The sequence below is a fragment of the Astatotilapia calliptera genome, chromosome 23, assembly GCF_900246225.1.
Source record: "Astatotilapia calliptera chromosome 23, fAstCal1.2, whole genome shotgun sequence".
NCBI lineage: Eukaryota > Metazoa > Chordata > Actinopteri > Cichliformes > Cichlidae > Astatotilapia > Astatotilapia calliptera.
This window is the reverse complement of record NC_039323.1, coordinates 35,049,312-35,193,490: the sequence shown is the minus strand read 5'-3', so window position 1 is coordinate 35,193,490 and position 144,179 is coordinate 35,049,312. Positions and strand designations below refer to the sequence as shown.

Genomic DNA, 144,179 nt, shown 5'->3' with positions numbered 1-144,179 from the left:
GGTAAGTAAGGAAGGGTTAGGCTGACCTATGAGGAATGATAATTGGTTGGTTGAATTAGTCCCATCCATCCATCCATCCATCTTCATCCGCTTTATCCGAGGCCGGGTCGCGGGGGCAGCAGCCTAAGCAAAGAGGCCCAGACCTCCCTCTCCCCAGCCACCTCCTCCAGCTTATCCGGGGGAATACCAAGGCGTTCCCAGGCCAGCCGAGTGATATAATCTCTCCAGCGTGTCCTGGGTCTGCCCCGGGGCCTCCTCCCGGTGGGACATGCCTGGAACACCTCACCCAGGAGGCGCCCAGGGGGCATCCTTGTCAGATGCCCGAACCACCTCAGCTGGCTCCTTTCGATGTGGAGTAGCAGCTGCTCTACTCTGAGCCCCTCCCGGATGGCCGAACTTCTATCTCTAAGGGAGAGGCCAGCCACCCTTCGGAGGAAGCTCATTTCTGCCGCTTGTATCCGCGATCTCGTTCTTTCGGTCACATTGAATTAGTCCCTCTGAGGGTAAATCAGAGGGACAGTGGGGACAGAACTGTACAGTAAGGACCTTCTTCTCATGCTAGTTTTATTTCAAGTAAAGGCATATTTCTGTATATTGTTATTTGATTTCATTATTGTGTACATAAAAAGGGTCACCATTATTCAACAGTTTGCTTCTGACACCAGTAAATGCATCACTTCCTGTGAGTCAGAGGTTACTCATCCAGAAAGTGTTATAAGAGTTGCAGTGAAATGTTCACAACTTGAAGCAGAAAAGCTCTACCAAGGTCAAATATTGATTATTCAGAATATCTTGACCTTAAAATACAAAAAAAAATGTTTTGTGGACCCTTTTACCATATCTTGCAGCCTTCAGAGTTAACGCAGATGGAAACAAAAGCACTCATATATGTAAAGCATCTTAGTTTGTGTAAAATATGCTAGTTTAAAATTCACAGAAAGCTGTTGCTGTTTTTCTAATGTTGCAGTTTTACTATACAACTACCTACATGCACAGTTTTTGAAAATCTGATGAATTACTTGATTATTCAGATACTAGAGGTAGCAATAACTATTATTATTAATTATAAAAATAATGATAATATTCTTTAGATGATATTAGTGACATAACTAATCATGCTTAAAATAGAACTAAGATTTGGTATTATTTTTTTATTATTGTTGTTGTTGTATTTGCTTCTTGCAGTAAATTATTTTTAGAGTCCACGAACGAACAGTTGCCCACATATGGGCATGTAAATATGTCAATAGGATGCCTGCTAAACAACAGTTACACTAATTAATTGGGGTTGAAAATCATAAGCGAGGTAAAGGAACAAAAGCAGGAAATGAAAAAAAAAACAACGCAAAATAAACCAAAGTAAAACCAAAGAGAAACAAAAAGATAAATAATTAACTAGCAGCATGTATTTCCCGTGCCTCTGTGGGTTCTTTCTAGGTGCTCCAGCTTCCTCCCACAGTCCAAACCATGAACTATGAACCATGAACCATACTTGCATAATATTCACTTACTGTGATATAAGAGTTATTTTTTGGACTTAAGCCTCATCTTCTTTTTTCACTAATCTGCCTCCATCTCACCCTGTCTTTAGCATCCTCCTCTGTATGTCCTTCACTACATCCAAGAACCTTCCCTGTGGTCTTCCTCTTTTCCTCCTGTCTGGCAGCTCCATACTCAACATCCTTTGTCCAGTGCACCCACAATCCAATCTCTGCACATGTCCAGACCATCTCAACCTTGCCCCTCTAACATTATCTTGAAAAAGCTCAACCTGAGCTGTCCCTCTGATGTACTTATTTCAAATCCTGTCCATCCTGGTCACTCTTAATAAAAACCTTGCCACCTTCAACTCTCCCACACCCAGCTCCGCCTTCCATCTCTTTTATTAGTCCCACCATCTCCAAACCACACATCATAGCAGGCCTCACTACTATCTTGTGAACCATCACTTTCACTCTTACTTCTGAGCGAAATCACCCATGCACACTAAGCCATCTCCTTAGTGTGCAGCTTCACATACAACTCACTATTATTGTAGGGTCTTGAGTAAAACTAAATTGAACTGAATCTTTGACTGTCATTTTCTTTGATGATCTCTTCATTTAAATATTTTCTCTTTGCCCTTTTTTCTCTGACCAGAGATTGCACCTTCTTGGACGTTTCCTTTAGCACTATATTTCCCCCAGTCATCTTGTAACTCTTCACCGCTTCAACTCTGTGCAACATTCTTACATCTTCTTTTTTTTTTTTTTTTCATTCTTACATCTTCAACTTTCACCATTTAATCCTTTGCTCTACCTTCACTTGCTTCCTTTTCTTGGTGTCCAAAGTCATCCTAGAGAATACCATCTGATGCTGCCTAGCTACATTATCCCCTGACACCACCTTGCCTTGTTTCCTACCTCATTCAGAGATCATCATCTGTATAAAATGTAGTCCACCTACCTCCAATCTGTTACCCTATATTTTCCCTGTTCTTAAAGTAATGTGTTCGCCACAGCCATTCCCATCCTCTTCGCAAAATCCACCACTATATGTCCTTGTATTTGTTTTCTTACCATCATACCTATCAAACACCTCCTCATCACATCTGTTGCCTTCACTTAGGTATCTGTTAAAGTCTGCTTCAATCACCAGTCTCTCACCCCTCCCGGGGACTCTCTAAAATTTGATCCAACTTCCCCCAGAATCCTTCTTTCTCCTCTAACATATCCAAACTCTGGGGCATTCATAGTAAAAACATTCAACATCACCCCTTAGCGTCTCTGCATCAGACCCATGATCCTGTCTTACACTGCCTTCACACTATTCATGTACTCTTCCTTCAAGATTATCCCTAATCAGTTTGACTTCCTACACAGCAAATCCAGCATGTCCAAATTAACACTGTCGGATTTGATTTCAACACTATTAAAGTGTCTATATGGGACCAGAGAGTGTTAATTTAACTCTTTTTGGAGAGTTGGTACGTTAACTCTGATTTAGTGTTAAACACCAAATCTGTCTGGAGTTGATAATTTAACACTTGGTGTTAAGAGTTTATATATTAACTCTCAAAGAGTATTTTAGTTTAACTACGTAAGAGTTATCTTCTAATTCATTCTAAAAGGCGGGAATTTTACTGTTCTGAACTTCTAGACATTTCTTTTGGAAATAAACATTTACTAAAAAGATGCAATGGTTTTTGAAAAACATTTATTCTGAACTGTGCATCACAATTTCAAAACATTTTCTGAAAGACGTAACAGTATACATGTTCTCACTTTCATTAGAATTTTGTTTATCAAAAGGTCTGACATGGTAAATGCAAATAACAGCATTCTCATAACTTATTTCTTCAATACAATATGCATGTCCTTCATTCATCCCTTTGTGGAACTTCAACGCACTTCTGCTCTCCCCCATATTCCATCTTCACAAGCATATCCTGTGCGGAGATTGAATAAAAATTAGTTGACGCTAATTAATGGCACAAATAATCCAGTAAACAATTGCAGCACAGTAAAAAAAAAAAAAAAGGAATCCTCTTTGAGCCATTACTTGTGTAAAGTATTTTCCCAAAAGACAAAGACACAGGCAACAGGTAATACTGAACTAAATGTAAAACCTCAACCTTTTTCATTTTTACCTAAACCGTGTGCACAAAACTCTGGAGGGATCTATGCTAACGTAGAACCCAGTCAGGACGTCAGCTACTGCTGTTTGCTCGTTTTTTTATTTTTTTTTTATGGGCGATCGTTTTCAGGCTTCAAGTAGCACCATTATACCAACATTTCACATTCTAGACATTGTTTTAGGTGTATTTGACCAAAAGTTTGACTGAAAATTCACATGCAAGCTTTTTTTTAAGGCTGTGGTATTTGCCCGCAAACAATACCTTTCAGCTAGCTAAAACAGAATATTATGCTATCACCGAGCAACATGGCTACTGCCTTTCACACAGCTTTGTCTCAACTCCAAAGAGCCACAGAAGTAAAAGCTCATAATAATAATTGAAACAATCTTTGAAAAAATGACTTACCAAGCATGGCAAACAACTCAAATATGTAGAGCAAAATGTTCTGAAACGGCTTCACTTCAGCTTCGATTGGAGCCGTGCTGGGGGCGGAGTCTGTGAATTCACTCTATTGGTGTCATAGCCCCTGTTAGAGTTCAGAGTTAAGAGGTCAAGAGTTAATGTTTCCATTGTAACACCTCCAGATTTGACAGAGAAACACTCATTTTTAACACTCGATTTTAACTACTATCATTTTACACCTCAGAGTTACATTAAAAGAATGTGACTCTGCTTAGAGTAAAATTAACTCTACTTTTGCAAGAAGACTATTAACACCAAAACATTTAACACTTTTGAATTTGCTGTGTATCAGCACTGTGGTGCAAGAGTTTGAATTCACCTTCACTGCTGCTCTTGCTTGGCCTGCTGCACACAATATCTACCTTTCTTCTCTCCATCAAATCGGACATCTTTTGATTAGTCATAGTGTCTACATTTAAAGTGCCTATTTTATTTAACAAACCTTTGCCTTTCTTCTTCCATTGTCTTCAGAGTAGCACACTTTTCACAGGCACCCTGTTGCCCAACAGCAGTGAAGGCGATCGTTGTTAACCCACGGGATGGCTCATGTAACCCCATAGCTTGGTTACTTGAGTCTCTTAATAAATACATTATTAAACTGAAAATCCTTTTCAAATCCATCCCTATAGTTATTGCAAACCATTCTTTACCATGCAACAACACTAAGATGACACTGTTGGGGCATTAAACTGAGTTGAACTTAAAACTGATTGTTTTTTATTTTTATTCTTGGTGGAAAAGAGACAAATGCAACATTTTATAGTTAGAAAATAATACTGTAGTTTTAAAACTTGTAAAATTGAATTTTTAAATGTTTCTAAAATACATAAAAAACAGAGAAATTAAGTGTACAAACCAATATATCAGCTGAAGATTCATTTTAAAAATAATGGCAATAATTTCACTCAAAATCAAATCCAACTGGGCTATTCAGTTAATCTACACACATTAGGATAGGGTAATGTAGAAACACTGTAGTGACCAGAGACTATTGAATGTCAGTGAAATTCAGCAACTTGAAGGCGAGGGACTTCCTTGGGTCGGCCACTAATTTGACTTCTACCTCTGGCTCAGTCCATCCTTTCTTGAATCAGTGGTTTCCTTTCTGTGACTGATGCTTTCAGATTATGTTGCTTGTGCATTGATACATGCCCACCCACGATGCAACCCAAACTCCTGATCCCCCCGCTTCACTCTATCTTCTAATGTGCAATAAGCAAAGGATCTGTTCCCTTTTTTTACACAAATCATCCTGTGTTCGGTGTGCCGCCATTGTACCCAAAATAGTTGTTGTTGTTCTCCTCAGCATCCGATTGTCAGGGCTTTGAATCATATCTCAGTTCCTCCAAAAACAGAAGGCACAGCAGTGTCTTAAAGCACCCGCACCCCTCCACCCCCACCCACAATTCAAACATCAAGCAGGCAGCAGTGTCCTACTTTTTTTTTTTTTTCAAAAAGGGAAAACTTGGAAAAGCGACATGAAAATCCAAACAGCTTCCCAAGAGAAAGAACAAGAAGGATAAGAAGAAGGAGTCAGATCCCATACACAGATACACACAGATGTGCACATGCATGTGCAAACACAGCAGTCCCCCCCTTCAGGAGAGTTGCTTTTTTTATTATTATTATTAAATCCCACAGTCCTTATGATTCACAGTGTGTGAGAGCAGGGGTTGGTGGCAGGCCTACGATTTTATGCACATAGAGAAATGAAAAAAACAAACAAACAAACAAAATGAAACAAATGTAAGTGCACAAACTAGAAAGCAACCCTCAGAGACAATCAACATCTCTGGTAATTCTGATATTGCTGCTGATTTGGCTCTTAAAATAAACAATACACCAGATGTGCAGAATGTCCCAATTCTGCAGTTTGTAAATGTTGAGTTCTTGAAACGATAGTAAGTATAAATTCAAGCTTGTACTTTTATTAAATGGTTTTTTTCTTAATCTTGAATAAATGTAAGATTATAAAATAAGTATTTTACAATTACATATTGCGATACATATTGCACTATGTGACTACAATATATATTGTAGTCACATTGACACTTATACTGTATTACAGGCAATGGATCCAACCTCCACTGAAGTGTCATGTAGTGCCGAAAAAATATCCCCTTAAGGCTGGCCAAAAAAGCCACTACTAAACACAGGTACAGTAACTCCCAGCCTGGTATTAAAAAACAACCAAAAAGGATTGTTCTCTAAACAAAAATCGATAGTTACACCTTACCAAAAAAAAAACAAAAAAAAAAAACAGTTAAGTACTCATTTTTTTAATATAAATCATTCATTTGGATAATGCTGAGGTGGACTGAGTAGTGATAGTAGTGATTAGCAGTTATGCACATGTTCCAATCCTGGTGTTTGTGAGTATAACATGCTAATCAAACTTCTGTCAGTCCAAATAATGATAACGTCTGGGCCTAAATCATAACAGGGTGCAGCCCAAAATGCTGACACTGAGGCTTCATATTGTGCAGTCCAGTAATTCTTGGATAATGTCCTAGTTGAAACTAATATACAGTACACTGTAAAATACGTAAGACCATTATTCAATCCCAGCTCTGTGTTCTACAAAATACATTTCATATTTTTTGTAGGTTTTTTTTTTTTATTATTATCTGGTCTGATTCTATAGTGGCAATACTCTTTCAAAGCCGTTTGTACACTTGTTGTACATTGTTTACTTAGACTATATTGCAAGCTATACATAATATAGTATATAACTACAGTATTTAAAGGCAGTAACATTGAATGTCAAATAAAAGTTGCACATCTTACTTAAAGCCTAGTGAGTCATACTATGCTCCTGTGGTGTTGCTTCACTTGAGCTGGCTTGTGGGAGTTGAACCTGTTATCCTGTGGAGCACCCAACCACTTGCTCACTGTTTATGCATTTTCTGTGTGTTTCTGTTGGTTCTGGTTAATACACCAGCCCTTTTTTTTTTTTTTTTTTCATGTTTATCGTCAATCCTTCCTCCTGGCAACCAGATCTTCATTCTTGCTATTGTGCAGCCAATAAAAAGGTCGGTGGCTTTCTCCTAAAAATGTCATGGTTACACTGCAAACACGGTCTGGTTTGGAGTCTGTATTTGTAATGATTGATCAAGATGTTCTACTCTCATAAGAAGGCTATATATGCATGTGACATGTCTAACCTTCATCTGACTTACAATTGTACTGTGCAAAGACTACTGACTGAACTAATGTAAGAAACTGTAAAGTAATTAAACTTTTTTTCTTCTCACATCACATCACATTACTGCATTTTAAAATGTTGTTACTCACAGTTAGCTTGCATATTGTGTGTGTGTGTGTGTGTGTGTGTGTGTGTGTTTTAAAAGCTATACATTTCTTTCATACAAATTGCAGTCAGTATCCCACAATTCACACTGGAACCTAAATACCTACCTATCATCATTTCATTTACTCTGAATAAATTGCATTCATTGTTCAAACTTCTTATAGAACAAAATCAAGGACTCTTACACTCATAAATTCATGGAAAGCCTTATGAAGTATCAGAAATGCTCTCGAATTAAGCCTGAGGTGGAAGTCGTCAAGCAAATATGTGAATTTCTGCATTTTAAAATTATTCTCCCAAATCTTCGCCATCGTGGGATAGAAAACATTAGTTTTAAGTAAGTAATTTAATTTTGTTTTGTTTACTTTCTCCAGAAAATCTGGTGATAGGGTTGAGATGAGGGTGAGGTTTAGATCTCAGAGGGTAAGCGGTATCTCATGCAAGATTTAATGCACAGGCATTACATTAAGTATTGCAGTGACTAAAGCACTTCAGTCATCATGACTCATACGTCGGCAGATCATGGCACAGAGCAGAGATGTCAGTGAATGTGTATTCTGTTGATTTCCAAGTGTTACCATCGTGATCAGATAAGATTTGAGGACTTCATGTGAGGAAGCACCAGGTTAGGTAGACCTGTGACCTGGTTCGACTTCAATACCAATAAATGATTGAAGGTAGTAAAAAATTAAATGTTATGAGCGTCGAAAGAGTCGGCAATATTAAACAAACATAATTTACAAGCTATGCATTTCTTACTAAAAGGTCTTGCTTATCTAAACTAAATACGGAATTTCTCAACATTCTTCAGAGGCATTTCTTTTTGTACTTTGTTTTTGTTAATTTATATAAATAATATGTTCTGCAACGTCATAGACGTTTCTGCACATAAATAAAGATAACAAGAAGTACTCAGAGAGTGCAAATCTCAACCGAGGCAAATCACTGTCTGTGCAGGATTTACTTTTAAGGTAACAGTATTGTATTTTGCTGATATTCATTTTGTTTTCTTTGTTCTTTGTAAGCTTTATTTAATAATTTTGTACTGCAGAAGAAAACAGCACATTTTGGGGTCAACTTAAAAGTAAGGCGCGTTATATTATAAGGTAAAGACTAGAGCAGGGCGATATGACCAAAAATATTTATCACGATATACATTTGAACATTTGCGATAACAATATAACTGACGATATAATTGACACTAGACAAAATGCTTTACAACTCCACAACTTTATTAGTGCAAAAACCCCATTAATGTATTTTAACTTAAACAAGCAGCTGTTTTTTATGTGCATTAAAGTTATATAAAAATGTAACAGTGCAAATTCCTTGCTGACAGTTTAACCAAAAGGCATTTCCAGTGGAAATTGGCCGACATATCCTCAGCATAACCATGTATAATAGCCACAAAACTTAAAAAGAGGTTATACATACACAATACGGTAATATTATGTTGAAGTACAGTACGTATCACTCCGCGAGGCTCCTGCCTACGGTAGCCGTAATGCTCCGACAATCCATCAAGCGGTGCGGGTTCATAGCTTAGCAAAGTCGTACTAAAACATTTGACAGATTTTCGAGCGCCGTGTACCACATAAAATTGTTTCGAGGTCAGTAAACACAACCAGAATTCATACATAAGGCACACGGGATTATAAGGGGCACTGTCGATTTTCAGAAAAATCTAAGGATTGATTTTAAGTGTGCCGTATTTTCCAAACAATACGGTAATAACGGCGGCCCGCTAGCATGCTCTACCAAAAATAGTGCTTTGTTGTGTATCTGACGTACGAAAGCTAAACCAGTGCCACACCACTGAAGTTGCAGCATTTTTACAAACCAATTCTGGTTCATCCGTTTCATTTAACGATTCGCTTTCGCTCTTCTCATTCTGCGTCACCGCCATGTGCGCATGTAAACATAGGCACTGCGCATGTGCGTTTTACCCATATTCTATCGCGATATTTCATTTTCCTATCGTTGCCCAAAATTACAACAGTATTACCGTGAACGGTATGATATAGCCCAGCCCTAGTAAAGACCCTACAATAAAACAAAGAAAACAGAGAAAGTTCATCAATCCACTTTATTCTGCTTATCCAGGCCCAGGTCACGGCCGCAGCAGCCTGAACAGCAGACCTCCCTCTCCTGAACCACCTCCCCTAGCTTGTCCAGGGGAATGCCACAGCATTCCCAGATCAGCCAAGAGATATCATCTCTCTAGAATGTTCTGGGATTGCCCAGGGGCCTCCTCCTGGTAGAACATGCCAGGAACACTTCACCCAGGAGGCAACCAGCACGTGTCCTTGTCTGACCTCTCCTAAATGGCCAAGTGCCTCACCCTATCTTTAAGGTAGAGGCCACAGACCTTTGGGAGTTGATTGTATCCACAATCTCATTCTTTTGGTCACTACCCAGACCTCATGATTTAGGTGAGGGTAAGGACGTAGGTCGACCGGTAAATCAAGAGCTTCACTTTTGCACTCAGCTCTTTTCATCACGACGGACCGGTACAGTGTCCGCATCACTTCAGCTGAAGAACCAATCTGTGTGCTGATCTCCCGCTCCCCTTTCCCCTCGCTTAAACTTTGCCGACAGTTCGGAAGACAAAACTCCCTTTTAACAGGAAGAAACCTCTGGCAGAACCAGACTCAGGGAGGGGCAGCAATCTGCTACGATCGGTTGCAGTTATGGGAGAAAGACAAGATGATCAGAGGTCAAATCCAATAACAGGTCTAATGTGACACGATAGTTGGATGTAAACTATATTATTATATGTAGCAAACCTATATATCATTCCCTTTATGCCTATATATCATCAATGGCTATGGTAGTAATAACTCTATAGACCATTATTATAACTGTGACCTTCAGATCAATCGACTTAAAAAAGAAGTCAAACCTTAAATGTAACATTTTTTTTACATTTTTACACAGGACTTTCTCTATGCTGACAAGACAACACACTTGTATACTAAAGTTTCTAAGTTGCTCATTCATTTGTCCATGAACAAAATGAATTGTGTTTACGCTAAACTGTGACCACCACACTAGAGCCAATTACAGCATATGATTTGGCTAAGCGTGGTGCATCTTTGTCTGTCTTTGAAAATGACCAAGAGACTGTACCCAATACATATTTTCATCTATTAAAATCACAACGAGAGAACCAAAAGTTACTACTGGCAGGTTGTGTGATTAAAACCTGAAAAACTGGAATGATGGAAGTATCTGTAAGATGTCACACAAAGTACAGCTTTAGGGTTCAGGATCCCAGTCAGTAGGGTGTTTGGTGTTAGTTTGAAGTTTTCATGTTGGTTTTTAAGTGCAATAAGAAAAGATAAATAGAAAGTTAGTCCTTTGATGCTTTTTCTTTGCACACATGACGATATGCCTTGAATCTTTGAATTTAAGTGGACTTGAAAATGACTCAAATTACATATCTAAATTTGGTGAAAAATCTGTAATGTTATTCAGTGCATTTCTTTAAAATGTATTTAGTGTTCAAATAAGAAATAAAAAAATAAAAGGATAATAACTGCCGTTCAGCTGCTGAAAGCATCCTTTGTTTTCTTTGCAGTCCCAAGGTGAAGAACACTGAAGAAACTCCTAGTTATAATAGACCAAAGTGGCTCACTTTTTGGTGGCACAAATGTACTCTACGAACTGCGTGACAATCAGCCTGAACCTTAATGGTAAATCAATACCTCACACCTACTTGAGTGGTACTCTCTATTTTTCCTCCCCAATGCATTTTGTCTTTCTTGTACAAATGAGTGATCTTTCAAAATCTGAAGATGGCCCCCGAGGAGGCAAACTCAACAACAACTTCATTTCCCCCCCGGGAGCACTGATGATCTTTGAAGGCACAAACACATACAATCAGGAGCAGATGACAGTATGATTGATACTGCAGATGCACCAATGTTTATTGTTGTCCAATAAATTCACCTGCCATGGAGCTGTAAACATTGCGGTATGGTGATATTACAGTGAAGACAGAGTAACTCATTTGATTGCACTTGATTTGAACTGGAATTTTGTGAACAGACATTGATGGATAAAAGAAAAGACCCCTTTTTTTAGTACGGAAGAGTAAATAAAACCAATAATGTGTGTGAGAGCTGAAAGAATGTCATCTTTGTCAACTGCAATTTAAAAGTGACATTCAAACTTGTTAAACCAATTAGCACATTCAACCCTGCCTGAGGCAAATGACACGACCGGATGACAAAGCCACGGAGAGAAAAGAGCTAATGGCCGCGACTGTTCAAACGCCCCACGCCTCTCATGTCAGTGAGCTCAATGTATACAGAAAACTAAAACAGGCAATTATCTGTTTCCAAGGACAAACTGTGCAGCAATCAATCAAATGTTTTCTGAAAGTTAGCGTGCTGGTTGCAGAAAATTGTAGGGTCTGATTAGCTTAGATCTCAGGTGATTACACAGTCCAGTAGTCCGAGCGCTAACCAGTGATATTCACTGTGGTTCAGTGAACTTTAAATGACTCCTCTAGCGCTGTCACAGTCATGCCCTTTTAAATAGAGCACAGTAATAGCTTGTGTAACAGTCCTCCTTCATGGCGCCCATTCATCTACATTAGCACAAAATAATTTTCTTTCATTTTTCTTTTTTTTTTGTTTTTGAATGAAAAAATCAAGAAGTAAATTAGACCAATATTAGTGACCATTTTCTCTACATATTCTTGGTGCTTTAATTAAAGATGAAGGGTGCTCCACAGTCTAGAACTCCTCTATGGACCTTCTGATTCTCCACAGTGGTGGATTGCCCTGGCAAAATAACATCTTTCCTATGCATGTGTGGAGTTAACAGCATTGATTAGCACAGCACTGAGTAAACAACAAAAGCTTCACTCTCCATCCCTGGTCACAGCTCTTCTTCTCCACCTTAGTGAAATCGGAGAAAGAAACTTTCTCAAGTGCTGTGTGAAGAAGTTTAAGTTGCTTTTAGCGGTGTAGTGGTGACTAAGTGACTGTATGTTCCCTCCCTTAGGGCTAACCACAGCTGTGTGCACTCTTTCTTTAATGTGACCTGAATTTCCTGGATTTGCTCATACAAACTCTTTTGTATGCACTCACTAAACTTGTCACGGTTTGCCGGGGCAAGCCGTGTGGAATATGAAATAGGACCCAAAATGCGGCAGCTCTGGTGCAGATGAGTGTTTATTTACAGGGGTGTGAGTACAAACAGCGGTGGCGACAAAACATGAAACCGGAAACCTAAACTGGGTAAACTAATATGACAAACCAGAATGAGGATGCAGGGAGGTCCGGAGAAATACATACAGGGAGACCGAGGGGAAACAACACAGGCGAACCAGCGATTACCAAGACAGAAAATACACTCAGAGAGCACAGGGAGATTACACACAGGTGGGAGACACAGCTGGGAGTGATTAACATGACGAGACCAGGGAGGCAAACTGAAAACACTCACATAAGACGCAGACCTTCACAATAAAACAGGAACACACGGGGAGGAACAGGGTAAACACCAATTAGAGAACAGAACCAAAATCGCGAAGAGAAAACACAAAACGCTGGGTCAAAAGGACCCAGGATCATGACAAAACTTAATGCTTCCTAAACAGGCTAAACTGCTCCACATACAAAAGAGGTGAGACTATGGGTAAGTTTTACTAAAATTAAAATCCCCAAATGGTGCTGATAGTTATGATTAGTTTTAAAGAAGATAAGATAAGATACAAGTCGATGGATTTCTCCAACATCAAATCCACTGAGAAATATGTACATGATCTTGGTGCCCTTAATGTAAGCTAAAACCCTGCTGCATGAAAACTACATTTTCAAGGCTGTCTTGAGATAGTCAGCATCCTCAGCATATGCATAATGTTAACTTAACAACCTCAAGACACAAGTGAATATATTGTTCATCAAAGCTCATAAGTACTAAAAAGCCCTTAGCAATATGAAAAGTATCTCCAGTGAATGAGCTTCTGGAGTCATACTGACTCTGGATTGGGTTTGAGAATAAGTTCTAAAGATATCATTTGTTTCCTACCATTTTCCCCATAATGTTCTGTGTAAACTATTCACAGGAGGAATTGGATTTAACTAATGCTGACTTTTGATATTACTTCATACTACTGGATTTCCATTTTGAATGTGAACCCACTGATGGTTTAGCAAAGTACACTCCCCACTACTTTATGGGATACATTTTGAAAAACTACTTGTTAATGCAAATATCTAATCAGCCAATCAGATGGCACCAACCAAATGCATTTAAACACGAAGACATGGTCAAGACAATCTGATGAAAGGAAACCGGGCATGAAAGATGATTGTAAATGACTTTGAACAGCTTGTCTTGTTGCTGGTGACTGACAGGCTGAGGTCAGGGAGAATGGCCAGACTCCTATGAGTTGATAGGAATGCAACTGTGACTCAAATAGCTACTCGCTACAAAAAAGGCATGCAGAAGAGAATGAACCTTGAAGAAGACAGGTTAATAATGTGGGAGATATTGGCTTACTTTAGGTCTCTTAGTACCATATCACCTTCACTATTTAACTGGCCTCTATAGTTACCTGATGGCAGTCCAATAGAGGACCTTTGGGACCTGGTTAAACAGGAGATTCACATCATAGCTGTACAGCTGACACATCTGAAGTAACTGTCCAACCCCATAATAAAAGGTTTGTACCTAGTGTGGCGAGTGACTATATGCTGAGTCTGAGATAACATTGTGACAAAAGATGTTTTCTTTTTATCTCAGTTTTCGGTTTTGTTTCTATTGCATTAAATCAGTGGTCCTCAACTCCCGGGCCATGGACCAGTCTCGTTTAGTACCAAGCTGCAAGAGTTGAGGCTCGGGCGTGAAATTCATGGTTTTCAGGCGTTTTATCGGTTTTTAGTGTTATTTTTTTTAAATCGTTTTTATCGTTAACTCGGTTTCCCTGGGTCTTTTCCCATGTGTTATGAATAAATCTTCTTTGTTTGGTACTAGTTTTATTTTGCTGTATTTTCCCGCGACACCTTAAAGACTGGTCTGTGAAAATATTGTCAGACATAAACCGGTCCATGGCGCAAAACAGGTTGGGGACCGCTGCTCTAAATCACAACAACATCCGCTTTATATTGTAGGGCAAAAATACAACAACCCGACCTAGCTAGTTCACCATAGTAACTTATGCCAACCAACCTGGTCCTGACTTCTTCTTGTTTTCAAAGATAGTTTATATATATTAAGTACTACTGTTACCTGGTAGAATGTATGTGCCTCTGCTGAGAGCAGGTGGCAGCAGTCTACCATGGCAAATAAACCTATTTGAAAAGTACAAATCTGAAAACTTGAGTGTGCATAGCAATGTTGACATGCTAGTTTCACCTGGCAAAGAATAACACAATAACTAAGAGTGAGCACTGAACGGTATTTTTGACTGACTAACACAAAGAAAACCTGGCTATGTCAAACTCGACACTACACTCTTCAGGAGCCCCCATTAAAGAGTTGTCCAATAAGTCTGTCCTCTAATGCTGCACATCAGTGCTATAAGCTCCCGCACATATAGTAAGCTATCGCACATTTCCATTGGGACTTCGGAGAAAGTCTTCATCTGCCAAACATGTGGTCATCATCAAGGCTAAGGACCATTTATTACATTTCATGAAGATGTGTTAATCTACTGGAGAATCATTTTCACCTTTTCAGTAATGAGTCATGAGATAGTCAAGAAGGCTTGACTAATTTGCACCAGATAATAGATTTTATCCATTTTAGCCCCTCATTTTGGTAGTGCTCCCTGACAGAATGAAGGACGAGAGAAAGGATGGAAGGAAACAGGAAAGGAATCAGTTAATTCATTAATCAGTTCGTGAGTCAGTGAAATCCCACTTCACAAAGAAGTCCTAGCACTTAGAAGAAGGGAGCTGAATTTCAAACAGCATGCAGCTAATTGGATGGAAGAAATTGTTTTGTTGCTCAGACGAGGTACTATAAATGACACTGTCTGACAACGATTCATTTCAGAAATGCTGTTTTTGTGTCACAATTTGCATATTTAATTTTAACGTTCAGCAGAACAAACAGGGGTGCAGCGAACATTAGCACTAATGTAGCAAAGACAGATGACATCCATGGTGGTTAGCACTGTTCTACCTGTCTCTGGCAAGCTTTCTCCATTTCTTGTCATTTAGACATGCCTGAGTTTACCTTTTTTTCTCAGCCATCTCTTTTATCATTCACTCTTTTGAGTGTCCACATGATACATAACAACATTATATCCATTAACCAGTTGCGAGTGAGAGTACCAACATAATCCTTGCAGAGTAAATCAAAAAAAAAGGGGGGGGAGAGAGAGAGAGAGAGAGAAAGAAACTCACTCTTTTCAACAGTCTCCTTTCTTGCTCACTATGTTCTCATTAATTTTCCCAAAGAGTCCTGTCAGCTTGCATAGTACATTATCCATTCATCAACACGTCATACTCAGGCAGCGTCACATATTGGCAAAAAGAAAAGGTCAAACAACAAAATTTTGTGTTTGCAACTTAAAGTGTGCCATTCAGCATTTTAATTAACAAGCCTGGGCTGATGAAAAATGAATGAGTTGGAAGTAGTAAAAAAATTTTAAAAATTCAAAAAAGGCTTTGTATAGCCTTGAGGAGAACAGCACGGAGACATAATGATAATGTTCCAAGTCCCCATGTACAATGAATGGGTACCAAGGCAGAATGGATGAATGACATGGCAAACATTCTGTGCAAAGCTTGGCAAATGGTAGACCTTATAACTAGATGTCACATGAGATGAATGATGTTCCACCTCTTTGATCCAACATTTTGACTTTTTTTTTGCTTCAAAGATTTAAAAACTCAATTAGGACTGCACTCTTTTGAAAATAAATAAATAAGAATGTCATAAATGTACATAATCCCATGAATGTATGATGAAACACACTGAAAACTTGGACAGCTCAGCGTGATGTAATATGGAAGGTCACAATGAAACTGACATGCACTGCCTTTTCTTTATATTCACCTTTACAAAAGAGAAATACTCTGAAATAGGGCCCATCTATTGTTACATTGTATAGCAGCAAATTCACAAATCTATTCAGACATTTGGAGAGTCCCTACCCATATTACAAAAAAATGTGGCGTGTGCTGTGGAAATTGTGATGACTCATGCAGAAGTAATCTTTTAGGAGACTCAGATGAATAGTGTGAAATATAGATACAGTTATTATGGAACAACTTGATATGAGGCAAAAAGAGAGATGAGAACATAATATAACAGGTATTGTAAGGATTTCTTAAGCTTATCTGTCTACAGAGTTTTCTTTATATCTTTTGCTAGATAAGAGAACTCAAATGCACTATAAAGAAGCAGCTAAGCAGCTAGGTTGTCCTTGAGGCCCTTTGTAGAGGCAATACAGATGTCACCAAACAGAAGACAGTCACGTCAACATGCTTCAAAATGCTTGAAAGGGATTGAGTGTTTTAGATCTCAACAAAATAGTGAAACTATACCAAATACAAGGAGTGATCCAAAAGTTCTGGAAAAGGTGACTTTTTGTGGAACTGGAGGCTTTTAGCACTACTGCTTTTTTTTTTTTTTAGATGGCTGCTTAAAGGTTGAGTGGCTCGCATTTCAATATGGATCTAAAAGGATGGATGTGTTTTGATTTCAACAATCTTTGATTTCAAAAATGCCAGTTGTGATACCATTGATTACCTTGACAGTGGTATCATTAGTTGGCGAGTATGACCATAATGTTGTGGAGCTTCCAAGGAAGAACCTTTAAAGAAAAATTTGACAAAAACTGTAGCATCCATCATTGTGTACCAATAACTGAAAATGCATGGATTTTTATCCACACCCGATCAGGCTTTATTCATTCACATCACTTACTTTGACTGTCAGATTGTCTACCTCCACATAAGTTTTAGGCTTGCTGTCTTGCCACCTTGAATGAGGTCCAGCAAGCATCATAGAGGTACAAGTACAATAAGACAGAATAGTACCTGTGTGATCTAAAAATAGCAGTTATGATTAAAGCTATCCAGACATACTTGTTGAGGTGGCCTTGAAGGAGAAACTGTCCAATTTTAAATCAGGTGTAGTTTTTGATTGTTATGAGACAATTCCCAGCACTTTTTGATCACACTTCTTTCCTTACGTTATTATTATTTTTTTTAATCAAAGATGGCTTATAAATGCCGAGAAGAATGTGGAACACTTAACGTCTTAGTCACACAGACCTAGAGACAACTTGATAATCCCATTGCAACTAGAGGTTGCTAGGAAAAGATGTGTATTCCCAGGTGGTAGTTGGAGGTTGCTGTCTTGGTGAAATCATTCATAAAGTCATCCCTTTGTGGCTGTCAGAATACCACGATCCACGTACTTTACATGGAAGACTGCCAGCAACTTTCAGCAGCCATTCACAACTAGGGATGGGTATTGATAAGATTTTCACGACTCCGATTCCATTTTTGATTCTGTTTAACCATTCAATTTTTTATCCATCCATCCATCTATCTTCATCCGCTTTATCCGAGGCCGGGTCACGGGGGCAGCGGCCTAAGCAGATTCAATTAAATTCTTTATCGATTCTCTTATCGATTCTTTTTTGCCCAGGAAAAAAAATCTTCTGTAGCAATAACAAAGTATAACATAAATTATTCTGTAGCAATTACACAAGAATATCCAGTAATGTCCCTGCCTACAATTAAACACATTCACTTACTGAAAATCGGGGGCATCTGCTGTGGCAAATGGGTGCAAGCCTTTTACCACAGACTTAGTCACTGCTCGGTGACATTCGTCAATCCTGGCCTGAAAGGAGACGCTACCGGTAGACTGCAGCGAGAAGTGCCAGCATCTGAGCCAGCCAGACTCTGTCTGTCTCTCTCATCATGGTCACATAAATGCACAGTAATGGCAGGTTTTGTAATAAGGCAGATTGCGCTAACATAATATGCACTGTTAGTTGATGATTTACCTGCCGCATTAACGGGAGAGGACGTGCAAACGTTACCGCTGCTGCTGGGTTGAGATTCACGAGTCCGAAACGGAATTAAAAACACGACATTCGTTTAAGGTTATCGTGTGTTTTGTGAGCAAATGCTTTTGCATATTCATAGTGTTTCCTCCCTTAAATGAAATATCTACTTTGAAAGTATTGCAAGTTGCCCTGTTGTCATCCGTTCTCGTAAAGTATAACCAAACTTTTGAGCGTTTGAGCCGCCATGTTTCGTCCCAGGTAAATGACGCTCTGCAACGTGGTGACGTCATTCGGGGCGACTGGAATCGATAAGGGAATTGTTTGCAAAAATGACAAACAATTCCAAGGAATTGAAACAGTGGGAACCGGTTCTCAACACTGAAGCTGTGTCCCAAAACGTCGGCTGCATCCTTCGGAGGACCCGGCCTTCGCGGTCTACGTGAAATGGGACGGTCTAGCCTTCAGATTTGCGTCACCAGCTGTTCCCGCCCTTACCACTTTCTCCCCCTCTGTGAAATAATGGATATCGTTGAAACTCTCTGTATTTTTCTCTTATTTTTGTTAATCGAAGAGTTACAACAAATCAGCCGTCGCAGACGACTGATTTATCTCCGACTAAGAGATAACCGACTTCAGGTACAGTGAAAATGCATTTCTTCAGTTTTTTTCCCCATCGTTTATGTGTGTATTTGAAATCTGTTTACTAGCTAAATAAAACTCTGATGTAGAAGTGATTTTATTCACTCTTTTATCAGTTAACCAGTGAATTTTACTTAAGTATGATAATCAAAATAAAGTTTTGACACGTTTTTTTTAAAGAACAAGCGCAACATTCATATGACAAGAATAAAACATTTTCCTTATTTTCCTTCACCAGGTGAGACCACAGTACTGCCGGCTTAACAGGATTAAGGAGTGTTCCAGTCCTGGACAGGTTTTTTAATAATGAGGACACTAGGCCTGATTTTCATCTGAGCAGGGAGTCTCTGAAAGTGCTGCTGAACCTCCTTAACCAGGATCGGCCACATGGTTGGGGTGCCACTATTGAGGTCCTTGTGTTTCTTTTCTGGCTGGCAAGTGGAGCATCCTACAGAGTTGTTTCCAGAGTGTTTGCTATTCCTCGCTCCACTGTTCACCACATCGTTCACAGGGTCACAGAGGAGGTGGTGGCTATTCACCATCAGGTTATCCATCTCCCTCGGACTCCTGAAGACCTAGATGTCCTGTCTCATGGGTTTGCAGGGCTAGCAAGACACAGAGCCTTTTTAAAGGCTGCTGGTGCAATTGACGGCTGCCATGTCCGCATCAAGCCTCCCAGCGGCCCTGATGGTCAGTGCTACAGAAACAGGAAATTGTTCCCATCCATACTCCTGCAGGCAGTTTGTGACCATCAGGGCCGCTTCATCGATACATATGTGGGCTGGCCTGGGTCAGTGCATGACTCCAGGGTGCTATGCAACAGCCCACTGTACCGGCAGGCCATTTACCCTCCTCCAGGGCATTTCATCTTAGCAGATGGAGGGTACCCATGTCTCCAGCATCCACTTCTCCTCATCACTCCGTACAAGAGGCCAGTTCAAGGTGTGGGAGCCCAGCGCTTCAACTCTCATCACTCCAGGGCACGCTCTATTATAGAGAGTGCTTTTGGAATGATGAAGACGAGGTTCCGGGCCATCTTCCTTCAAGCGCTGGAGGTGCACCACACCTTTGTACCATATGTAAGTCATTACAATATAGTGCCATTCTTTTTCAAATAATTATAATGATATAATGGGAACTTTAGTGTATGTACATTTATAAACACCTTATTTGTTTCTTTTAAAAAAAACAAAAAACATCTGTTTCAGGTCATGACAGCATGTGCTGTCCTATACAACATCTGCCTTGGTGCTGGTGACGCTATGGACCCGGAGGATGCACCTGAGGATGATGTGCAACATGAGATAAGATGTACCACAACGTAAGGAGTGCTCTGACACGTTGATAAATATGTATTGGAGGCAGTCAGTGGTGCTCCCTGGCGTGACCAGCTATCTGCTGAGGTGTCTGCCCTGGAGGAGCTACCTCAAGACCATGGTCGTGTCCAAATTCATGGGCTGCATCCTCCTGAGGCTGCATTTGTAGACCAATTACATCACAGCGACGCGCCAAAGGCTGTCCAAATTCGTAGACTCCTCCGAATGCAGCCGACAAATGCGTCCTCCTTTTCCCCGAATTTGAAGGATGGGTCGGGTGTGTCCTTCGTGGCCCACCATATCCCAGAATTCATAGCGTGGCCCAGTCAAACTCCAGTTTCCAACAATGGCGGCCGCTACTAAGTTTTAAAATTACTCACTTTTACACTTTTAACATATTTTCAGGCGAGAAAGTAGCTGTGTAAACATCAAATATCTGCTCGGTTTATCAAGATATCGCATATTTGCAAAAGTGCTTCAACATTTTCGGAGACGTCTGCTACCCACCAGCTCGATAGCGAGCCAGGAGCTCGAGGGTTACTGATGCGGCCGAGGACGGCACAACTCCCGGCACATCATTTTCAGATCACCGCGTTCTTTCGCTACTCAGGTTAAACGAAATATATAAGTCACTTAGACAACCTAAAAATGTTATTGTTGGGCTTTTTTCAGTGTTTTGTTTGTTCGTGAGTAAATCGGTTTGGCTGAGATTAAAGTTATTAGATTAGATAAAATAAAACCTTATTAATTCCCCGGGTGGGTTCCTCCTTGGTTTTTACACAGCTGACTAAACGTGTCATGATCCTGGGTCCTTTTGACCCAGCGTTTTGTGTTTTCTCTTCGAGATTTTGGTTCTGTTCTCCTCTAATTGGTGTTTACCCTGTTCCCCCCCGTGTGTTCCTGTTTTATTGTGAAGGTCTGCGTCTTATGTGAGTGTTTTCAGTTTGCCTCCCTGGTCTCGTCATGTTAATCACTCCCAGCTGTGTCTCCCACCTGTGTGTAATCTCCCTGTGTTCTGAGTGTATTTAAGTTGTATTTTCTGTCTTAGTAATCGCTGGTTCGTCTGTGTTGTTTCCCCTCGGTCTCCCTGCGTCTTCCCGTATGTATTTCCCCGGACCTCCCTGCATCCTCGTTTCTGGTTTGTGTTATTAGTTCTACCCAGTTTAGGTTTTCCTGTTTCATGGTACCCACACCATTGCTTTTTGTATTTTCGGTTGTCAAATAAACACTCATCTGCACCAGAGCTGCCGCATTTTGGGTCCTATTTCATATTCCACACGGCTTGCCCCGGCAAACCGTGACAAAACGTCAAATAGAAAACTGATTAAACAGAAGTATGAGACGGTCGAGAATTTACACCAGTGTCCTGTTATATTTTAGATAGCAAGGAGCAGACGGCTGAGTTTATTAAACTCCACCGAGACAGCGGTGACGCTAATCAGAAGGCTAAACCGTCCAATTACTTCCAGCCTACCCGACCTTCTGAGGACCCGACCCACGTAGACCGCGAAGGCCGGGTCCTCAGGAGGATGCAGCCCATGAATTTGGACACGACCAATGAATATTTTTAAACAGGCAAGTATTCTGTTAGTAGAGCATTTTTTAGATATTACTTGTTAGATCTTTATTAACAGGATTGTTTGCATCTTTCTGAATACATCTTAGTAACATGGCAGCCGTCAGTTACATCAGCCCTACAAACCTAAGTGACAGATGATGCGGTGGACAGTGGAAACGAGCATCCCTAGACCTTATGGAGATCACCCTGTATGATGTTCCATTTACTGGCTGGAAATACAAACCAAGGTCTTGCTTGTGGCACCTCCTCCATCTCTCTGGTCCTGGTCCAGCACATTCAGCAGCACATTCAGCAGCACTGCCCGAGACTTCCTTCCTGCCCAGCCAAAGATCAGACCTGGTTAAAAGTACCTGTGCTTACTGGGACACTCAGGTTAATCCTAACTGTAATAATAATTCGTAAGAATTCATGTTTTTTGTTGTTTTTTCTATTGTTACTTTTTTCAGACATTTTAATTAATTGTGTTGATAAAATTTATGTTGTACATAGTTTCTTTTTTCTTTTTTTTTTAAAAAAGGAAAAACAATGCAAATAAAGGTGAAGCATTTACAGAAATTTAATCCTTTTTTTTTTTCAACAAGTTTCTCAAGCAAACCAAACAGTCTGTCCATTCTATCTTTTGCCTCCTGTGCTCTTCTTTCTTCCATTTCCCTCTGCAATCTCATGTCCTCTCTGATTAATCCAAAAACTCATCCCTGTCCTTCTTTCTTTTTGCCCCTCTTTGCTCCACCTGGCCCTCATCTTCCTGCTCTTCCTCATCCAACACTTGGTTGCCCACTGCTGAACTGGGCCCTGGAGTGTCCTCATGGATGGAAGCAATTAGCACTGGAGGCTTGGTAGAAGGCCTCCGTCCTAACACCTCATCCATGAGGGCAAACCAGGGCCATGTAGCAGCAGTGGGCTTCCCACTCACTCCCTCGCCTGACCCTGGATACTTGAAGTCCTAAGGGCAAAGGAAATAAAAAGTGGCAGTTGACAAAAAAAGCAACAGTACAGGTTTACATGAATAAGTTTTTAACTTGCTAAAAAAAAACATGTTTGAATACAGCTGTACATACTTTGTATTTCTTTTTTTAAATTGTCCCATTTTTCGCCTGCAAAGGGGTGACTTTACCCTGCAGGCCCATCTTCTCAAGAATGGCCTTAACAGACAGAAAATAATAGAGCATATCAATCTTCTTAATTCCTGAACAGTATACATAGCAAAATGTACACACTTCCGACTAAAAGACAGATTAAGCTCTCTCCCTTATACCTAACAGATTAAAAGCGGCATATTGTTGCTGTACCTCCAACCCACAGTGGCTGAGTTTTTGGCACCGGTAAACAGTTGCTCATTGTCGCTCCGGAGTAGTGATGTGCGATACCACTGATTTCCTTTCCGATCCAATACCAAGTAATATTCAGGGTGGTATCGACGATACTGATCCGATACCGATACTCTATACAAAAACGTATTTTATTTATTGTATCTCAAATTACAGCATCATAATGATTACAGGATATCAGATTACTTGTTCTTATCACTTAATAATGCAGAATTATCATGTAGAAATAAAAAAAAACTGAAGTTGTGCGCTATTTGAACACCTTGCCTGCCTGCAGCACTAAAGGACTCCATGAGAGAGGTCTGTCTCGTCCTAGCAGCACCTGTCCCTCTCCTCCTCTTCAGTTCGTCTCAACATACGCGCCTCATATTCTGTGATATGATTTACTCTGAGGTGTTTGACAAGGTTAGTGATGTTGCCACAACCATACATGCCAACCCTCCCGATTTTTCCGGGAGAATCCCGGAGCCACCATTCTCCCAAATTTCCACCTGGACAACAAAATTGAAAAACCATATTGCAGAATTCATAGCACGGCCCAGCCAATTCCAGTTTACAACAATGGCGGCAGCAACTTAGTTTTAATATTACTCTTATTTCTCTTTCTGGGTCGCAAAAAACAAAAACAAAACTTTTAACATATTTTCAGGTGAGAATGTAGCTGTGTAAACTTCAAATATCTGAGCCAATCGACACATCGTCTTCAAACCCCCGCGATCTTTCACCACTCGGGTTAAACATGATATATAAGTCACTTTGATAACTTAATAATGTTATTGTTTGGCTTTTTCAGTGTTTTATTTGTTCGTGAGTAAATCGGTTTGGCTGAGATTAAAGTTATTAGATTAGATTAAATTAAATTTAACTTTATTAATCCCTCGGGAGGGTTCCTCCGGGGTTTTCACACAGCTGAATAAACATCAAACAGAAAACTAATTAAACAAAGTGTGAGACGGTCGAGAGTTTACGCCAGCGCCCGGTTATATTTTAGATAGCAAGGAGCAGACGGCAGTTTCACTCCACCGAGGGAACTCATGACGTACTACCCGGCTTTCTTTAGACCGCGAAGGGCGGGTCCTCAGGTGGAAGCAGCCTCTGAATTTCGACACCCCCGCTGTTTCCGGGCCGGCTAATAATAACGGTGACATTTAACGTATTTTATCCGATAAATAAACCCTGTAAAATGTATTTATCACCCCCCCAACAGCCCTTTTGAATGTCTCCCTAATTCTGAGGTCTCAAGGTTGGGAAAGTATAGCCACCACACCTCACTGTTGGAGCACTTTTTTGCCACATGTATTGCAAACCATGTCTCAGCTGTTTGTGGAGGTAAAATACGTCCGCACAATTACGCTCAGCCATTGTTGTGAGTGCGCGCCAAGGGGCTGCGAGACATTTATACAGCCGTATTTCGCACATGACTATGAAAGGTGGAAGAGGAAGTAGTTCCTTTGAATGTAGACAATCCGAATGTTATAGTTTCTTTCCACTGTGTTGCTGTTAATGATAAACTACAAATTTACCCTAAATTACTAAAAAATATCGATATTTTAATGTGAGAATCGATTCTAGAACATAAATGACTGGAGGAATCGATATTTCAGGATTGATCCGCACATCACTACTCCGGAGTAATCGGCCTTCAAATGCGGCCTCTGGAGGATGCAGCCGACGTTTTGGGACACAGCTTGACTGTAGAAAACATGAACGACGCGACAGCTTCCCAAAAATGAAGCCAAAACGTCTCTATCGCCCCCTGCTGTCTGGCTGCAGTATAGGTCATAAACCCCGCCTCCTCCATGTTAGCGGATGGGACTGAAATAAATTAATTCTCCTTAGATAATTTTTTTCCAAAGATCCTTTCTTTTGTTATCAATAGTTCTCATCATGCTGATTGATGTCCAAGGGGTCTCCTTTCCCATAAGTTTGATTCTGATTCCTACCGCGGTGGTGTTAAATTGGGGTGAAACGTAACAGCTTTGACTGGCAGCTGCAGTCATGGAGAAACTTGCGTATCTCTGTTCGGGAATGGCAGATAGAGCGTAGGCTCTGAGAGGAGGGCCAGCGTTTACGTTACGAAAACACGACCGAGTGTTTTAACCTGACAGCCTGAGGTGTTCTTCAGTAAACTGGACTACTCGACTGAAGGACCCGAGGCCCCGCTGCACTTTTTCGGTAAGTTAAACGTGTTTGTAAGCTAATCCGTAACTACCGTCCTTAGCTAGGTCCTGAGACCTAGCTAGCTAAAATGAGCACTCGGCTGTCAGGGTTCATTTAGCTAATCTGTGCAGGTGAATGAATTTGCTAAAGAAATCAAGAGAAACCCCCCAGGCTACTCAGTCACTAATTACTGTTACTGTACTTTTATTACAAGTATTATGCTGTAAAAGCAACAGGCTACACCCTGCTTCAGCTCCTGTGAAGAGCTGAATATTAAATATGTGCAAACAACAGCATGTTTTCAGTCTCTTGCCACATCTGTAAAGGCAGTAACTTTTTAAAAAAAAAAAAAAAAGCTTGTACCTTGTAGATCCTCATTAATCAGGAACTATGGATTAAAGTACTGTAGTGTACTGTAATACTGAAAAAAATGTAAGAGAAGAACTTCAGATCCTGAGTGTGTGAGGACAGAAGAATCAGCTTTATTTCAATTTTGAGGGATAAAATTTATATCTGAGTTTGATGGTTCTGTTCTCTTTGTGATTACAGGAGCTGCCCTCAGATTCAGACCTCAGCACCACCCAGTGACAGCAGACAGATCATCCAACATGTTCACATGTTAACTGCAAAATGAACTGATGAAAATAGTGCAAAGGTTAAAGTACAACACGTGCTGCAGTGAAAGCTGCAGCTTTATTGATAAAGTTAAAGACAAAAAAGCAAAAGCATTAATCACCCATGTAACTGTGTCACTATATATCAGCATTAACAGGACCTCAGTTTGGTGTTTCACAAAGCTGCTGATCTCAGACCTGCACAGCTTCCGTTTTAAACACTTGATGTAAATGGTAAATGGTAAATGGCCTGTATTTGTATAGCGCTTTTCTAGTCCCTAAGGACCCCAAAGCGCTTTACACAACCTGTCATCCACCCATTCACACACACATTCACACACTGGTGATGGCAAGCTACAATGTAGCCACAGCCACCCTGGGGCGCACTGACAGAGGCGATGTACTCAGCTGCATGAAGAGCACATGAGATTTTCTCTAACACAATTAAATAAAACCTGATGAAGGTCAAAGGTCATCACTTGTATGCTGAACTACAAACTTGTCATCTGGAATTATTTCACAGTTTTTGCACATAGTGGGTTATTTACCATAAAGTGATTCAGAGTTATTCATACCAGAGTAACCAGAGAGGATCATATATTTTTAAATAAATATATAACTTTCTACAGGACTGAATATAATATCTTTATGTAAAGGTCTGGAGCCTCTGGGGAGTATCCGAGTATTTATAACATTACACAAACCAAAGGTCTCCATCACAGTGTTCATGAAATGCTGGGTTTATCCATCTCCTGGGGCGGGCCTACGGAGGAGTGCTGAAGATTTCCCTGTGAGGGAGCTGCTGGTGAAGATCATGAGTCCTGCTTGATCAATGTGATGAGCTTCAGTGTTCCTGGTGTTTCTTAAATGATGCCTCTTTCAGTGGGTCAACAGAACTTCTGGCACAGGACAGCTGTGATGAAAGAAAGGGAAGAAGTTTCTCCAAACCTCTGGACCCAGAAACCCAGCTTGGTCCTGATGGTCTCCTTCACAAGTTTCTCTCCAGGGTGAATGTAGCTGTTGATATAATATGGACTTTATTATTAAATGAAAAGAACAAATTAGACTACACTACTGAAACCTTCTGCTGATGTTTTTAAAGTTTCCATGTTACCAGGATGTAGAGGGCTCTGAAGATTTAAACAGTTTTAGATCCATTACACTCACAGTCTTATGTTAAAATCTCAAAGGACAGCATTATATTTTTGATATTAACAGTAATTCTGGGCCTCTGTAGAGTGTGCAGATGAACTCATCGCTGTCTAAAAATGGATAAAAAAAAAACATAAGTGCTGAATCCTTCAATAACAGACTATTAGAGTATTCGGTGTATAGCATCGCTAACTAGCTAGCAACAAGCCTCCAACACAGTGCGTATGCTAGCGGCTAATCTAACTAACGAATTAACAACAGAGTGATTTTAGAACTATAAGATGATAGGTGTGTCTTTTTTTATAACAGTGACATGGTTGTATTTACCTTAATTTAACGAGTCGTCAGTCGCGGTAAACCAGCAAAAAAACTCGAGCAGCCAGGCTATGTAAAAAGTGTAGGGGGGTGTGTTTGCGGTTACGTCCAGCGGGTGTGTGGGCGGGAGTGTTACACAGTCACTCCACCTCAAGTCACTACTGCGCAGACTCTGGCTCCAAATTTGGAAGATGGCAGCCTCCACAAGCGGGATATTTTGGCTTTATTTTTGCACAATGGGAGGAGGCGGTGTCGCGTCGTCCATCTTTTCTACAGTCAATGGTTCTCAACAAGAACTGGGTTTCGATACCCATCCCTATTCACAACCAATGCGCACTTCCCCCCTAGTGGCCAGTGGTCTCTGGGCCTATGAGACTGAGGCCTAACATGATCACTAATCAGTTAAAACATGGGTATTCATTACTTTTAAGACTTGGACAAATATAGACAGTGTATGGTATATTATGGAAAATGCTATTTCAACAGAAAGAAAAGATAAGAGAAAAAAAAGTACTAACTGAACACATAGAGAACATTTCAGCCAGCAATTACCTGTACTGACAGGTACATTCACATGTCACCCAAAGTGGAAGGGCATGGCGTTTATTTTCATGCTTTGCACAAACCATCCTGTATAGAGAATTTATTGCAAGAAGACACAGAGTAACACCTCTTGACTTGTTCTTTTCAACTTTGCTCCTCACTGAGGACAGCTCATTGTGGAGTGGGTGGAAAGTGTTGTCTGCGGTGGTGCATAGCTCTGTCTTGAGTGTCACATCACCCCAGTGACACTTTGCACAAGTTCTCACTGTGCTGCTGAATAAAAATGATGCATATACATCCACTCTCATGGGGAAGGTAGTATTCATGGGTTTCTGGACTCCCTATTTTATTATTATTTTTGGGTCAGGGCTTGAGCCTGTCCCAACTTGTACTTGGGTCTTGGCAGACAGCAGGTAAAAACCTCCGAATGACAAGCTGTCTGTCATATGGTTTACCAGAGATTTCCATGTCTGCAAGACTCCTGATATATATCTTTAAGTTAGAGGAAGTCTCTCTATCGCTCAGCTTCTCGGGGAGGAACTAGAAATGAGCAATTGGTCATTTTTAGAAAAAAGACGACTGTGTGAGATAAATTGTCTGAGCAGAGTTGTTTATGATACACTTGTTTACAACAATGAAACAGAAAAATTGAGAGAGATGTCAGTAAATGTACAGTGTCTTGTCAAACAGTATTTAGAATTGATCAGAATGTGAATACACAAAATTTTGAAATTCAGTGTCTCAAGGAAGTTGAAAAGCCAAAGTATTTTTGTCAAATATGGATAAAGTGACCAGAGGTTCAAAGTCCTGTCCGCTTTAATCTTCTGGTAATATAGAAAAGCAGTTTATACCACTTTTCTCAACAAAAGTATTCATGGGAGGTGTGTGGGAGGGATAGTTTGCTGAAAGAAGACCTGTTTGCTGCTAAGAAAAGCAAATTCTCTTCTCAAAAAAGATAACTCAGTTCCAACTCAGAGTCCAGAGAGAAATCTTAGTAATGGAGAATACAGGTATTTCACCAATAACGATACAGTGTGCTGTCGCAGTGGTGACACGCAGACTGAAAGGCACTCACAGTGTACAAATGATCGGATGACTGTTTCACTTGAAATAAGAAATGACAAGAATCAAGATCTGACTCGAGCTGCAACAACAGCTTTGAGATTTACAGTCCACTCACGGGCTGTAAATCTGAAGCAAGGCTTTGCTGGAAAGCAATGCCTGACAAAGATGGTCACACAGCTGTCGGGTGTCTTTGTGTGAGCCTATGATTTGTTTCTGTCTTCACAGATCTGAAAAAAAAGTTGAATAATTTATTAAGAAATAATTTCACTATTTTTTTTTTTAAATATGCAGACATTGTCCATTCAGAACAAGTCTTATCCTATCATGCACACAAACAGTGTATAACAGACTGGCATAGCCATAGCCATGACTGTGTTGGCGTTTTGTGTTCCATATAAATGGGATATAACAATATCCACCCAATAAAGAATTATTTTGATGAGCAAAGTCAAAATTATTTTGTTTACCAGACTGCTGTAAGTCAGGGGTTTGAACATGGGAGTCTTTGTGAGCCAGTCTCAAGTGGTCGTACAATTAACTGCAGTTTTAAACCCCCGGGCTTTCCATGTGGCGGAATATACAAAATGATGATTGGTCACAATAACAGACATCCCATAGTCTAGTTGCATAACTGTCTAATTAATTCACCACCCCGTCATACATATGTCACTCATCCTTTGCCCCATGCACTACTCATTTTGTATACATCATCAACATCAAATAGCTGCCATTGATCTGGAGCTTGCTCTCCATACAGACTCGCAACTGTGCATGGACTATAAGCTATAAGCAAACTGACAATGGACACCACAAAGACTCTCATAACCAACAACACTGTCCACTGCGACCGTGATTCTGCATACATGTATGAATATATCCTTTTAAAGGTGAAGACCAACCAGTACACTGAAGAACAAGCTTTAGTTTCAGTTTCACCCCTTAACACATGCATACACACTAATTTTCTAAAAGTAGGGCATAACGAAGACCATATTCTTTAATTCATCAAGTGTTTGTGCTAATGGAGGTGAGGAGGCTCTGCTTGATATAGATCATTGCTTGGGGGATATGTGCAATAAAATCTGGGCAGAGGGTTAACTGGATATATTATGGCCTTACGATGTAAGGCGAATGCTGGGGGACTGCGCTGGGGAAAAAAAATATGAAAGCGCTTATAGAGTTCAGCTTTTCTCAACTCGCTTTCTGTTGAACTACATTTGGCTGGGCTGGCTGTTAACCTTTAGTCAATGATATAATTTGGGTAAGTGGTGTGTCTTTTAATTGCAGGCCTTAATTTTAGAATAGCACTCAGTAATTGAAGGCATAAAACTGTCCTCAGGTGGCTTTGGCCAGCTATAAAAGCACAGCATGCACGCACTAACAGGGCAGCAGTTTAAGAACCGGTGCCAGTTTTGTGGATTTTATCTACTGTAACATGAAGCCGATGAAGCTTAATGTGAGAATTCAGTCAGTCAAACTTGACATTCTCCAATTTTGATCAGTAAACTCTGGCGCAAAGAAGATGCTGACCTTGGTATACAGTGCACTTTTCTTCCATTACAAAATGAGCTAAAAAAAAAAGGAAGTGAATCAAAGCACGAGTGAAGGAATGCAGCAGATAATTTAAAATCTCATTCTAGAGTTTCCACTGCAACAAGTGTAGCTTATGCTAAACATGTAAACATGGAGCAGCATAATGATGCATGTTATTATTCACATTATTGTGATGTCTTCACGCTGTCAGATACTTTTTTAATGGGCTTAGAGTGAGAAAACGCCGACTGCAGGTAAATATGACCCAGAATTTTCTGTCTCCGGGGACGACTGAAGCTATTCAAGCTAGCAGCAAAAGCAATATATTTTTATATATAAATGCAAAATGCATTTTTATGCTTCTGTTTTAATACAACACTGTTTTAAAATGTAATGTACTTTTGGCTGATCACTTATCGTAAACGGATGCTTAAGTGGTGACCCTCTGTGACTTTATTTCCAAAATAAAACAGGCACCAAAGCCCACTTCTGTTGAAAGGGTCATTTTTGTTGGTATTTCTATCCAAAAGCTCCCGAATATATAATTAATCTTATTTACAACTTGCAACCCTGGGAATGCAAGCTTAAGAGGAACATTTCTGGTCAGCATTACACCATCTTTCTGTTTTACCCCAGGCTCTCTAAGATGATGAGATACAGAATAATTCATCCAACTGTTGAATTTTTAATTAAAAATTCTCACCCCATATGTTATATGCCAAATAGCACTTCATTACATAAAACCTGGTCTTTAGAGCAGTTTTGGTCAGCAGTGGAAAGTTCAGGGTGTTTTTTTTCTTGTTTCTCACTCTTTTTTCTTTTCTTCATTACACTTTTTAAATGAGGTAGTGGAGGTGGGCTGATGCGCAGCCCTTTGTCCTAATACAGATGATATTACGTATTTTTTCTTCAGTAAATGTCACAATACTACCAAAGTTGTATTAGAAATGTTTTAGCATCATTATATGCTTAAAGTAGTTCAACTAAAAGACTCATATACATGATATTAATGGATCATAGTTATCGATTCACTGACTCACTTTCTATGTTGCAGCTGGAGATGACTTTAATTACTTTCACTGCTTTAATTGCTTTTAGATAGTTTTATCTATTACAGTGCAATAAGGAATGTATTACAAACTTATCCAATAACTAAATATATGACATGCAATGTAAAGTACAAGTTTCATAATTAAATTGAAGTGGAGCAGAAGTAGAAAGTAGAATAACATTGAGATACTTAAAGCACATTAAAAGAATACATAGTAGACTAAAGTACTTTATTTAAGAGAAAAACATTAGCTTCATCCAATATAATAATTATTGCACCCACCCCAGTGAAGCACCTAATTGATCGCAATGTGATGGAATTGACTGAATTCAGTCTGGTTATAAGTAGAGCTGGACCGATCCAATATTACGTATCGGTATCGGTCCGATACTGACCTAAATTACTGGATCGGATATCGGAGAAAAATAAAAAATGTAATCCAATCCATTAAATATCACGAAAGCACCTCACAAAACTTGCAACACGCTGTAGCTCGCGTCAGAACGTTAGCACGTCGGAGCAGTATGAATCACGTGATAGAGCGGCTGTGGCATGCGGGACCTGTCGGTGGTCTGGATAGCATTTGGAACTTTGCTAGCAACCCGGCATTTCATCTCCGACAAAGTTATCCCGAGAGAAGTAAAGCAAGTGTGTAAGTCCGTCTCTGAATGTTTGTAAAGCATTCCTGCGTTAAGCTTAACAAACGATATATGGAGCGACTGCCTCTTCTTGCTGCTACTTCAATCATGAAACTGCTTAATGATCAGCTGATCGGCTTTTCTGTCGCGAGTCCGTCTCTCATGTTTGTTTTTGGCCCACTTTGCACCAGAAAGAGGAAACCAGCGGCTGAACAACAGCAGCACGTTTAAGCTTGATCAGCTGTTGTTAGAATTTATTTAATATTACTTTCTACATCAGGATCTTTTTCTACGTAGCTGACGCTGGTAACTGTGCAGGGGCGGATCTAGCAAAATTTAGCCAGGGGGGCCGATAGGGCATTAACAGGGAAAAGGGGGCACAAAGACATACTTTTCTTTCTTATTCCCATTTAAAATGTCTAGCTTTTAATAAATAATTATCTGACACCCAAAGTTTTAATTTGATGTAAAATGAATAGAAGTCAATTACTGTATATAGTGACTATTAAGTCTAATATACCCTAGTAAGCTATAGTACTTTTTCCTTTGGGAAGATACCATCTGTGCAGTCTGCAATTTTGTTGAAGAAAGATGTTGAATCTATTTAATATTTCTTGAAAAATAATTGATTTCTGTGCATTTTTTTTCACACTGCATCAAATTAAGGTTGATTACGTCGATTAAGCATCATGAGGTGGAGCGTGAGGGGTGGTTCCCTATTTTTTATTTATTTATTTTTGTTGTTGCTGGGAGTTGGAACCCTATTAGTTAGGTTGCTTAATATTTAGTACTCTTTAAAATACCAGAATAGGGAGGATGGTGTAGGTTTAAGTTTATTAGATTGATCAGTATTGCTGAACTATGAAATATTTTTTTTTTGCATACAGGTATAACAGAATAGCTTTAGTGTAGTTGTTGTTTTAAACTTGAGTATGAACTTATAGAAAATGCAGCAAGATATTTAAAAAACAGTTTTGTTGATTATAAAACACTATATCGGATTCATATCGGTATCGGCAGATATCCAAATTTATGATATCGGTATCGGACATAAAAAAGTGGTATTGTGCCATCTCTAGTTATAAGTATAAATATGGTTTATTCTGTGGAGTGGAGGCATTAAAGGACAATATCTCAAAGTACAAGAGTTGGGAAATGGCAGGATACTGAACTACTGTGTAAGGTATAGTCCATTAAATATTTATACACACAATTTTGTGGTGCCTATCAAATTTTCATGTGGTTGTCTATACCTGCAGGATATGTAACATTAAACACCCTTAGATTGCCTGTGAAATTAATTAACCCACTTTTTTATTCTCATTTCTTTTTTGTTTTATTTTCAGAAATTCCTTACTATGTTGATAATGCATCCCACAACACAGAATATTTTTTTTTCATGTCTTTGATAGCAGAAAAAAAAATCAGTGGGATGCCTGATCCCCCTTCCCCCCTGTAGGAGCAAAATGTGCTCTGTCTCTATAGTTTATTCATTTAATCCTTTAATTAAATCCTTAGCTGTATATTGTGTATTTTGTGTATGACACTATTTAGCACTTAGCGCATGCTAAACTAATATGGACAATATTGTTAGATCATATATGCACTCAGCACGTTCAACACTGAGCTCACGTTAGCATTTTAGCACATAAACCAAAGCACTGCTAAGCGTGAGTGCAACCTCACAGAGCTGCTAGCAAGACTGTAGACTGTTGCCTTCCAGACAACAGCCCTTTGATGCTAAAATGAGTGCACTAATGGTGATAAGTTATGCACAGCTAATGAAAAGCATGTCTAAGATTTCTAAATCTAAGCGTGATTGCAATGCACAACCCAGTCAACCCCTCGAGCACAAATATTGTTATCCTGTCTGTAAATAAGGTAAGTAGGCAAATTGTACAACACATGTCTATGGATCACACACACTAAATTAATAACTGTCTGGTGAGAGGTTTAGTATGTTGTAATATATTTGGCAGGACCAGTAATTATAAAACTAGGCCATATTGCAATGGGAGATAATTAACGTTAGCATGTCCCTGGGAGGTTTTTGTGGAGTGGGGGAGGCTTTGACACAGCCTATTCAATTATGTCCTTCCCTGTGGGTCCGGAAACCCAGAATATAGAATATCTAAATTAGGCACATGACAAATCTTTTACTAAGTCAGATGGAGCAGGTCACAAATGGCAAGGTGGCAGGCAACTTGTGGAAGCAAATTGAGTTTGAAGTTAGGTGTAGGCAGGCACAGGGTTATGAGAAAGCTTTCAGTGATATAAAAAGGTGAGAAATATACCCATCTGCTTTTTCATGTTCTGTGTTATTAAAAGGCCTCTGTTCTTCAGCAGAAGAGCACAATTTTACCAATTACGATTTACTGGAAAACATATATTTTATATCTTTCTCATTATCAGGTTTCCATTAACTGAGGATGAGGAAATGTATAAAAATGCAACGAAACTGGCTTCAGGATGCACAAGATCTATTAATGAGATGCCAGGAACACCTCAAAATTGCCTATTGATTTCTATATTGCATATGTAGAACAAATTGCATTGGAAATCCCTACAATGTCATGTTCGTAATTTTTCTGGAATGGCCTTCCAAATGATGTTCATGATTTAATGGGATTTAATAAGGATGCATTTATATGCAAAATACTAGCTGTAAACCAGAGATACTGGTGCTCTAAAAATTCTGAATGAACTTTGCAAGGGATCAGCTACAGAGTGTGTCCTCCCTCTGTCCTGAATCTAGCACATACTAGACAAAGAAATAGGTCACTCGTATCAACGCGGGAATTCATGAAGTCACATTTGACCCTCAATGCGTAGCCCTTTCAACACCTGCACAATGGGTAGCCTCCTAAAAATAATACACATGCCAGCAGAGACAAAGGGAAATGGAAGAGTGGCTTGGTAATTAAAGGCAATGGTGGCAGATTACAAATAATGGTATAACCTATATGAAGGTTATATACTTATGTCATAGCATAGTAACAGTATATCTAGAGAATCTAGAACAAACATCTATAACGTTACTGGAGTTACTTAACATTGTTCTTTTAGACGATATTAACTTATTTGAAGTTTTTGTGATGGCAATCAGAACAAGTAAGAAAACGGGCCAGGATCTGTTGACTGCAAAGGCCATACGAAAGACATTTTCGTTCAAGAACTTCTCATGCCAAAAGAGAGATTAGAAATCTATTATCGTAGGATAAAAGTTTATTCTTGGAACATATTGGTTTGTAGTAACTTTACTCTCAGAATTGAATTGAGTGTTGTCACTTCACGACTGCAGGATAAACTAGCTCTTGTGTATCGTGAATGCAAAAGCCCAACAAGGGACAAGGGTTGGAAATTAGCAATAGCTGTAAACTCTATGTGTAGCACATTCGTTTCAAGCTGCATAATGGAATTATGTTAAACTGCATTGTCCCCTTTAAATAAATAAACATGACATAAATAATAAGAATGAATTAGTGGACCCAATACATGCCATAACATTATCATTAATGCCCTCCCAACAGCCTAACTGACTCAAACCAGATCTGTTTACTATAGTGGACAAGGGTTCACGTTATTGACAGTACACCATCTTGTTCCTAAGTACTCTCACTTCTACAATAATATCTTACACTCATGAAGGTCTGAAATTTCATGCCACTAAAATCACAACATTGCTTGGACGTTGGAGGGGATCAATCCAAATAACGAAAGTATCAATATCAACGCTGGCATTGGCATTGGATCTATACTAGTGTGGCAGGATTGATACTTCAGTATGTAGCCCACTTAATTGTGTTAAGTAATGTTTCTTTTCATTTTTTTAAATAAAATAAATTCACCTCAAACATGCACATGAAAAATGTCTGAACCTTTATGTATTGACTATTACGTCTATTTTATTCATAGCCTTTCGCACATTTAAACCAGCAGTCCCCAACCTTTTTTGCAGTTTACGTCCAACAATATTTTCATGGACAAGCCTTTAAGGTGTTGTGGATAAATACAACAAAATAAAACCAGTAGCGGTACCCAAAACAAGAAGATTTATTCATAACACACGGGAAAATACCCTGGGAAACCAAGTTAACGCTAAAAACAATTTAAAAAAAATAACGCTAAAAACAGATAAAAACACTGAAAACCATAAATTTCACAACCGAGCCTCAACTCTCGCGGCCCGGTACCAAATGACGCCAGGACTGGTACCGGTCCATGGCCGGGGGGTTGGGGGACCCCTGATTTAAACAACAGAAGTTGATGCAAAGTGCTTTAGAGACAGACACGTTTGCAAGTCTCCAAAATGTGTTCAGAATTTGCAAAATGATGAGGATTCATCTTATAAATCATTAAACACTGCACTGCATTAGTATTGGTATTGGCAGTATCGGCCCTGTATTTACTTGGTATTGGATCAATAACACCATTTGCAGTATTGCACACCACTAATATTTTATCCAACCACAATCAAATGTTTTCATAGTAAATCTCAACAGAATACTTACAGGACCTATAACGAAAAGCAAGACCAACGTTTCACACGCTTGTGTGATCCTTGGGTCTGTGGTACCCATTTACTGTAAGCAAGGTGATATTCTTTCATTAATTAATTTAATTGATCATTTTTTCAACTCACTAGGGTTGTATCATTTTCTGCAAAATGGATGATTTTATTATTGAGTGCACACCGTGCACTCCGAAATACATTTATTGCCCAGATTTATTGGAGCTTAGGGTAGTACAAGTGCAGGGCTCATTGGTGAAAACAAGTAAACATGAGAGAAAAAAAGCTTCCAGTCTATGTTGTTTTTCTCCTATCTGGGCCAGCCTCACTGTTAGAACCGTTAGAGTGTGTGTGTCTTTGAGAGCTGAATATTCATTTCAGACTGAACATGACCCTAACCACCTCTTTATAGGCATTATTAAACTGAGATGCATTACCATTCCCTACATGCACCCGGTATCTACCAATACCCCTCGAAATGCTTCAAGTCCCCCACACAGCTCAGTAACAACTGACAAAAAAGAGAGCCGGTGTTAAAGGTACAATTCCCAGCTTCTCTTTTATGGGATCAGAACGATGCCACCTTGAAATGAAACTGAAAAAAAATATTGTAAGTGAAACAAAAAAATTACAATTTCAATTAATTGTTTTTCACTATCAATTTTAATTTCACTTTCAATACAAGATTTTTCAGTACATTTATTTCAGTTACAATATGTTTTTTCAGTTTCATTTCAAGGTGGCATCGTTCTGATTCCATAAAAAAGTCGCAGACAAACCCTCCTGGCTTGAGTTCAGAGAGACCATAAATCCACCTTAAGAGCCACGTCTATGAAAGGAGGACAATGCTCTGGGATTTTCCTGAGGATCAAAACAGATGCATGATGGCAGTGTGGGAATTAATTTGCATATCAAAATAGGAAGACACCTGATTATTCTTGTTCATATAGCTAAGAGAGCATTGTAAATTTGACATAAATCAGTGAGCACAGCATGCTACCTCAGCACTGGGTCAGCCACTGAGCTTCTTTTTTTTTTTTAAAGGCTGTAAAAGAGCTTTTTCCTAGTGTAGGAAATGAACCTCTCATAACCCGTACCCTGAAGTGCTTTTTGAGGTACTTTCTCATGTCTCCACTGTATTTTACAACCTCAGGCAGTGTAGATCTGAGTAAGTAAGTGTATACACGCCAATGTAAGAGGTGGCAGGTGTGTATTTTCCCATTTCATATGCCCGTTTGAGGATATCACTGAGGGAAAAAAAAATCACTCACCATAGAAATGCTGAACCCTCCAATAAGAAGTAAGGACCTGGAAACATAGCATGACCTGAATTTTCAGTTACACCAACATCACTGAGAAATTGTGTTTTGCTTGATCGCCTCCTGGAAGTCACCTTCAGCATCTAGGGAACGGGATACAAAAAAGTAGAACCGATGTTGAGGATCCCAGAGGTTGAAAAGCCATCAAATTTGGAAGCTAATAAGCTTGAAACACTGAATCTGTAAGAGCTCTTCGCTTCATTCCTGAATAATAAATTAAAGAATTTGGGATTTAGATTAATGAGGGGGAAAGTAAGGCCTTTTTTCAGCTCAAACAGTACTCCCTGAGATGAAATAATTATGAAAACCCGAAAAGTCCAAGATGTAACAGGGCGTTTGTGTGAGTCTCTCATTATGCTACAAACAAAACGTCTCAATGCAGAGTTTTCTGGGATCACAATATCTGTTTGTCGCAATTTTACCCGACTGGTAGAGCTGTCAGCTCCAAATGAGGAATAATGCACTCCTGTTCCCCAGAAATATTGCAGCGTCCTGGCTGATGCCTCCACCACCTCTTCAATTGTTTCTAAATAATTGGGAGCCTCTCTCAGAACTGACAATGGAAATTATGAGTTCATCTCTTGTCTCCACTAGCTAATGATGCGGCAATGGATGTTCATTTATAGCGAGGTGTTCAAACACACAAGAATACAGAACACCTCTTCAGTAAAGCTGAAGGGTGTTTCTCTGTAATTTCACATGGCTTAGCTAATTTTGACGTTAAAGGAAAGAGCAGATGCCACATTCAAATTTCGGAGATTTCACAATCTGAATGTGTGCGTCACCTTCAAAGGACATAACATCAACCTGAATAGAAAATATTGCTTAAAAATCTACAGCTGACAAAGCACATTTGATCTGTCAGACAAATATGTGGAAATAATGATGACAACAGGATTATTTAGTAAAAGGAAACCATATTAAAACTGTAATATTGGCTCACATCCTGTAGAGAGGTCACATTTGCCTGCAAGCTCCTCCAACACAGGAGCAGGAGCAGAGCAACAAAACTGGCACACAGGTTTGTCTTCTGCCCCTGAAGGTTCTCATCTAATATCCTCAAGTTGCCTGGCAACCACATACTAATAGGCCAAACTTACCCATTTTTAATGTTCATGCATCTGCAATGCCTTATAAAAGCATAGTAACACTTTGACTTCTCTACAGTAACGTCTAATTTACACAAAACTTGAAAGCGTTCAAATCAATAAGAATGTGCTCTTTCAGTATTTAATTGACTAATTAAAGGTTACCTTGACCTGCCTCATTTTGTACAATTTGGTAGTACGACAAGTACAAGTACAGCTTAGCTCAGTTTGAGTTAATTTGATGGCCCTTTAGCAGAATGCATACAGGTTTTGGACACAACCACTTAGCAGCAGTTTCTTCACATTTTCTTCATAGCTAGTTTTGGAAGGCTTTGAAATTACTGTTAAACACAATGATTTGCAACAAGTACCTCTAAGGAGCTGACACATTATCCAGGCAACAGATGTACAGAAAAGCAGCCATATATGAAATGGATTGCAGTTAATGTATTCTGTTATGTTTGGTAAGGCTTATTCTGCCTCCTCTGACAGCTGAGTATCTATACATCTATCCTTAAAATGATGATAAAAACATAATGTGCATGCCTAAGGTGCAAGCCCACCCCTGGGTGCAGCAATTCTATCCTCCACTGACAATAAAGGGAAGATGAACTGCGTCTACTCTGTGGCAGCACCCAGGGTGATTTTCCTCAGATAAAGGCACATTTTCTGGTTCAGATCTGGTTCACAACACAATGATATGAAGCTTATTTCAGTGCAAAGCTCAGAGCAGTATTGTGTGATTCTACAGATCTGGTCCTCTATTCATCACCAACAGGGCAGCTTGCAGTTTTTATCTCTTGACATCACCCACATGGAGTGTCAGTTCTAATCTGAGGACCCGACTGAACTTCTATATAAATGTCTCACTTCTTTATTTAGGGTCTATTTTACCGGGGTCAGAGGACCACTGGGAGAAAATGCCACTCATGCAATCAAGAAGTTACCCTCCTTCTCATGTCTTCTCCTCTTTAGATTGCAACTCACAAATCCTTTACTTGTCAGCACTAGCAACAGCTTACCAACCCTTCATGCCACTTCAAAAAGCAGATATCTTTTGAAGTTGGCATGCAGTGGCAATTCAGAGCCAAAGAGCTAGTTTATCCTGCAGTCGTGAAGTGTCACATCTGCAGCACACGGCTGTTTGATTAAGCTAATGTCATTGATTATGACAACACGCAGAGTGATTTAGAGAGAGAAAAAAATGCAGTGAGTGCTACACATGAAAAGCGTTTTTAACATTTTTCTCAGTGCATTGCTTTTGATTCCTGCTGCACATTAGTCTTTTTACCCTCTTACTGTCCACCAGGTCACTGGTGACCCATTGTTTTATTTTAGCCAAATGCAAATTTTCACTTAGCTCTCCTTTCCATATGTTTTTGCACTGCAGTTTGTCTGTTAAAAGCTTTTCTATCTGCCTTTCACCTCTTTGGAATAGAGGTGGTTTTAAACAGTATCTATCACTCAACCCTTAATGTAAAATGGGTTGCCAGTTATCTGGTGTTAAGAGGTAAAACAGTATGTTAGTTGATTGCTAAATATGAAATTGTGTCGGGAGATAATTCCCCCCAGTTTGCGAGTGATCTGCAGTATCATGCATTTTTGCATTTGGTGACTGGCGGTTGGTTTAAACACCAAGAACTGAAAAGTCTGTCAGAACACTAAAACACTGCCTTCTGAATCCAACTGTGCCCCAGTCTTCCAAACCCCATGCTGCAAATTAGACCGATGGGAAATGAATGAATGAGGTGACAGAAAACACGTGGGCAGGCCGTTTCAGAGCTAGTGTGCTTTTTTTTTTTTTTTTTTTTTGCAGGAGGAAGGAGGAGGGCGAGCGGCCCTGACTGCCTCCCTTTGTGTGACAGCTCTCCGCTCACTCTCTCCTCTGAGCCATATTCCGCTCTGCTTTAGGCGTGCGTGCACGCTCACCATGCACGTGTGCTCACATCAGCTGGATCTCCTTTTTTTGTTTTTTTGTGGTTGTAGAATTGCACAGCTACACACACATACAGGGGACGTGACAGGCGACTGAGACAGCTCAGGGCCCCAGCAGGAGACACAGAGGCGGTGTGCCAAGTCATAGCCTCTCCTCTGTTCCACCTCAGTAGTATGCCTTTAGAAGGCATCGATGACACTCTGCTCACTATAGATTATATATGAGTAGCTATGTGATACTAGCAAATGAGTGCATTATTTTCCTGTCAGCACCTCATACCTGATGATCACATCAATGCCCTCAATCAACATGTGATTTAAATGAGCATAAATACATGCACTGTATTGTATCTACATCCAGTGGAAATTACATGCACGCACAGCCATAGAAAGGGTCCAGCACATACACACACACACACAAACAACTGCCTTTACACCGTGTATTTGCACATATTGTATGTGTAAATTGGTTTTGAAGGCAGATGTAATTGTGTTGGCAGAAACACCTCAATGTTTTTTTAAAAAAAAAACCCAAAAACACAATTTAACTCCAAATGTCAAACACGCAGTGAGGTGATTGATATCAATTTTTCCTCTGTGTATGCTGGATGTGTTTAGTCGCATAATGTGGGTTATGTTGATTTCAGAAAAGTGTTCTTTTTTTAAATTATCTAATGACGATACCAATAAATTAAAATTCCACTTTAAAGTCATGTAAATGCAGTAAAGTGACTAAATCTGAGCAAATCTGTCATTGCCCACTGATTTGTAGAGCTGACAGCTGGTTAGGTGTGACACAATCCAGCCATTGCTCAACTAAATTCATGAATTTACATTAATCTTACTGATTAAACAATGTTGTTAGCTTTATCTAAGTTTTATGTTAAGTTAAGTTCTCCAATTATCTGCATGATGGATGGATATATAAAGATACTCAAACGTGCCTTTTTTCTGGCTTCAGTTTGTATGTGGGGAGAGGAAAGTAGTGGAGCAGTCTACAAATTTTGATGAGCATAGCTCTGAACATTAACTTTATTTTTATTGTGCTAAAGGACCAGAAAGTAAAGTGTAAATTGTGCCCTGAAGAGACACGGCCATCCCCTGCTGCTAACATGATATGGACTGTTTGCAATCATCTGTGAAGACAGCATGCTAACACAAAGCCGGTAGACAAGAACCAACACTCTTATTAAAGCTGTCGATCCCCAACCAAGCAGCCAATGCGTTATTTTTAGCACGTAACAAAACCAGTTTCTACAGTTGAGCTCATTTTAAATACTTTATATTCTTTTTAATCTTCAGTAATGCATCATAGCTTATAAATTCACATATTTGCAAGTAAAAACCAAAACTCAGCTTTCAATGAACTAGGAAAAAGCAGAGCTATATTATGATTTTATTAAATATCATATAACATATATACTCTTAACATCTATGAGGGGAATCACAAAAACTAGTGGTGTATGAGAAAAACAGATGATTAAGCTTAACAAGCTCGAGGCTTTGTTAAACGGCAAACGGACGAGCCCTTGTGAACGACACATGCTCCAGATTAACAGTGGGTAACGAGTCAAGCAGAGTTAATCCTGCTTCCAGTGACAATAGTCAAATGTGGCCACATCTAATGTGCCACAGTTGACTATAGTAGTAATGTAAAGCAGTCATTTAAAGAATGGATGCAATTTAAAGGATGTACTGTATGCAAACACTCACCCAGGGGTGTCACAATATATATCACTATTGATTATGGTTATGCATATACATATAATCATAATGTAAATAATGTTTTTTTTGTGCAATTATGAGTCTTTCATCATGTTGCTATTCTCATATTTTTATATTGTCATTTTTATGTACACATTAAACCAGGGATGTCAAACTCATTTTACACAGACCACTTTGATCTTAACTTCCTTTTGTGCCAGTGTAAAGACATTTGCAAATTTAAACCCTGTTATATATTTTAACATAAGAAAAAAGAAATGTGTTTTCAACATAACATGACAGGTTTTCGGAAATGATAAAGAATGCTGTTGTAGCAGAAAGAAGTCTGTTAGCACAACACTTTGGGCTTAAATTGTAAGAAATAAATGTAAAATTACCCAATTCTTTAGTCATTTTGCTGTTGTTGTTTTTTTTCTTTGTTTTTTTTTTTTTTTTTTTTTACTGTGAACCAACTGTAAAAGTCAGAAGTTTCTATAGTGGGGAAAACAGGAAATTCTATTTCTTATCTATTTTAAGTATGCCTGCAGTAGGAAAAGCCATGAAACTTGTGGAAATATATTTAGAAGTCAAAATGTTAAGGCTTTCCTTCACATTTTCTAAAGCCAGCCAGTGGGACAAAGACATCAGTTCAAGTCCCCAACATGCCATTTAGGATGAATGTCTGTTTTATTGCTTGTGTCTCCTCAAGATCGACATTAAATGATCATATTTGATCATTTTAGTGAGTCACTTTTATTAATTTGACACTTTTGAGACCAACTTGAGGCCTGTTGTAAGTTTCCAGAAAGTATTTTACATAAGAGGCGAAGGCCTTCACGACAGACTATTTTTTATTACTGTTTTAAATGGTTAAACCCATACCAGAAAACCCCAGCCAATCTCAGCATGAAGTCAACAATAGGGTAATAGGAAGGCTGACCCTGCTGGATTGAAATGACCCGCGCAGCAAATGTATCTGAGCAAAACCTCATACTCTATTTTCACCGTTAATGTTGTCCTGGTGTGAGAGCTCACCCCATTGTTGAAATGGGGTTTATGGAAAGAGCTGCACTTTTTTCTACTTTGTGGCCACTGCAGTAGTCTAGACGACTACAGTTCTGTCACAGGAATTGGACCTGAAAGGATAACATAAAAAAAAATCACATATATTAGAGTTCGCATTCAGTATGCAAGACTTTAAGTATACAGAAAATGTGTTTCAGTGATAAATAACTGCTAACAGTCAATCCTCCACACGGCATCTTTAATAGCTCATGTTGGCAAATTATTCATTGTTTTAATCTTTCTGATATTTTAATCAGCCATAACTAATTTGTTTTGTTGCATTTTGTAATGGTTTTGTTTTGATAAAGATTCAATTTAGAAAGTTTAATTCACCATATTTTATTTTTTTTTCTATATTGTCTCTGAACACAGTGAAAACAAATGAGAGATACCCAATAAGACTCCCTGTAAATGCAAAGTAAATAATGCACACAAGACATGCTTTTCTAAAAAATACATTAGCCCAATACCAGACATACAGTTACAAAAAAAATAAATAAATTACAAAACCAGATAACAATATAATTTATATTAAATATCTGTATACACATACATAATTGCTAACAGCGATACACAATACATGTATCGTATAAAGAACATGAACAATTCTCCAACTATTTTCATTTTAAGTTTATAAAAACAGAGACAGCAGGGGAAAAAATAAAAACCTTTCCATCTTAGTTTATTATTATTTTATTGTAATGCCAGTTTTCACCTTGACACAAAGTGGCCCATCCATATTCCAAAGTTAAACTCTGCTTTTATTCCTGTGAATACCATTTTCTCGAGCTCAGTAATACTTCAAAATCACTTTTGAAGTGCTCCATATTTAAGCATTAATTGTGTGTAGCTTTAAATATGAATGTTGTCTACATTATAACAATCATGATATTCAAGTATTTTAGTTTCACGGCATCTTTTTTAAATCTCCAGAAACTGTAGTTCGAGGGCAACTTTAGAAAATCTGAAATTGAAATTTCGATGGATGTAAAAAGAAAAAATAAGGCTCCTTCCTTACAATATCAAAACAATTTGCACTCCTTCTTCTACTGAAATAATCAACATTCTGGCCACTTTTAAATGTCCTATTTTGATAAGCATTTTCTTAATAGTTCATAGAAGCAGTGGTATAAAGCACTGTTTCTGAGGAGCTGGGCTCAGCCCCTTAGTTCCAGAGAAAGGAACTCTTAATGCTTTAGCATACCACTGTATTTTGGAAACAATTTCATGCTCCTTAACTTTGTGGGAGCAGTTTGGGAATGGCGCCTCCCTGTTTCAATATGACTGTGCACCAGTGCACAAAGCAAGGTCCATAAAGACGTGGATGAGTGGGTTTGGTGTGGAAGAACTTGACTGGCCTGCACAGAGTCCTGACCTCAACCCAGTAGAACACTTATGGGATAAATTAGAGAGGAGAGTACGAGCCAGGCCCTCTTGTCCAACAGCAGTGTCTGACGTCACAAATCTGCTTCCGGAAGAATGGTAAAAAATTCCCATAAAAACTTCTAAACCTTCCCAGAAGAGTGGAAGCTGTTATAGGTGCAAAGGGCGGATGTCATCCTTTTAAACCCTATGGATTAAAAATGGGGTGTCACTTAAGTTCATGTGCATGTGAAGGCAGATGAGCTAATACTTTTGGCAGTATAGTGTACCTATGAAATCTGTGAATCTGAATCCATGAAACTGTTACCATCTCAATCTTGTTACTCAAACGTTGTCTCCAACTAGGCCAACCTGAGCTGTCCCTCTGATGTACTCATATCTGTCCATCCTGGTCACTCCAAATGAAAAATCTTTTTCAACTCTGCCAACTCCAGGTGCCTCCTGTTTTTTTGTTAGTGCCACCATCTCCAAACCATAGCTCACAGCAGGTCTCACCCCCATCTTCTAAACCTGTCTTTTTTATCTTGCTGTCCCCACCCAGTCCACCCTGCCTTCACCCTCTTTTCCACCTCTCATGTGCTGTCCGTTGCTTAGGATGGCTTTCCCCGGGTATTTAAACTCGTCCACCTTCTTCTTTACCTTTCCATCTGTCTCCCTCTCATTCCCACACATTTTTTGCTTCTGCTGACTTTCATTCATATTGTCTCCTGAGCATACCTCCACCTCTCCAGGCTCTCTTTCACCTGCTACCCTATTTTCACTACAGATATGTATTTTTTATTACATCTCAGAAACAAGCTGTATGATTTTACACAATATCCTATATATGTCTGGACAACCTTTGTTTTTCATTTCAATGTAAAATCTTAATATTGTAAAGCTAATTATTATTATTAGTAGTAAAACAGTAATAGTAATAGTATAATTTTTAATTGAACTTACTCTGTTCACTACATTTTTACAGGAATGCCACATCCAACATTTTACCAGTACGCTGGAGATAACCCTTGGTCTCAGCCTATGTATTAGAAATCTGGTTGAGCCTGAGCTCACCTTTTATAGTGTCCAGTTTCTACTGAGGGTGGGGATCCGTTGCTTTCCTGTAATTTAAAGAAATTACAAGACATATCAGTCAACAGAACAGATAGCTTTTTATTGAGCTTGCAGAATTTTTTGGTATTCTTAAGTGCACAAGAACCAGAGCACAGCACATTTGCTCTGACTGGTGTATTTATGATCTCTTTCCAGGCTGAATTGGAATTTTATCAAATAAATGGCATACTGGAGGGAGAAAGAAATAGTCTTGCTTATTATCTCTATTTTATGAGTTATTGTGAAGATATAAGTGAAATCAAAATAGTACTGTGCACATGAGTTGCGCTAAGAGCTGCCTGAAGGAGGTTTGGCAAATAATGTATTGGTTTTTAAAGGAATCAAATGAGTCTCTACTGAAGTCTGCCTCGGATTAGGAGGACATTTGTACACCTCCTTAGGGAGGTCCTTACACTCATTAATCAGCTGTGGATCTAAAGTTAAAAATGTGCCAGCGTTTTAAGATTGTTGCTTCATCCTTCCCTAGTATTGCTGCCAGCATTTGGGACCATTGTCTGGGGGCTGTTTTGCCCTTTTCGAAGCACTCATCAGGGTCATTTGAGTGAATCTGGCTGTTCTGTTCCATCCATCTGGGTAGCCCCTTTGTCAGAATTTGTATTCCATCTCATCAGCTTGTTTTTTTTAAGTCTACTCTTTTGTGCACATTCATCTAATGTGACTCAACTGACTAATTTCAGCCTAGCTCCTGTTCAAGGACAATGGGTGTAAAGAATGGTGCATGCATTCGTCAGTTTCCTTCCTAAAGAGGTGGCGACCACTGTGCTGCCTACCTATTTTCATAAAAAAGTAGAAGAAAAAGACGTTTTCCCTGGCTATTCATCAAATATATGTCCATGTGTTTCTAATATAATACTGGGATATTCTCAATAGGAAGTTAAAAGCAATTTTATGACATGATGGTTTTTTAAAAAGGCTAAATCCTCAATGATCCAAGACATCACTGAGGCATCTTTACTCTTTACAAGTTTGGAAAAGGAAGAAAATGTACATCAGGTAATTGCTATTAGGCAGCACTTAACTAAACATTTCTGTTCACTTTTGGTGATTCACATCTGGGTCAAAGATTCACCGTCACTTACTTTTTAGTTCATTCTTGTTTATTGAAGCTAGAAGATTGCATGGCCATTTATATTCAACAAGTGATGCCACATCCTTTGTGTTTTCCTGTCTCCAGTTCAGTCATTTCTACATCCTCTTGTCCTGAACTGTTACATTCAGTTGAGAACTAAGTTTATGTCCTAAGTCTGCATGTATATCAACACACTGTACATGTGCGACAGGTAAAAGCTTTCGTCATATACTTAACAAAGCTCAAATAAGTGGGTTCAAGAAGAGCCAGCGTAAATCACTTTAATCGTCTTAATGCTAGCAAAGGAATATATGCAGTCCCCTTTAGTGAACTAATGTGTCATGATCCTGGGTCTGCTGACCCAGCGTTTTGTGTTTAGTTTATGTAGCCTTCAGGTTTCCTAAGTTCATCGTTTTCATGCCTAGGTGTTTCTAGTTATTTTCCCCTCGTGTTTCCACCATGTTAAGTCTCCCCTGCTTTTCATGTATTTCATGTCTGTGGCTTATGTTGTCAAGTTCAGGTTGTCATGTCTATGTCTCACTCTGTTTCCTGTTTTATTGTGAAGAGGTCTGGCGTTTCTGTGTTCATCGTGTTCAGTTTTACTCTCCCACTGTGACGTCATTATGTTCATGTGTGCCAGCTGTTTCCCCAGGTGTTGCCACTTCCCTCATTATCTTCCTGTGTCCATTTAGTCTGTGTGTTCTCAGTCATTCTTTGTCAGGTCGTCCGTTGTATTCACCCGTTGTACCCTATGTCTCCGCTCCAGGTATCCCTGTCAGTTTGTTATGTTTAGAGTTTTCTATGTTTTGTTTTAGTTCACCCAGTTTAGGTCATTGTTTAGTTTTCATCGATTCCCTATTATTTTGTACCCTCGTTTCTTTCCTTAATAAACGGCTTGTTTTGTTATTCACATCTCATTTCGGTCTGCGCTTGAGTCCTTCCCTGCAACATCCGATACCGGTGCCAAAACGGTACTTTTGAAACGGTGCCGGTGCTTAAACGGTGCACGAAACAGTGCTTAAAGAATAAAGAACACAAACTTTGTCCAAAAACCTCTTGTGTTTTTATTTTTCCCAGTAATTTTTTTAAGCAAAATTATAACAAAGTTAGCCCTTTCTGTCAATAAAACATAACGTCTTTGGAACCAGTGCTTAAACAATTGAAAACAAACTTTGTCATGAAACCTGTGATGTTTAGCAGTTTTTTTGCAAGAAGATAATCATATTAGCCTTTTCTGGAGCTATACGGCATCGCTCTTGGCTGATGGCATGCCCAGCACAAGAGAAAACTCTTTCAGAAGGCGTTGATGAGGCTGGGACACACAAGTATTTTTCTGATAGGGCAGATAAATTGGGGAGTGTATCCCTCTTACTCCACCACCAGGCCACAGGGTCTTGTCCAGAGGTAATTCCTGGCAGTCTTTTGTATATTTGAAGCTCCTTCTGTACCTGCTCTGTGATTGAGGGGACTCTACCCGCTTGAGAAGCAGCCTGTTGAAGCTCTCTGTCTTCATCCTCAAACAGCTTTTCTAAGGGTGACTTTTGGACCTTACTTAGCTGAAAAACAACAAAAAAAGATGTGTGAGGTTTGCAAAATAAATAAAGATCACTTTTAGAATGTAGTGGTTGTGTTAGAAAAAATCTGAAATTTCATATTTTTCTGGCTTGTCCATGTCAGCATCATCCACCTCGCTGTGTGTTTTGGGGTCCTCAGTGGGAGGCTATGGACACACAGATAGTAAAAGAGCATTCCTTCAACATAGAAACTACATCATGATGCAAAAGGACAAGATTGTACACACACAATGAAAATACCTGCGCAACTGCTACTGTGGCATTTGCAACTGCTGCTGCTTCTCCAACCTGTCCCAGATGTCAGTAGCTGCCTCACCACCTAGCCTGCCTTTAAAACGTGGGTCCATCATCGTGGCCTCCTTCAGAAATTTCTGAAGGTTTTCATCCTTTAAGTAAAACAAGATATAACATAGGACCTGATACTGAAAAAAGGTAACCCTATTTTTCATGCGCATTGACATTGTCTGCAAATACCTGATATCTTTTCTGCAGACTACCCCAGACTTTCTCTTTTATTGAAGAGGTGAAAACACTGTCTTCATCACATCGTCTGAAATGTGCCTCCAGCTTGGCCAGGATGGGGATGATTGGGCTGCATGTGGGTGACTTGTCACTTGAGACACACATGGTTGACATGTACAGGACTTGCATGCACTTAATAAACTCCTCTGCCTTGATTAAATCAGTGTGCGTGAACCTTTCTAGTCTGTTGAAAAATATTCACAATGTTAAAGGTAAATGACGTAATTTAGCTCTTGCAAGTGATGCTCATGTCATTCACTTACTTGTCCTTCTCCATAGGCTTCCTCAGATCCAGAGCAGCTACCTGGATTGCATCAAACTGCTCCATAAATCTCTCCACCATTAGGAAGAGAGAATTCCAGCGCGTCTTAACGTCAAGAATTACATTATGCTCTGGCAAATCTAAAGCACAGATAGACACAAACATATTTTAAATTACTATAAAAAAGGTAATATGAATAACAATACTTCTTGATATGTAACTGCATGCGCTACTTACCCAGGATTCGCTGCTTTTCTCTGAGCACAGTTTTGCTCAAGGATGAACGTTTGAGCCACACCACAACTGAACGGATTTTGGCACACCAGGTGGAAACTGCAGGAATGTCATACACGTTTTGTGCGGCCAGGTTGAGGGTATGAGCAAAGCATCCCACTTTTAAAAAGTCCAATTTTTTCAAAGCAACATCCATGTTGCAGGCATTATCTACAGTGGCAGCAATTATTTTCCCTCCCAAGTGAAATTGCTCCACAACGCTTGATATTTCTTTAGCGACAACTGGACCAGTTTGTGACTCATAAACTGCTTCAGTGCTGAGCACATTCTGCTTCATTTTGCCTTTGTAGATGTAGTGAACAGTCACTGTGAGGAAATGGTCCTGAGCAATACTGGTCCATCCATCACAGGTGATAGCGACCTTGTTAACCTGTGCCAAATTCTGGATGAGGTTGCTTTTCTCCACACAATACCAAGCAGGTATAAGTGTGTTGGACAGATCATCCCTGGATGGGGGCTGATACCTCGGATTAAGGGCAGAGGACATCTCCCTGAATTAAAAAACAAAACAAAACAAAAAAAAAAACAAATTTATAAAAAGAAAGTGTTTTTGACTTGAAATTTAATTCTTTTTTTCAGATAAAATAAATAAAACATATGAACCAGCTCCCAGAATAAAGAGAAAATACATTTGAATTCTAATTAATTTTTTTCTTCCAGATAAAAAATAAAAACATATAGCTCACCTTTTATTCAAATATAGTTTACTTATAATATTTAGAAAAGACTTACAAAGCTAAGCAGCTATGAACATATTAACCTTTACAGTATTATACAGTCTATTTCTTATGTCAGAGTAATACAACATTTTTCACCTGAATGATGGTGACTCAACCGTTGAAAATGGATGGAGATCTTTGACTATAAATTTTGTCACTGCCCTATGAATTTTGTCCACTTTTTCTTTCCTCATTTTAGCCTTTTTGGCCAGGGTGAAGGGAGTATCTGCCATCAAACAAGAAGACAGCCACATGTAACTACTACGGTGTTTGCTAGTTCACCTTACATGCATTAATTTAATAACGTGGTTAGCTTACTCAACTTAAATTACACACAAACAACATTAAGATACTCACCCAGAGAAGAACGGGTGCTGTTGCCATCATCATCCATCATCATTTCTGCTACACTGGCAGGGCTAGGGGCCAGGACTCTCCTCTTCGGGTTCTTGGATGTTGCTAACTCCGAGAACAAGCACCACACCCGCAACAGATGTGCTCGGTGTGATGTCTTGCTGCAAGTTATCAAATGCGGTGCATTTCTCGGCTTTTAAAAAAACGCTATGCAACGCCATGTGTTTCATTGGATTTGAGGTGTTACCTCCTTTGCACATTATTACCTTTAAGCACTTGTTGCAGGCTCCTGAGTTTCTATCTTTTGCTGTGAAGTACAGCCACACTCTCGAGCGCTTCAGCTTCGGCATTTTAGCTCTGCTCTAAAAAAAGCCCCATACGTACCTGGGCCCGCCTACTATCCTTGGATAGGAAGTGATTGGCTAGATTTCTCAGGGAAAAAAAGCACCGAAATGAAGCACCGAAATGAAGCACCGAATTGTGCGCTGCTTTTCGGTCAGGTTACTACCGTTTATGTCAGAACCGGTTCCACAATGGCACCGGACACTGGTACCCATTCCTACTAATGAACATCTAAGTGGCTGCACCTGTGTCATATACAGCTACCGTTAAATACAGCATATTAAATTGGTTCAATATAATGCAGCTTAGAAAGAAACAAAACTTGAGCCACCCCTCATTTAATTTAGCTACTAAAACATGTTCAGACATACAATATGTTAGACCAAAGTTTGTGCAGTTTTTGAAAATCAATATTTGGTATTACCACCTTGATTTTTTAAAATAGCCTGAGCTTCCTTAGACAGCAGTCTTCAGGAATACTTCTCCGGGCTTCTTGAAGGACATTCAAAGCTCGTTTTTGGACGTTTGCTGCCTTTTGTTCTGTTTTCTGTCAAGATGATTCCACACTGCTTCGATAATGTGGAAGTCTGACCTCTGGGGAGGCCAATCCATGATTAATAGGTGTTCCTTTGTGTGTTTCTCTATGCAGGTATGCTTTCAGTGCACTGGGAGTGTGTTTGGAAAAATAATGCCCATGCCAATCAGATGCTTTTCAGATGACTCAAAATTGGATGATACTTTTCTGTGTTTATAGTTCCATCAGTTTTGATAAGATCCCTAATACCACTGGCTGAAACACAGTCTGAAGATGTGGCTTTTAGAGGTGGCTGTAGACCTAGTAAAATGTAAAGAAATGAGGGATGGCTCACCTCCATATATACAGACAGCAAATGGAACAGAAAATTTAGAATTTGAATTCATAACTACAAGATATTCAGTATTTTCAGTCCATTTCTTGGTATTTGGTATAAGGTTGACATTTTCTAACCATTTCCCATCCTTAAAAACTGCTTCTTGACAGCCACCCTTCCACTAAGACTACCTGTGAGAAGGCAAACATTAGATGGATCAACTCAAGAACCATCTCTCAGGTCCTTTGTGAGGTATTTGCTGGAATTTTTTGCCATTTCTTAAGGACATGACTTTCAGATACTGTCCATCTGCTAAAGACCTGCCAGTTCTTCGTTTGTCCTTCACATGTCCAACTCTCTCAAAATTTTTGAAGGAAAAACACTGTACATCATGACGAGATATTCCAAGTTTTCAGGTAATAGCTCTTTGGGAATCACCTCGTTGGCACAAAACTACTATTTTATGGATGGATTGGCTTTGGCGTGTTTTGGAGATCTAGCTAAAGAAATGGCAATAAAGTACGTTTTGTTTCGGGTTTTTTTCTGTGACAGGCTGCTAACAGCAAATTGTCTAAAGATATTATTTAAATATGTTTATTTGCTAAGTTGCCTTTATGAGTAAATTCCTATGTGTAGTCTGCTTCAGTGACTTGTCTTAAGTGGCTTAATAAACAATAAAAAATCTGGAAATTGTCAGATAAAAGGCTTAGACTAAAAACTTGTGAAAAAAGCAGCTAATATCCGCAGAAAAACTTTGAAAGACCAGGAATCCTGAAGAAGTATTGCTTTAAAAATTGCCCTTCAAAAATTACAATACATTCTCACTCCTTTGAAGCAAAATATAAAGAAGTTTGGTGTAACTTAAGACTTTTGGACACTACTGTAGAGTTCAAAGAAACAAAACTTAATGAACCACCTGATCTTAATGCATGCCTAAGGCTTTAACCTGTCACCATACATCACTGATTTGACTTATCGCTTCATGTCTGTTGCAGTGGCTTTTTCAGACATGTAATTTTCTTTTAATAAGGAACTAATGTTGAACTAATGATTTGTTCAGTCACATATGTCATTAAGTACGGTCAGTTCAGTTTGACTGATATGCTCCAAAAATCTTGACATTTACTTGGTAGAAAAATAGGAGCTCCCCTATACATTAGTCATTTTATTTTATTTTTCTTAAATAAAAATGTGAAAGCTAATCTTTCCGTCTGCATTTGAGCAAGGACTGAGAAACATGGGTATAAGATAACGCAGATTAGCAGTTTTTGCTGTCAAAAAAAGACCAAATATTAAGAAATTATTCTACATATTATCTGTTTTTAACAAGTAAAAAAAATAAAACTGCAAGTTCATAACATCTGCTACTTTCACTGCAGACGTCATTATATTACCGTCAACTGGCTGGACAAACATTCTGTGTCCTCCTAGAGACACACAAGCATGGGGGGTTTTAAAACCTTAAGAAGAGGAGATATAAATAACCTTCTCCTTCAAAGGCACCATGATTACAGTCTCGCTCTTTAAACCCTCACCCCTTGGGGTCCTAATCAAGAGGATGAAATAGCCTTGAACCTATAGTGATGTATGGCTACAGTCCTCGGTCCAATCAATCGATTGAGATTCTGCAGTTTTGTACTTGTGATTGTGAACAATAACAACAATAAAATCTCTCACTCTCTCTTTATTTGTTTTTGTTTTTTTACTTTACCCACTTCAATCGATACCGCTTCTTCCCCCCCTTGATGCCGCCGCTCCATTTTTTGTTTTTTAGGAACCAAAATGGAACATTCCCCCAAAACACTTTTTCTTCTTGCACTCTCTCAGCAAGTACTATAGTACTCTGTGCTTTTCTCTTCTTTTTTTGTGTATGTTACCCTTCAAGTCTCATTGAAGTTAAACGTGTAATTGTTTCTCTTTTCAATTCAAATCTGCATTTACTCATTTGGTTTCTGCTCTAAAATAAGATCTGCTATTTGAATCAAGTGACATCCTCACATAGTCATTTATATGCCTAAAAATATATTTTAAATTATTCATGAACTCTAAATAAAGACATAAGAATGAGGGAGAAACTTTAAATTTATTTTGAGAAAGACAGGAGGCACAGGGCAGACAGTTTTTCAATATCAGAAATACCATCTTCCGCTCATTAAAAACTAACACCCAGCCTGAGTCATCAAGTTGAAGACTGAACTCAAAACTACACAGCCTTCAGATATCATTGGCAGGCAGTGAGTTTTTATATTCTTGCACGTTTTTTACCATTTGCCAGGTTTCATTTTAAACAAGAGAAATCAAACACATTTTAGTTTCAGAGCCACATACACAATTCGATCTTAAATAAGCCAAACCACTAAAACTGTAGATGAAGTACACTGGGAAAATGTTCACATTTAGTAAATTATCCATTTAGAAAATTTATCTTAACAAAATTAGGTGCAACAACACATGACAGTTTTTTACGATGAAATACCAAATGTAGAAAAAACCCACCAGAATTGATACTTACACAATTGATGCGGGCTTTGTTTTGCAATTAGAGAGATAATTTCTGTTGGTTAAAAAAAGGACATTTTTCTATGAACTAAGGACACGCAGTAGAAATATATGGAAACCCGTAAAATTAGAAAAATTACTGCCAGCTCATGACTACCACTTCTACCATTTTAAAAAGTTTTCTTTCATTAGAAAACAGAAAATGTTCTGTTAATTTACAGAAAGTGTCCTGCTTTCCACTAAAGACCAACAGTAAAAATAAAAAATGGCAAAACAACAAAAACAAACAAACAGCAATAACAAAACAAGCAGGAAATCTGTACAATGAAATATTGGAACCAAAGTTTCATAAAAGAAAGAATATCTGTTTTAAATAGAATATTTTTTCAGTAGAATACTAATAGTATGGGGTAGTGTCTTTGTCATGACAAAGGCCCTATAACTAATCTTGATTCATGAAATTAACAGTTCGCATTCTGATGATGCGATCCAGCGGGCCTGATTGGACCTTTTGGCGACCTGGTTCTGGCTCTCACACCGTGTGTTTAACACACCTTTTTTTAAAACACCACTGTTTACAGTGTGACAGGGATTGTTTCACGCTCATTTCAATGAGAATGGTGTAAGTGTTTGTGGTACAGTGCGGAGGAGGAGGCAGGAAGAAAAGAGAAAAAAGGGGACACCAGCATTAGCACCGAAGAGATGAGGGTATTGTTTTTCCCCCTAAATATACAGAATTCAGCTTCCTGTGCTGAACGCAGACACTCAGAAAGAGGAAAAAAGAGAGAGAATGACATAACCAGGCCTTAGAGAGGCTTTTTTTCCTCTCCTAGTGTTACAAGCATTTAATGCCCTCTTGCTGTCAGTGGGTAAACTACAGTGACTGCACACGTGACCACAGACATTATTGCTCTATTATATGGAGGAGTAATTTGGTGGCTACTCTAAACAGGCATCTAGTTGAGTATTTGAGAATAAATTACTTAATCTTGTGGATATGTTTGCTTTTTTGATGGTGATGCATCCTGAGACAGGATTAAGGATCTTCTTCATTTAGCAATTTCAATTTTTTTGACACATCTCCTTTTATGGAGGGATACCTAGCCATGTCTTAGCCAATAAAACGTATTCACACACAGAGCTTCACAGTTTAAAATGCCTTTTTTAAATATATATTTTAATTGTATTGTTTGAACATGTGATATAAAGGGTGCCCCTTAATATATATTATTGTTACTTATTATAAAAGTCTATTGACCTCATTTTCCAGTAGAAATCCTTTTTGTGTGACTTCCTTATTCATTTCATCAAATTCCTTTTGACATATTCTGTTCAAGCTTTAAAAAAGTGAAACTGAAAAAAAACAAACAATAATGTAATTGCGAGTCACCCTGTGTCAAAAATCGCTTCACAGTTGCTTCCAGTGCAATTTATTTATAGTCATTTTTCTGCTTTAGTCCCTTAAATATTACATTTGCATAATGTAGTGCTCTCAAAAGTTGTTGCAACAGAATAAAATTAAATGTTGTCCTCATAGCATGCTCTCTGCTCCCATAATGTAATGCCTCACCTTTGACGTTGTGAAAATTACAAATGTGTTGCACAGCACCTGTCAGCAGTGTAAAGCAATGAAAAATCATAATTGTAGTTTGGTTTATTACCCAGTTTGGAAATTCTCATTGTCAAAGACAGACAATAAAAGACATTACAATGACTAAAATTAATTTAGCAATGGTGTGGTCTGAATAGAGATTGAAAATATGACGTCATTTCCAGGGTAAAACCGCAAAGGCTTGTAGGTATGAGTGGCAAGTGGTAGTAGCGCACGTAGGCTTTCACATGAAAACAGTCACACAGCAATAAAAAGAAACACAAAGAATGGCAAGAAGCTGTTGTATTATTAACTGCAATAGCTGGTCACATGACAGCCACGGGAAGCTGACGGGTAAAGAGATCAGTTTTTATCAGATTACGTCGTGGAAGAAAAATTGTTCGAGCCATGTTTCCGAAGTAACAAAGAGCCGACGGATGGCCTGGATTGCAGCCATTCAAAGACCAAATATAACGTCCCAGAACACTCCAGCTCACAGGTTAGTCTGCTCCAAGCATTTACACAAAGGTAAGTCTTCTGTTGTAGTTATTACGTAATTTACCATAACATAATTGTTGATGTAGGTTACAAATAAGTCTTATATTGATTTGAATTTAATTCGTTGCGCTATGCTGCTTTGTTCACTGTGGCTTTGCGGGCCAATGTTTGTTGTGTTTTGTAGGAAAACCAGCCTACAAAATGCTGGAATGCGATCCAGACTGGACACCCTCTATCAACCTGGGTCACACCGAGTTTAAAGCTGCTACCACAGCGAGATTTGATCGGTTAAGAGAGAGAGCCATATCAAAACAGCCACGAAAAGTCCCGCATATATGTGCCCAAGTGTTGTATTGAAGCAATCAAGTGATGAATACAGTGGGGCAAAAAAGTATTTAGTCAGCCACCGATTGTGCAAGTTCCCCCACTGTAACTGTTTTCCAGTATGATGTTTTGAAATGTTTTGGGGGTTTTTTGCATTGTTGATTTGTTTTTCACCGAAGCAGCTAATAAAGCATAATGGAATATAATTTTGCCTCTTTCTTGTAAGCTTCTTTTATAAAATGAAACAATAATGCCAGTTATAAATAAAGACAATAAATTGAGTGAATTATGAAACACTTATTTTATTTCTATTAGATCTGAAAATGTTGTGTAATACTACAACCTGAAAAGACAAATAGATTGTGTTGGCCTGTACAGGAGATAAAGAAAAAAAATGTAATAACAGCTGTGAAATGGAATAGTCCAAATCACCAAAGTAAACTGGACCTGGGCTTGTTGCAGGGATCTGAAGTTACTAAACATTTTGTGAGTGTATGCACTCACACTGATGCAGGGCGGGACTTGGCCCAGGCATTTTGACTAGAGACCAGCCCACCAGGTATTACAGGAAAAGCCATAAAGCCTTTGAATGAAAGCAGACGCTGTTGTGACAATACACCTTATTGTTGGTATATGTATGATTTCTATACATTTTACATCAGATTAAAACTTTGGTTGTAAGATTCAGATAATTATTTAATAAAAGCGAGACATTTTAAATGAGAATAAGAAAGAAAAGTATTTCTTTGTGCCCCCCTCTCCCAGTTAATGCCCTACCTGCCCCCTGACAAAACTTTTCTAGACCCGCCCCTGCACAGTTACCAGCTGTCAGATACTTAGCAAAGAATCCTGGTGTTATTTCTCAGAAACAGTTTATAACTTATTTATTCTGAAGCCTGTTGTGGTTGTTGTTTTTTAATATCAACTGAAAAATAACACCATCAGCATTTAGATTGGTTACCTATAAATCTTTCCTTGAGTCCTGGCACAAGCTTGCCACCAGGTTGGAATTTTCCTGCTAAATCTGATTTTCTTTTTATGAAAACAGGAAGTATGTCAGCACACCATTAGGCAAATGGTTAGCCTTTTCATAAATTAATATGACAGCAGCTTTCTCTGCATAAAAATTTTCTCTATATAAACATGTACACAAAACAGAAATGTGTCCATAGGATTTGCCTTACCAAATGCTGGCTGCAGTGCCCAATTAGCTATAGCCATATAGCTGCTTGCTGCTAATGGCTAGCCACCATTAGTCACCAACAGTTTGCTGTTACAGATTTGTCTTCAGAGATACTGGTGGATATCTTTAGTTAGCTGGCATAATGGATAACAAACAGCTTTGGACACGTGACTAGCCCAAAGAAAAGAACTGCTATATCACAGGAATCAAGGAAAGCATTGAAAGGCAGAGAAGACAGGATAAAGCAGGAGTTAGCCTGAGAGAAGCATTTACACAATGGAGAGAGCTTCAGGATTTAAGGGGCTTCAAAGCAGACAGCCAGCTGGCACTGAGTAACAAAACCTGTGTGCCTGTTATCTAACTTAGTATTTTCATATGATCCTAGCTTATAACCGACATGTCATTTTGTGTTGTTTTATAAGCCACCAGTGCCAATAAATATCATCAAGAAACAAGAAACAGCCATACAGATAAACAGATAAACACTGACCTGTGATTTATGTTTCTCGGAAAAGAAATAGTGGGCATCCAATTAATGTGAATATGTGTATTTGCAACCCCAATAGATACTACTTGGTATGCATAGTTACTTTATAAAGAGCACATTAGGGATACTCCACCCTCATCTTTTTAAAACATCAGAATATAATATTCTCCTGAGAACCAGCCTATTCATTTATGTTCTCTGTATTTAACATTCATTTTTGGTCTATATCTTGTGACTTATTTGAGCTACTAAAATGATGTACTAAATAGAGGACATCTTGGGCTTTCCACTGTTATATCTCATGTGTTTGGGTGGCCACTTTTAGCTCCTAAGATGCAGGAAATCAGAAAAAAGGTTCAATGAGACGATTATTTTTTCCTCATTTCTATGTAAAATAAGTGCATATAGCACTTAACTTTTAAAAATACCTTTAGATTGTGAACATAGGTTTAAATTCAGTATGCCTATATATAGGCTTTGAGCTTTTAATGCGAAACCAACCCATTTTTCTGCCTTACACCATTAAATGATGTATTATCCAGTACCTGGAAAACTAACGGCATTACTGCCATACTCATCTCTACTTTCCATTTAGTACCACTTAGTTAATTCCGGTGTGCTACATTTCCATCTAGGTCACATAAAAGTTAAAAGTTTGATAAAAGCATGCTGTGTATTGAGCCTTACAGTAATCTAATGTGGTTTAATTTCGCTATACTGGCATGATTGTACCAATATGGACTATCAAATTGAAGTCACAAGTCACTGTCTCAGTAGTAATTTTATATGTGACTCATCTGCAAATCATATAAGAAGCCATGTAGACACAGAAAGTATCATGGAGGAAATTAAGTTAATAAAAATGGCATTTTGGTTTCCTCAAGGCCCTGTCTGTAATAAGTGACTCATAATGCTACATGGTCGGCTTTGTAAAGAATAGGATCCAGGAGCTTGATCGCACGCTGTCCCTGCTGATAAGGCTGTGAGATGCAGTGTGCAGCCTCTGTAAAGACTGGTGTCGTGTTCACCCTGTGAATGGCCACGTGTGCTAGTTGTAGCTGATTTCGTGGTGGTGAACTCTGGTTGATAGTTATGGTGTAGTTTGTTTTTTTGTACTGTACTGTACTATGTGTGATCAGAGATTCTAAAATAACATCTGCATCCTAAACATAGTTTCCTTCAGGCAGAGGGATTGAATGACTCACGCAAGACAAGGTGTAACCAATCCCTCTCCCCCCGCTACTTCTCTCACCAAAGCTTAGGATCATTTGCTCCGCATCTCACCACAGTGTCGATGATTTTTCAATTTTCATTTTCCTTCTGGGTTTTTCCTGAAATATACAGAGACTTCTGCCCTGAGTAATGGCTCTTTTTTTTTTTTTCGACTGTCGAGGTGGCTTCTAGATACAATTTACAACCTCTGCTATCTTCGGAAAGCACTATGGCATACACAGGTGTCAATAGCTGTATCAAAAATGGTGACAGGGAAGGCTCTAACAAAACACATAGTCAAGGTTTTGATGCTGAGAGACAGTGAGAAGAAAAAAAAGTGCTAGATCACACTGTGTGTGTTTTTTTTTTCTTTTGACTGCAAATGTTTTGAAGCAAATGCATTAAGGAACAGACCTGAATTTTAAATTTTTTAAATATTTAAACTAAGTTTTACACCATTCTCCAGTCTAAGCTTCTCTAGTTGTTGGTATCAATAATTTACTGTGTAATTTCTTACAAAAATGACCTGCGGGCCTCCAGGTGTCATTACAAACATTTCGTGGTATGTATTTTATCACCGCTGTTAATTTTATGAGGGCCGTTAAGTTAAGTGGAGGCGCATGCTGCCAGCAATCGTGCTCCTTGAATCAGCAGTTTACTAAAAATAACCTACACCTTCCCTAAAAAGAAACAGGGTTACTTCAACCCCCCCAACCACCAGGCTTTGAGAATGCCAGTCATGCCGGGAGTTTTTTTGGAATGACACATCTCGGGCCTGAATTGAAATGCAGCGATCATCGTCTGTATCGATGTTTCGCACTAAACTTCCTTCACTGACTCCATTTAAAGGGGCAATGAGTGAGATTTATACGGCCCCATAACACAAAATGACCATAACATATCAACGGTAGAGTTATTGATCAATGCCAGTGACCCAAAAAATACTTAAGCAGGTGTTTGGGGTTTCCTGGCTTTCCAGACTCACTGTCCTGGACAATTTGGAAACAGCTAAGCACTGGGAGACATTAGCAAAAAGGCAGCGTTAGTACAAAAGTTTGAATAAGTTTTGAGATATGGATTTTTGGTGGGTTTTGTTTCAGTGTTACAGTCAATGTAGGCCACCTACCTCACACAATAGAGTCGGTAGCGCTAATTAACCTTTGATCATCTGGTGAAACTCTTGGAAAAAGGCAGACAATAGAGAGAGCAAGACTTGCACAGATGTGTTTTTTGTACGCTGTACTGCCTTATTAGTGCGAGTGGATGAACACGCAGGAAATAGGAAAAACTATTTTAATGGGCACTCAGAGTTTATTAGAACACGTCTAAAAAAGCTGGAACAGTATGAAAAATGTGCCCCCCCTTTCTTTTTTACCGAAAAATGATTTGATGCCAGCAGCACAAAATGTTTGTTTGGAATAATCACAATTCCTCGCTGACCTGTAAAAAATTTGGGACACCGGTGATAGTCTTAAAGTGTCCGACGTGTCAATCTTTGACGCAAGGTGGAGATAGAGAAGCAGTGGTAAGATAAAAGACACTTTTATCTAAAGTGAATTAAAAGAAACAAGCTGCTCAAAAACAAAAAGAAATTCCACAAAACAAAATACAGAAGACCAGAGGGACATGACTTGACAGCCCAACAAAGAAAGAAGACAAAGCAACTAAATACACACTAGAGAAAGAAGGGTAATAAGGTGCAGGCAAACTCAATCAGACGTCAAAGGGGGCGGGAAGATAACAAAGGAGGGAAATAAAAATCGCAGAGATCCACAAGTGAAAACAGACTTCTAAATACAAGAGAAGAGCCATAAATTCACAATGAGAAACAGAGGCAACACAGGGGATGACACAACTGAAAAAAAAAAGTTAAGGTTTACAAAACGAAAGCACACATAACTCGAAACCAAGGATTGTGAAGTACTAAAACAAATCTGAAAAAAGCGATACAACTTTTCTGAAATACTCCAAAAAAATTTCTTTGAGGGGGGGTGGTATTTTGCAGGGCATGATATTTGCTTTGTGCAGAGGATGTGGTTCTTCTGGCTTCATCCACAGATTGGTGCTGCATCTATAGTGCAGCACCAATCTGCACTGGTCTGTTGTGGTAAAGACGGTGTAAACCAGGAAGGCATTTACATCCCTACTCTTGCCTATAGCCAAGAGTTTGGGTATAAACCAGAAGAATCGCAGACACAAGTTCAGATATAAGCTCCTAACAAAGGTTATAGGAACTCAGTCTTAAAGATGGGTTTAGGAATTCAGTCATCAGGATGAACTCAGAACAGAGCAGCTGTTACTTTGCAAGTTGAAATGGTTATCTTGCCAGGTAAAGACACCAGAACAGACTGCAGAGACTGTGTCTTGGTTGGCTTTGGTGCATCTTACAGGTTCCAAAGGAGCTAGAGGGCCTGACCAGAGAGAGGAGAGTCTGAAAATCCCCGCTCAGACTTCTGCCTTTAAAATGGATGGATAGGTGTAAAGACAATGGCTTTCTTGGAGATAGTCCCCCATCGCTAAAACCACTTCCTCTACCAGAAACTCCAGAAAACCTAATATGATTGTCTGTACACTCTGCCAGTCACTTTAGATTAAGGTGACATGCACCATTTAACCCCTTCCTCTTGATATAAGGATTAAACATGCCAATCCCTTGCCAGCAGTACTTTTTCACTGAATGAATTTGGCCGGCGTTTGCTCATAGCTCTCAGAAATGCTGAGCATTAACACATGCCTCTGGCACATGATCAATAAAGCTTCATGGGTAGACAGGAGTGAACACATAAACAGGAAGTCAAATTTTCCATCACTGAAACTATTAGGTCAACGCCAAGATCTTAATTGATCTGTCACCCTTGCATCCCCACTTTGCCATGAAGGTTATGTGGCATCCATGTGCACGAAAGGAAATGCCAGACACACGTGTGTGATAATACATGCGAACTTGTTGAATACTTGTGCTCTACTGTACCACTGTACCTCCTAATTTCCCTTCACTTTATTTACCTCACTCGACAGCTGACATCGTTTTATATTAGAGAAAAATACCTACTGGGAGACTAAACCAAACAGTTAATAAAATGCATGATATGAATGATATGAAAAAAAATGCAAAGCAACCAGAGTGTGTGTGTATATATATATATATATATATATATATATATATATATATGAAGAGTTGACCTTTTGCAGAGAGGAGATTTCTGCAGCACTCAGATGGCAAGAATTCAACTGCAGGTTCACAGTGTAGCGCTCAGCAGCCATCTCCTCCCCAGCGGTGCCATTAATAATGGGAGGCAATCTGCCTCACTGAGACGTGGGAAATGTAGTCATCTGTAGCACAGTGGTGTGACCGGCTAAATGCTGCTAATTGATATGGACAGCAGGAGCCTCTCAGTGTGTGGGATTAGAAGATGGCAGGGGCGGAGAGAGCCCAACTTGTTTTCTGGCTGTGATGAGTCCCTCTGAATATGAACCAAAAAAAAAAAGGCAGAGAGAGTTCCAAAATAAATCTCTTTTTCTACTTTTCTTTTACTGTCTTTTTCCCGTTTTCACAGACAAATATATTCAGAGTTAAGAGACACATTTGTATTCGAGCAAGCCTATCTATTTTTACCCGCTGTCCAATGATTGATGTATCCTTTCAGCATGTACACCCTTGCTATCCACAGGGATGAATAAACCACAGATGAGCAGCAATCTGCAGGGAGTGTACGCACACACACACACGCACTCGCAGCTAAAACACACATACAGATGTCCACATAGGCAGGGACACAAATGGACTAAGAGGAACGCATACGCTCAATATAAAGACTCAAAATATGTAATGTGTTCAGTCTTTGAGTGCACTTCTTAGTCCTTTCCATCATTCACTCTGTTGTATCTGTCACAGATGCTGACTCTTTTGGCACTTTTTGTGCATGTGTCTGCACGTGAGCGAACGCTCCCGCTTTCATCTCCTCGCCCTGTGAATCGGCGCACGACGGCGCCACGTCTATTCATCTGACATGCTTTGCGGAACGCAATGGATACGAGACGGACAGCCGTGACCGACGAGATGCATGTCCCCTCAAAGAGAGGGGCCGTGCTCTAACAAGCTAATAGAGCCAAGTTTGTGAGTGATAGAGGGCTGCCGGCAGCAATAATGGTCACGAGTGAGTTATGGAGTTGATGTGCCCTCGTCTAAGTTGCTGAGTAAAAGATGCAAACAGGGGAAATAAATGCGCAGTTGCACAAAGATACGGGGTCATGCGCTGGATGCAGAGCATACGGAGTGACATAAGGCCTCAGTCTGTTTCAGGTCTCAATGACAGACCTAACTGTGATCCCTTTAACTCGCGGACAGGCAATTTATAAGATATTCACCTTGGGAGACTATTTATATATGAACAAGCACCAGAGAATAGACTACTTACTCCAGGGGGCAATGCAGCATGATTGACTTGGCTTTTCCACTGAGTGTTCTGGAGATCTACCAGTGCCCTCTTGTGTCTGAAATCCAATCCCACAGCTTGAGGAGCTTCTACAGAAGAAAAAAAAGACTGATGTTTATTTGGGGTTTTACTCAAGAGAGGTGAGCAAATTAAGCGACTTCTTAAGAGCGAGCTTTTGAGCGAATCTATAAAGTCTCAGGTGATATTAGATAGATGAAGGGAAATCCGTTTCAAGTGGTACATTGACCCACGGGAGTCACTTTGCAAATCTGTAGCAACCGAACCAGCGGCGCACCCTTCAGATCCCCAGTGTGTGTGTGTCAGTATTGCATAGCGCTTCAACACAGAAGGAGGTGGATGGAGTTCAAGCTGGGTTAAAAAGGCAAAGGAGTGAGGGCTTCTGGTGACTCAGCAAGGCGACTCACGGTGGCTGCTCATAAATGAATAGGCACAAATTGGACCGCATCGACCTCGGTTTCATTTACAGAAGCTTTAACGTTCTGATGTCTAATCTATCACAGGGTTAGAGTTAGATCTAACCCTAACCCTTTGTGTTCTGGGGAAAGTAGCTGATTGCCAGTACGTGGAAGAACAAAGCATATCCTAACAGCATGTAGTTACGAGTGAGGGGTTAGTGTTAAGGTACTCGTCCTCACTGATATTGACTTAGGGCCTTGCAGGGTTAACATCTTTCTTTCGAGAGTTCTTGACCATTAACTGTGATAATTGTACCTCGGTGTTTGCTTTAGTTTCCCTGCTTTTAGAATTGTTGTGCTTGAAAAAAAGCATTTATTTAAGACAGCTCTCTGGAAAAATATCAAGCAAATAATGTTAAGAGACAAGTAATTATTTCATCCCAGACAGATAATTTTCAGATTGTTTGGCAGTTTGAAGGAAAGTGAGGCATTAAAGATGACTGCAAGGTCAATCAATGGTTTGTTGAAATCATGTACGTCTGTATAAACAGAGTTTGCTATGGTTTATGTTCAGGAATAAAAATGTTCCATTGTCATTGCCTGCGCCTGTCTACAGTATTAATTCAACACTGTCTATCCTAGAGACTCACATTATTTTTGCCTTGTTATCCAAGTATAAAATGAGGTTATTTCATTGCTATTTAATGTTATTCAGTGAACTGTTTGAATGTGGTTCAGAATGTGAATTGTCTCATCTGTCATATCTGAACTGGACTGATATTTTGATTTCATGCAAACAAGAGCATAAATTCCTGCAACACATTAGTAATTGCTTTCCAACATTTGCCCTCCGTCCAAACTAAAAGCATGTTATGGCATTTGTGTGCATAGAATGTCCCATGTTTACAGTTATAGATACAGGATACACTGACTGGTGTGAAAAAGTATTTCCACATTTCTGTTTGTGTGCATTTCTCACACTTACATGTTTCAGATCGTCGAGGAAACTTTAATATTCGAGAAAAATAACTCGATTAAATACAAAACACACTTTTTAAATTATGCTTATGTCAAAAAATCTCACACTGGCCTGCCCCTGGCAAAAGTAAAGAAGTCCTTACTAAATCATTATAAATGATGCCAAACCTGTGGAATCAAGAAATCACTTTAACAGAGCCTGTTTGACACATCATTAACAGAGTGGAGAAAACTGACATCTATCAGATTGGAAAGACTTGACAGTCATTGTCCACAAATGCAGAAAACTTCAATGGCAGTGAATCTTCCAAAATTACTGCCAAAAACTACTCCAAGAACATATCAAAGAGTCATCGAGTCATCCAGGAGGTCACAAAATAATGCAGAACAACATCTAAAGGACAACAGGGCTCACTTGTCTCAGTTGAAGTCAGAGTTCATGAGTCAACATTAAGAAAGAGACTGGGTAAAAATGGCATCCATTGGAGAGTTTGTGTGCTTTTTGGTCACCAGTGATTATGGCCTTCAAATACTCGTCTCGCATTTACCAAAAAACGTCTTGATCATCCCCAAGACTTTTATAAAATATATTCTGTGAACTCATGAGAAAAAAATCTGAACCTTTTGGAAGGTTTGACCCCCATTACATCTGGTGTAAAACTAACACACCATTTGATAAACAGAAGATCATAGCAATAGACAAACATAGTGGTGGTACTGTGATGGTCTGGGGCTTCTTTGCTGCTTCAGGACGACTACCAGAAAATCCTGAAGGAGAACATTTGGCCATCAGTTCATAACCTGGAATACTGTTATGCAGCAGGGCAATGATCCAGAATTCCTCAGCAAGTCCACCTGCCTCAAAAACTTAACAAATTAAAAAAATAAGGTTTTGGAATGGCAAAAAAAAAGTCTTGGCCAAATTCAGACTTTTTCACAACACTGTAGATAAGACAGATGTAGCCACCTAGCATCAGCCAGTGGTTAGAAACCTGTTTTCATGCCCTGTTTTGGCTGTTGCCACCTATTTTAGCCAGAAGTATCCCTATTTTGGAAAAACAAGTGGAACTCTAACTGATCAGTTAAAGCTAACTTGTTTGGTTCTAGCTAGTTTGGTTAGTAAGCTGCAAGCAAAAACTGTATAGGTACCTTTGCTACCAATTAAACCAATGTCAGTTTTTACAGATATAGTATAAAATGGGTGCACAGATTTACAAAAGCCACCAACAGCAGAAAAAAATCTGAAAGGTTCAGTTTACTGATGACTGTGCTGGGATATAGCTTGACAATTGAAGGCCTTAATAATCGATAACTTGAAACCTAAAAGGCATTTAAACTCGTGACTTTTGAAAAAAAAATGTTCTTGAAGCTCAATCACCCTGCCCTTCTTTTGATTAAATTGCTAGCTCACTACATATCGTTGGAATCTCAGCCCAACTATTTATTTATTTTTCTTGAGACTCCATTTGCTTGAATCACCTTAGTTTCTCTCTCCCATGTTTAAGAAAGTGTAGCCTACTCTAAATGACTCAATGTAAAATGCTTAAATAAGCAGAAGGATTGATGTTAGGCATTTTCCCCAGTAAATAAGAATCAGAATAATATTAAAACCACAATACTGATGTTAACACCTCCTTAACAACAATATTTACCGTGTGCAACAGTGTGTAACCAGAGTTCACTGTACTATAATTACTAGAAATATTTATTATGAAGCAGTATGAAGCCTATAATATAAAGCTGTTGACAGAAGAAATGCAAACAGCCACATCCCTGCCAATTATAACATATTTGTCTCACCCACTCTATATAATAATACCAAGAGTCAAATCACATCCAGCATAACTGTTGACAGACTAAGACTTCACCACAGCATAATTAGCTTTGAGGTGGTGGCTGAAAGTAAACAGATAAACTAATGGAAAGATACACAGCAGCTATAAAGAGCTCATTTCTGACTGATCAGGGTAAAACGGGTGACTCCAATGCTCCCCTCAAACAGAGGTTTCACATTATGTTTTGCTTGCTGGGTAATTAGGTGCCAGATTGTGTGTGTGTGTGTGTGTGTGTTTGAAGTATACAAAGCTTGTCTCCATGTGGATAGCCTTGTCTTCTGTGCATGGTTCTGCATGTGTTAAGCTCCATGCTCATCTGTCAGCTTATATGTACCTGTGTGTGTGTGCGTACTTTTGGGCAAATCACCTTCATTATAAATGTGTCTCATTACAGTAATGAGACGATTTCATTATCACTTAAACGACCTTGTCCCTGGTGCTAAACAAGGCCGGCTGTTACAAACCCAGTGGGCTTCTTGAGTTGAAACGCAGCAGGGCGCCAGGCAGGAGGGCGGCTAGGCAGGTGCTGCGAGCTTTAATTTGAACGGAGAGATCTAATTGAGGTGCATGAATGCATGCGCATGTAAGTATGGGTGCATTTAACTGTCATGTTAAAGTTTTTCTGAACAATAAAGAGCAATTGTGAAGCACTATGGTGGCCTTAATGTGCAAAACACAACAAAAAGAATAAGAAATCTTAAAAGCCGACAAATATTTTATTTACTTATTTTAATATGTTTTTAGACTGTTTTCTGAAATAGTGTTAAATACTATTAAACCCCCTAAAATACTAATATTTTAGGGGGTTTTCTTTATTTGTTTTTCTTATCTTTGCACCAGTAAGATACCCTATAAATAAATCTCTTCAATAAATTAAATGAGTGCTGATCAGAGAAAAGGGTTAACTTAAACTGTAGCCATGTTCTATATTTACATGTTTCTTAATGAGTAGAGCCAAAAAAAACTGGGAACGTAAGTGGTACCCATTGACTATAGCACAGACAGCTAAATGTTATGCCGGGTTTGTTTACTGTTGTTTTTATGTTGCCATGGTCTTTTTAAATGGTTTTTGTGTTTGTTTGTTTTTTTGCTTAGTCAATGTGGTTTCTGAAATGTCATCATTTAGTGTTGTTGTTTTTTTTTTTTAATTTGTGTAATTTTTCTGTATTTGGCACCTCCAGGACACCATACTATGATGTTCTTTAGGAATATTTAGATTAGCTCAGTAAGTTACAGTAGATGAAACTATTACATCTAGAAAAATTTGCTTCTCGTGTTTTCTATCATTTTTCCAAAGTTCTCATATTCCAAAGAGAATAGAAAGTAGGTGGTTGGTGGTGGTGGGGCTGGCTACAGTAACAACAACTGAAACATAATGTTTTATAAAATGTTGTAAGGCTTTTAATTGGGGGTTTTTTGTGTTTTGTTTTTGGTGTCGTGTGTGCCTTTTCAGTTATATTTTTTTTGTTGTATTTTGTTTAAACTATTTTTTTCAGCACCTTTGGGACCCCATACTTTTCTGTAGGCTAAGTTACATAAAACCTGAGAGAAAAAAAGTTAACATCCCTTCACTGACTTCTTTATTTTATTCCTTTTTCATTACTAATGCAATAAAATGAAGGAAAGTGCGTTTACCTTGACAGCTGTAGCACAAATAGCTAATTAATGTGTAAAGAGTCTGTCCAGGACTCGGAACACCATGGTTTAAAAAATTTTTAAACTCCTTAAACAAGTCATGACTTTGAGTTTTACAACTTTTATTATAAAATACTGCAGTCTTTGTAGTAGCCAGGTATAAAAAAAAAATCCCTATTTATAAAATCATATAAATACATGCACACCGTGGACATACACTTTCTCTTTCCTATGCTCTACCTGGCTCCCACTAAGATCTCCTCTCATCCTTGCTAAGCACTCAATCTGTTTGGTGAGTGACCTTTAGTTGTTGGAGAGCTTATCTCCTGCTTTTAAAGCACCCTGCACCCCTGAACTAATCCTTGGAGCCAAACACTGCCGCCCTAATCCCCACTCCCCGAGGTCCTCATTCACTATTTGCTTTCACTCTAATTGTCTTCAAAGCACTCCAAGACTCATTCAGGTTTGTTTCCCTATCTGTCCATGTGGGTGTGTTGTATATAAGTAAATTTACTTATCTATGGGTGTATCCTGGCATCATTACCTCATTTGTGTATATCTGTTTTCCAGGTACTAAAAGCTTGGTCCCAGTCATGCTATGTGTGGATCTTGTCTATCCGTGTGTGTGTGTGTACATGTCTTTATGCATTTGACCGGTGACCACGAAGCCATCAGGGTGCATTTAGGAGGATTGTCACTGTGTAGGAAGGGATCAAGACCAGAGTCAGAACCAAAGCTGCACAGGCACAAGCCCAGAATCAGCATTCAGCAGGTTAGTGGTGTGTGTGTGTTGTGTGTGGGTGTGTGTGTGTGTGTGTGTGTGTGTTTGTGTGCCTCAAACCCAAGGGTAACAGTTCCTGGTCACAGTCTGTGGATGAAAGTAATTGCCAGTGGAGGGCAACCTGCAGCTGAGGCCCAGAGATGGTGTGTTGGTGTATGTGTGAATGGAATAGAGCTTTCGTGGAAGCAGAAATGCACAATCATGCAGAGCTTGAATTAGACCACGAACCTGTGTATAGTTCATCCTTACTGCACAGCCAATAATGAACTCAAATATATTTCTGTTTTCAGCATCGAGTTTGATTGCTCACCTTTCAGAAATGCAACACACCTTTGCTGCTGCTACAGTTGGAGTAAAGTTTCTACTCTTGGTAAATGGTAAATGCCATCACAGTGCAGTACTGACAGTTAGACTGACAAGGTCAAAGTGGGCGTGGTGGTTGGTTGGTGGTGGTTTCACGGCTGACTTCATCTCTTCCGTGGACGCCCTGAACATTCCACTTGAAGTCTCTTTTGGTCTTATATTTTAGGGCAAAAATAAAAGGAGTGAGGAAGATTTAAGCTAATATTTTTACAGTAAAAAAACATAGGAATAGGAAAAATAAATATAATATAATAAAAATGAGCAAAATTACATACAAAATAATTGGTTTTCTTACACATATCATTACATTTGTTGTTGTTTTCCGAGCTCAGTAAGCTATAATTAGCAGTGAAATGCAGGCTCCATGCACTTTTTTTTATTTCTTTATTTTTTATGCTCCTCAACACAAAGCAAACAATTCTATTATATTTACTGCAAACATCTGAAAAGTAATTTTAAAAGTCCAGACCAGGTTTGACCTCATGCAGAAAAGTATAATGAAACATAGATATATTTATCACAGTATATTGTGATATCAAGAGGAATGAGTGAATACACGTTACATCACGCTCTAAGTTCAAACTAACTTTCATAAACTCTCTCCTGTGTCAGGTCTCTAGTGCACAAATATAATATTTTCCCTTATCTACAAGCAGCTCAGCTCCTTGAGGCTTATCGAAGAACCAAAATACCAGGCACCAGCCAGCAGATAGAAGTTATATGGAAGCTAGTAAATAGTGATAGTGTGCTAAATTGAGGGGCTAAACCTAAGAAATTCCATTACAGGTGTACAATACAAGTGATTGATAACGTTACTTTATTTACATTTTTGTAATCAGGTTTTGGTTTATTTGGGGAATATACGGTTTTCTATTGGCAAATTGGATCCCATTTATGCCTAGATGACAAAACTGTGTTACTTTTGTCACGATACTCATCACACCTAAATGACAGAATTGGTCAATTGGCAGTGATTTCCTACACGTAAGATTTTAGCTGCGTAGCGCTAGTGCTAATAATTTAGTTCAGTTTTATTTATATAGCACAAACTCACAACAGCAATTGCCTCAAGGTGCTTTATGTTACAATCATACAAAGAAGACACCAACAATCACATGACACCCTCCAAGCAAGGACTTGGCAACCGTGGGAAGGAAAAACTCCCTGTTAATAGGAAGAAACCAGGCTCAGGGAAGGGCAGCCATCTGCCATGACTGTTGGGGTGTGAGAGGAAGAGATCATTCACCTTTATAAATGTTCTCTGTGTCTGTCATGTAAAATAATTAACAATAGTTCTAAAAACCCTTAAATGAGGACATAATCAATACAAACTGGAACTTTACACTACACTACAACCTTCCCTTTATTTGGACCATTTTGATATATAAACAAATATCCTTCTATACAGTGTGCATATATAAACTCAGATTACAGAGTGTTACAGTCAGGGCAGCAACTTTATAACATAAGTTATGTGAGTTATGTAAACTGATGTCAATTCCTACTGCATTAGCATGTTTATTATTATTATTATTTTATTGTATTATAAAGACCCTACAATAATACAAAGAAACCCACAAAATCAAAAGTGGGAAGCAAAAAGTCCCTTTTAACAGGAAGAAACATCCGACAGAACCAGTCTCAGGGAGGAGCGGCCATCTGCTGCGACCAGCAGGGTGTGAGGGAGATGAGATGAAAAGAGGATTGACTTTCAACCAGGAGATTTGAGCTTGTCTGCTGTGCAGACCGCTGAAGAAACCCAGTATGTTATAGACATGGCGGTCCACCGTGTCCATGTCACACTTGTATTGCTAGCAGGTGGGGGGTGGTTGGTAGTGAACAAACATACGACGTACATGTTTGTTGATGTGTAAATGTAAATGTGTTGATAATGTCTGTTTAAACACTTTCCCGTGATTTTTTTCATGTTGGCTTGAATAAAATATTTCCTTCTGCTGTTACTGCAACTTACTCCACTTTGACACTAATTTTAACCATATGCAATCAAAATAATCAATAGTATGCTTTATGTAGACAATACCACAATTCCAGAAAAATTCTTACATCTAATGTAGTTCAGATTTTCTCTCTCCCACTCAGCCCTCTCGACTATGTACCTTATTATCAGTCCTCAATTCATGTTCCACTGTCTATGGAACTGGCAGCTGGCACATCTGGAAAGGCTCTATTAGTGCCGATAGGTTTTAGAATAACATAGGTTTTAGCTCCCATTCAGATTTATTCCAGACAAACAATGATGAAACTGCTAAGTTTTATTCCAACAGCATGGTTTTTATAGTCAAGTAATCAAAAGTTCCCACATGTTATAGGAAAAGATGATGCTGCACAGTAGTAAACATGGCCTTATTATAATTTTTTTAAGATACGGTGCTTCCAGAAAATTTAAAACGACCTATTTTTCTATGCTCTATTGTGAATAAAGTATTGCTTTATGAGATTTGAAAATCAATATATTCTGTTTTTATTTACATTGTATAGTTTGTGCACTTCTAGTTATCACAGTAAAGTCAGTAGTAACATGCTGAATAAAACACTGTTGGTGGTTGAGGACCCTAAAGGCTGGATAAATGTCAGTTTCGTTAGCATAGACAGTCACTGAATGCACCACGAATGCTGTTTGCAGTTTTGTTTAAACCTTTCTTTTGGTGTTACTGCTATTGTCTGAACCCTGAAGCCAAGAAGTAGCAGCAGTGCCAGTAGAGTGACTGTGCATGCAAAAAAAAAGAAAAGTCCTGCAGTAAAATGACTGAGCTTGTATTCAAGAGGCCATTACAGACATCAGCAAAGGTCAGGGGTGCTTGTGGAATTTAATTATTTACATTTTGTCATGATTATAGTTTTTCCAGGTTCTGCGAGAGAGACACAAGGACAGTCATAAAAATGTTTTGGGGTGAAAAATGAGCTGCTGCTTTTAATCCACAAAGCAGCGGTGCAAAGCACTGCAGGGTGTGCATAATGCACAGTATCCAAATGAAAAACTGAAATGCATGCACACACATAGCATCGCTACCAAAATATATTGCTTCTGCCAGGACCCACTGCGCTCCTTTTATGTGTTCTTTTTAGTATGTCATCTTTTATATTAAGGTATGCATGCTCTCTTTATCAAACTCCATTTCTCAATAAATATTTCTCTTTTTCTGAGGGGACTGCTTAATGCAATCCATGTAACTTAGCAGTAAGAATTCTGTGCTTTAGAAACGACATGATTTCATAACGTGACAGGACCTCTTTGACTCAAGTGCTGTTATGTGAAATGACCAGCAGAGGGCCACAAAACCCAATAATTGGCAACTCTCATCTCAGATCCCTCCCAGCCTGCAATGGTCTACTGAAGTTTAATTTGGGCTTTTGGGAAACACTGAAAATGAAATTTCTTCCCTCTGAAATGTTCCAGAATCTCAAGACAAAAACACATACCAGCTCATTTTGTCAAAAAAATCGCATTCCCCTCATTTTATACCGTCTGAGGTTTGAATCCAGCCATGGGTATCCCGATATATTTCCAATTCTAACCATGTTATACTTTGTGCATCCATGTTTCAGCAATTAATAAAAACACTGCCGCTCACTTTCACCGTCTGCTGCTGAGACCCCTGAACTAAAATGGCCACCAATTACACGTTGACCCAAACTGTCTCTGTGTTGCTTCAGCAGAACATGGGCAGGAATTCAGGACAAGAGCAGACACACACACACACACGCAGAAAGAGACCGAGAGAGCGAGTGTAGAGGGGCAGACATGCAGAGCGACAGGCACCGCGAGCGAAATAAAACAGAAAATCAGAGAGCAATAGACCGAGGGACCATGTGGCAGAAGGCTAGCGCCCCGAGGCTCTTCCAATCTCTCCCAGAGCTACTTCATCAGCAAAACAAGCTGTCCTCTTTCACCAGAACTTACGTCAGCCGCACTCACAGGTCACGACGGGTTCACGGTTTGCTGTGTTACCTGAAAGTGTCTCACAGATCACCAGTCAATAAACGCGAGATGAAGAGTTCTGGACACAAAAAGCGGAGGTGCACCCCGACCCGATCACAAGAGTGCCAGTCCCTTTGTTGAAAACACAAAAGCAGTGTTAGGTTTTAATTAAAAGCTGTCCCAGGTGAACAATAGGCAGGATATTGCCCAGGTAGTCATCTTTTGTTGCAGTTTGTTTGGGGGAGGAGCTGGCGAGGAGGAGGGAGGGGGGTGCACATGAGGATGACTAAAGTAGTGTCAAATGAACATCTCTGGAGAGCAAAACAGGTGTTCAAAGGATGGAAAATTATGAGACCAATGTTATCAGGATCTTTCATATTGCACTCATGACTCAGGCAGGACAGGTAAGAGAGGCATGATGCTAAGGGGAAGGGCACTGGATGACAAATGAGATTGGATTGCTAATAAGATTTTTCTTTTTTTTCTTTTTTTGGCTCAATAATAGATCAATGGGATTCAGGCAGCATGAGTAATGCATGTGGGAGACGAGTTTTCTTGTCTTCCACTCAAGGACAGAAGGTTTCCATGCACAGTGTATTTTATGATGAGGGTGTAGTTGATGTAATTTAAAATGGTTAAACAGATCTAATGGTGGAATGTCGGAGTATGTCGGCTTCATTTAAATTAATCAAATTGTTCGTGCGTGAAGGTTAAAGGGATGTCAAAAACACATCTTATTTGTACCCTGCTGCTGTTTTCAGAAGCTCCACTCACTCCTCCTTCAAATAGATTATGATTTGCTATCATAGCAGGATAGCAAGGACCCCATTAGGCCCCACTGTTGCATTCCCATGTAAATACCATTTTCCTTGTTAAAAAATAAAACAGCTTGGAAGGGATCAAACTGCACAATTGATATGTATCACGGAGATCCTTGTAATTAGTCCTAAATAGCTTACAATCACCTGTTAGCTAGCTAACCAAATGTCACAGAAATGCTAGCTTCCTTTGTGATATACGCTTGCTATAAATTTTAGACTGCAGCAAAGTGCAAACACAAAACTGGAGCAGAGACCTCTTAGAACAGCTGTTAATATAGTTAACCTAATAGCAAGCCCTGTTATTTGTCAGATAAATTGCACCTTAGACTGCGTATATACAGAGTTGTGTTCTCAAAATTGAGATACATCTTTGCAACAGTATAGATATAAACACTGCTGTCTTTCTTTGTCTGATTTTTAACAGCAGCAAAGAACTAAACAGTAATTATGACTGTTAGCCTAGCTGCCATATATGTTAACATTAGCTGTGTAACTTTTAGCAAATACCTAACCACCACATTAGCCATCTAGTAAGTTATTACTAAGTAGCAGCTAGTGGCTTTGGCTAATTAATGAAATAATAATGTTATTGAAGGAGCTAGGCAGCAAATAGTATCAGTCCTGCTCTTCTGTAATGTTAATAGACAGTATTAATTTAACTGTATAACACTATTACTTATGTCTGAAAAGTGCCATGTTGCTTGTAAAATAATACATTCTTATTTTTTTCATTTCCCCTGTGGTATCAAAAATGGCATTGGGTACCAATGTTGGGTACTTGTATCACAATGCTAGTATCGTGACCTTGTCAGCACCCTACTCAAACTGGTTGTTCCAAAACTAAGCAACGCTAACAGAAAGTATATGACTCTATGTTAAAATATCTCTGCAATGTAAAGATATCTACTGAAGTTGATCCAGGGTCACGCTGTAAATTTGTGTAATAAGCCTTTTGAAGACTTGAGGGCAGGGCTTAAAAGATAAGCAGCAAAAAACATCCAAAAATATCCCAACACATTTATGAGTGAAAAGCAGACCCCAGGTGTTCAGAGGTTTTGACTAATTATATTAAAAAAAAAATATTGAATGGGTAATTAAGCTATATCGTGCAAAACCTCAGTGACAAACCAGTGGGTGATGTAATTTGATTTAGCTACATCCATGTTTTATACCATATATAGTGATCAATATAGAAACTCTTGGTTTTGAACTATAGTGTTGATTTTTTAAGGCAAATAAGAAGGATGTTGTGGCAAAAAAAAAAAAAAAGCTTCACATGACGTTCGTAGAGGAAATGATGCAACGTGGGTTTCTGTCCTTTCCTGTCACATCTTTATATTCACCAAGGTAGCCATTGGAACCTGTTTTCTTACACTCTGTCATACATTTGAAGTGTGTCGCCCAAAGGGGAATGGGACCAAATCCAACACCTGCCATGTTTCCTGTCCTGGTATGCCTTTGCATCTGGCTGCCATGCATTCACCTTTGCTCTCTTGTCACAAATGGTGTAAAACTAAAAACTGAAAACAGAGCACCACACATACTCTGAACATATCAAAGTCTTGTCAGAATTAATGATTAAAACTGTCTGAAAGTATATGCTGAAATGAAAGGTTTACACTTGAGCCATGACTTGTAAATCCACCATGCTAGGCTTCCAAACCATCTGCGACATTTAGCATAAGAAGATACAGCGGGAGCTATGATAAAAGTACGAACAACAAAGAGGCTTGAAAATTAACCAAGTGGTTAATTCCTGTTGTGCTCAAAGCAGTTGAGGTTCAATGGCTTGCAGCGCTGCTCTATTATGTCTTTGAAATTCTTTTCTTTTGGACGTGACTCAAGCAAGCAATTACAGTATGCAGCAAAGTGTCTCATTATAGACTGTAAGTCATGCTAAACACTTGAAGAGGTAGAAAACAAACTCGTCAGCAACGGTTTAACAATCGCATGCTGAAGGGTGAGGCATGCTTTTTTCAAAAATACATGCTGTGGAACGTAGCAAGTATCGGATGTGGTGAGCATAGTAAACTACTTGGGTCATATCTTAATTAGTGATCTTTGTGACGATGATGATGATGTGAAACAAAAGTGCTATAAGCTGTACATGCAAGCTAATATCTTGGCACATAAATTTTACATGTGCACATTTTTCAAGCCTATTGTACCTCTTTTTACACGCATCATTTGTGGTGCAATTACAGTAAAGCCATAATTAAAAAAAAAAACTGCAGGTGGCTTTTCATGATGCATTTAGAATTCCAAGATGGACACCTGCAAGTCAAATGTTTGTGACGAGTAATTTTCCAACTTTTTATGCGAATGCAAATTTATGTGCCATTCGAATGAGTCGAAAATTTCAATTGCAAGAGTTTTGACAGTTACGGTGTTATGGTATACACAAAGTATGCGTCAAGCTTTCATAAACATCGGAACAAGTATCTGTATATTCTGTGATAGTTTTGCTTTTTGATGTTTTTCTTCTTTTGTATGATATGGACTAATCTTGTCTGAAACAAAAGTTTATTTCTTTTTTTGCCTTATCGTGTCAATAAAGCTGATTCACCATCAGTGTTAACATACCTTTAATGACTCTATGCAACTCAATTAAATGTTAGCCAACACAAACCCTTGAACTATTGAGATGCTGCAGGGCAAAACTGACTTTTTTATTTTTAGCTTTCATTCACAACATTCTAGTCCGCCATTGCATAACACCACAAAGACAGGTTGGACTGCCAGAGTATAGCAATCAAACATCCTACAAGCCTGGACCTGAGACACATTAGCATGCTCTCCTCTACACGGCACAACATCGTACTTGTTTTTTCAAAAAGGCAGGGTTTGGAACTCGGCAGTATTAGTTTTCGTGACACTGCTAAGTCATTATGCTAACATAAGGCAAAAGTAGCTGAACGGGCACTCAGGTGATGAAAGGGCCTGTCATCAGACAGCTTAAACGCCAGCCTGTGTAAATATAAACCAAGTTTCACAACTTGGCCTCAACTCCATTCTGTTTTCATTTTGATTGATGACCTGTTTATTATGTAATTCATGTAAATATCACTCCAGTTGTTTATGTCCAAACGAAGTCACATTGATTCTTGATTTATCTTCCTTTCTGTCTCTACAATAAGTTTCCATCATCCAACAAGTCTAACCACTAATGAAAAAGTACATGTCTTGCTTTGGTTAGAGGACCATGAACATGAAAGGATACTTTTTAAGGGGATACGAGCAAAACTCTCAATGTGTTTGTGGGTTCATTGGGCACTCCACGCTCTAATGCTTCAAGCGAACAACAGCTGAGTGATAAGAGACAACCAGCAATATCCAAAGTATAAAGAATGACTTCTTGTCTGGACTGAGGCACCTCATTTCTATTGCACTTCCCCCCCCGGGAATCACAGTACAGGATCTTTAACATCAGGACAAGACCATAATAGCGTTTGAGATTATCAAAAGGACTCTTGGCTTTGGGAAGATTCCGGTCGAGTAGTTCTGACAAAGTAGCAATCAGGCTGATAACAAGGACACTTCCGTCGGACTAGCGGCTCTGCAAGTACTCTTGTGGTTAGTCAGAGGGGTACTCTGGGGCACTCAGTTGCCTCACTGATTAAATATGCAACTGTCACCTTAGGGCCTAGGTAACAGTTCAGGCTGTGTAATGAAAATAGGATTGCTTCTGCATCCACAATAAATTATATTTAGCCTCTGTTCTCTCCACGAGGAGAGCAGTCGCAAGACCTGTTGAAGGAACAGAGCAGGCTTAGCTAACTCGCTGCAAGTGTTTTCAATATTGACTTCCTGTTGCCAGTGAAGATTGGCAGTAATGACAACACTATGCAAGCTAGATAAAGACTAACTTATCTTCTGCTTTGCATTACATGCAGCTAGCAAAGCTATTTCCAGTGGATCTTCTGTGAACTACAAACCTTTCGTAACCATGTGCAAGTCAGTCATCACATTGTTTAATCACACAGAACTTATACTTCAAGCATAGAAGAAAAACTACAAACTTCTGTTTGACTACAGGGAGTAGGCCAAACCTGAAGATTATTTTACTGAGTGTAAATATCACCAGGATATTTAAGAAGTGGAAGTGTGGATCAAGATAATGCACAATAGGTAATACTGTCAGAGAGGCTGGAATATGATTATTTCTGTACAAATTTTCTTGGGAAAAAGTATCTGTTTTAATCAAAGGAGAGTGCACAAGACTCTCGAACATAAAAAAGTCCCATTTGTATTTTCTGAAACTTTTAAAATGGATGTTTTGAGCTCCAACAGCATGCGATGTTTACTGACCCTAATCCCACACAGCTCTCGCCTGCAGACTTTCGCTTACATGACCAGTTTTTCACGATTGAAAGCTTGAGGTGAACTACGAAAAAGAGTCGATGGGATTCTGAAGTTTTGGGTTGGAAGGCCTGTTTCTGATGGGTCTCCTTTTTGACAGGAGAAATGGCAAGGAGCAAGACTAAATTTACCCAGTCTGGGCCTGGCAAGACTTTTTTTCCCTCCTCCTTTTCCTGATGCAGAGCATGTGAGACATCTCAGACTGCAGCACACAATTTGTGCAGCAGAGGACTGTGGGTGGGCCAGCTCCTTGGGCCAAAGCAAAAACACACACAGATGCAAGAGGATCTTCATTATTTGTGGAGAGATTCTCGTTGCAGATAAGCAAAAGCCACTCTGTCTTTGGAATCTCGTCACGCGGCGGGGTTTTTTTTTTTTTTACTCTTGGCTTCTTGGGTACTGTGGGCCTTCTCTGAGGATGACTAACAGTGACATCAGAAGTACTAAAAGGTATATCCTGCTACAAAATAGATATGCCTTTAGGTCCAAACAAAGCCACGAATTCATCAACCGTATAATATGAGTTTTCTACATTGCAGCAGAAAATATGACCTTGATAGAAAAGAGGTGGGTGGGGGGTAGAGAAAACAAACAGCTGCCGAATACATTGATGATAATTTTGCATTTTGTTACAGAGCTATTATGAAAAAATTATGTAAATTACAAAAAGTGCTGCTCAGCAAAGGAAGGTTTTTCAGAAGACACTCAAGTTTCAGAAAATAGCTCGAGAAAGCTGTGAATTAAGAGCTCTTAAATTATGCAGAAGGACAGTTGTAGCTAAGAAGTGAACACAGCCAAATATTCACTAAATAACTGAATCCCCTTAAAAAAAAAAAAAAAACAACCAAAAAAAACCCGCCACATGTTTATTTAGTTTTCAGCCACATTTTCAACCCACGTCCGATGTGAGGCGAGTCAGATGAAGTCTTGCTTTGCCTTTAGCTAATGCCACCATGCCCTCAAATATCTCCGGGCTGTCTTTCGGCTCACATTCTCTGCTGCTCCATCAGACTAGTGGGAGGTATGTAATTGCATTGATACTATGTTGGATGTGTCCCCCGTCAATGTGGTAGCAGAGACGTAACGGAGACGTAGCTTTGCACTTATTGCTGATGGAGAGCTCGGGGGAGGTGAGGACACAGGAGCCCGCTGTGGATGACAACTATGATGAAGATAGGACAGATGTTTTGCCAGCAGACGCTTCCTTTGCCAGTGCCATCCCAGTTTTCTGTTTGTAAGTTTTTAATGGATTGTTTCCAGTACACAAGCTGATACACCAGAGTCTGGAGCTCCTTCTACAGCGGGGAAATCTTGGGCAACCCATGTGTGGCGGGGCGTGGCCTGCGATGTCGTGCAGGTGCGTCCGCCCCCTCTGCACTGCACCGCAGGCCACGCCCCGCCACACCGTGGTAAAAACAAACTTTAAAGAAAACCAGTGTTTGGAGAGGGAGAGAAGAACCCTGAAATGGAATTAATTCAGCTGGTGCAACAGTGTTTACAGACAGAAAACACTACTGTACTACCGACTAATTGCCTTCTGTACACTGCTACACACCAAGGAAGTCTGATTGTATAGACGTCTATGTGAAGACAGCCCTCTGCTTCTTTTACTGTGTAACCTCAGTAAACACTTTCCTAATGGGCTTATGAGCTTGATCACTAGATCTAGGTTTTGTTCCAAGTCTTACTGAATAAAGCATGACATTCGTTTTGGCATTAAGTTATGGTACAGAAGGACAAAGCAGAGTATGCTACCTTGTGACTGACAAGTCAGTACCTTAAGAAGATGCAGTGTCCCTCAGCCATATCTACATCACACTCACGACATCTTGTTTTGAAAATTCTAAGATGGCAACAATGAGTCAATTGATGACATCATGGTGGCTGCATCCATCTTTTTTATACAGTCTATGAGCTGCTTGGCAGATTTCAGCAGCAGAAAGGAACTGAAGTATTTTCAGCACCATACTGAAGTGCCATTTACTTTAATTATATTCAAGAGAAGACAGACATCACAGCCAAACTGGCCAACTCGCATCCAAACTAACTATCACTAGCACCACAGTTAAAGTGTTTCACTTATTTTGAGCACTTATTGTTTATAACCTCAAACAAACCCCAACAGCAACACACACAAACTAATGAAATAAGAATTACACCACTGAGTTCAAATGTGAAATTTGTAACACAAGCACGAGGTGTTGTTTGCATTGTAAACTTGGCTTAGTGAATAGTACCGTTGAGTAAATGTATTCATGCACATGTTCTCTCCCTCAGCCTTCTCACATTTCAGTGGAAGTTAGGTGGAAGTTTCGTAAAGAGCATTAATTTTACTCAATGGGGTTTTACATAAAGCGTGCCACCGACTGATGCCCCATCTGCTTGATGGGGCTCGTATTTAATTTGATTATGAACAAAAAGTACCTCATTCTGTGATCAAACAACAGATCAGTGAAACAGAAGTAAATAATTCAACACACAGTGCCCTTGTTTAAATGACAGCTCTGTCAGCACCTAGTCTGGTGTTCCAGTCTCAGTCCACTAATACAAATAAAGATACGCATCTTATCGCGGTTTTTGTTGGATATTATTGCCCATATAATACAGCAGTGGAACTACTTAGGAAGAGTAAAAAAGGAGGTTCTTGGTACAGACACATAGTGGCTTTGTGGCTTAAATTAAAGGTACAGTATTATGATTTACGTATTTTTCCTGTCACTTATGCTATTACAATGATGGATCCTCATATTAAATGCAGTCAGTGTTTTAATTAGAAATAGACATAGAAGAAATCTCTGTGAGCCATAAACTCAGGTTTTAGACTGCTTTAATTTGTTGTGTTTTTTTTTTCATTTTTGGTTCTGTATGACATCACTGACAGGGGATGTTCCTAATATGGTAATATGGTCAACACAGTGATGCAGCTCTGGCTGTAAGTGCTGAAGCCCCACCAACCCAACTTTCTGTTCAAGGGATTTTATTTTCTATTTTTAAAGAGAGTTGGGCTATAAAAGAAAACATAAATGGTTTATATTAGGGCTGTCAACATTAACGCATCATCATGATTAACGCAATTAAAATTTTTTTAACACATTTAATCCATCTGGAGCACAGAGTGGACAAACTTTGGACAAACTGCCCGAAATGCATTGACAGAGACATTTCAGGGATTTAGAGTCATTCTGCGCTCCAGATGGGTTAGTTGCATTAAAAATTTTAATAGTGTTAATCGCGATGACAGATTAATCTGCATTAACATTGACAGCCCTGTTTATATCAGACTGAGGGCAGAATAAGATGCTGTACAACTGAAAATCATACAAAGGTGCACCAACAGATTTCAGCAATAAAAAAAATGGAGATGAAAACATAATCAGTTAGTAAAAGATGGATGCAGCCATCATGACATCACCTCTTGGTGCTGGACATTTTGAAGCCTCAAATTTAGTCTTCTGGACTCCAGTGCCAACTGCTGGTTGGAGTGCTAAGTTATCAGCTAATGCTAATATAGGAGTCCAGTCCATAGACACATATGTCTGCTAATCAGCTCTAAATAATGTGCTTATTTATTTTTTAAAGTACTTATGTGCTTGAAATAGGACCATGCACAATATTAACATTAGTCTTGACATTTGATAGAATTTCACTCATTAAAACTGGAGCACAGACCTTTTGAAATGTGCTGTACGTAAAGCAGTTCTAATGAAAAATACTTTGAATAGACATTTACACTGGAATTGCTGTACATGCAGTAGTTCCAATGAACTCCAATGAACTCCAATCGGCACAAACAGATCGGTTTAGTGAGCTGTATTAATGCACTTGAGTGGCTGTCCACTGTAGATAGATACATGCATAGATAGATCTATTTATCTACATTCACATGGCTATAGATATGTACATATGACAATAAAAATAGAAACCAGTGCTATCCAGAGGACCAGAATGAAAACTCAACAAAACAAAAAAGCCAGGTGACTTATTTACACGCTCATATTCACATATTTTTTGGTTTGTTTTTATATTTTTTCAGCGAGAAACAGATTTTCATTGGTTCTGTGTTATAATTTCCACAATATTAATCTCTTGACTGTAATGCTGTAATATGTATTATTGGTTCTTACAGCCAGTTTATTAACCATATAGCGTCCTCTCAGTGCTGTTTTTGTCTCACTTGTGATAAATTCTGAATATTTGGGGGGAATGTATGTTGTCATTAAATTTAAGGTCATTAACTTGAAATGTTTACTATACATTTACTACTATATATTTATTATGAAGTGGGTGGTGGGGTGGTGGGGGCACTGTCCAAAATGTCAAGAAAAGGTTTTGTATCAGGTTCTAAACAAGCTTTGTAATGGTCTAAATTTAAGAATTTGATTTTAAGTGAGCGTAAATGATTTTTGTTTTGTTTTTTTGTAGCAGGGCTCTGTGAACAGGACACAGAATATTTACTCTACCAGAATGAAATATTAGGCTGGGGAATTATTTGGAGAGTGACTTTGCATTTTAAGATACACCGTACTCTCTTGTTGTCACTGCCATTAGCGCACTGTTTAATGTTAATTTTGTTTTTGTCTAAATGTGTGAATGTGCTTGCAAGGTATCATTAAGTTGTGTAAATGAATCCCACTTTTTTTTCTTCCTGTTTTACATCTCATGATTAAACTCTACATTACAAGTTCTTGGGTAATTTTTTTAAAGGTTGTAATTTGTCACTCCTGCATCTTTGATTCTCTGACCAGGTCCTTTGAGATGATCTGTCTGGGATGGGTCACCGATGAGGTCAAGCAATAGATGACTGCTCCAGTCTGTGATGTTCCAGATGGGAGTAAAATTTTCTCTAATTCCGTGACAAATCCACTTGGCTTTATGCAGCAGATAGACACAACCGATTGCATTGGGGCGGGGGGCAGCCCATCTGAAAGTGATCAGCGAGTAAGCTGCAGAGAATTACAACCCTGGGTTTGATGCAGATGATCAGTTGGCATTCCAAGGTTATTTTCAGCGGTTTTGATCTGTCTGATTCTTTTTTCATCACACAGGAGCATGATCTAGAATAATAATGATCTTACACCCTATTAGTTCTTGCACCACAGGGAGGTTAAAGGTCAAGCCCAGCCACAACTCATCTGGAAGTGGTAGCACTTCAGTGTCGTGTTCAAGGGCACACACACACACACACACATAAAGACCAGCTTGCAGTTTGCTGTGTGATGAAAGGTGTGTTAGTTTGCCACTGTGCAGATCCCCTCTCTCTCTCTCTCTCTCTCTCTCTCTCACACACACACACACACACACACACACACACACACACACACACACACACACACACACACACACACACACACACACACACACACACACACGGGAAATTATTTTCTTCTCTCACAAATAAGAATCAACACTATTATGTCAAAAATGCTATACTTGACTTATGTGATTACAAGACCTTTGCATATTTTTATGCTACTATTTTAGTTGCCTTATACAGTGGGGCAAAAAAGTATTTAGTCAGCCACCGATTGTGCAAGTTCCCCCACTTAAAATGATGACAGAGGTCAGTAATTTGTACCAGAGGTACACTTCAACTGTGAGAGACAGAATGTGAAAAAAAAAAAAATCCATGAATCCACATGGTAGGATTTGTAAAGAATTTATTCGTAAATTAGGGTGGAAAATAAGTATTTGGTCACCTCAAACAAGGAAAATCTCTGGCTCTCACAGACCTGTAACGTCTTCTGTAAGAAGCTTTTCTGTCCCCCACTCGTTACCTGTATGAATGGCACCTGTTTGAACTCATCATCTGTATAAAAGACACCTGTCCACAGCCTCAAACAGTCAGACTCCAAACTCTGCCATGGCCAAAACCAAAGAGCTTTCGAAGGACACCAGGAAAAGTATTGTAGACCTGCACCAGACTGGGAAGAGTGAATCTACAATAGGCAAGCAGCTTGGTGTGAAAAAATCAACTGTGGGAGCGATCATCAGAAAATGGAAGACATACAAGACCACTGATAATCTCCCTCGATCTGGGGCTCCACGCAAGATCTCATCCCGTGGGGTCAAAATGATCATGAGAACGGTGAGCAAAGATCCCAGAACCACACGGGGGGACCTGGTGAATGACCTGCAGAGAGCTGGGACCAAAGTAACAAAGGTCACCATCAGTAACACACTACAACGGCAGGGAATCAAATCCCGCAGTGCCAGACGTGTTCCGCTGCTGAAGCCAGTGCATGTCCAGGCCCGTCTGAAGTTTGCCAGAGAGCACATGGATGATACAGCAGAGGATTGGAAGAATGTCATGTGGTCAGATGAAACCAAAGTAGAACTTTTTGGTATAAACTCAACTCGTCGTGTTTGGAGGACGAAGAATACTGAGTCTCATCCCAAGAACACCATACCTACTGTGAAGCATGGGGGTGGAAACATCATGCTATGGGGCTGTTTTTCTGCCAAGGGGACAGGACGACTGATCCGTGTTAAGGACAGAATGAATGGGGCCATGTATCGTGAGATTTTGAGCCAAAACCTCCTTCCATCAGTGAGAACTTTGAAGATGAAACCAGGCTGGGTCTTCCAACATGACAATGATCCAAAACACACCGCCCGGGCAACAAAGGAGTGGCTCCGTAAGAAGCATTTGAAAGTCCTGGAGTGGCCTAGCCAGTCTCCAGACCTCAACCCCATAGAAAATCTGTGGCGGGAGTTGAAAGTCCGTGTTGCTCGGCGACAGCCCCAAAACATCACTGCTCTCGAGAAGATCTGCATGGAGGAATGGGCCAAAATACCAGCTACTGTGTGTGCAAACCTGGTAAAGACCTATAGTAAACGTTTGACCTCTGTTATTGCCAACAAAGGTTATGTTACAAAGTATTGAGTTGTATTTTTGTTATTGACCAAATACTTATTTTCCACCCTGATTTACGAATAAATTCTTTACAAATCCTACCATGTGGATTCATGGATTTTTTTTTCACATTCTGTCTCTCACAGTTGAAGTGTACCTCTGGTGCAAATTACTGACCTCTGTCATCATTTTAGGTGGGGGAACTTGCACAATCGGTGGCTGACTAAATACTTTTTTGCCCCACTGTATGGCTGATATAGGCATTCTTTGGTCTTGGTGCTGCAGCCAGGCTATTTAAAGCCTATCAGTGTAAGAGTTTTTTTTTCTCGGTCTATTGTGAGAATCTCCAAGAGGAGGAGCTCTGTATAGCCGTTTCAGTGCTTTCCCAGTTGCATAAAACTGCCCGATATAGAGACACTAAAGTACCGGAAGTTGCATGATATCCCTTCGTGAATAAACGTTTCTTTTGTTTGTTTGTTTGTTTTTTTCTGGTTGGCTGGCAGTTGTTGGAAAGAAATGAAAAATATTTGTATGGTCATTTTTTAGAGTGATTAAATATAATTTAAATTATGTTTTGTGATAGATAAAAGTCGTAAAATTGATCAAAACATTAAAGAGGCTTAAATAAAAATAAATAAATGCATTTGATCTACTCCAGGCTTTTATTCTGAAAGTCTGAATGTCTCCGGGAGAGCCGCGTGCTGCGGTCGCCTTGACGCCGCCTTGCCTCCTTGTAGTCCACCTCTACAGCATGCAAATTACCGAGCAACTCCAATATATCGCAGATTGGTTAACTACACAGAGCGCGCGGCGCAGCGCGAGAGCAGGGTACGGCACGCGCTGGCATTGTATTTTTATTTTATTTTAAGTTGACCGTAGAAGCATAATTAGAAAAAAAGAGAGATTAAAGAATAGCCCCGCTTTAATGGCAACAATGTTTTAACACTGTCGCCTCGAACCTGCAACTTAATCCTAATTGACTGTGGAGAGACTGGAAGGAGGAAGGCTGCGGGCTGCTCATCATCCCGGGACCGGAGTGAAACCTCACCGCAAAGCGTCCTGGTGTATCGGAATAATTAAGCGTGTGAGAGTGTGTGTGTGTGAGGAACCGCAAAGGAAAAGGGAGAGGACTGACGGAACCTGTGAAGTTTTGTAGTGTGTCAGCCTGTTTTATAAGGAGCTTCGTGGACTGTAGTGAAACTGTTAGCCTGCGCGTCCCCCCTCTCCTCTTTTTAAAGGTGGTGGGTTACCCGCATTAACTGATGGACCAAGTACAGTGAAATTTGGACTTAAACATCGTCTTTCTTCAACAGTTTTATCCGGTAAGTGTCACTTTACGGTGAATGTAAATATTTTTCTGTCAATGTTCTGTCAGTTATGGATCAGATGTGATTTATGGAAAGTTTATTTCTGTTTCATTGCAATTAAATAACTGCCCCCCCCCCCCCTTTTTTTTTTTGTTTTGTTTATTGGGGTTAGCTTAAATGATAAGGAATCCGCGTCCATTACGGGCACGTTCTAACTAGCTAAAGAATGTTGCAGTGCCGTAACCATCCAGTTTTATCCCCCCTTAAAAACCTGCTATAAAACAGAGGGTGTAGATTGTCAGAAAGCACAGGCAGAAAACAGCTTTAAAGAAAAAAATAAATAAAAAATAGTACCTGGACTTGACAGGAACAGAGAAGGAGCTGTGAGTTTTCCTGAGGGGGCTCCATTACCTCGAGCACACCTGGCTGTCTGCCACACACAGTTACTGTATCCTACGGCGCTGTTCTCCCCTATGGAAATTCGGACTGGTGTGCCTGTGCTCTGCTTTGTATTACATACAAGGAAAAATATATTTTAAAAAAAAGACAAAACTTTGGAGTGAGTGGCTCATTTTTAAAAGAGCTCTGCGCGGTAACAGATTGAAGCTGCCTCACACTTCGCTCTTCCCTCCTGGCGTTCGGCCATCACTAATTATATCTGTGGCGTATGAATATTTATTAGTGTTAGTGGTCACAGGTGTCTTTTAATGGGCGCTGCGTCATAAATTCTGACAGAACCGAGCCAATCAGGAAGCAGAGCCAGCCAATTAATCTCGTTACGTTTCACACGGCGCTGTTATAGCGTGCATGTTCACACTCTAATCACAGGCAGTTCAATAGATCTGCACTGCATTTGTGCCTTACTTCTAATCAGCTTTCCCCCTTCAATTAGAGGAAGTGCAAGTTAATGGGGAAAGCACTGTCTGATTATCTTTAAGTTTGCTTAATTGAGTCTGGACCCCAATTTTTTGCTTGGATGAATAATGGTTAATAAGGTAATGCCCCAGTTATAGGCCCTGGATGGCATAACATTTGATTATTTATTTTTTTTAATCACAACTTTCCTGTCTGGCTCTCTAGTGTTAAGAGTTTTCTTTTGTTTTTCCCCCCTCCAGCTTTGTAGCTCCATTGCTATAATACCTAAATAAAATAAAAAAAGTCACCCAGGCACAGGGAATTATAGAGAGAGGGGAAACAAGAGCTGATGTTAATTGTGGATATCAGGTGGTGCAGTCGTGGTTAGTCCCCTACAACTGAACAAACTGTTTGCAGTGAAGGGGAAACACAAATATGTTTGAATAGGGTAGGTGTTGTCTGTAATGAGTTGAGTAGCCAAAAGGAAATTGGCCACAGGTGTGAGTGGTCTGCGGATTTCAGAGCCAGCTCTGGGTCGAGGGTAGAGCTTCTGGCCATGGTGAAACTATATTAGTGTGCTGTTTGTCAGATTGAGAAATCCTGCAGTTATGTATCAGAGAGCGGAGATGAAGTAGGCAGCGTGAGCCCACGTAATATTGAATCAGTCAAAAAAAAAAAAAAGGAAGAAAAAAAAAATGCTGGAACAAGGGGCAAGGGAGTTGAACTATCTCATGCCTGTTGAGTGGGTGGATGTCATAATTATCATTTCTCCAGGATTGTGGTGAAGGAGGGCCGCGGGCGCTGGCAGAATCTCTCACTGATATGTGGGTGTAGTGGTGGTGTCGACCCTGTAGGGGCAAGCCGCATCACTTCCAATCCAGAGGAGGAAAGGGACAAGTCCTGGCGTAATTGGTGCCTGGGAACACTGCAGGGGCGCTCGGGGAAAGTTGATAGACGGTCAGAGCGAGCGCAGAAACAAGGCAGCGCAGAAACACATACGCACTCTGAAGCCATGGACTGCTAGGGTGTTTGGGGGTGGGGCTCTAATGTGCTATCCCATGTCGGGCTGAAATGAAACAACCTCTAGCCTGACGCAACAAGTCAACTGTCTCGCATTCTCCGGCCCAAACTCCACCTCATTCTGTTTCAGCCCCCCAGGCTAAAAGCCGCCTGACTTTTAAGTAGTAGACGCACGCAACTGTTGGTGGGAGACCTTCAAGGGAAATGGGGAGAAAAGCCTGGGAGTAAACAAGGCTCTCTTTTCCTTCAGTGGAGAAAGGTTGCTGGCTTTTCGTGGTCGTGTGTCACAGCAGGAAGGTGTAAATTAGCAGGCAGGACTTGTCATAACACGATAAAAAAGTTCTTAAAATACTTTGTAATTGTAAGAGAAAGCAATCAGGAGCAGTTAAAGTGCATGTTTATGGTAGCACATTCCTGAGTAACCACAACATAACAAAGGAGTGACTGAGCACAAACACCTGTAAAATTCACTTCAGTTCAGTTTTATTTATATAGCTCCAAATCAAAGCAATAGTCACCTTTAAGGCGCTTTATATTGTAAGTTATTGTCACAGTCTGGCTGAGGCAGACTGTATGTGTTTGCAAGAGAGGACTCAAACGCAGACCAAAAACTGAACGTGACATGGATTTACAAAAAACAAGCCGTTTATTGAGGCTAGGAAACAAGGTACAAACAAAGAGCATAGGTGAAACTAAACAATAACCTAAACTGGGTGAACTAAAACTAAACATGAAAAAACCTTAAACATGGTGAACTGACATGGATACCTGAAGTTGTGACGTGCATGAGCAGGCGACCTGACAAGGAATGACTGAAGACACATGGACTAAATGCACACAGGAGGATAATGAGGGAAACGGAAACACATGGGGAAACAGCTGACACACATGAACATAAGGACATCACAAGAGGAGAGTAAAACTAAAAACATTGAACATAGGAACACAGGACCCCTTCAAAATAAAACAGGAACCACAATGAGACGCAGACATGACAACATGAACTTGACAACATGAGACTCTCAGACATGAAAGGGCAGGGGGGACGTCACAGGGGTTGAAAACACAAGGGGGAACTAATAAGCAAATGAACATAGGAAACCTAATGAGCTTAAACATACTATAAACATCAAAATGAACTAAAAGTCAAAACACTGGGTCATAAGACCAGTGACCAGTTGGGGCTGAGGGAAGGAAGAGAGGGATTTTCTTTCTTTTTTTTTTTAAGTGCTTCTTGCTACACATAGTAAACACATCTGGGTCTTATCTGGGATCTTTTTGGCACTGACAGCTCAGATGTTTGGGCCAGACATGGTATTAATGTGGGTTATAATTAGTGTAGTGTGGACCAGATGTGGCCCAAATGTTGTAACACATTTAATATAAGAATTGTTTAAGGTGGACCAGTGCAGTCAGTCAGCGCCAGATATGGGCAGTAAAAAAGTGCATACTTTGGCCACATTTTGGGGAAAACATTAATGTCTAGCAGGGATTAAATTATATTAGAGCATATTTTACGCTCTAAAATATGTTTATATATTTATGAGAACGGAGCTTGGTCCCTATAGATCTCTCGTAGTCTGGCTATTGAGTACTGCACATTTTCAACACACCTCAAAAACCTTTACAAGTTCAGCATTGTTCATTGTCTTGACACCAAACATTATCGCCAGCTGTTGAGCCTTTACCTATCCATCTTTATATTTTGCCAAGCACTTTATGAATATTGTAAAACCTTCTGCTGGAAAAGTAGCACATAGAATTTGATGGGCTGCTGCTAGCATTCTGATGAAATGCTCAGCGAGCAGATTATTTAGGACAATAACACCCCCCCCACCTTTGTTTGAAACGCAACACTCCCTTCTGTTGCAGCAGCGTCACGTGTGATGTGTACACATTTCTTGTGGCAGACGTGCAGCGTGTGCTGTGCTGCCTGTATATGCATTTAATCTGCAGTGTCTGTTGTGATTCCGGGAACTTCATTTGGCTCGGAGTAATCCATCTCAAAAACAAACAGGGAATTATGGGTGGCGTTGAGTCTTATATTTGACTTTGAAGCTTTTGTTCTGATAACAGGTTTTAGCAGGAGCTTAGAATGCTGTCCAGCTTCTTTAACTTCCCGCTGTGGCTCTCCCACTTAATTGGTCTTGAAAGGTCTTGTTTAGCTGGACGGCGCAGGTCAGCTCGAGTCTCTGCAGTTAAGTTGTCACACACTCAATTAACTGACAAAAAAAATGCACAGGCTGAAAGCAAGACACCTTGAACTTAATCTGCATTGAATTTGCTGTCTTATGTGTCCAGACAAGAATTATGTAAAAATATACCAGCTTTATCTTCCTTTTAAAAAGACATTACACCTTGGTGTTACTGATGCAGTCAAACAGACATAACATCTATCAATCTTCTCATCTAACCATCCACTCTTGCTCAATGGTGCCAGTCTGAAAATGTTTTTGACTATCGGTCCGTAAGCTCTGCCTCTGTCTGTGTGTACTGCTTAAGTCTGCTGCTGCATCTGATACTGGCAGCTCCAATGAGTCTTCTTATTTCCCTTGACCATAGACTGGATTTCCTTCAGGCAAATTTGCATCAGCCAAAGTGTCAGATAGGGTGGAGTTTTAGCTCTACTGGCTCTGCATCATAAAGCAAGTTATACTGATTCTAGTATGACACAGTAATGAATTATGGAGGCGCCTGGTGAATAAACAGGGAAAGGGCAGAGCAGAGGGAGAATCAGAATTGGTGGTGGGGGTGTGTGTGTGTATGATCCATCTCCATGTTTCCCAAACAGTAAAAGATAAATCTGTGACTTTGTGCTAATCCTATTACCTTCAACGTAGCTAAAAAAGCTGCGCCACCATCTTTCCATTTCTCCCATGAACACACATGGGCTCAAAGTTTGCACCCATATGTGAAAATGTGCAGTCGCTTATGACAATCATAGTCTAGATCCTGTCAGGTAAATATAAAACACATACAGGCAACGTTTACATATGGCTTGTAGATTTTTCTTCCCTCTTTCTTTGCTTTTAGTAGGCGTCTTGATGAATTGTCACTTGATCACATACCATTCAGCTGTTACTAATGAACAGAGCCACTAACAGATGTGGTCATAAAAAACAGCTTATGACTTTATAATACTTTGTTCAGTTAGTAAACTCGTCATGGTTTTGCTGACGAACAATAAGCTAGAGTGTAGTACATAAGGCTGAATATCAAACTGATAAATCAGACTGATTACATCCTACCAAGTGTTGGATAATGTCTTGTTATTTGATACTAAATTTTAGTATATTTGAAGTAAATCTCATCAGTGTTAAAGAGCCAATCAGCAGACAGCATACTAGTGCGAAGATCTAATGATCTCAGTGACTGGCTGTCTAACGTGTAGCAGAGTTATACAGAGAAAATCTATGTTACAAGTACTTATTTGTAAGCTGTGTTTTAAAAAAATAGTTTCATATCTTCTCCGAGTAACTAAAGTCTAATTACCAAATGTGAAGAAACAACTGCTTTGATTCTACATCCAAAAAATTTGTTTTGTCCTGATAGGATATCCACTGAAGTTGAACTTGGGCCAGTCTGCACTGTTGTGCAATAAACATTTGCACAATATTTTAACCGGGCAAGTCATTATGAATACATTCATATTTATGGTGGTGGTCAAAAACTGGGAGGTAGCTAAAAAAGTTATATAAAGGTTAAGAACCAAGAGACATCTGAAAACACATACTGATAAACCACTACCCCAGGGGTGGGCAATTCCAGGCGCACATGCATCGATTGTTTTTTTTTTTTTTGAAAGGCTTACATCAGATAGCAGGTGGAGAAATTTGTACAAAAATTATTAGATTTGATGCCAATATCATAAAACTGCAATGCATGCATTAAAGAAAAGGCAACTACCAAGGCCGACTGTATGACAGATTTGATGAAACTCTTGAAATAATGGAGCAAAATAAGAGAGCAGGAAGCTGCTCTGTGTTTGACTGTAAGAACAATTAATCAGCCAGGACCGGATTTTCGAAAATCATTTCACATTTCCCAGAAATAGCCACATGCCCAATTTGAGGACGACTGTTAACTAATTGTAACATTACTGCAATGCGTGTGGTGACCCCCTTTAATTCCTGGCTTTTGTGCATTTTTAAATATTTGCATGAATATGTTGTAAAACAGCTCTGAGTTGGATCTCAAACATAAATGCGTAAATGGGTATGTTTTTATGTTCTGAAACTGCTTCTATGTGTAAAATGGTAAAATAACTTTCTTAATGGAGCTTTTCTATCCTAACGATCAATTTTAACAGTGAGGAAAACATATTGTTTAATCCTTGCTTTAAAAATAATCGAAGACTCTAGTTTTTGAATGATACCAGTCATAATTGCACAGTTAGGATATCCAGCGTGATCACAGTACATGACAATCCATCATGTCATATGAAAAATGTACTTACAGCTCGATTGTGTTTGACAATCACTTTATGTATTTGTAGTTTTTTTGGAAGGAAGTTTCTATAAATTCAAATTGAAAGTTTCAAAATAGACCAGTATTGGTATATTGCAGATATCTAACTAGAATGCATATGAAAATATAAAAATCGTTTTTTGTTGCGAGTTAGTATTTTTAGAGATTTAATATAATTTAAGTTTCTATTTTCAGATTTTCAGGTTGTCTATAAACTTGCCTGCATTTTTGTAGACCACAGAAACCAAGCTGTGATTAACTGACATGACAGAATGTTCTAGGTGGTGCCCTTTCTTTTGTTTATTCTCAGTAGCCAGGCCTGTCTACCTATAATATGTGACTCCTTTGAGAATGAAGTTTTTGTTTTTTTCCAAGTGGCTGATCTACACCTATTTATGGAGCGAATCATAAGACCGTCATTACCATTACCCTGTGGCCCTTTTTTTTATGGAGGGCATGCTTTAAAATCGACATTAGAAACAACTGAAAGGCTGAAAGGACTAAGGATGGTTACACTGGAGATAGAAAGATATGAAACACTCACTGAATATTCTCAAAGAGCTATCTCATAATGATATAACACAACAATCTCTATTAAAACTGTTTTCTACTTTATTTAGAGTATTGGCTTTGCTTTCAGTTGCCTGACTTTCCAGGTAGCACTGAAACTAGATTGAGCATAGTGAACAAATGTATCTACACTTTGCCAGTCCTGCTGGTGAGTCACTCCTGAATAGAAAGTGTCCTTTTTTTTTTTTTTTTTTTTTTTTTTTTTTTTAAAGCGACAGTAAGGTATACAGAAACATACATCTGTTTGGTGCAGATGGGTCTTTTTACAAAACATACCTTGATCCTACTATACAGTGGCGTAACTCGCCTGCTCATTTCAGGAGAACTAATTACTGCGCATTAGTTAAACAGACCATTGGAAATGCAGGCCTTCTAAATCAAGCTTGCCAGGGGAGCTGAGCCACCCCCTCTTCCCTCCCTATCCCACACTGCCTTTGTGTTTCTATTATTAGTTCTATCATGCATATGTTCTCTATCAGAAATTAAGGCCCACCAGCAGAGAGCAGAAAGTGAGGAAGCTATGCAGTTACACAAGGTAGTGAGTAAGCAAAACTGTGGCGTTAACTGTGTCAGTTAATGGCCATAAAGATGTATTAGGTCTCTATGCATGATGAAGTTCAGTATCTGCTTATGACTTACCATAGGGATGAGCTCCCAGCTGTTAGAACTACTGAACAACATGAGAAAAGCAGAGAGCCAATCGAATTTCTTTCTTTTCATTTTTTTTTTTCATCGGGACACTGATGATGTTTCTAAAGATGCAATCCTTGTAGCAGCCAGCAGAGCGTGTGCTATCAGCCTCGCTCCCCTGATCACCAAGGCTGTGTGCTTCCAACACAGCTAAAAGGATCTTTGTTGGCCTGTTTGAAAGCACAATACTTCCACTAAAACCTCCACCATGCTGAAACAAAGGGCCAGAAAGTTCAGTCAGTGTTAATATATATATTTTATAAAATAGATGTATATAGACCGTTAACAGGTGGATGCACTTTAGTTAACTAAAACTAAAACTAGGAGCTAAAAAAACGTTTTGAACTTTTATTTTTTAAATTAAAATCTAAATCAGTCATACCTACTGCACTTACAAAACTAAAATCCAACTAAATATGTACAGCTGAAATGTCTTTAACATTGGTTTACTGGATTTGTTTTTATGCATGTTTGATTCAAATTTGAATAAATGCAATACAGTCACTTTCACTTGCGCTGGCACACGGAAAGTTTTGATAAACGTTTCAGCACAAGCACCGCAAGCAAAATGAAGCAATAGATCAACAATTCCGTTGGGAAACACATGATATCGCTCCATTCACAGGGACTTGACAGGCAAGAGCTCTGAAACCTGATCCTTGTACATGTGAATCCTCATTAACCATATGCAGAACAATACAATACATGTCAGATGTTGGCTCATATGTTTGAATAAAAGTTGTTTTGTAGAATCCTGATTCTAAACCTGCTTGGATTTCAGTCTCACGGTGCTGGTACAGATTATATTTACATTATTGCTGCGGGTGGTGAACAGGTGGATTAAACTGTCAGAGAACTTCAGACTTCAGTGAATTAAACTCTACTCTTTCAACCACCCTGTTGTCAGGATCCATTAATCATCGCAGCTGCAGGTAGCCTAGCAATGAGGAGGACTAAGGTCATAAAATGCTAAGAACCGAGGTGACTAATGCTTTTAAGAGCAAGTGAAAAGCCAATAATATTGTGAGATATCCACAAGACATCTCCATGATATGTCCAAAACACTAATTTGGAGTGACTTTTATCACTCTTGAGCGAGCTAAGAGAATGGCTCTATCCATCGGGGTGCCACTAGGGATAACAAGTCTTTCATGCTACATCAGGTTGCCTCCTGCAACAGAAGAAGGAATTATGCCTTATGGGCTATTTGTGGCTCTAGCGTGCTTTACTTTGACAGTGACGAGGACAGAACACGACTATGACTGTGTTCATATTATCTAAAAATAATGTTCGGAACTGTCAACCGGATGGTGTGCATTCATACTTAGTACAGTGCAAATCCAGGTCCTTGTTTTGTTGTCATATACTGTATCTATAGTGTGTGTGTCTTTGTCAGTCCACTAGAAACTATGACAAATGTACAGATGGTAAATAAGTGGTGCTGCAGTGTGCTGTCAGGGGCGTAAAGAGTGCAAAAATCAATGGCAAGCAAGGGCACACGAGCTGTTCAGTAAGGATGGCATGCTTAGTATGAACCCTGGCTTTGCAAAGGAATGCCCAATACAGTTGTCATTTTAAAGTTTGTCACAGTCAAGCTGTGATAAAGCCACATTCAGTCCATTCATACTGAAATGCTGTCAGCAGTGAGATGTCTTTGTCAGAATCCATAGCAGTGTGGATTTTTGGTGACTTTTGCAAAGGGACATGCTCCAAGTTTATCAGCAAAGGTCTGCTCAGCTGCATCGCTTTCTCACACTACTTATGTGATACATTAGATTACCAAGTAATGAATTCTGGACTCATCTGCCTGTTCGAAAGTGACTTGTCCAACAGAAATGTTGATAAGAATAAAACTTGATTGCGTTGTTTCTAGGGCTGCGTGATTATGGCAACCATATCATTTAGCTCAATTATTGAAATCTTGATGATTTAACACATTGGTCACCTGATCAAACATGCTGCATGTATTAAACTTTAAAGTTGGAGCAAATTTCATATAAGGAGAGGAATTTTTTAATTTTTTAGGTTCAGTGAGAGTGACGCATGGTTGTCCTCTATGGAGTTAGGCGTACACTAGCGGGTGTTATTGACCCTAAACCCAGTTTCGCAAGGGCAGCCAGACGTCCTGGCTTACAGCCTCCATTGGAGGATGTCTATGGGGGAAACAAGGGGCTATTGTGTGCTTCAGGGGACCTGTATAGTAGCTATGGGGAAACAATGGAGAACTAAGACCAACAAATAACTGGCACCTCTGCCGAGCGCCACTGAAAGTGGACTGAGAGACCAGCAAAGTGTTTGAGGCAAAGGCAGCTGCAGGCAGACATCAGTGATCATTCCACAGGCTTTTTAAAACTTCCTTTACACTGATTAGAAAGATTACTTAGGGTCAAGATGAAAATGCTCCTGTGTAAAACAAAGGGATACGCTTCATTGATAACACACACAAAAGTGAGTTTCATATTGAAAATGCATGCAAAAAGTTTTTGGATATACTTATCTTTGGTTATTTAAAGTCATTTGGCTGCTTACATCATCTCAGATATCATGCGTGCACTTGTCTGAATGGACACACTAATGAACATATAAAAAGACAACATTTATTTACAGCAGTGCTGTAAAAGTCTGCGTGGAAGATAAGCATTTGTGTATTCATGGCTTTCTGTGTGAGAGTGCTCGCACAGTCACATAGAAGAGGCCTTGTCACTCTGACATATTATACCCACGGGGGGCAGTGGACTCACTGTGGGTGTTCCGTGATATTATGGACTGTTTCACTGCACTGGAACAATACAATTTATAACCGGTCCAGCAGAAGCATTAACAGGGTGTTTATTGGTTTTATAAATGGACAAAGCCTCCTGTGTATGTTCCAGCGATGGTAAAGAACCCGGCCTATGATTAATATTCCATCAACAGACTTTTTCCTCACTTTCTCTCTGATGTCTTACTCTCCTTCGCTCCATGCTGCTTTTCCTTTTTTCTTTTTTTTTCACTCATCTGATTCGATTTTGGGTGATGAGTTGGCTTCGCTCGCATGCATGAGGAGCGATCTCATAGGGCTTCAGTAGATCTCTAATTGAATTGTCTGAACAGCACGAGATGAACATTTGAATGTGTAAAAAAAAAAAAAGAGAGAGTGCAGCAGCAGACTGGCACTGGAAGAATGTTTCATCTCCTGCGCCCATCACACCGACTTCCATGCAACATTGATTGCTTGAAAAATGGATCAGTTAAGAGGAGTCTGTTTGAAATCCAGTAGGAAGAGAGCATCAAACTACTGCCGTTCTCTATCTGCTCTCTGCAGTGTTATCATGCAGCACGCGATAACATCTGTTAATAGTCTTTTTTTTTCCATTTCATATTATCCTACAAGCCATTAGGGTCACAAAGGTGAGCGCCTTGGGTCCCATGACTTCCACCAGACTCCTGAGCAATCAAATGTATATAAATAATAAAAAGGGAAATGCTGCAGTTATTATTCAGCACTAGATTTGGGAGATGTTGTCTGAATATTATCGCTGTCTAAACAATGTAAATTTAATAGGTTTGACGAATGAGATTTTTGTGTCTCATTTTGGTTTGTCACATTATCTTTAATTGCTAAACACGAGTACATAGTCACATTTCTCAATGTTCTGCATAGAAATGCTTGAAAATGATTATTGCTTAACTCCCAGTGATGTCTAACTGTATAAATGTGGAAGTTGTTCACAGCTTAGAAGTTTTGCCAGTGTTTGATTTTACATTAATATCTTCTTTTCGTATATGGAATCTGTGAGTATGTCTTTTCAAATACAGACTTTAAAAAGTTGATTCAAATATTTTCTTTCATTCTTGTTGCTTTTTGCAATAAGAATTCAGAAGCGAAAGACTGATTTCTAAAATAAATGCCATGCCTTTCCACATGGACGTGGGGGGGGGGGGGGGGCAAGCAGCTGGAAAGGTCTAAGGGCAATTCCACCACTCAGAGAAAATTTTGGCTTTGAAAGCTTAAATTTGGTGGCCTATAGCCAATTCTGATACCTCTCTTCCATCACTTTACCTCCTCTTTTAATGAGTTTGCTTAGCCATCTGTAAAGATAAATTATTGCAGAGACCATTAAATGATAAATGTCTATTGATTCTTAATCTACGTTTTTATTTATTTAGTGACCGCTTGACTGCAGTGTTTTGAAGACATGCCAACGTGATGTTAATTAGAAACATAAACAGATATATCCATGATTAATCCTTAGCAGGAAATTACATTGACCTGGCAGGTTCAACACAGATATGACACCACATATCCCAAATAGCAAAACAATAACTATTCCTAATAAAGTTCTCCTGTATAAATACATAAAACAGCCAATAAAGGGTGCAGTCCCTTTGGCTGATTTCAGCTTCAAGAGCAGTCTTCTGTCCACCACCTGCTGGACTCTCAAATTCACGCCAATCCATAAAGTCCTTAATTCTTCCTCAGTTTCCCTCCTCCTCACCTCATTTGAGCAAGAATCATAAGAGGTGAAATCATAGAAACCGAGCCAAAGATTATTAAGATCACACTAAGTAAAACTTAGACTGCAGAACACCAGAATGATGTGTTATATTTGGGATTTTATAAACTGCATTCAACTATTACAAAGTTTAAAACTACAACACATTATTCAAATCTATTTGCTTTGTGGATTGTTGGTTGGACAAAAGGGAAATAATAATCTGACATTTTCAATTCTGTACGACATACCGGATAGATGACAGGAACATAAATGCAGAATAGTCTACAGTTTAAAAGACATCATCACTGTTTGAGAGCCATTTTCATCCTTTGTGTATCTAAACAGTAGCTCAGTGAGTGATCTATAATGAGCAACTTGTCTTTCTCAAAGAGTGGTTGGTCTCCTTATTGTTGTACTCCTGTCCAGTCAGATTCAGAGCGCCAGATTTCCCTCGAGGCAAGAACATTCAACTAATTATTCCTGTGCATTCTGCCTGATGTTGTGGTGATTCCCTGTAGAAATGAGTAAGGGAGGGGATCACGAGATTATTAGTGCATTCAGGACCAGATTTACTAAGCAGGTCAAATTAACAGGAGACTGTAATCTGAGAACAACAGGAGTTTAAAGGTCTGCTGTTGATCTGCTAACACAGAAACAGACAGTGTATTTTAGTAATATCCAATTCAGAAACTTGTGTAGGGTCACGGACGAGAAGAACAGATGAGGGTGTGAGGAATTGGCTAATGATGCAGGTGCGGTTTGTTACCTGCAATCTGCAATATGTTATTAGCATGGGTTTGAAAGCATTTGTTTCTCTCAGTAATCAGCATGGCAGGGAAGAAGTGAAGAAGAAGCTGTTTTCTGTGGTAGAATCAGAGGTGTTATTGGAGGAATGTAATATCCATCCAGCCATCTTTTCTTTCTCCCCTTCAGGATCTCCCACATGCAACCTGCTCACTAAAGGGACACTTGTAACAGCATTGAGGTGCATACATTAGCAAGAAAGCTTGCTTCATGGAGGAAATTTTTAAAATGACCTGAGGAGAAACGTTTGTGGACTACTACGGTTGTCTCACCTGTATGCCGCTTGGGTTTGGTATATCAAAAATTTCCACTTGTGGCTAACCACTGTTGAGCAGTTGCACTTTTACTATAATTAAAACAACAGAAATCACTCAGTCGCAAAAAAATACCATCAGTGAAAAACTTGACATCGAATATCTGTGTTCGTTAGACTACGTTTTTCTGCTTGGTGGGTTGATGGGGTTTTTTTCACCTCCCTCCCCCAAACGTTGTAAACTTGTCTTTATTAAGCACTGCAGGAATTATAGGTGTTGCAAATTTTCTGTGCCTTTTTATTGAATTGTTTTTCTTTTTCCAAAGCAATGTAAGAATACCATTCCTTGGCATTCAATATATCGCTTTTCCTTTCATTCCCCCCAAAAAAATGAACACATCTTTTCACCGGCACACTTTGTGTTCTGGCCTGCTCACGGTTGCAAGTGTTACAGTAAAGTGTAAAATGCTGCAGCTGAGGACATGCTCAACTACTGTAATAACATTACATTATGTGCTTTAATTTAAATACTTCCCAGGCCAGATTTTGCAGTCTGAAACAGAAACTTGTCTAAATAGATATGCTGTAAAGCTAGCCAAAGAAAAAACTGTCCACACATTTCCTTTTACTACAGCTTCCTTTTTGGCGCTTTGTGCACTTATGAGAGTTGAAGCTGGTGCCATCTGAGTTAGGTAAGAGTTCAGTGACATTACCAGTAATGTATTACTTTGGTAATGTAACGAGTGTCTTAGGGTTTTTATATTTCTTAGAGTTCTCGCTATTCAGTGTTTCCCGGGTCCATGGAGTGAGGAGTGTAAAGTCTCTTATCGGTTATTGCAGGTATGTGGAGAATGACCTTGGGGTATATGCCTGAACCTCAAAGATGTTGAAGATGGAGTTGTCTTGGTTTTCATCAATACTGTTGACTTTGCCCTGTGGCACCAAAAATGCATGGAGGCATGGTGAGGGAGGCAAAAAGTTGAAAGAAGGAAAGAAGAGGCACGGAGAGGGTTGGGGAATAACTTCAGAGATGTTTTAGCTTCATGGAGCTGATATCTTCTCTCTGTTGTCTCCCTGGTTTAGGTGTGTGTTGTGTGAGGATTGCTTGACTTGGTAAACAGAACAATTGTTATATTTATAGTCAGACTGTAGTAAGCATTTAAAATCTGAACGTCTGATGTGTTTCAGAACAGTAATTAAGCTAATTGGTACATGAATGCCTGCTGGTCCCTTGGTCTGTATCTCTAGGCTATATAGAAAATGTAATTTTCTAAAACTTTACAATTAGAGGACAAAAAAAAAAATTGAGCATCCAAACTGACACATCAAAAACTTCACATTTTTTTAAAGTCTTTTTGTTGTTTTCCCCAAAACAGTAGAGTGGTTTTTGATGATGAATTCACAGGGTGTATCTCTAGTCTGCACACCAAAAAAGATATTTTTTTCTATTACTGCTTTAGGGCACAGGCAACTGCAAACACCCCCAGAAAATATGCCCCACATGTCTCTGACTTTGCGTAAAGGGGAGATATTTCCTCAGCTTTGTAAAGAGAGACAGTTGAGTATTATTTCGATAGATATCTTGAGTCATAGCTTTCACTCTCTGACAAACACAGGCTGGATTGGCTTGCCCCGTCTTGCCAGAATGAAGCTTTCCAGTTACTAATCGCATTCGTTAACAAGAACGGCTGTCATCTCTCACGTCTTTCCTCTTTGAAGAATCCCATTCGTTAACAGTGAATATCTAGATGATTCTTGATCTAGGGAAGATGTCTACACTTCTGCACCAGTCCCCCAAGAGTGATTTAGCCTTTGATCCATCGGGATTTTAGTCGACTTAATGTAATAGATTTCAATGTGGTGCGCAGGCTGCTCATCATTAAAATCAGATTTCAGCTTTTCCCTTGTCATTCAACATAAATCCTACTCACAGTTTGATTTGGTTTTCAGTGGACCGAGCTGCCCCTCCACACGCTTCGGTTTATTGCTTTAATATAGTTTGTAAAATAATACAGTCAAGAGTATTTGAAAGAATTCAGATGTATGAATACAGGGTTGGCTCAGATTTAATTCTCTTTGAGTCCAGCCTCATGTGAGTTAGCTGGTTTTGCAATAAAACGGGGTCATTTATTTCACGTTCTAAATGTAGAATGCTTGTTCTAAATGTTGCTTTGACATGGATTGAAGTGACTTCTGCATTTGCATGACTCACACTACGTCTTTGTTCAGACGAGCCTGCATATAAAGGGCAGAGAAATCAGTCAAATGAGTCTCTCTCTCTCTCGCTCTGCCTCTTTTTTTTTTTTTAAATAATGTACCATTATCCCACTGAGTCACTGGGAAGAGTTGCTGCCTGATCTCAGTCCTCACCCTGTGGAATTTATTTACTCATCGGTAAAATGCAGTGCCCCGGGAGGGAGTCTTAATTCTGAAGTGTTTTATTGGATGAATAGGCGTGCCATTAGCTAGAGATGATGCTACATATACTGAGTAAAGGCAACATAGGTGTAAACATTCAGAAAGAAGAGAATACTTCTTAGAGTTTTCACAGTTGCTAAGACATCTCCACCCCTTTTTGTAAAACTGTTAACGACACCTTACTAAACCTCTGACAATGCTGGCGAAACCAGTCGCATCAAAACAGCTTTGTCAGAGCTCAAAAACCACACAGTGTTTTCAGATCACACACACACTCACAGCCTGCGAAAAATAAGCCCACTGCTGTGCATTCATTACACACTAAAGTGAAAGAAAAAATGATGAGAACATGAAGCTCCAAGATTTTTTTTCCAGTAAAAATAAAGTGTGTGAAGCTGCTTCCAATTCCACTAAAATAACAAAATATGTACCTTTGCTGTGCAGTAGATGTTGGATTTTGTGATGGCCACGGATGATCAACAGAGATCTGGTTGTCCTGTTTGCCTCACAAGTTTGCATGAAATTCATTCATGTATTGTATATCTCATAAGAAATTAATACGATATAATTTACTCACAAAGATGGTCTCTTTCGTATTGCAGCATAGTCATACGTTAAAAAGTCAATAAATCAAGAGAATATTCGTAAATAAATCAGAGTGTGCAAGTATAAATCTAAATATAGGTAAAGCATGCTGACTATAAGAGGGAGTGGGAAATTGTATTAAAACGAATGAGCGTTTCATATAAATTGAACACAATGTGTAGAGAATACTGGACACTGTTAGCATTGTTTTCTAGTCTTATATATTTTTCATGCAATTAAGGCTGTGCAAGGACAGTTCTACACTACATAAAGGCTTTGACCCAAGAACTGTGTTACTCGTCATGCATATGATGCACTCATAAATATAATTTTACACTTTTACACATACATAACATAAACTTGCTGTTGTAACATATGAAACTTAAATGACATTTGGATCACTGACAATGAGACTGAATATAATTTTAATGCTACGTGTAAGTGGCACAGTTATTTAGGACATCGTGTTTGAGTTTGACCTTCTGCAACATAGTTGCTTAACACTTTTCTTTTTCCTCCCCACCCCTTCTGCCCATCCTTTCTTCACAGATTTCTCAGGCCGAAATGCTGCCTTGTGTCATTTTCATCGGCTTGTTTCTCGCTGCGGTCCAATCCCAAGATATCCATCCCTCAGAGGCATCATCCTCCATTAGTGAGTCTTGTGACTCCTTGTGCTCTTGCGAGAGAAAAGACGGCATCTTTCATCTTAACTGCGAGCAGAGAAACATCAGCAAAATCTCCCAAATCAAAGTCCCAGCAGGTGTGCCCTTCCACCTGAACCTTTACAAGAATGACTTGGTTGAGCTCCGTGCTGAGGAAATGGAAGGGCTTAAGAGTGCCCTTTCACTGCACATCGGGGGTAATAGTATACAAGAGCTGGAGCCAGGGGTCTTTAGCACTTTCGGTTCGCTGAAAAAACTCCATATAAATAGCAATTTCCTCGTCACACTGAAAGAGGACACTTTTCAAGGCCTGGTGAATTTGGAATTTCTCCAAGCTGACACAAATTTCATACGGGTCATCGAGCCAGGGGCCTTCAACAAACTGATCCGCCTCAAGGTCCTCATCCTCAATGACAATTCCATCGAGTTTTTACCCAGCAACATTTTCCGATTTGTACCACTCACCCACCTGGACCTGCGTGGCAACAAGCTCCAGACACTGCCCTATGTCGGCTTTTTGGAGCATATTGGGCGCATAATGGAACTCCTCCTAGAAGACAATGACTGGGTCTGTAACTGTGACATTTTACATTTAAAAATCTGGATGGAGAACATGAGAGCCCAATCATCAATCAGCGATGTGATCTGCACCACACCACATGACCTCAAGGGGTCCATTCTGGCAAAGGTGAAGCGGGACATCCTCTGTCCATCCCACGCCAATATTCCCTTGGAGGAGCCGTCAAAGTCACTGGATATGGTTGTTACTCCCTCATCCAAAGTAGCTCAGATTCCCAAGTTGGTCAATGCCAAGGATGACGGCAGAATCCCGACACCATCTCACATTCCCAGCAGTCCTTGTGTGGAGCATTGTTCTTGTCACAATCACCCCGTGGCTGGGTTTTTGATGCATTGTCAAGACCGAGGAATTCAAAAGGTGTCAGATATCGGAATACTTAAGGAAAGCCCAACTAAGCTCGTTATGACGGGAAATATGATTCAGAAACTTCTGAAGTACGACTTTGTAACATATGATAGTTTAGAATTGCTCAACTTGGCAAACAACAGAATCGATTACATTGATAATGAAACTTTCCTCAGCTTAAGCAGCTTGAAAAAGCTCTACTTAAACGGCAACAGAATTGAAAAGCTTTTCTCTACCATGTTTGTAGGACTTCACAACCTTGAATACCTATATCTGGAATACAACCTCATCAAAGAGATTGCACCAGGCACATTTAATCCCCTGCCAAACCTGAAGCTGCTGTCATTAAATAACAACCTGCTCAGCTCTCTTCCAGCGCAGATATTTCGCAACGTGCCTCTCGCCAAATTAAACCTGAGAAAAAACCTGCTTATGCACCTGCCAGTGAGCAACGTGCTCGATCAACTCGACTCGCTGGAGCAGATTTATTTAGAGGACAACCCCTGGGACTGCAGCTGTGACTTGCTCAGCCTCAAACAATGGGTAGAGAAACTGAGAAAGGACACAGTGGTGGGCTCCATTTTGTGTCACATGCCAAAGAAAGTGATGCAGACTGACCTGAGAAGCCTTCATCATGAGGTGCTTTGTCCCGGTTTAGGGACCTACCACCCATTGCCCTCAAATGAAGAGAGTGTGACAGCCACCCTGGGGCCCAACAGCGATGAGAGGAGTCTCCTCATCTCACTCACAGACACTATCCCACTGTCTGTGCTCATTTTAAGCCTTCTTGTTTTTGTCCTCATGGTCATATTCTGCTCGGCTGGGCTGGTGGTGTTCGTCGTGCATCGGCGGCGGCGGAGGGCGAAGAAAAAAGCAGCAGAGGAGCAGCCGCGAGAAAACACCAGCAGTAGCTCCCCCATTCACTTGCATTACAGCATGTATGGGCAGAAAACCACTCACCACACTCTGACACAGAGGACGGGGTCCACCACTCTGTACGAGGACAGGTCGCACAGTCCCATCGTGCAGATCTGCCGCAACCCCACCTACTGCTCTCAGCACAAGGAGCACGACGCCGATATGGATTATAACCTCGACGAGCCCAGCTCCAAGCATCACCTCTGCCGGAGCATCATGGAGAAGGAGAACACGTCGCCCCTCACGGGAAACCCCAGCTCAAAGTTCAGATCCATGCCCGGAGAGTGCCCCGCGGAGTTTGTCACTCTCAGCAACCCCAACTCCTTGTACAGGAACATTCTGGAGAGGGAGAAGGAGCTGCAGCAGCTGGGAATAACAGAATACCTGAGAAAAAATATGCCTCAGCTTCAGCCTGCTGTAGACATGCAGGTCCCAGGGCACCAGGAGGAGGTGAAACTAATGGAGACAATTATGTACTCAAGACCGCACAAGGTCATGCTTGAGCAAACAAAAAACGAGTACTTTGAACTCAAAGCTAACCTGCATACTGAACCAGACTATTTGGAAGTTCTGGAGCATCAAACTGCATTTAACTGAGCTTATGAAGTTATAATAAATATATATACATAAAATGTTTGATCTAAGTGCCTTGTCCTTTTTGCCCTCTTGTACTTGCCACAGTGTAAAATATAAATATAGATATATGATGGGCACATCTCTTAAATTGTAGCACAGAATGTAATTGGTTGATTCTTTTGTTATGTTTCATCTGTTGACAGCCATGTTATGTAGCTGGTAAAAGGTGTCATTATTTATGGCCAAATATAACTTAACCGCTTAATCTCCACAGGACCACTGAGACGTCATTTGAAATATAACATCATCTTCAAAGATTCAGTTTGCTGTGGCCAAAACAAAACCCGAACCTAACGCGAGATGAGCGTGTGCTGTCTAGGGTTGAGTTCAGGATTAGGGTTAAGGGGAACACACCATTCACACACAGACTGTTAGATGAAAACTACAGAGCTTCATTTAAACAGCATCAGCTTCTGCTTTATGAAAATACCCTAAACCCCAACCCTAATACGAACCCTGTTGGATGTTTAAGAGGTTAAAACTCACAGTCTGTTGAACAGACCTGTGTTGAAACCAACTTTTTTTGTTTTTTTTAAATGATTAATTACATCTCTGCTGTGTTACTGCAGCCAAATGAATCGATCCACATAGCACCCTCCCCATCCCCCTCACGCTCCAACATCCCGACGGAATAAAGCAGATGTTTGGGAAGAAGTGAGTGAATTTCAATCATCACTTGACCCAGAAATGCTGTTTAATCAGTTTACCCTGACTCTGGGTATGACCTGATTACATCCTCTGTCAACATAAGCCAGCTGGATTGCCGCAACCAGAATGCTCATTGTGCCGAAGAGTCAGCAAATTGCCAACATGTACATAAAAATATATATATATATATATAAAAAAAAAAATACAGGGATAGGAGTGCAGTTTGAAAGCTATCCTTCTGTCAGTTAATTGACACGACATAGGAACTTTATTTATTTTTGTACAAGCTACGTCTTTATTTCTTGAGTCAGTAAGTAGAGCACTTCAAGTAAAGTATATACACCACTGTAATGTTGTAAAAATGCATTGCACTAATCAAATGCCATAAGATGGTGCATGACAATCAGAGTCCTGCTGAAATTTGTTTTGTTGTTTTTTTTTAAGCTTTTGATGAAAAAGCCACTAATGTGGAATATCATTGATCTGTGTGTGTCTGAGTGTCTGTGTGTGAGACGTGTGCCACTATTTTCTGTCTGACAACAGCATTTGGGAACATTGTTCGTTCCTCGTGCTGACATTTATTAACTTCCTGGAACATAACATTGCCCGAAAGCGAGCGAAGGTCCAGTTTTCCACAGACAGCCTGATAGAAAACAGACTCCAGCCGACTTCTCTCTGTTTCCCAGCTCACATTATAAACAGCTGACGAGTTGGCGAGTGACATGTGCAATGTAGACATTGTCGTTATTCTGCATTTATACTGTTTGCTCTTCATACTCTTGGAAACTCAACATTTGGAACGGTTCATGTAAGCACACACTCTGTAGCTTTTCTACTTAACTAGAGTTAATTATTTATTCTGTATATTTTGTATATACTTATGTTCCATTATATCTATTGTTTTTTTGTGTGCCTTCAGTGCTGTACAGAGTATAAACAGAACTTGTAATTGAAAGAGGAAATAAAGAATTGCAGTATACATATGGTTTGTAAGTAATTTATGGCTAACTCATGTATACATCCAGCCTGTTTTACCTTCAAGATAAAAGAATTCAAAGCTGCTGCTTCTCAACACCGCACCCTATATGCGCTAATTGCCACACCAGGCACTCGAAAAAGACATTTTCTCTCATTGTGCTATCAGTCCTGCACAGCATACGTGCGAGGATGTACTTGTGTAAACAACATTTGGGTTTTTTTTTTCCAGCTATGTGAATAATTTACCCCCCCCCGCAATGGCTCAGACCTTGTCCTTAATCACACAACAGTGGCGGCAGGCTTTTTGTCCAGCCATGCTCTACTGCATTACTTTTTTTTTTCTTTCCACTTGGGGAAACAGTGGATCTTCTGTAATTCCTCTACTTTCTATCATAACTGATGTATCCGACACTGCTTTCCAAGAATACACACGTAACACAGACTGCCACTGACATCTAAATACATAAACTCTGTATGCACGCACATCATTTAAGGTATGAAAACTCTCAGAGGCACACACAGACATGCACACAGCAGGGAAGACAAATGATCTTCTGCTGCTTGATCCTATGAGACTCATAAGCAATATGCTCCTCTAAAGGTGAGACATTAGCAAAGTGCAAAACTGTGTGCAGGATGCTTTATTTCAGGGGACGACTTCAAATAAGTGAATCCAGTTATGTGAGTAAAGTTCACCAAGGAACCAGTAACACAATGGAATAGTTAGTAGGCGAGGTAAACAAAACAAAATCTCAAACACATTTTACATTGTAAAATGGTCAGCGAAATTCTTCTTTGTGTCAGTGTAAAGAACTTTAAAAACACATTTAATCCCTGAGATTATTTTAACATAAGAAATAGAAGCGCAATGTCAACAATACAGTTTTTCTATGGCGTAAAGAAATGCTGTTGAAGTCTATCTGTATGATTCTTTGGGCTTAAATTGTAAAAAGTAAATGTGTACAATGACAGAAAAAGTTCTAGTATTTCATTGCCCAGATTGTAAAGCTGCAAAATTTATGACAAAGCAGTTAAAAGCCCAAAATTTATGCCCATCTTCACATTTTCTAAAGCTGCCCAGTGGGCTAGAATGGAGCAGGCTGATCCCGGCCCCCAGGCCTTATGTTTAACACCCCTGTTTTACACTCTAGAGGCAGAGTAAAATTAAAGTATTCAAAGTCTTCTGTAATTTACCCAGGACTCAGGATATTGCAGTATACCAAAAAAAAAAGAAACCTAGAAAAATATGGAGTATTTTAAAGAGAACACTGAGCAGAACAACGACTCAGTTTCAAACATTTGTTTCAATAAATGTTTTACGTATCCTGTATAACATAACATCTTCCTCTGAGACTCTGTGCATTCAAGAACAACAATATGTGGAAAACCTTACATCACAATCAGGTTCCTCCCAGTGTAGGTGATGAGAGGACTTTTTGCTGCACTTAGCTGCATAAATTTGCACAATAATGATGAAAATGGTGGTACATTAGGGCTAAGTACCTCTTGCATCAGTATAAGCTAACCTAGCTCTAATGACTGTGGATGTTCATGTTTAGATGGAACGCCTGCGAAGTAACACTGCTGTTCACACACCAAGTGTAATCACATGTAACGCAATTATGTGGAAGCGCAAACAATGAAGCCAGCTGTCGGACTCGGAATAAGGCTGGAAAATGGAACGGGAAGCAGTGGTAAAAGTTAAACATGAAATGCATTATTTACAGGCTTACACACATAAAGCACACATAGGCTAGACTCGTGGAGGCAAACAAACACAGACCTGAACTTGAATAATACACCAGTAACCAGCTGTGACTATTTGCAGTTCATTTTGAACAGTGCATATGTTTGTTTTGCATCACAGCCGGAAAAGAATAACATCTTGTGACCTCAGATGCAACCAGCAGTAAGGTTTTTTTATAGCCAAAACATAGGCGAAAATGTGAAAATACTGCTTTTAATACACCAAATATCACTGTGTGAGTGCAATATTAGTATTTGTGTTCATCCATTAACACAGCTCAGTTAGGTGGTCTTACCGGAGTGTCCAACGTCTCATTTGTAGCGCAGATGATGTATTAGTTTTATTAGCAAAATGTTTCTAAGAGAGGCTTGAAAAATCCATATCATCTCACCCAGTTATTATTTATAAAACGGTCGATCTGTTACTTCGTGCCTCCAACCACAAGTCATTAATATTCATATCTGAGAGCACAACAACAGAACATCTCTTCTGGGCAACAATATCGATCGCTCTTCTGCATCCAAGAGATTCACCAGGTTCTTTGTAGTGAACACCAGTCAATTAATGCCTCACATATTACATTATTCATCCTGCAGGGCTTTCTTGCCTTTAATTCCTACTGACATTTAATGAACAGTAAGTGGCAGATATACGGAACTATCACACAGTTGGATATAATTGCTAGAGGACCAAAATGGTTTTAAAAAGCGAGAGGTGAAAGGATATAGGATATAGGAGAAATTAGCTCCTGTTCCTCAGGGGTGGAAAACGTACTGAGAAACTATGCAATAATTCAATGAAGGCACATGCATTTAAATGTTAAATATCAAAATTGAGCATAAATTGTTTTAGGTGCAAAACAACTTATGAATCTGGTTATCATTTGAAGGTAAATGTGAAGATGTTAAGTACTGTATAAAAAAGATTAAAAAAGCAATACAGTGTACAAGTCAAAGACGTGCTTTTTTTAAACAATATAATAGTTTACTGTTCTTTTTAAAATAGAACTTAATACCATAAATAGCAATGCCATTGAGGAAAAAAATTAAAAGCATGCTAATGTGGGAATGTAAATTTATTCGTGAAGGTTATTTCAGTTGATTTGCGATTTGTCTCTGTTGGGGAAAGGCAATTTATTTTGCAGCGCTTGCATGTCTAAGAATTATGTTAAGGTTTAGTTATCAATGGAGCACCATGACTGAGCCTTCTGTAATAAATTAATCACTTTGAGGCAGCATTTATCTTGGGGGTATTTGTTAAAATGTTGAACAAATCAGATGTCTCATAATAGTGCAAGGAGTAGAGCACTGAGACAAAAGCTGGTAGCCTGACATAGTTCATCTGTGCTCTCTCACATCATTGAATACCTTTTCACTATGGCAAATGTCTTTATACTGTATGTGTAAACAATGCCCTTATCTAATTTAAATTACCACATTTAAGTTATTTTGTGTTGTTTTGATCACTTTCCTTAACTTCTATGCACTTTTTTCATAAATGTCTACAATATCAAGTGGAAAAGCCATTCATTTACTAGTATTGTGATTTTTCTATAATTATTTATTGAGACTTTAGCCAAGAACAATGTTTTCACATGCCACTGTGTTGTAGCGATGAGTGACCTTTAGCCACTAATCATTTTTAAGGTTGTTTATAGTGTTTCTATAATTGTGCGGTGTATAGGGCACAAGAACTAACATCTGTCTGTTAACACATCAGGTAACTATGTATCGAGAGAAGTAAACTTAACCTCATCTGCCAAGTTACTGTTGAGTTATTATTGCCAAAACACTTCACATTCCCCATGAGGATTGCTGGAGCAGCTCCTGCACTGAAATGCTGTACTTTCCTACATAGCTCCGCTGGGACTGCAGGTCTTGGTCGGACAGTAGGACAATCAATTTTCCTGATGAAGTAACTATGTATTGAGAGAAGTAATCTTGATATTGTTTGCCATATATAGTAACAATTTCTGTGTATATTTATTGAAAATGTTAATGATTTATTGTTAAAATTATTTATCAAAGAAGTTGTGTTACAGCAGCCAAAACAACTTAAACGACTAAAATAAATACAATATCACAGAATATAGGTCAAAAAATATACCAAAGAAAGGGTTCATATAAAATCAAAATTATAAATGAAAAAAAGAGCTCAATAAAGTAAAATCTAAATATGATAAATCTAACAAGAGTGTGTGTATTGTGTTAGAAAACATTTTCTGTAAAAAGCATCAGGAATCCGAACAGTGTGCTGATTTTTACTGGATTCTAACATCAACAGCAATGGCAGAGCCCCTCAGTAAGTAATATAGAGATGTTTAGGCAACAAAAATGTTGTTTCACAGTATTGTCTGGGACTACACCACTTTTCAGTCATAGCTATTTACATTCCTCTACATTTTATCTTACCACTCAAGTTAACATCCCAGTCCACTCACACAGTCCTGAAGCTATGCACACTCAAACTGTGGTCCAGGAAGTGCGAGTATGGCAACGTCTTGCTGTGATACTCTATGATGCACTAGACTGTGTTCCCTCTGAGTTTTAATCTGCCTACTCAGTTATTATTGGCCAAACACTTCACATTCCCTATGATGATTGCTGGAACAGCTCCTGCACTGAAACCCTGTCCTTTCCTCAATAGCTCCACTGGGATTGCAGGCCTTGCTCTGGGCAGTAGAACTGTCAGCACAGTCAGCTAGTGAGGATTCTCCATTACCAAGAATATAATGAGAAAAACACCCACTAGTAAATACTATACATGTAAGCAATACATGTAAACAATCCAGCAGGGATAAAGTTATTTTTATGATTTTTTTTATGTTTAAGAAGTTCATGCAATGTGTTACATACTCAAAGTAAATTATTTTAACTCAAGTATTATTTTTATTATTATTTGCTCTTGCCTCTTGAAGGGACCTTTTTTTTTTATTTAAAATCAACTGGGAAACAGTCTTTCATGAAGTACAGTACATTCAAAGTGCAGCCATTATTATTGTGGAAAATCAAGAAAGTTTGTATGGAAATTTAGCTGCCAATACTTTGCTGTGATTTATTGGTGAATTGTTTGAATAGTAAATACACTTGACTTTAGGTGCATTAAAATTCTCCTCATAACGTCTCTATCATTTGGTTTGAGTCCACATGTGGTCTTTTTAATTAATGGCCCAAGATTTAGAATGAAGCCCATGTCTATCGATCCACACAACCATCCATTTTCTGTACCCACTTTTTGCTTGTCAGGGTCGTGACAGGGGGCCAGAGTCTATCCCAGCATGCACTAGGGTAATGGAAGGCAGACGTGCGTGAAATGCACTTGTTTATGTAAAGTGATAGAGACTGAGAATGTTGGAGCAGAAAGATTTGTCCATTAAAATGTCAATTGATGCTGTAATTACTGCCAGGTGATGCATTCAGTATTCAATAAACATTACTGGCACGGCTGAAAAACATATTCAGAAATCAAAAACTCTAAAGTTGAAAAAGCAGATATAAAAGGGAATGCGTTAAATGCACTGCGGTGACATTAATACCAATCAAGTGTCCACATGCTGTATTTAGTAGCCCCAATCATGAATGAAACCCCATAATAAGGGATGACTTTGTCTTTGCAATTCCTGATTGTTCTGTACTCTGTTGCAGAGCTTTTCCCTGGGGGTGATCTTATGATGCTGCCTGCCAAGCAGAGCAGCTTGCTATGAAGCTATGGACATTGAACCACTATCCTGTTGTTCACTTGGCACACAGTTTAAACACTCCGGTGACCCAATTTTGCATGAAGTATTGAGTCATGGGATGCATTGTATTAAATCTTTTGTTGTGGGCAGCCTCTCAGGTAAAGAGGATAAAAATGTATATGAAAAGAGAACTCGCTCAAACCAAACACCAAAACCATACACTGACAATATATTTTCAAATTAACTGGGTCTGTTTTGCTGTTTGTTTGTTGCAGAGGACTGTTTCTTGCTGTGTGGAAACAATGGTTTCCCTACCACCCATAACCTCAATAGAAAGCAATGCAGTGCAGCACTGAAAGACAATAACTTTCAAGGGCCTCATTTCATCCAAACATGGGGGGGAAAGTCTCATAACCTTGTTTCACATTTATTTCTAGTATTTTTCTCGTAATGCAAATGCCAGAGCTGTATATTTTAGCATTTTCTCCAGTATTCTGGGAAATGTAGTCACCATGTCAACTAGTAACCAACAAATCTGAGAGAAAGTAGAGGCCTGAAAAAAGTAAATTGCGACACTTCATCACCTAATAGCTCTTGGAATGTGCTTCACATCCCAGATTGATGATATGTAAGAGTAAACGTATCTAAGGGTGGATTTTCTACTTTTAATGGATTGTGTGCAGGATTTTATTAGGCATCACATAACGCAGCAAAGCAAAAAAAAAAAAAAAAAAAAAAAACGAGAGAGAGATGGAAAGTAGTAATGGAAGAAAATGTACCGTGTGACCAATTGATGGATTAAATGGTGGGTGACGTTGGGACAAGAACAGAAATATATAGTGTTTTATGAGCATTGATTTGTTCTCTTCTCTTGAAAGGACCTTTTTCATTTTAAATCAATTGGGAAACGGTCTTTCATGAAGTACAGTACATTCAAAGTACAGCCATTATCTCTTATTGATTAGGCTCTGTAAATTCTTACAGATCTTTAAAGAGGTGGTGTAGATTGATTGGACTGTACTGTGTTAGATTCTTAGGCTACAAAAATATCCTTTACTTTATAAATATTTTTTTTATTATCATGCTTCTTTTTTATGATACAACTTAAAAGTAGCAGTGAATAAATCAAATACACACTTATTTTTTTACTCATTAAAAATGTACAAATGAATGTTAATTACATTGACTTTTTAATTTGTTTGGGAATGTATCATATATGTGTGGGTGAATGTAAAGAAACTGTATTTTAAATATACACATGTGTTCAAAATTTAAGCTACCTGATAAGTCCCCATTTTTTTCTTTAAGTGTATCCTTTTTGTAACACATTTTACCTTTTGAGGACTTTTGTGCTTTTTGTTGTTTATAAGAAAAAAGCTCAGACAGCAACATTGCAAGCACTATGCCAATATCAAGGATTTTGTAAGGGAACAGAACAGAACAGAATAGAATAGAACAGAAATATTCTTCATTGTCCCTCATTGGGAAAATTCAGGTGTTCAAGGAGCAAAGTGACAGGCAGATGGAGCATGCAAATTCACACAAAAGTAAAGAATATAAAATAAAAACAAGAAATAAGAGACTGTACAGCGCAAATTTACAACAAAAGAAAAAAAATACAGTTATTAAGAAATGTATTCAAAAAATGTGTTCAGCTGGCAGCAGTCCACAAAGTCCTGAATCTACTGTCTGCACTCCAAGTTTGCCTTACCTTTGATGAGGCTAACTATGGCAGAGACATCAGAGAACTTTTGTAGATGGCATCCTGGGTAGTTGATGGAGAAATCTGCAGTTTTACACTGCATTGGGACAGGTGGTGGTCCACTCCTGACGGCTCCAGCTTGTCCCTCCGAAGTCTGGGCTGGATGATATTAAAAGCACTGAAGAAATCAAAGATCACAATCCTCACAGTGCTTTCAGGTTTCTCCAGATGGATCAGAGCTTGGTGCAGGACGTAGATGATGGCATCATCATCTACCTGATGCCAACCTGCCTGAATCCAGGCTGGTAAACAGCAGCAGATTTAATGAAGACCTCACCAGGGAGTGGGGATGTTTGACGAACAAGCCTCTTGAGGGTCTTCGTCAGAAGTGAGGTCAGTGCTACCGGCCTGTAGCTGCTATAGTCCTTCGAATGTGTTGGTCTTATGTTGAACATGTATTCCATGATGCTAAACAGTTGGTTTGTGTAGCATTGCAGCAGCCTAAAGCTGATGCCATCCGGACCTGCAGCCTTTCACACCTTGATCTTTTGCAGCTCGTTACTCACCTGAAGTGCTGAGAGATGGGATGATGGTGAAGGAAGAAGGCTTTGGGATGAAGTCTTTTGAAGCAGAGGGGGTGGGTGATTGCTGAGGGCTGAGAGGTTTGAAGTTGTGGGGGAAAAAAAACAGGCACTGGTCAAAGGTAGGGGGGTTTGCAGCAGAGGTGATTAGGCTGCCGAAACAGGCTGCCTGCTGACGCGATGCTGTAATTTGTATATTTGGTTTCAAATTATGTTTTCAGTGGCTTTAACCATGATCTCTCACTTTAACCGATAGACATCCAACAATATGTTTATAATCTTTGGTTCTAAAGCCTTGCGTTTAGCACTACACCCACTGCCATCAGGGTTTTTGAACAAGTTGTCTAACACTATGTATGCATCTTTCTAACCAGGCTTACTAGCCTGTATGCATAGACACTAGCTAGTTAATGCTAAGTGGTGAACAAATACTCGATTTTCACTTGTCAAAACCAATGCACGAGTGGTACAGTTAAATTTGTCCCAGATGGTACTTACATCAAAAATACAGCTGAGAGGGCCAGTTTGGTAACTAACTACCCAATGTGACACCTAGCCTACAGCTAGTAGGCTAAAAAAGATTATAAAGAGTATGACTTTTTTTTTCTTCTTGCAATGCTGCAAAGATAGTTCCAAGAGAGACCTGGAAATAATGAGATTTTTAATCTCAATGATATTTTTACCTGGATAAATAAAGGACTAATAAAAAAATAAAAATAAATTCTGCTCTGAAGTCGGAAATTTTAACATGGGAGTCTATGGGCATTGGCTCACTTTTGGAGCCAGCCTCGAGTGGCCACTAGAAGAACTGAAGTTTCTGGCACTTCTGCACTGGCTTCACTTTTACGCTATGTAGCTGGCAATTGCTTCAAACATTAAGAACTAAAGTAAATCAGTAAAAATTAAAAGTTGCTAATGATTCTGGTTGTATTAGAGGCATTGCTGAAGAATTATGAATGCTTATGAGTAAAAAGCACTGATTGTACAGTTAAAAGCTTAATATATAATCCAGTGCATAGATGCAAGTGTGGCATCTCTCTCTCTCTTTGCCCTTTCTTTCCTGGTTCTTGTCATTTTAAGGTACTTAAATTTAGTTTGGTGTCTCAGATCTAAAATCCTCTGAGCTGTGGCAAATTTCATGTTTATGTAGGACCCTGAGGCATTCCAGTATGACTTATGCCTGAATATCTGAGGTCATCAGACGCAGATGTTAAAACAGATCCAAATACTGTGACTGCTTCTATTCATAGCGATATATCAAGTTTACTACTGCACACCATCAGTGCAAATTCAAGTTTTTATGCACAAGAATACATAAATTCTCCCTTCAACGTTTCTTTCCTCTTTGCTCTTACATATGTGTATATGTTCATTCTGCCCAGTTGGCAAGTTGCCACAAGCCGAAAATGAACTGAGCCACAGATGTAACACATGTGAGAGTCCACATATGACCCTGTCTATGCAGCACCATGAGGAAAAAAAACACTCTAAAAAGAAAAGGTCAGTGAACCTTATCCCTGGTGTGGGTTGTTCCCTCTGTATGGATTCAATAAAGTGGACTTCACAGGCCGAGGAAAACCTCATTCATGCAAATGTAATATGTATGCTGCGTGTTTGCATGTCCCATAAGAGAATGCTGCCGGGTTTGTCTTGGAAACACGGCTCGAGCTCGTTGAGCATGAAGCGAAGACAGGCCTGATAGGACTGACTGCGACACAGCAGACAGAGAGAGAGAGTAATACCCTCAGAGACAGAGAGAGAGTCACAAGTCACACTTGTGCTCGCCGCATTAGAACAAATTTCCTCATGTGATCACACTGCAGAAATATGAGATGGTGGCCCAAAGTGTTTCTAATAATATTATAAGCTAATGATCCATTTCGGAAAAAAAAAAAGGGCCTTGCCCGGCCCACTTGGAACATCGAACAGGATCACTGATGGGCTTTCACGGCTTGAGAAGACATGCAGTCAGAGCAGCAAAAGCCATCGTTTCCTTCCTCCACTGAATGATGGTGCAATTAAATGTTTCATAGTGTGCCAACGTCAGTGCTACCACTGCAGTGGCTTCCAGCTATCTTGTTCTTTTTCCTCAAAGAGCTGTCATGCAAAGCACAAAGAGATGAGATGTAAGTCTATTTCCTATTTCTCCCTATTCTGTTTTCTTCTGTTTGCCTAGTTTTAACTTTGTCTAACTTTCTCTCCTTTGTGTCTGCTGTGGAAAAAGCACAATTAAGTCAAACAGAGGAGGAGACTTTAAACCTTGGTCCATGGAATTATCCCAATCTCAGTTTGCCGAAATCTTTCCCCTCTTTGCTTCTTTTTGTCTCGTGCGCTCCATAAGGTGTGGATGTAAGACCAGTCTAGTGAAAACCTGTTGTGAAACAAATGCATTATCAATCAGGATGCTTTTCCCCCCCATCACAACATAATGAATTCAAGAGTGCTGAAAAACACCAGCACTTGAAATAACAGTGCTGAAAAGATCCCAGTTTTTCGCCTTTGTTCCTTTGAAGAATTCTGAGAGAAGAAGTTAAGCAGTCAGAGTGTCTGTGATCAAAAGCGGATAGTTAGATAACGTGGCAAGACAAAAAAAGGAGGTAAAAATACATCTTGAAATGTACAAATTTGTTGGGATAAACAAGACGAATGCAATTACAGAAGACAATGTATGAAAACATCTGGACCTCTACTACAAGTGTGATTAAGCATGTAGTGTTTAACTATAAATTTATGCTCATTATATCTACATGAACATCAATCTTAGGCCTTAAACACTCACTGCTCAAACGCGCCAAAGGGCAAAGCAAGTGCTTGTTGACCTGCGTTAAACATATGCTACATATACTTAAAGACAAGGTGCGTGAAGGGCCATGAGCTTTAACCATGTTGCTATTGTACACATATGTAAAGTCAAGAGTAACACGCTAGTGCTTTTGGGACTCAAAACGACCAAATATACATACTTACCCTTTGACTGTACATTAAGAAAGCGTTTAATTAGGAGTTATCACAATACTAACATTAACTTGGTTTTAAAAATTGACAGTGCTTCAACATAAGCAAAAGTTGTTTTTTTTAACAGAAAGAAGACAATGTAGATAAAAATATCTTAAAAGGGTTTAGACAGGACACACAGATGGGCAATTAAGAGACTGCTAAGGCTTTGCAGCTGAATGACAACTTGCAGCTGCACAGCTGGATAACTACATTATCACTTCAAGGGAAATCCAAGTTGTTCCCAAATTTAAATGTAAAAAAAAGTGTTTGTGTTTGTTGGTTTCTCTGTTCCACTATTTCCACTATTATGTGACCATAAAGACCAGGGGCTTAGGTGGATTCACTTCCAAAGCTGTTTTATTGAAAACATTTTCTTATGTACTAACCTGCCAAATATAACCATGATTCTATCATTTACATCAACATCATTGTTGCATCCATTTTTTAACTTGCATCATGTTAATAGTCAATGTTGCCAAGGCTCATCGTACCAAGTGGCAAGCAGAGCTAGGCCTAAAAAACAAAACTACGTGTGAAATGCAAAGAAATTAAATGCAGTTCCCTCAACCACCACTTGAGGTTGTCTCCCAAAGTCAGTCAATCCTCAGCCCAAATAAACGTGTTTAAAAGCTGTTACAAATAAATGTTTTTTAACTCAGATTTTACAGTCGTGCTATCACTAACCATGCGATGCTAACTTGTCCAACATGTTGGACGTGATAAAATTAAGTGAATAAGACTCCAGTCACAAAGACCTAGAGATTGCTAGTGGAGTCTTCGATTAACTGACAGCCAATGGTCTCTGGGGAGAAACGAACATTCCCCAACTAGTTGGGGAAAACCTCCATTGGATAGCTTTGGTCACTAGCACATTGCAGCAGTTGCCCATAGTAGCATGGGAGACCCCAAATGACTGGTAAACACTGGGTGTGGGTCTCAATCAGCCAGAGTTTCGGATGAGCTCATTTTGAAACCTGGCCACACCTTATCGTGCGAATTCCTGAAGTCAAATGGCCCAGGATGTGAGTGGGCGTTAAGGCGTCTGGGGAGAGAACTCAAAACTGGATTATAGATGGCAGAGAGTTGGTGTCGTAAACCCCCGCCTCTGTTCAAAGATGGTCGCTCACAGTGGACATAGATGGCTTCTTTCACTCCTCTTTCAAACCATCTGCCCTCTCTGTCCAAAATGTGAACATTGGCATCCTCGAAAGAGTGTCCTTTATCCTTAAGATGCAGATGGACTGCTGAGTCTTGTCCTGTGGAGGTGGCTCTTCTGTGTTGTGCCATGCGCTTGTGAAGTGGCTGTTTGGTCTCTCCAATGTAGAGGTCTGAGCATTCCTCGCTGCACTGTACAGCATACACCACATTGTTAAGTTTGTGTTTTGGCGTTTTGTCTTTCGGGTGAACCAGTTTTTGTCTGAGCGTGTTGCTGGGTCTGAAATGCACCGGGATGTCATGCTTGGAGAAAACCCTCCTGAGTTTTTCTGATACACCGGCTACATAGGGGATGACAATGTTGTTGCGTCTGTTCTTCTTATCCTCCCTCGCTGGTGTCTGGTCTTCTTTTCTGTGCCTCTTTGCTGACTTTAAGAACGCCCATTTAGGATAGCCGCACGTTTTGAGTGCTTCCTTTACATGTGTGTGTTCCTTCTTTTTTCCTTCAGGCTTAGAGGGAACATGTTCTGCCCGGTGGTGTAGGGTCCTGATTACTCCAAGTTTGTGTTCCACAGGGTGATGGGAGTCGAACAGGAGGTACTGGTCCGTGTGTGTAGGCTTCCGGTAAACTTCGATGTTGAGTTTGCCATTCTCTTCAATGTGCACGGCACAGTCCAGGAAAGGCAAACAGTTATCCTTTGTGTCTTCCCTGGTGAACTTGATGTTCTTATCCACAGCGTTAATGTGCGCAGTGAAGGATTCCACTTCTTGTGTCTTGATTTTGACCCAGGTGTCGTCTACATATCTGTACCAGTGGCTGGGTACTCTCCCTTTGAAAGAGCCAAGAGCCTTCCTTTCCACTTCCTCCATGTACAGGTTGGCTACAATAGGTGACACGGGGGAGCCCATGGCACAGCCATGTTTTTGTCTGTAGAAGCCTTCGTTGTATTTGAAATATGTAGTGGTGAGGCAGAGGTCTAACAGTGTGCAGATCTGATCGGGTGTGAAGTTGGTCCTGTCCTCCAAGGAGCTGTCTTCTTGTAGTCGTTTTCTGACAGTCTCCACGGCCTCCGTGGTGGGTATGCAAGTGAAGAGAGAGACTACATCAAAGGACACCATGGTTTCATCTGGATCCAGGGTACGTTTCTGGACCTTGTCGGTGAAGTCGGTGGAGTTCTTGATGTGGTGTTTGGTGTTCCCCACGAGAGGAGCAAGGATGGTAGCAAGGTGTTTTGCAATGTTATAAGTGGCTGAGTTTATGCTGCTGACTATGGGTCTGAGTGGGACAGCTTCCTTGTGGATTTTAGGAAGTCCATAAATGCAGGGTATGGCATCCCCTGGGTAAAGGCGGTGATATGTAAGGCGGTCAATGATTTTGTCCTTTTCAAATTCTTGAAGGCAAGCTATAACTTACTTTTTGTAGCTGCTTGTGGGGTCTCGCTTTAAGGCTTCGTAGGTATTGTTGTCACTGAGGAGAGTAGTGATCTTTGTATGGTAATCTGTAGTGTTTAGGACCACGGTGCATCTTCCCTTATCAGCTGGTAAAACAGTGATGTCCTTGCTCAGGGAAGCGACGGCCTTCTTTTCCTGTATTAGGAAAAGTGTGACACTAACAGGAAATTGAGACAATTAACTTTCAAACTAAAAGTTATGCCTTTTGAATCATGTTAGCTGCAGTGTGGAGGCACGACTTGTGGTTAACTGCACCATCAACCCATACAAGAAATTTATGCTCCACTTTTGGTAACAATTTTAGCAATTTAGATAGATATCTGCTATTAGTGCTAACTGAAAACAATGATTGATGCAATAGTTTGTCACTGGCAGGGATAGTGTTAAAAAAATCATGGCACCCTTATGGAGATGACCATGATCTACGCTTAAAGTCTTTAAAACAGAAGTTCAGAATAATGTTGTTTTGTTGACTGATGCTGTGGTGGCTACATCCATCTTTTATATACAGCCTATTACACCCAGTACTTTGGTATGACAGTAACATTCATAAAGCCTGACCTGGTGATGATGCCAAAAGAAAAACTGAAGAAAACATCATTAACAATTTGCCCTCTGGGAAACATGAATTTAATGGTTATCAATCAAGTTGGCTTGTTAGCCTCAAAATCCCAAATGCTGTGTTGCTAATAGAGAATGAGTGAAACATTGGGGTATGGTATTTTTTTTGTGTGCCAACATCACTGTCTTGGGTTCCCAAGACTTGGGTAAACCCTGGTTTATATTTGAAAAAATGCGAAAATAATTGAAATCTAATATAGCACCAGAAACACGGTAACTAGATCTGTTAAAACAGCCATAAAACAATCAACAATGTACCAAATAAGCAATGAAAAAACCTGATCCAAACTCCATCCACCAACATGAATCAGATGTGACTCACTGACTACACCCCCCATACGTCTGGAGTTCCCTACCGTCTCAGCGTTAGAGACCCACTTCTACTGAGTGTTTGGGGCTTAAGGCCACCCCCCGGTGAAATCATTAATTCCCTGAAGACTTTTATGTGGATTTCTGAAGCCTCTTATTTGGAATTATAGCCTGTCCTTAATCTTATGGATTTAAGACAAGCAGATTGCTCTCGAAGAAAAGGAAAATACTGCACATTGTAAGGAAAATGCATTTCAGGATGATTCCTTTTATGAAGCCTCTAGAAAACATCGTCCTATTTTAAGTTATTTTGACTCTTTTTTCATGAAAAAGGAAGCAGTGCGCATACATGAAATCTGCTAGACCAACCTATCCCAGCTTTCACCTACCATCTTTGAACTTGAATCACTTTCATCTCTTAACTTAAGGAGTGCAAATTTAGCATGCCTCTCCCATGAACTGCAGGATTTCTTTCTTTCTTTCTTTCTTTCTTTCTTTTTTTTGCAAGGTTTTAAATCCATACAAGAACATTTGAGCATCCTTGGCTTTGGGCTGCATGTGTTCCTGCTGTTGTATTCTTGACGCTAGAAGTCAAAACAATTAAGTCACCCTTCACCCATAGGCTTGCGCAATATAGGGGCTGCAAGAGCTGAGAGAGGAGGCAAATTTAAACGCACGCATGCATATTTTCACACACATAAGGCACAAAGGCACATTTTGTAGCCTTTTTGTTTTTTCATGAAGATCTGGAACATATTAAATATTTATTCCTGCTGTGGTTTTAGAATCCATGTTGGGGTTGGTTTAAAACAAACCCTCATTAGCGATTGTTTTAAGCGTATGTACAGTGGGGCAAAAAAGTATTTAGTCAGCCACCGATTGTGCAAGTTCCCCCACTTAAAATAATGTCAGAGGTCAGTAATTTGCACCAGAGGTACACTTCAACTGTGAGAGACAGAATGTGAAAAAAAAATCCATGAATTCACATGGTAGGATTTGTAAAGAATTTATTCGTAAATCAGGGTGGAAAATAAGTATTTGGTCACCTCAAACAAGGAAAATCTCTGGCTCTCACAGACCTGTAACGTCGTCTGTAAGAAGCTTTTCTGTCCCCCACTCGTTACCTGTATGAATGGCACCTGTTTGAACTCATCATCTGTATAAAAGACACCTGTCCACAGCCTCAAACAGTCAGACTCCAAACTCCGCCATGGCCAAGACCAAAGAGCTTTCGAAGGACACCAGGAAAAGTATTGTAGACCTGCACCAGACTGGGAAGAGTGAATCTACAATAGGCAAGCAGCTTGGTGTGAAAAAATCAACTGTGGGAGCAATCATCAGAAAATGGAAGACATACAAGACCACTGATAATCTCCCTCGATCTGGGGCTCCACGCAAGATCTCATCCCGTGGGGTCAAAATGATCATGAGAACGGTGAGCAAAGATCCCAGAACCACACGGGGGGACCTGGTGAATGACCTGCAGAGAGCTGGGACCAAAGTAACAAAGGTCACCATCAGTAACACACTACAACGGCAGGGAATCAAATCCCGCAGTGCCAGACGTGTTCCGCTGCTGAAGCCAGTGCATGTCCAGGCCCGTCTGAAGTTTGCCAGAGAGCACATGGATGATACAGCAGAGGATTGGGAGAATATCATGTGGTCAGATGAAACCAAAGTAGAACTTTTTGGTATAAACTCAACTCGTCGTGTTTGGAGGAAGAAGAATACTGAGTTGCATCCCAAGAACACCATACCTACTGTGAAGCATGGGGGTGGAAACATCATGCTATGGGGCTGTTTTTCTGCCAAGGGGACAGGACGACTGATCCGTGTTAAGGACAGAATGAATGGGGCCATGTATCGTGAGATTTTGAGCCAAAACCTCCTTCCATCAGTGAGAACTTTGAAGATGAAACGAGGCTGGGTCTTCCAACATGACAATGATCCAAAACACACCGCCCGGGCAACAAAGGAGTGGCTCCGTAAGAAGCATTTGAAAGTCCTGGAGTGGCCTAGCCAGTCTCCAGACCTCAACCCCATAGAAAATCTGTGGCGGGAGTTGAAAGTCCGTGTTGCTCGGCGACAGCCCCAAAACATCACTGCTCTCGAGAAGATCTGCATGGAGGAATGGGCCAAAATACCAGCTACTGTGTGTGCAAACCTGGTAAAGACCTATAGTAAACGTTTGACCTCTGTTATTGCCAACAAACGTTATGTTACAAAGTACTGAGTTGTATTTTTGTTATTGACCAAATACTTATTTTCCACCCTGATTTACGAATAAATTCTTTACAAATCCTACCATGTGGATTCATGGATTTTTTTTTCACATTCTGTCTCACAGTTGAAGTGTACCTCTGGTGCAAATTACTGACCTCTGTCATCATTTTAGGTGGGGGAACTTGCACAATCGGTGGCTGACTAAATACTTTTTTGCCCCACTGTATGTATATATATATATATATATTTTTTAAACAGAGCACACTCATGTTCCTTTCTTTTACTACTTCTTTATTTCTCAGGCCTCCAGGGGGTTTCAACATGTAATCAATTACACTGATTGTTGTTCCTACATCTGCAATAAATGTCAGCGTCATCAGGAGAGCAAAGTAAATAGTGAGATGTTGACATGCCTTTAGACTTTGTTTGACAATTAGAGGAGGATACTAAGGAGGTGGGTAGGCTGGCGCAGTAAATTCTGAGCATCAGACACTTACGTTCATGCATTCTGGTGAGTTTTTGATCCACTGCAATTCATTTTTTTCTTTAGTTTTTATGTAAAGTAACCACAAAAGCACAAGACAGTTGAACATATGATGGACTATAATAATAATGGATTGGATTTATATAGCGCTTTTCAAGGCACCCAAAGCGCTTTACAATGCCACTATTCATTCACTCTCACACACTGGTGGAGGCAAGCTACGGTTGTAGCCACAGCTGCCCTGGGGCAGACTGACAGAAGCGAGGCTGCCATATCGCGCCATCGGGCCAACCGCCCCTCTGGCTAACACCAGTAGGCGGTAGGGTAAAGTGTCTTGCCCAATGACACAACGACCAGGACAGAAAGCCCAGGGATCGAACCGGCGACCTTCCGGTTACATTTTTCTATTGACTTTTCTACCTTGGCTGAACAGGCGAAATGGGGGGAAGAGGCCCTTAAAAGTGCATTGCTCACTAATCAAAGGAGCTTGCAAAGAAAAGCGTCTGGACTTCTTTAAGTGGCTTGAAGACGTTTCACCTCTCATCCGAGAAGCTTCTTCAGTTCTAAGGTCAAATGGTGGAGAGTCCCAGATATAAACCTAGTGGGAGAAACCCCCCACAGAGGGACAAAAGGACCCCCTGGTGATCCTCTAATCTCCTGAGCCAAGGTGTGTAACTGGGTGTGGGTCCCAATCAGCCAGAGTTTCGGGTGTGTTCATTGTGAAACCTGGCCCCACCTTATCATGCGAATTCCTGAGGGCAGATGGCCCAGGATGTGAGTGGGTGTTAAGGCGTCTGGGAAGGGATCTCAAAACTGGATTATAGATGGCAGAGAGTTGGTGTCGTAAACCCCCGCCTCTGTTCAAAGATGGTCGCTCACAGTGGACATAGATGGCTTCTTTCACTCCTCTTTCAAACCATCTGCCCTCTCTGTCCAAAATGTGAACATTGGCATCCTCGAAAGAGTGTCCTTTATCCTTAAGATGCAGATGGACTGCTGAGTCTTGTCCTGTGGAGGTGGCTCTTCTGTGTTGTGCCATGCGCTTGTGAAGTGGCTGTTTGGTCTCTCCAATGTAGAGGTCTGAGCATTCCTCGCTGCACTGTACAGCATACACCACATTGTTAAGTTTGTGTTTTGGCGTTTTGTCTTTCGGGTGAACCAGTTTTTGTCTGAGCGTGTTGCTGGGTCTGAAATGCACCGGGATGTCATGCTTGGAGAAAACCCTCCTGAGTTTTTCTGATACACCGGCTACATAGGGGATGACAATGTTGTTGCGTCTGTTCTTCTTATCCTCCCTCGCTGGTGTCTGGTCTTCTTTTCTGTGCCTCTTTGCTGACTTTAAGAACGCCCATTTAGGATAGCCGCACGTTTTGAGTGCTTCCTTTACATGTGTGTGTTCCTTCTTTTTTCCTTCAGGCTTAGAGGGAACATGTTCTGCCCGGTGGTGTAGGGTCCTAATTACTCCAAGTTTGTGTTCCAAAGGGTGATGGGAGTCAAAGAGGAGGTACTGGTCCGTGTGTGTGGGCTTCCGGTAAACTTCGATGTTGAGTTTGCCGTTCTCTTCAATGTGCACAGCGCAGTCCAGGAAAGGCAAACAGTTGTCCTTTGTGTCTTCCCTAGTGAACTTGATGTTTTTATCCACAGCGTTAATGTGCGCAGTGAAGGATTCCACTTCATGTGTCTTGATTTTGACCCAGGTGTCGTCTACATATCTGTACCAGTGGCTGGGTACTCTCTCTTTGAAAGAGCCAAGAGCCTTCCTTTCCACTTCCTCCATGTAAAGGTTGGCTACAATAGGTGACACGGGGGAGCCCATGGCACAGCCATGTTTTTGTCTGTAAAAGCCTTCGTTGTACTTGAAATATGTAGTGGTGAGGCAGAGGTCTAACAGTGTGCAGATCTGATCAGGTGTGAAGTTGGTCCTGTCTTCCAAGGAGCTGTCTTCTTGTAGTCCGACAAGGTCCAAAAACTTACCCTGGATCCAGATGAAACCATGGTGTCCTTTGATGTAGTCTCTCTCTTCACTTGCATACCCACCACGGAGGCCGTGGAGACTGTCAGAAAACGACTACAAGAAGACAGCTCCTTGGAAGACAGGACCAACTTCACACCCGATCAGATTTGCACACTGTTAGACCTCTGCCTCACCACTACATATTTCAAATACAACGAAGGCTTCTACAGACAAAAACATGGCTGTGCCATGGGCTCCCCCGTGTCACCTATTGTAGCCAACCTGTACATGGAGGAAGTGGAAAGGAAGGCTCTTGGCTCTTTCAAAGGGAGAGTACCCAGCCACTGGTACAGATATGTGGACGACACCTGGGTCAAAATCAAGACACATGAAGTGGAATCCTTCACTGCGCACATTAACGCTGTGGATAAATACAACAAGTTCACCAGGGAAGACACAAAGGACAACTGTTTGCCTTTCCTGGACTGCGCTGTGCACATTGAAGAGAACGGAAAACTCAACATCGAAGTTTACCGGAAGCCCACACACACGGACCAGTACCTCCTCTTTGACTCCCATCACCCTTTGGAACACAAACTTGGAGTAATCAGGACCCTACACCACCGGGCAGAACATGTTCCCTCTAAGCCTGAAGGAAAAAAGAAGGAACACACACATGTAAAGGAAGCACTCAAAACGTGCGGCTTTCCTAAATGGGCGTTCTTAAAGTCAGCAAAGAGGCACAGAAAAGAAGACCAGACACCAGCGAGGGAGGATAAGAAGGACAGACGCAACAACATTGTCATCCCCTATGTAGCTGGTGTATCAGAAAAACTTAGGAGGGTTTTCTCCAAGCATGACATCCCGGTGCATTTCAGACCCAGCAACACGCTCAGACAAAAACTGGTTCACCCGAAAGACAAAACGCCAAAACACAAACTTAACAATGTGGTGTATGCTGTACAGTGCAGCGAGGAATGCTCAGACCTCTACATTGGAGAGACCAAACAGCCACTTCACAAGCGCATGGCACAACACAGAAGAGCCACCTCCACAGGACAAGACTCAGCAGTCCATCTGCATCTTAAGGATAAAGGACACTCTTTCGAGGATGCCAATGTTCACATTTTAGACAGAGAGGACAGATGGTTTGAAAGAGGAGTGAAAGAAGCCATCTATGTCCACTGTGAGCGACCATCTTTGAACAGAGGCGGGGGTTTACGACACCAACTCTCTGCCATCTATAATCCAGTTTTGAGATCCCTTCCCAGACGCCTTAACGCCCACTCACATCCTGGGCCATCTGCCCTCAGGAATTCGCATGATAAGGTGTGGCCAGGTTTCACAATGAACACACCCGAAACTCTGGCTGATTGGGACCCACACCCAGTTACACACCTTGGCTCAGGCGATTAGAGGATCATCAGGGGGTCCTTTTGTCCCTCTGTGGGGGGTTTCTCCCACTAGGTTTATATCTGGGACTCTCCACCATTTGACCTTAGAACTGAAGAAGCTTCTCGGATGAGAGGTGAAACATCTTCAAGCAACTTAAAGAAGTCCAGACGCTTTTCTTTGCAAGCTCCTTTGACTACGATGACCTGGATGACTGAGAACCTTCACAGACATTGCTCACTAATATTAAAGAGGAAATAAGGAACGAACTGATGCTCTGTGAACTGCCTTCCTCCCTAGATGCGCTTTTGGCTTTGTGTATGTGGGTGGACGATCAGGTGAGCGCACATCGGAGCGCGCGCGTTCGGGGCATGCTCCGCTGGATTTTTGTGGGACCTCTACTGCTGCCCATGGGTCGTGTGACGCCGACACCGGGGATGGGGATGAACCCATGCAGCTTGGGCGCTCACGGCTGTCGCCCGCGGAGCGCCAGCGCCGCCTTGCCTCCAGTGAGTGCGTTTATTGCAGCCGTAAAGGCCACTCTGTCTCCTCCTGCCCGACGCTGGCAAAAGGGCGCGCTCACCAGTGATCGTGAGGGTGCTGGTGGGCGATCTGTCGAGTGAAAGCCCTCTCCCCAGACTTCTTTTGCCGGCTACACTGTGTGTTCGGACTGTTTCTCATTCTCTCTCCGTTCTCATTGACTCTGGGACTGAGCAGAACTTTATTGACACCTCACTCGCCGCCAAACTGAACATCGCCTTGGAGCCTCTGTCACGCCCTCTCCGCGTTCACGCACTATCGGGTCAGCGCCTGCCTGATATCACTCATGTTTCTGAATTCCTTTCATTATCTCTTTCGGGCAATCACACAGAAAGGATTTGTTTTTTTTCGTTTAAGGCTCCTCTCACTCCGCTGGTTCTGGGTCACCCCTGGCTTGTTCTCCACAACCCGCATATCGACTGGGAGAAGGGTGCCGTGCTGGGTTGGAGTGTGGCCTGCCACATGAACTGCCTCCGAGCTGCGGCTTCCCCCGTTCCGCTCCCGCCCACGGCCTCGCCGTCGGACGCCCCGGACCTCTCGATGGTTCCGCGGGTTTATCATGATCTGCGGGATGTTTTTTGTAAGGATCGTGCGAGGTCCCTTCCCCCGCACCGCCCGTATGATTGTGCCGTCGATCTTCTTCCTGGAGCTCTGCTGCCATCTAGCCGCCTGTACAGCCTCTCCCGGCCTGAGAGGGATGCTATGGAGAAAGTGCGGGCTGTGGTGGAATGGCCTACTCCTCCTGATCGCCGCCAAGTGCAACGTTTTTTGGGATTCGCCAACTTTTACAGACGGTTCATTCGCGATTTCAGCAGGATCGCTCTCCCTTTTACTAAACTCACCTCTCCCAAAGTTCCCTTCCAGTGAGATTCTGCCGCTAAGCGAGCCTTCGCCCTGCTCAAGGACAGGTTCACCACTGCTCCCATACTCCGGCAACCGGACCTTACACGGCAGTTCGTTGTAGAGGTGGACGCGTCGGACTCCAGGGTTGGGGCAGTTCTGTCTCAACAGACGGACGGTAAGCTGCACCCGTGTGCCTTTTATTCTCGCCGTCTCTCTCCAGCAGAGAGTAACTATGACATCGGGGACCGGGAGCTTCTGGCCGTCAAGCTGGCCCTGGAGGAGTGGAGACATTGGTTGGAGGGAGCAGCACAACCATTCATCGTCTGGACAGATCACAAGAATCTGGAGTACCTGCGCTCGGCTAGACGTCTCAATTCCCGGCAAGCCAGGTGGGTGCTGTTTTTCACTCGTTTTGACTTCATTATCACCTACAGGCCAGGAACACGGAACGTAAAGCCAGATGCCCTGTCCAGGCAATTCTCTATCACTGAGGAGGACTCGGACCCCGAGCCTGTCCTCCCAGCCGCCTGCGTAATTGGAGCCATCTCCTGGGAGATCGAGAGGCTCATCCAAGAGGCGCAGGAGACCGAACCGGATCCTGGCACTGGCCCATCTGGTCGCCTCTTCGTTCCTTCAGCCGTCCGCTCTCAGGTTGTCCAGTGGGCTCACACCGCCCGCTTTTCATGCCATCCTGGGGTCCTCCGCACCTGCTCGTTCCTCCGACGCTACTTCTGGTGGCCCGCTATGGCTAGGGACGCCAAGGAGTACATAGCAGCCTGTTCGACCTGCGCCCGGAATAAGCTTTCGAACCGCCTTCCACCGGGTCTTCTGCAGCCTCTCCCTACACCAGCTTGACCGTGGTCCCATGTTTCTTTGGACTTTGGCACGGGCCTGCCGCCCTCCACTGGTAACACCGCCATACTTACCGTTATCGATCGTTTCTCCAAAGCTGCACACTTCGTCGCCCTCCCGAAGCTCCCCTCTGCCTTGGAGGCGGCCCGGCTCCTCACCTCCCATGTGTTCCGTCTTCATGGGATCCCAGAGGACATCGTCTCGGATAGAGGGCCACAGTTCACGTCCCGTGTTTGGAGGGAGTTCTGCTCCGCACTGGGGGCCAAGGTCAGTCTGTCTTCCGGTTTCCATCCACAGAGTAACGGGCAATCGGAGCGGGCCAACCAGGAGCTGGAAGCTGCCCTCCGCTGTGTCGCTTCGCACAACCAATCGACCTGGAGTGAACAGCTTCCATGGATCGAATACGCCCACAACAGCAGCATGTCCTCTGCCACGGGCAAGTCTCCCTTCGAAGCGTCCCTGGGCTATCAACCGCCATTGCTCCCGGCCATCGAAGGTGAGCACTCCGTTCCTTGAGTGCAGGATCACCTCCGCGGGTGCCATCGTGCCTGGCGGGCGACTTGGGCTGCCCTACTCCGTACTAAGGAGCGGAACAAGACCCTCGCTGACCGTCGCCGGACACCGGCCCCCGAGTACACCATCGGTCAAGAGGTATGGCTGGCTACCTGTTTTGTGCCGTTACGGACTGAGTCGAAGAAGCTGTCCCCTCAGTTTATTGGCCCTTTTCCCGTTGAAGCCATTGTGAACCCTGTGTCTGTCCGCCTCAAGCTGCCGCGCAACATGCGTATTCACAATGTCTTCCATGTGTCTCAGGTCAAGCCGGTGCCCTCCAGCCCGTTGTGCCCTCCCTCCAGGGCCCCACCGCCCCCCTGGCTCGTGGATGGTCAGCTGGTCTACAATATCACCCGCATCATGGACTCCCGGTGCCGGGGTCGGGGTTTTCCGTACCTGGTTGACTGGGAGGGCTACGGGATAGAGGAACGGTCCTGGGTGCCTCGAGCTGCTGTCCTGGATAGGGCCATGCTCCGGGACTTCCACCGCGGGCATCCAGGTAAGCCTGGTGGGTCGCCGGGAGGCTCCCATTGAGGGGGGGAGCCTCCCGGTCTGGTCTCCGTGCCTGCCTAGTCGGCCCCACAAGGCTACATTTGCTGTTTCTGTTCTCTCCCTCTCTGCCTGGGCGGAGCTCACTGTGGGCTCCCGCCCTTGGCCCACACACACACCTGACAACAATCACCTGTCATCACCGGGAGCACTATTTGAGGCTGGAACACAGATCCTCTCGTCGCTGGATGATTGTACTACTGACTTTAGTGTTCTCACAGCTCCTGTGGACTTGTGCTTCATAATTCGTAATTCGTGATTTGTGATTAGTTGGTGACTTTCCTTCTCTTCTGCCTCAGATCTTCCCCCCCCCGGACCTGCGACCTCCCTGCCGTGTGAACGTGTGTGAGTGTGAGCAAAGAAGACGTGAGCGAGTGTGAGAGAGCTACCCTGTGATTTCCCCGGAGTTTTGGATCCCTTCACTGTACATATATTGCACTGGCACTGTAAATAAACTACACCTTGGAGACACCTAACCGCTCTGCGTTTGAGTCCCTGTAACCAGATCGTGACAAATGATGCTCATCGTGCAGAACACTTTGGTCTACATATAGTAGGGCATTCATTTTTACATAAGTCACAATTTATTTTTGTGCCTTTTTTTTAAAGATCATGTTGAAAAATATCTGTATATTTAAAAGGCACTGCACATATCTGTGGTGATCCTAAGGAAAGGTTGCTTCACTTTAGTAAAAGTGATGACAATTTAATGTAATAAAAGCGATTTTAGGAAACTTGTGAGTCAAACTGCCTCGTCCTTTTTCCTACTGGTTCCACCTTGGCTATCACCAGTAAAAAATACAGAGGTCGCTACTTTGACTCACCCATTAGTCTCTGATGTATTGTTTTGAAGCCAAAAGCGAAGCACTTCCACTATCGCCATCTTGGTTAAAAAGATCAAGTCAAGTGATTGGCCAATGACCAAGCAGTTTTAAACCACAGACCATCATTTTGAAACATGATGTGACCTAGACTGAAGAAATATACCTGCAATGTGTAACTGAACCCATAAACTCAGCAGGAAAGTGTTTACAGAGGTGAAGACAGAAAGCCATTTTCCCAGACTTCCATAGGACCTGTAGGCTTTTTGCAACCACAGCTATCGCCATCTGTGGCCTTAAGATAAAATGCAGCTTTAAGGCACTTCCAAACTGGCTTCATTTATAATCCAGAAGCTATGCCCATGTTTTATACTATCAACTTGCTGACATGCCGACTACACTATAGGAGAAAGAGGAGGCTGTGCTGCTGTTGCTAACAGAGATCACGGCATTGTGCTTGTGAGGCTGGGACAGTTAAGTTTACCACAAAAGTTCCAACAGTTGTTCCAAGTAATTTCTCTGTGTCTTTCATGTTTTGTACCAGAAGAGAAAAGCATGTGTTTTTATATAGGGGAAGGGAACTTGTCCCCTGCTTCCCCCCTGAAATCACCACCTATGGATATTGAAGCCACATATATATGTACACACACACTCACACATTCACACATAATCAGAAACATGAGTGAGGTCTGTGGTTTTTAGTTTATGTTGCTGTTGCTCAGCTGAAACTCAGATTCACATGCTTAGTGTAGACCTTTGTATCACACAATGCTCATATTAAACCACTCGCACATGCACAAACACACACACAAAAACAGACATACACACACGTGCATACAAGTCTCAGCTTGTTTTGGAATCATTGCTATGACTTGACGCTACATGGCCCAGTACACATGGTTGCATATGGCACGAATGCAGGATTGTGTTGGTGTGTCTGTCTGTCTCTATATAAATGTGTATGTGTGTTTGTGTGTAGGCCTCCCTCTGCCCCCCCATTAGAGTTTGCTGTTTCCATGCCTATTGAAGCCAGCATGTGCTTTTTCGATACCACCCACCGCCAAATTTCACAGCCGTGGCTAATTTGTCCCTGATGACGACGTCACACACTCCTACATGCCCACATTCACAGACACGCGTGCACTCCACCGGCTTTTTAAGCGTTCAGTCTGGGTGTGTCATCAGAATGCGGTCCTGCACAACGCGTTTGCAGTCACCAGCTCAGCTGCCACAGATCAATAATCAGTGTGAATGCAGGGCTTCTGCCTCCGTGAATCATCCATCAGACACGTGTGAACTTTGCATGAACACGTTGCATGAACACCCTCCCCAGCACTTCAAATGCACACACACACCTACACACCACACACAAACATACAAATGTGAGTCTAAGTGACACGGTGAATCATGGCTAAATCCCTTGGAGCTTTTTTCTTCTTTCTTTTTAGTGGGCTACATGATGTGTTCAAGGGGTGAGCAGGACACTGTTGGGGCTTTTAACACTGCATTGTCATGTACCCTGGCACTAGTGGGCTCCAGCTCCAGTTATATCCGCTGTGAGCGAGGTCGCACGCTTTGTCCTCCCCACACACGTGCACATCCAAAAAAGGTGCACAAGCACACAAGGGGATTTGTGTAACGGGATACACACACTTTTTCTCGGCAGGAGCTTGATCTTGCTGTCGGTTTGGAGAAAAGAGGCGGGGAGCCCCCGGAGTTTGGCCTCTTCTTTCCTCTCCTCTGCCGGATTCTTCCCAATTCTCCTCGCCACTGGTTTCTCAATCCTGCTACCCGCCCCCCCACCACCCCCCATGACTCTTCATCCCTCATCTCTTTTTCTACTTCCACGCAACCTCCCTGCTCGCTCGCCTCCCATCTTAACGCAGAATGCTGTGGCGTGCCACTATCTGTCCTGCGCTTCTTCCGAGTTGCAAGCACATCTCACATGCAGCCTCTTTTTTGCTCCGTCACCCTACGCGGCTATTTTTAGCCGCCTTGCTGCACCTACACAAATGAGCCAGAGCCTCCTCCAACTTAACAGGAATCTTATTATGCGCCGTGCATCACCCCTCGGAAAGTTAGACGAGAGGAGTAAATCTTTCTTTGATACAGTGAGCTTATGCCGCAGAGCGGGTCCCCAAATCTTCATCAGGATAATGTGACTGTTGTACCTCTGCGTTGTCCAGGTCTCCATCTCCTCTCACTTGGCTCACACTTGCTCTTCTTTGTGCATTAAGGCACCAAAATCAGCCAGGCATTTAAACTATGTCCTCTTATCTCTTTGCTGTCAATCACTGTTAAAAAGCGGAGTCTGCTCGTTAACCCCGAGGGAAGGGTTTAGGACATTCTCTCTCTTAGCCATGCTGTTTTTATTACACGTCCAGGCATTTGTCTGTTTTTTAACATGTGTCGCAGGGGTGCCAGCACCTGAGGGCATGAATGAGAGGATGACCTTTTGTTGCTGTCTCACTTTTATTTAATGTTGCTCAAGCTCCTCAGCGTTATGTATTTTTGGGTCGCTCACCTCGTTTGCCTCAGAAAAAGTACGAGCCTCGCGCTAAAGAATTTGCATAGGCCGACTTCACGGGTGGATTTCAATGAATGAATCCAGTGACCTAGAATCTCAAACACACCCAGAGTGCACAAATGAGGAAAACAAAAAGATATATCACATTAACATTCTGTTCATTCCGTACCAACACTAATAACAAGCTAGATATTTTAAGGCATCTTGGTTGAGGCCTGCCAACAGACGCTTGTTGTTCTTGGGGATAAAAGAAAATAATTGCCCAGTGATGTAAAAAGTAGGAATAAAACTGGTTCAAGCCTGCTTGGTGTTTCTAAGGGTGGTATAGCAGTGTTTCTCAAAAGTAAGACAGAATAATTTTTTTGCTAACAAAAACGTAACATACAATAGTTTGTAAATGATAAACTTCAGTATGTGAATTTAATTATACAAAGAAAAAAAATACTAAAATTGGACACCAGTCTAATAACTAATGTGCTAGCATGTGCAAGAACAATGCTAATATCAACATATGATCTTGATGTAAATGGTACTCTTTGCTAATGATATGCTAGCCTAAAATGTAGCACTTTTCAGTGGTAAGCATTGCTAGCTTTGTTTTAGATTTACTTGCTGCCTCGTTTTGACTCAGTATATAAGTAAACAATCAGATATTTAACTTGGAGATAGTTTGACATACTTTGATGTTTATGACAAAATCTGACCATCCAGTCTTCATCCAGTCTTATTTTGTCCAGTTAGGTAGCCTCCTTTTCCTGTTCTTATTTGACGGAAGTGGACTTGACATGGTCATCTTCTCTTCCTTGGACTGTTCTGTGTAAACCCTATAGATGGTTGTGCAATGGTTGTGTAATGATGCATGTGCTACTTCTATTCAGAATATCAAGGTAGAAAGTAACATCATATTAAGTTACGAAAATATTCTTATTTGTAATTAGTAAGAGGACAAAGGTTATTGATTTAATAAAATAATAATAAAACTTCTGGTTGCAAAAAGGTTACATATTATTGTTATTATTATTATCTCAATATAAAAAGCTTACATCAAGAATGCAACATTGATTCTGTTGCTTTTTGCGTCTTTCTCTTGGTGAAAGTTTCTGGACAACCCAGGTAAGCAAAGCCACTGAGACAAATTTGAGTGCAACATTATCAAGGGTAGAATAGCTTACAAGGAGCTGTCTCTAGACAGGCTCCATTCATTTGGCAGCGTGCACTGCCTCTCTCTACCAGCCTAATTAATGCATGGAGTCTGCCAGGCCTGCGACCAGCCGACAGTGCCGAAGTGGGTGGCCATGTCGTTGGACAAAAACACCTTTCACTGCGAGAAATCCAACAATAATTTCCTTTTGAAACATGAGTCATTTGTCGGAAGGGTTATCAAATTAAGTCACATTACACCGATGATGTGAAATTTGTACTGGAACAATCTTAATTAATGTTGCACATTTAAATATAAGTTGAGCTTGTATTTCAAAAGTAACCTACCTAACATTGTGTAATGGCTCTCTGTTGATTTGTTTGCCATTTCAATCATGTCAAATTGTAAAATATTAGAGGTTTTAAACTGTTGTGGCTGAGGCTACCTCATCAAAAAACCCACCAGACTTTAAATGAATCGGCAAAATGCTTCTTTAGGTGCTTTGATTGTGGATAAAACTGAAGGAGAATCTCATAAAAATGGCCAGCATTACATCCCCAATAACAGAGATATTGCCTATAAAAAAGTTGTCTTTGGGTAATGGCTTTGAGGAAAGGAAGATTCGCTCTTAATGGCTATTTTCAAGTGCAGCTCAGAACATGCAAAAATGAGCTTAGTTGCTACTTTTTTCTCCTTTATCATGCTTCTCAAGGACTCTGTCATTAAGCACAAAGGCACATGGAGGATTACATAATTTAAAGTTTATTACACAAGAACACAAGCTACAGGTAAAGAGCAGTCACTTTGACTTCTAGGTGGCTTTGTGCTAAATCATGGATAAAATGGAACGGTACAGTGATGAGCCCCATTCCCTTTTGTGTCAAGATAATGAGGCACTGCAAGGTTATGCATAGGATTACTTTAATAACACAGAGGGTGTTTTCCTATTATTCTGACTTCATAAAGAAAGCTGGGTTATAAGGCCATGCTTAAGGTGACTCTTTGGTTCGTCTTTCAGGGGCTATAAAACTTTGTGCCAGTGCGTGAAAATGTCAGCTGTCAATTAGAGACAAATGAATGAAATATTGGTGTTACCAGGTTCCCTCGCTGTGCACTCAGTACACAGTTAGTCAGTGAGATGAGGGGAGAGGGAAGCCAGCTGCACTGTAATATACAATTAAGAGCTTCAGTGTTCTGTGCCAAAATGTAAAATGAAAGATTGAATGGAACTGGGAAGCGTGTGAACCACGGTGTCCTAAGAAGGGGCTGTAATGTTCAGCCTCTGAGGTTTTGACACCTTAGCTGGCTGCCATTTTAAATAAAAATCTGCCTGAACAGGCTTTTGGAGCAGTTCAGTCACTGCTGTACTACTTTTGGCTTCTAAAAGTATGAAGGGATCCAGATGCCTGCTATACTTCAGCAGTTTTATTGCAAGAATTTGGTTCAAAAGATTTAGAAGTTGTTCAAAAAATGAATGGAACATTTTTTAATCAGAGTACAGCACCAAATCAGTTCAATTTGTGGGATATTGATCTGGTCAGCTAAGCAGCAGAGGGGGTTGTTAATCTGTTTCAGCTGCTTTGGTGTTAATGAGCAGGAGCACTAGTGGGGCAACAATGAGACACCTCACAAAACAGGAACGGTTTTACAGCTGGAGGCCACTGGAATTTTTCCCTCCTCCTCATCTCTTCTGTCTGCCTTTTCACTAGTTTTGCATTTGGCTAATGTCAGTGTCACTGCTGGTAGCATGAGACGATACCTGAACCCTACAAAGGTTGCACAGGTAGTCCAACTCTTCCAGGATGGTGCATCAATACGTTTCATTGCCAGAAGGTTTGCTGGGTCTCCCAACACAGTCTCAAGAGCATGGAGGAGATTCCAAGAGACAGGAAGTTAGTCTAGGAGAGCTAATCAGGGCCATATAAGGCCCAAACCCATCAGCATAACTGGTATCCTCTCCTTTGTGTGAGGAGGAACAGGATGAGCACTGTGGAGCCTGATTGGCATTTTTTGTATTCTATGGTGAATGCCAGATGTATCACTGTGCTTTTCACAGATGAGAGCAGGTTCACCCTGAGCACATGTGACAAGTGTGAAAGGGTCTGAGAAGCATGGAGATTGTTGTACTGCCTGCAACATCCTCCAGCATTAACGGTTTGGCGGTGGATCAGTGATGGTTTGTGGAGACAAATCCACAGAGAGATGACTAGACCTCTACAGGCTAGGCAACCACACTCTGACTGTCATTAGGTATTGGGATGAAATCCCTGGACCCACTATCACACAATACTGGTGCAGTGGGTCCTGGTGTCTTCTTGATGCAGGACAATGCCTGACCACCTGTTCCAGTTCCTGGAGGAGGATCAGACAGTCCAGGAGCTCAGTGATGCCCTGGTCCAGAACTGGAGGAGATCCCCTAGGACACAAGTCATCGTCTCATGAGTTCTGGTGAGTGAAATTCTTCTATTTTAATCACCTTTTGCATAACCCGAATTTGTTTCTGCATGTTGCTCCACTACTGTGTACAGATGCAGCAATCAACGCTGTTAGCATTAGCTGATATATTCACCCTCCTGTACACATATCAGTAGTTCTGGTACTTCAGCTATTCTGACTGCAGCCAAAATGTCGAGGCTTCAAACCAATAAACAGAATAAAGAAACTTATCAACAGAAACCAATTTTCAGTGTTTTCTTTTACTGTAGTTCTTTGTTATGTAAATTCCTAAACTTCTAGGGACCAGGATTTCAAAACAGATTCCAAGATATGAAATATGTGGAATTTATATACATGTCACAGCTTTTCTTCTATTGCTTGTTTCTTCTTATCACAGCTTAGTTCCTACTGGAGCAAAATATAAAAAATAAATAAATAAAAAAAATCCAACAATAAATGGAAATCTAAATTTTTATCATATGACATGCCTCATGTTATTGTTTTTTTTTGTTTTTTTTTTGTTTTTACCAAACATTATTTGTCCTGCAAACTTATTTTGTTATTTGTGTCATTTCTTGCTCATTAGTTTCTAAATGGTATTTTGCATGGCTTCATCACCTTATTCACTTCCAGTACTCTTGGCATTGTAATATAGCTGCAATCTATGTTAGATTTCTTTGAATGTTGTAATAAAAAACTTGCGGCCCTGCTAGGAAATTTAAAGGTAGTAATGCTGCAAATCTATCCATGTGATGCTGGATGTGCAGCAACATGAATATTTGTCCAAGTCTTGCAAATTGCTTGTATGGATTTTAAAGGATAATTACAGCATGTGTTCTTTAGAGAAAAAATATGTTCCAAGCTATCTGGCTGAAATACAAAGTATTTGTAACAAACCCATGAACAGATCATCTAAAGTACTGCAACACTGAACAACTGCACCTGGAAATGCCCACTCACAGGTAGCTCAACAATTTTATAATGTTGCATTGTGCCAGATTTGAGTCATTTCTATCACAGCATGAGCCCACATTGTTGAGGTGCAGTTTGTCACTGTCCAAGTCTGCTTCATACTGGTAGTTGTTGTGCAAAAATGCTGTGCAAAGACCTCATTTAATTATCTCCCCCCACCATTTATGATCAAATGAAATACTGTCCTGGCTTTAAAAGAGATTTTCCATAGAAAAACAAGGATGTGACCATGCTGTACATTTTTCTGGATTATTCCCAGACAGACACGTTCGTTCATCCCTTCCCATTTGTGTCAGGTGATTGGCAGTAAGCAGAGTGTAACGTAATGCAGCGCTGATATGAAGACACTCAGCCGTGGCACAATGAAACACCGATTAAACAAACTGACAAAACAGAAATGAAGGCTTTCTGTTTACTTTGATGGATTTTCAAGGCAATTTTCAAGTTGTTTCGAGTAAAGAACTGAGTGGCAGCAAATAGCTTATTCTGAAGGGAAGAAAACAAGCCTGGATATCTGGAGGGGAAAAATCCTTTAAGCCTGCAAGCTCCATGATTGATTTTTTTTTTTTTATTAATTCCATGCTTTGCAACTCAGAGTGACTCTGTGCCACAATCATGGGCTTACAGTTTTGAATGTGGAAAAAAACTGTTTAAAGAAAACAAAAATTAGGGTAAATTTATTAATGGGCTCCTAAATGACGTCCTCGAGATTAAGTGTAGGTAGTTAGACGACGATTACCCTTTGAATCAAGACCTCACGGAGAAGAACCACTTATAGCGAGCAAGCGTCTTTGTTAGAGAGTTTTGCTCTCGAGATTTACCTAAAAGACTCGTGGAGAACCAAGTGAGGGTTTTCTGAGGACACCCAACCCCCTCCACACAACGTGATCTGAGTGATCTCCCTGGAGGGGGATTCTTGATTTGAAAAAGATCTGTTGATAATGAGGCACCGAATAGATAAAGCAACCTCAGGGGAGCAGTTAGGTGATAAATATCTTCACCGGAGCTCAGAACATGCTTGGCATGACCAACACTGTGTTAGTCTTTAATGAACACAAACAATAAAATCACTCCTGAACAGAAACTTTGGTAAAGAACAAGTAAAACCAGGATTTTCTGTCTTGTAACAATGAGTTCTGAAAGGCTTACAACTCTGAAGTAAACATTTATTTGTAGGAATTGATCAGCCCTCACAGATAACAGTGTTTAGTAGCTTCCCATCTGCCATAATGGCTAGGGGTATCTGCAAGCTGCTCTAACAGGTTTTCAGGTTCTGGTTCAGTTTCAAATAGACATTTATTTCAAGTTTATCAGGTAGAAAGTGAGAAATAATGGGAAATACAACAAGGAATTAAAGTTGTATTAAAATATTGTAGTTTTGAAGAAATATGCAAAAGTAATTCAACAGATCAACCAGTGTAAACTTTTTTTTCCCAAATCAACTTAAAAACTCACAATTTATAAAATTAAGGTAGTGTGCACTTAATCTGCAAAACTATTATAAAATATTTTAAATAATAATCATCAGTTTCATCAAGTGAAACAAATAATTTTCAGTATAAATTTCTATTCTGTGCATCATATTATCTTGATATGCTCTCAATAATATTGCAGAGTGGGCATGTTGGAAAACTTATTTGCTATATTATCACAAACAGATTTATATAACTGACAACTTGAGCAACTGTAAATTAATAGCAGACTAATAGCTTACTGACTCTGTCTGTCACCATCTTAAAGCAAAAAAGCCACTTTATGACTTGCAGTCAGAAACCATTTTTTAAGCAATCTCCATCCCTAACATTATTGCTAAGAAATCACAAGATAAAGTTGTGTGAAATTCGCACAACTTTATCTTGTCATTTACGTCACACTGTTAAACTCGGTCACTGAGCACACCCTACATTATTCTCCTGTGATTGACAAGTCATTATCAGCGCATATGTGCATTTTAAGGGATACTGATCTGACCAATTTCACATCTGCCTCGTGCTAGTGACCTTCTGTTCACACTGTGAGCTTAATATTTCAGTGAGGAAAAACTGAAATATGTGGGAAATACTGGACTCCTGTGACATTTTCTTCCTTTTGAACTATTCTTGCAGATCGAGTAAAAAAGATGATTTTACTATACCCCCCCAACTGCATCAGGATTTAACATCATCATGTAACCGAGTGTAACACCTTGCAGCAGCAAAGCTTTTGGTTGTTAGCTAAAATTGTATATATGTGTATAATGTTTTAGCTAACAATAATATGTGTGGGTGTGTGTTTAAAAATCTGTGATCATTTCAACAGTGAAACTTTAAAATGTATCTTCTCATTGCAGTGAATCAATTGTGACTTAACAGTTTGTACTGAGTGTCACGCACAGTCAAAAAGGGAAAAGGAAAGTTCCATGGCATCATATCAATGATGTGTCACTTCTCAACTGATTTTTAAAGATTTCTGTCATGAGTGGGAGAAAGCAAGTGTGAATTGTGCGGACTCAGGCCGTGGACCGTTAACATGTGATTCACACAATCTGCTGTACGGTGCAGAGCAGAGAGTAATACAGCCTCGGGGGAAAGGGAAGAAATGTGGGCGATGAGGGCTGCCGTGCAGAGTTCATGTACATCTTGTTTAAAAAACAACTCTCAAGCTGTTAGTAGGCCCACAGCTACATACTAAATCCATTCTTTAACTAAACACACTAAATGGCATTCCTGCAAACTTGGGTAGTTCAGTTATATCCGATGAACATAAATAAAACAGTCTGAACGATAAAACAGCCAAGATTCTCTATTTAGATCTTACCAGAAGTTGTTGAAGTCATTGTACCATAAGTGGAAATTCTACTGCCAATCATCCAGACTGCTAGCTGGCCACTACCAAATAGACTTTCCTTTGATTTGTCTTTTAAATGCCCAGCACCCCACAATCAACTTTTGCAGCTGCAAAACCACTTCGGGTTGTCTAGAAGTCTATGGGAAAATGATCTCTCTGCACCCTTGCTTTAATACTACAATTAACGCTTTCCTAATGGGCTCATTTGGTAGTTTCAAGTGAACATAATTTTCTAAGTTATGGTTCTCATTTATCTCGGTCAATGAGCAAAGATGGAGATGGTGAAAATCAGCAAGAGGTTTCAAGAACTCCTCGTGTCTCTTTGCCACGTTCCAGATACCCCTGAACTCGGATGTAAATGACAAGACAAAGCTGTATAAACGTAATATTTTCACTCAGATTTCGGAAGTTGGGAGTGACGTCAACCCTGAGTTCCAACATCAGAGCGTCCGGAAAAGTGAGGAAAAGCAGGATTTGTTTGGGTTCTTAGCAAGGTAGAAACATTTGTGTGTCACTCGCAATACAGCATAATAACTTAAAAATCCTTAACACAGCTGCAGCATAGCCTGGTGCTTTGTGTATGGCTTATTTAGTGAGTCACAAATACACAACAGTGGCAGTACAGATAAAAGGTTTTACAGTTTTACTACTGTTTACATTCAGTGCAGTAGTCATCATGGACTGCATGTTAACTCGGGAGTTGCTGGTGCTAGTCTGATTTTCTGAGAGGGAAATTCGAGTTGATGGGTTGTTCCAGATTAAACTGGCTGACTAGGAACTTGGAAATTCCGACTGCTGACTTATTAAATATACACTTTTTATCGGTTATTTAGCGCTAATTAGCAAATATCTTTGGATTTATTGATGGACCATTTCAGCCTCTACATTGTAACTTCTGGTTTTTGACAACCAAAATGCTGACACTGGGCCTTTCAAGAAACCAACATCTGTATCCATAAAGTGCAATGCTGTTAACTGATTTTA

The 144,179-nt window shown here is 40.3% G+C and overlaps 1 protein-coding gene and 1 long non-coding RNA gene across 2 annotated transcripts; one reads left to right on the top strand and one right to left on the bottom strand.

The window, feature by feature from the left end:
* Positions 1-63,343: 63,343 nt before the first annotated feature.
* Positions 63,344-90,321, bottom strand: LOC113016129 (uncharacterized). The gene is made up of 3 exons (XR_003271195.1): positions 88,288-90,321; positions 64,628-64,734; positions 63,344-63,673 (listed from the first exon to the last, which is right to left on the bottom strand). It is a non-coding gene; the product is annotated as an uncharacterized LOC113016129 (long non-coding RNA).
* slitrk6 (SLIT and NTRK-like family, member 6) lies at positions 87,333-108,843 on the top strand. Its single transcript, XM_026158701.1, has 2 exons — positions 87,333-87,948; positions 104,623-108,843. The coding sequence occupies exon 2, from the start codon at positions 104,638-104,640 to the stop codon at positions 107,173-107,175; it is 2,538 nt and encodes an 845-aa protein (XP_026014486.1). The 5' UTR covers positions 87,333-87,948; positions 104,623-104,637; the 3' UTR covers positions 107,176-108,843.
* The last annotated feature ends 35,336 nt before the right edge of the window (positions 108,844-144,179 follow it).

Excerpts from the sequence above, each read along its gene's own strand:
- slitrk6 (XM_026158701.1), top strand. The coding sequence starts at position 104,638 with ATGCTGCCTTGTGTCATTTTCATCGGCTTGTTTCTCGCTGCGGTCCAA.